The sequence below is a fragment of the Nannobrachium achirus genome (assembly GCF_963921795.1).
Source record: "Nannobrachium achirus genome assembly, chromosome: 18".
Taxonomy (NCBI): domain Eukaryota; kingdom Metazoa; phylum Chordata; class Actinopteri; order Myctophiformes; family Myctophidae; genus Nannobrachium; species Nannobrachium achirus.
The window spans coordinates 43,359,570-43,503,748 of record NC_137825.1 but is presented as its reverse complement, the minus strand read 5'-3'; the positions used below and the strand labels follow the sequence as shown (position 1 = coordinate 43,503,748).

Below are 144,179 nucleotides of genomic sequence, written 5' to 3'. Positions count from 1 at the left end.
TATTTTTTCTCAGAATGCATTTAAAGGTAGCAGCTCTGTTTCATACTGTATGTGCAGTAGGTCTAGATGTCAATCCATGGTTTATAGTCCTTAGGGTGGTTGTGTTTCTAGCCTTCTTTTGTCGCAACAGTTCACAAATCTTGCTGCTGTGTTCGAACATTGTTGCATAGGACTTCATAGGACTGTTCATGGGACTTTCATTATCTAATGGGATGTGTGTGTGTGAACACCCCCGGGGTGGGTGGATGACCAGGTAGGCAGCTTCATGGGGGCAGTGCTATGTCTAGAGTTCACCGTGCCCCCTCTCCATCTGTCCGTCCACAGGTGCCCTGGGGGTGGAAAAACCAATCATCTCAGGATCTCATGTGTTTGCGGCAGCAGCCACCTCGATCAGCGCCCTGACCCGCGGACTCTCTCCTGACCCCTGACTCTGTGGCCCTCTGTCCAATGGAAAAGACACGCTCCGGGAATCAACTCCGCAATCTGCCAGGCACGTTGTCAGAGCAGTCGGTTAGGGCTGTCACAGTTGTTACATAATCGTTTAATCAAGATTTTTTTGAAATAATCGTGATTATTATTCATAGTCGTCATAATCGTTTCCATGTTGAAAAAAGTTCATATATTTTTTTAAAAAGTCAAAAATAGTGGAAATAGCAGATCTACAAGCTCACAACGCGTCGCGATGCGACGCGTTGTGAGCTTGTCGATCGGCTATTTCCACTATCAATGTTCTTTTTTAAGTACAACGTTGTCAAATATGTCAGTCATTTCTTTGTATATTTAGGTTATGTGTCATATCTACCATGTGCGTGGAAACATAAGCTGCTAAACAGCCATAAAAGGCATGCACATCCTGAGCCATATAGGCTGGGTGCTGGACTAAAGTTAATCAACCATGGTCTGAAGAAGAGCCATCAGGCTCGAAACGTCACCTAAGTAAAAACCAGATACTGGGAACAGCAAAATCGGTGTGCAGACTTTTTCTTTCTTTTATATCTACCATGTGCAACATAAAAACCTAAGAGCCAAACAGAAATGTAATTGTCAACGACAAAAAACACAATTAAATCGTTAATCGCAATTATTTGAGTGAAAAATAATCGTCATGTAAAATGTCATAATCGTGACAGCCCTACAGTCGGTTACCACCAGACGGTGTGTAAAACTATACGCCAGAGTACTTCTGGGAGATGACCTTTTCCCTTGTTACTCATGTTCCCCGACGACAGACCGATCTGACATACTGTATACTAGGTTCAAGTTCAAGGTATTTGTTGTCATGTATACATAAAATACAGCAGTATTATAGGCACTATAGGCAGTGATATTCTTATACCTCAAGCTTCTCAGCGGTGTCCATACAAATCAAATAAGAATATGATTAAGAGGTAAAATAGTTGCAATAAAAAGGAATAATAACAAAATAGCGATTTTAACAGCGTTTTAACAACCCTGTTTGTAGAGCCTTGTGGTCCTGTTTGAGCAAGCAGTGATGTAGCCAGTCAGGATGCTGTCTATGGTGCACCTGTTAGGTTTTAAAGTATCCGAGACAAAGGTTCCCTTTTGCACCGGCCAACTCTGGGTGGGACCACCTAAGTCGGAAACGATACAAGGTTGGGAACGCATGCCCCACTCGATGATGCAATAATACCCATTGTACCCGTTGTTGTTTCCCTCAGGTCTCTCATGTCTCATGTAAGGCATTCACCAAATATTTGAATATTTGAATATCAAAGTCACTATTCGACGTTGTTCACTGAAGTCGAATATTCGCTTTTCTTTTTTTCTTAAAGAAATATATAGTTTATAAAGCTTGGCTAGATAGGAAGTCATGAGAATGAGTTGTCAATGCCCCTGGTGGATGATCTTTTTTAATACTCTATACCAGGGGTTCTCAAACCTTTTTAGGCCATGACCCCCAAAATAAACATATTTGAACTGGGGACCCCCACCCTGACAAGTACTTGGAATTGTAGGTATTACAATTCGGTTCCCATTGCGAGGCGTTGTGAGCATGTAGATCGGCCATTTTCACAATGTTCGCCTCTTGCTTACTTAATATTTGATAGTTTGGCCAGTCCTGTCGAATATTCGAATACTTTGAGGTTGAATAATTCGAATACTAAAAAGTCTCATGTCGCATTTGTCTCTCATCATGTCCCTTCTGTCCCTCATATATATACCTCATGTGACTTGGCTCAACGTGTTGATCATAACAGAAGATGCTGTCAGGTCAGACAGGCCACAACTGAAAACTGTCTGCTGAGCTGATGTTTTTCCTCCAGACACTTCATTAATGCCCTATCAACAATAGCCATAGCTCTTTCTCCCACTGTTATCTCTAGAGCCAGTTAGAGAGAACACCCCCAAAGATTTCAGATTTCACCTCCCAACCACAACCACCTGTTTCCCCCACCTCTGCTTATGGCAGAAACATTTAGACACTCTGTGAAGCTGTTATCATTGGTATTTCTTCTCAATAACAACCACCTGCCTTCATTTCTTGGAAGACTAAATCCACAGGCAAAGTGGCCAAATGGCCCCGATTGAATCAGTTCATCCCTTCCGCTACGAAAGGCACTCAGGTTTTTTGGCTAAATCAGCCCCGCGCACCATAAATGGCAGAACCAGGGCAGGCAGAGTGCAGAGGCACTCGGCGGACGAGTCGTGACTTCGTCACAGCTCCTCCATTTCTCTACCTCTAACCTTGATGGCTTAACCCATTTGGGCCTAAAATTATTGAATGCTTTAACCAGTGAAAAATAGCAGATATACAAGCTCACAGCGCAGCACCGAGTGCCGCGCTGCGAGCTTGTAGATCTGCTATTTTTGAAAAAGTTGTGAAAATGTGTGCAAATCTTTGAATATATGTATTTTCAAAGCGAACGTTTGTAACTCAAATTTTGCTTCTGGGTGGTCCCTGGAACTAAATATTTTGAGATGCGGGTCCGTGGCCAAATACATATCATTTTGGGGGTCCTTCACATGAAAAGGTTTGAGAACCACTGACATAGTAGTCTCTCAAGAACAGACTAACTGAGCTCCATTTAAGTGAAAAGGACCTTTTCTTTGACGATGGCTCGCCAGATTGCTGACATAGAAACATAGGGTTTTTCAAAAAACCTTAGAAGGATTCAAAAGACACTTATAGAATCGGGTCAAAATTCTAATTTTCACGATTTTTTTCAAAAATAGCAGATCTACAAGCTCGCAGCGCGGCACTCAGTGCCGCGCTGTGAGCTTGTATATCTGCTATTTTTCAATAGTCAAAGCATAAAATAACAATACACAATACAGTGTACCCGTTCTGAATGGGTTTTAACTGTGATGTGATTGGACAGCTCCTGTGGAGCCCCCAGCGCTGGTCCCAGGAAGGGGGCAGGTCGCGTTGGCAGGCTGCAGGAAGTCAGGCTAAAAAACCAAGGGAAACCAGGCCAGAACTCAGGACGCGCAATGTGAATCCTTTTTGTCCAACGCACTGTGGCGTCTTCACAGTGGTGTAAAGCAGCTAAGTACGTTTACTCAAGTACTGTACTCGAGTACAGGTTTGAGGTACTTTTACTCTGCTGTAGTATTTACAATTTTCAGTACTTTTACTCCACAGCGTCGCAGAGGCAAATATTGTACTTTTACGCCTCTACAATTATTTAAATCCTTTAGTTACTAGTTACTTTGATTTTGATTATTATTGCAAACCATACATTAAACACTTATAGGCCCTATATACATTCCGGCCATTTGAAAATAGCCAATCTACGAGCTCACAATGCATTGCCATGCAACACATTGTGATCTTGTAGATGTGCTATTTTCCAAAGAAAACTTCTCTGCATAATGGGTACTTTCTACTTTTGGTACTTTAAGTACATTTTTATACCAATACCTTTGTACTTTTACTCAGTTACATTTTGAATACAGGACTTTTACTTGTAGCAGAGTATTTATTTTTACTTAAGTAAGAAATGGGAGTACTTTTTCCACCCCTACCTTTTCCACCACTGCGTCTTCAAGTCAGAATCACATGTACTGTCCACAGTAGTCTGGAGGTTTTCTAACAAAAACGAGAACTTTTCTATCCAACCAAACCAAAGTGGCCCCAAGTACAGTATGTGGAATACTGTACACCAGGTTCTATCCATACCGTCGTTGTCGGGCGGAAACCTCGTATCTCCAAGTTTCAAATGTGTACGTTCTTTCGCAAAGTAAAGCCCTGCTTCATCATACAAGGCCGTCGCACAAAAGTAGTGAAAACAGCAGATCTACAAGCACACAACGCCTTGCGGTGCGAGGCGTTGTGTGCTTGTAAATCGGCTGTTTTCACTAGTTTAAATCGAACATGTTTCTTTGGATCTAATGCAGTTATCATTTAGTCACAAGCTTTGTTACGCTACTTTTCATTGGCTAAAAATGTATTAAGCCCAATGCCAGCTTCTTTTGGTACCTTATTATTATTACCTTATAAGTAGAAAAAGTATTTTCTTTTCTATAAATAGTGAAAATAGCTGATTTTCATGCAACGGATCGTGAGCTTGTAGATCAGTGATCTTCGCTATACCTTTGAGTGATACGTAAAAGTATGAAATAGCCAGGCCAAATATGAGAAAAAAGAAAAAACATAAAAAGATGAAATATGGAGATACAAGGTTTCAGACCGACAGCGATATCATACTTGTACTACGTGTGTGCGTGCGTGCGTGCGTGCGTGCGTGCGTGTGTGTGTGTGTGTGTGTGTGTGCGTGTGTGTGTGTGTGTGTGTGCATGCATGCATGCGTGTTAACGTATGTGTGTTCAGTGCTATTTGTAGCTGGTTTGACTCTCTGGGAACCTATCCTCCATCTGTCGATTTCACACAGCCGAGCCCAGCGCAGCCCTAATTTTACCCTAAATTTATCAGCACCTGACCCCATTTCTCAGTGTTATCATAGAGAGATCACATTGTTTAGTCGCATCCCCCCCCCCACCCTCTCTCTCTCTCTCTCTCTCTCTCTCTCTCTCTCTCTGTATCTCTCTCATTACCTTTTCTCGTGTGCCCTCCCTCTCTACCTCACATAGACACTCACAAAGAACAGGCACGTGCACACATAGACATCGAAGGGGGCTTGAGCCCCTGCCCTTTTTATACATAATGTAAAAAAGTGCCCTCTCCAGACCATGAATACAGCTTTCACCATGGTGAAAGAAATGCAAATGCCCCTCCTTTCCTTTCCATGCCATGCCTGAATTCAAGAGAATTGCCTTGCCCAAATTCTCCTGAACTTGAATGCAGCATCTTATGTTGAAATAATGTCCCTCTCTGTGTAGAAATCCATGCCGTTACGCCACATCTCCAGTATTGCCTATTTGCCTTTTTTATGCTCAATTTAGTTTGGTATCAAGTACTGAAAATAGCCGACCTCCAAGCTCACAAGTTGTGAGCTTGGAGGTCGGCTATTTTCAATATTTTCACTAAAAGGCCCTTTCAGAAATTTCAGCCCCTGCCTCTCTAACATTCTCTGCACTTCCCTGCACAAAGACTCTTCGCTTTCTTTCCTGCACGCTTTCTGTCACATGCATACACTCAGGGGCACTCGCTCCATCACGCGCATATACTCACACTTCAGTAATGCTGTTAGACTTGGCAGAGGGGACATGCACTGGGGATCCATCGGTGTAATTGAGTAAAGCTTTAGGAATTAATTAACATGAACCCTAGCATCCATATTCTGAAAATAGCACACCACCGACAAACACACGCTCACGACACGTCGCGTTGTGAACTTGTAGATCGGCTATTTTTGGCGGAGATATACAGAAAACAAGATTGGTCCTATACACCCTGGGTTACTCAGGGAAACAAACTATGGGTTCCCGTGGTTAACCAAGGTCACGTGTAATTCGTATAAGATACATTGTTACGGGTAAAAGTTCAGTGCATCAAGGTTTTCCACAATGGTGTTAATGTGTATGTTGGAATGCTGAAAAACATAGGCCCCGCGGCCTTGGACATAATGAATTAAACAGTGGGGCATATGGCGGTTATGTTCAGGCATATGGTGGCGTGCCACTGACCCCTCTTGCTCGGGGCATTCTTTTGGAGAGCGCCAACAGGGGCCATTCATAAGACGGGGCTAACAAGCCTCCACTGGGCTAACAAGCCTAGCATGTGCTGGTTGTTTGCGAGGGAGCCTGTTACATTTGTGTCAACCTTAGAATTGCAGATGTATCACAGATCCACACTGGCTGCTCCGGATGACAAAAATACTGCATGTCACACATATGAGCGATTACCCCTAAAGTACTGCACAGCCAGCCCTCATTCCACCAAAACCGTCCCACTATTACTTCCTCGCACATCCTCTAAATTTAGACTGACTTTTAGACTCACATTTGCATATTTTGGCTTTGACTTTCACACTACGTGCTATTTTCACGCATGATACAACCTTCTCACAGACACCGTGCACATCCAGTGGTCTATATTTAAATATGCCCTCAGCCGGGTGTGCAGCGGTCATTTCGGAGAGAGAGAGCGGGGCGGCTGGAGCTTTCCAGGTTGGTTTCGACATCATGCGTTGCGTGGCAGGGAGGAGCTGGTGGCGGGGGCCATAGCTGCGCCGTTGCGTCAGCCCTATCCCTATTCTCTCCCGAGGCTTTACTCTAATTCACTGCATCCGATCCCGCAGCGGGACGCTCAATGGGCCCCGCTCAGCGGCTCCAAAGTCCAAACATTTTCCCCATTGTTCCCCAGAAAGAGGCCGGATTTAAGGGGATGGGCTGGGGATGGGAAGGATGCTCAGCAAATTTTTTTTTTTTTGGGGTGGGGGGAGGGGCTGCCACTGTTTACATGGGTGAAAGTTCTACCCAAACTTTTTTTTTTTTTCGTGATTCAGTTTGCAGTGGGTTGCTAATAGGCTGCGTGCGTGTGTGCGTGCGTGCGTGGCTGCGTGCGTGGGTGCAGACACGTGCACACATAGACATCAAAGGGGGCATTAGCCCCTGCTGCCCTTTTATCTGTCTGTAGAAAAGTGCCCTCTCCAGATCATGAATGCAGTTTTTACTATGGTGAAAGAAATGCAAATGCCCTCTTTCCATGCCATACCTGAAGGCGGCATTCAAGAGAATTGCCGTGTCCAAACTCTCCTAAACTTGAATGCAGCAGCTTATATTGAAATAATTGTCCTCTCTGTGTAGAAATCCATGCCGTTACGCCACATCTCCAGAATTCACTTGATTATGCTTAGTTCAGTGTGGTATCAAGCGGTGAAAATAGCCGACCTCCAAGCTCACAACGCGTCGCAGCACGACGCGTTGTGAGCTTGGAGGTCTGCTATTTTCAATATTTCCAGTAAAAGGCCCTTTTAGAAATTTCAGCCCCTGCCTCTCTAACATTCTCTGCACGTCACTGCATGCATGCGTGCGTGCGCGTGCGTGCGTCCGTGCGTGCATGCGTGCGTGCGTGCGTGCGGGCCTGCCCGCGTGCCTACGTGCCTGCATGCGTACATGCGTGTGTGAGATCAAAATGCGCGTCAATGCTTTGTGTATTGACACTAACTGTGTCCCAGATCTGGGTGCACTGCCAAAGACCCAGGGTAACCCATTGGGATTTGTTCTCTTTCCCTCTCTGAGATGGGGCTTTTTGAGTGACCGTGCTTCAGCACGCTGCGGAAGCAAAGAATAGGCTGATACTGTGTGAAATGATGGTATTTATCATATGCGCATAATAAGTATTATGCTTTCTAGCAAAGGAATGAAATGAATCATTCTAAAGCAGTGTGCTAGCTCCAACGAACACATTATGTCTGTGGTAGAGGACAGCAAGTGATGAGTCCCAGCACAATACTCTAATTATAGCGTTTTATTTGTGGACTTGTGTTGATCCAGTGGTTAAAAATTCCATGAGCAACTTTTGTTACTACTCATGGGTGTTGTAAAACTCGTGTCTGAAGAACAGACTGTTATTGGATGATTGTAGGGAAATGCCTTTGATGCCTGTCCTTTCTAGACTTTGGTTCACAACCTCGTCTGATAGTGGGCATCACCTCCCTTGGATGGATGAGTGCAGAAGCCCCTTGATGATGTTGGAGACCAGAGTACTCTCTGAGCATACTGACCAAGGGGAGTCCGGGACCCCTAGGGGGTCCTCAGAGTTACTACAGGGGGTCCTCCAAATCTTTGTGTGATAGAAAACTATTTTCTCCTTTTTTATACTGTATTAACCACTTGAACCCTAGCATTCATATTCTGAGAACTTTAGCCAAAAATAGCAGATCTACAAGCTCACAACACCTCGCGCTGCGAGGCATTGTGAGCTTATACTAGATCAACTATTTTCGTGGTTGTGTAGAGGAGGAAAAGAGCAGACCAAGTACAGAGTGAAAGCAAGGTCAACTTTATTAAGTATTGACTGTTCAAGTGGTTAAATATCTGAAAACGCAAATTGACATGAATCCAAAATACGATGATGATTGTGCTGTCAAACGATGAAACTATATGGAATCCATGAAAAGGTTGTGGGGGTCCCTGCTTCATCTCTCTCTCAACTAAGGGGTCCTTGGCCTGAAAACGTTGAAGACCCCCCCTGTACTAGACCTCTCGTTGGCTCCGTTACTTCAGCAACAACTTGCTGTTTAGAGAAACGGAAATGCCACCTATCCTGGGCAACTTCATTGGAAGCTACAGTATAGTCCATCTTGTATACGTGTGGTATTACAGGCCTCAAGCAGGAATCTGCGGGTTGTTCCTGAGTCAAGTCTGTCTGCCTTTCTGTCCGTCTGTCCATTGTCCGTCAAAATATTTATTTAAAGCCCTTTTCCACTTTGTTTTGAGGAGGGGTGAGAAGATTCAACACAGTTCTCCAGTCAGAGACACACAGTTCTCCAAAAGAGAGGGATGGCAGTCCTATACCCCTTTTTCTTTACAAAGGAGAACTGGAAACTGTAGACCACTGTTTCCCCAAACAGTGGGTCGGGAACCCAATTGTGGGTCCCTTCATTTTTTGTTACCTTAATTTAGTTTCTAATTATTATTATTTCAAATCATTTAAAAAACATATATTACCAAAATAGCTAACATTCTCATGATAAATAAATAATGCAATGATTTTTCTAGAGAGAAATCGAGGAAATTCCATAAATTAAGAAGTAGTGAAAATGGCCCGTGACCCAAAAGAGAAATTCGATGTTTGCCCAGCACCCAAGTTAGTGAAAATAGCAGAGCTGCTATTTTCACTAGTTTGTGTCCCAGGCAAACGTGAGGGCGAGGCACATGCCAAAAAGAAAAGGATTCAGTCTCCGGCCAACAGACAATACATGCAGGCCCAGAAATCAGCAACGTTAATCGCTATTATACACCATTACCAGGCACTGGCTGTTGTGCATCTATAGCCGCCGTGCTCTCACGCGAAATCCAGAAGCTGTGTACCTTTAACACTATCCAACACAGGAGACACTGTGCCGGGGCACTCTTATTACCGAGATGAGCCCTCTGAGTGAGTCCTCATGTCAGCGTTAGGTACTTTAGACCTTCGCGGACATGAAAGGAGAGGTGCAAACTGACAACCAGCAGCGGTCTCCGTTTCACCAATGGGGAGGCTCTCGTTAACCCCACAATAGACATGTCAGTAAGAGAAGGAAAAAGGAGCGCCCTGTGAGGGCTTTGTCTCACCTGTAATGCTGTGTGTGACCCCCTCTAACCTCTGTAATAGGATTGCTTAGCTGACAAATTGATGCAGTATACCTGGAGCCGGTTGTACCAATGTAACATTACTGAACCTGTGGGACGTGGAACATATTTTGGGTTATAGTCGGTGGTGTAAAGTAACTAACTAAGTTACTTTACTAAGTTGTTTTACTTAAAGGGGTACTGTCACCTAAAGGGGTTGAGGGGCAGATTACACTGTGACATGAGCTTCTCTGAAAACGGTCTGAAACAGTCTGAAGCTCATGTCACAGTGTAATCTTCCCCTCGCCCCCCAATAACAGCTGACAAGTACAGTAAGTAGTCATACAGTCAGGCTATACAGACAATTAATTTGATTGGCTTATAATTGCACATCCCCACAATGACATCATAAAAATATTAACTTGTTTTTTAAGATGATTCTTAAAGTGACTAACCCTTTGGGTGACAGGCCCCCTTTAAGTACCATTTTGAGGTATTTGTACTTTACCTGAGTCTTTCCTTTTCTCCAATACTTTAATTCTACTCCACAACATCTCGGAATCAAATATTGTACTTTTACTTCTCTACATTTATTTGAACACTTAGTTAATAGTTGCTTTGTAGATTTTTATTATTATTGCAAAACATACATTGACCACTTCAGCCATATGTCAATGTTGGCCATTTGAAAATAGCTATTTTGAGCTTTTAGATCTGCTATTTTCAAAAGATGTTTGTACATTTGAAAACTTGAAATGGGACATTCTGCATGATGAGCACTTTTACTTTTGGTACTTTAAGTACATTTTGATGTCAATACGTTTACACTTTTACTCAAGTACATTTTGAATTCCGAAGCTTCATTAGTAACAGAGTATTTATAATTGCAGTATTGATATACTTTTACTTAAGTCAAACATTTGAGTACTTTTTCCACCACCACTGGTTATTGTTATGTAATGTGCCAGAGAGGGAGGTTATCAGAGTGAGTGGTTGCTATTTTCAAAATAGAACCGTGTAACAAAATGTAATGCCTCAACTCTTAGTGCTCGTAGGGTGGGGAGGTCCCCAGTTCAAAAATGATAATTTTGGGGGTCGCGGCCTGAAAAGGTTGATAACCACTGCCAGTGGTTATCAATGTGGGCTGGTCAGATGTGGGGTGTGCAGTACTGTACACCAGTGGTCCACTGGTGTACAGTATACTGCACACCCCACATCTGACCAGCATATTCACCCACGTAAATTCATTTTGACAGATAGAATTCCTGATCTCTGATTGTCAGTTACCACATATTGAGTGTGTGCAGGCAGGCACCAGCACACACTGAGCTGTCACGATTATGACATTTTACATGACGATTAATTGGCACTCAAATAATTGCGATTATCGATTTAATTGTGTTTTTTGTCGTTGACAAGTACATTTTCTTGTTTGGCTTTTTTTTTCTTTTTTTTTGAAGTTGCACATGGCAGATATGACACATAATATAACCTAAATAATATACAAAGAAATTACTGACATATTTGACAACGTTATACTTTAAAAAGAACATTGATAGTGGAAATGGCCGATCTATACAAGCTCACAAGGCGTCGCATCACAACGCGTTGAGCTTGTAGATCTGCTATTTCCAATAGAAAATGGTTGAAATTATATGAACATTTTTCAACATGGAAAGGATTATGACGATCATGACAAAATAAGTGCGATCATATCCAATAATTGCGATTAGACGATTATGTAATAATTGTGACAGGCCTAACACTGACCATCGCAGGACTAAAGCTGCAGGCTTCACTTTGTTGCATGTGCGTTCAGTACAAGGCAATAACAGTAAAGGACAGGAGGTTCCCAAGTGATGATGCTGCTCCCTGCTCTCATTTTGAAGGGGGTTGCGTTATTTTTGGCTTGTTCAAAAGCACCCACGTGGCTGTGCCAATAGCACTGTACAATAACCTCATTGCCCTAGCCATTAATGCGTGACAGAAAGTGCCTAATTTTGGGCCACGTAACAAATTCTAGCTCAGGAGATGTTTAAATATTGAAGTCGATTATGGGCCGGTGAGACATGTGCGGTATGCGGCTATGTGCGCATGTATCTTTTGCTTGCATCATGTCTGTTCTACGATTCTTTTTTGATGGTGGAGCATTTTGGGATGGGGCGATATGAAAATTTCATATCACGATTATTGTGACGAAAGAAATCGCGATTTACGATATTATCACGATAATCAAAATCCATTATCCTGGGGCGGGCATTTGCCAAAAAATAGACGATCTACAAGCTTGTGTTGTGACGCGTTGTGAGCTTGTAGATCTGCTATTTTTTGGCAAAGGCATCTGATAGAGAGTGAAAGAAAAATTTATCAAGTATGAAGTATCAAGTTAAGTACCTTTTACCAATTATAGAGGGTTTAAGTGGTACTGGATACGCAGCTCAGCAAATAAAAAGTGAATTGATTCCAGGACGATATCACGATAAATTAAATCTCCACGATACGATTATCGTGAGTGTTTTTTTTATCACGATAAACGATAATATCGCGTATCGTCCCATCCCTATGGAGCATTTGTCACAACCAGGGATGTAGTGGGGGGGGGAACGCGGGGGTACGGAGTGCCCACACTTCTCTCAAGTCAAGTCAGTTGATATTATATTTCCAGGTCGTTCTGACCCAGCAATTGGTTGAAATAGGCTCGCCAGCCGTGCTGAAATGAGCATGACTAACAGCAGATGGTATATAAGATTTGAAAATGGATTAATTATTTGGAAATATCAGTTGTGGAGCTATTTTGCATGGGAAGTTTGGCTGATGATCCGGTCATCAAATCATTGGTTGAGAACCACTGGTCTAAGGCTATTTCTGCCGCCGCGCAGACCCGTTTTAAGCCAGCGAAAACGTTATGTTACGGACGCACGTGCGTGCACGCGCATGCGTGGGGAGTGCCCACACTTCCAAATTTAGCACTACAACACTGGTCACAACAGTCATTCCGACAATTTGAACGCAGCATTCACACTGAACTATGCCCCGAAAAACATGCACGTTGGTCGGACCCGACATGCGTGGCTTTGGCGGACGTCTAAATGGATCTCTGGGCCGTCAGGGAAACTAAGCTCTTAATCTCTCTGCAGCTGTAAACGATCCTCTAATTACTATAATTGAGCAGGGGGAGGAGGAAAGGGTTGAAGTGGCACGGAGAGAGAGAGGGACGGCGGCACCACCGCTCGTCAGTGTCTCACTGTCCAGTCGGGCGTCATCACCTCCGCAGCTTTGTCAGCTTCTTGTCAGCCTCTACCACTCTATCCTCCGGGATTCTGTTTCACCCAAGCTCTCTCTTCTCTCTCTCTCTCTCTTTCTCTCTCTCTCTCTCTCTCTCTCTCTCTCTCTCTCTCCATCAACCCCTGCCCCCCGTAGACTCCCCACTGGGAGGGTTTCTCTGAGGGCCAGCTGATGGGCCCCGAAGCCCGAAACATTGTGGTTTCACCCAGGGGTGTCACACTGCGTTATTTTGTGCTTTAAACTATTGAAAAATAGCAGATCTACAAGCTCGCTGCGAGCTTGTAGATCCGCTATTTTTGAGAAATCGTGAAAATGTGTGCAAGTCTTTGAATATTTCAAATCTTTTTTGAAAAACCTATGTTTCTATGTCATTGGTGCTCAAACTTTTTCATGTGAAGGACCCCCAAAATGATATGTATTTGGCCTCGGACCCCCATCTCAAAATATTTAGTTCCAGGGACTGAATGCACAGATAATTGCTAGTCTCAGTTAAACATGCCTGTCCATCTCGCTGACATTCCGCTAAGAGCAATTATTTCTATTAGGTGACAACACGTGATTATAAACAAACTAAATATTGACCGACACATATGTAGTCAGCACTCAGTTGTGAGATGGTGTGACTCCTCGTGAATAGCAACAGGGGTCTTCAACGTCTTCAGGCCAAGGACCCCTTAGTTGAGAGAGAGAGATGAAGCAGGGACCCCCACAACCTGTTCATAGATTTATTGTTTGTCAGCACAATCATCAGTTTATTTTGGATTCACGTCAATTTGCGTTTTCAGATATTTAACCACTTGAACCGTCAATAGTTAATGAACTTGACTTTCACTCCGTAATTAGTCTGCTCTTTTTCCCCTCTACACCAAAGCTCTTTGCAAAAAATGTACCTGTACCCGACACCACTCTGTCAAGTCATCATGCTGTATATGTTGATGCTTTGGTATGGTCAGGGTACCTTTTGCGTCCGATGAGGATACCAAGGATATGGATCGTAACAGATTTGAACCCTGTTATATCTGTATTCAAATAGAACAGCTCTGAGTCGACAGAAGCAGCGTTTTCAATGATAGCTGGAGAGGAACTGGTAAAGTTCGTGCACTTGGTGAAAAGTTTTTGATTTTTGGTATGGTGTTAGGTATGGGTATAAGGTTTTCAAAAACCATCGCAAACAAGTTGGGCTCGCCCCCTAGTGGTCTGTTTGCAATGAATCAAATATTAGATACATCAGTATATGGTTCAAACCCCAAATAATTGATGAAAGAGATTTTTCAATGGATTCTGTTACTATTGGGTATGATAAACAACATACTAAAAATTCAGGAAAAGATAACTACCGGAAAGGCACCATTTTCAAGATGGCGTCCACGATGGCTGCCGGGAGCTGAAAATGCCTTTAAACTGGGTTTTAATGTGTAAAAATTCATAATAAATCTGCACTTGATGAAGAGTTTTTGATTTTTGGTATGGTGTTAGGTATGGTTTTAAGGTTTTCAAAAACCATCGCAAACAAGTTGAGCTTGCCCCCTAGTGGTCTGTTTGCAATGAATTCAATAGTAGATTTGTGAGTACATGGTTCAAACCCCAAATAATTGATGAAAGAGATTTTTCAATAGATTCCGTTACTATTGGGTATGATAAACAACATACTAAAAGTTTAGGAAAAAATAACTAACGGAAAGGCACCATTTTCAAGATGGCGTCCATGATGGCTGCCAGGAGCTTAAAATGCCTATGAACTGGGTTTTAATGTGTAAAAATTCATACAAAATATGCACTTGGTGAAGAGTTTTTGAATTTTGGCATGGTGTTATGGGTATAAGGTTTTCAAAAACCATCGCAAACAAGTTGGGTTCGCCCCCTAGTTGTCTGTTTGCAATGAATCAGATATTAGATAGGTCAGTATATTGTAGACCCCTAGGGGGTGAGCCCAACTTGTTTGCGATAGTTTTTGAAAACCTTATACCCATACCTAACACCATGTCAAAATGTAAAAGCTAGTTAGTGCATATTTTATATGAATTTTTACACATTAAATAGGCATGTTTAGCTCCCGGCAGCCATCGTGGACGCCATCTTGAAAATGATGCCTTTCAATTAGTTATTTTTTCCTAAACTTTTAAATCTAAAAAATAGAAAAATCTATTTTTATCAATTATTTGGGGTTTCAACCATATACTGACAGATCTACTATTGAATTCATTGCAAACAGACCACTAGGGGGTGAGCCCAAAGTGCAGCGGAAGTGGTTTACTGGTCCCACCAAAAAATCTCCCATTCATTTCCCCCATAGACTTTTACAAAAATATTTATAACAATTATGTTAAGCCTAGAACCAAGCCATCCAGGATGGCAGTGAATCATGACCATAAAACATTTGATCCTGTATGAAAACATATTTTAATATTTAATAAGATAAGATAAGATAAGATAAGATAAGAAAACTTGATTGTCCATCAGATTTTACATAAAATGGAAATGTGTCTTTGGCACACAGGCAGTCAGTCAGTATACAACAGTAAGACATACATAAAATACACAATGCATTAAAAACTATATAAAATGCATCCCATGACATAGCAACAGTGCAACAGTGATCAAGGGCTGTGGGGGTTGGAACTATTCAAACATTTTCTTCTTATTTGATATACTACATTTAATAAATACCATTTGTTTAGCAATAGAAACAAAGGTTTCATGATTCACTGCCATCCTGGATGGCTTGGTTCTAGGCTTAACATAATTGTTATAAATATTTTCGTGAAAGTCTATGAGGAAATGAACGGGAGATTTTTTTTGTGGGACCAGTAAACCACGCCCACTGCGATGCATAACGAGACGTATATTATGAGTTGGGAGTGCGAATGTGTTTCAGAGAGACAGAGACAGACTTGAGGAGAAGGGAAAGCTGTGTCTTGATTGAGTGTATTGTCACTGCTAGGCAGAAACCTTGTATCTCCGACTCCAAGTTTAAAATTTGTATGTTCGTTTGTATGTTCGTGAATTAAAGCCCTACTTCATACAAAAGTGTTGCACAGAAGTAGTGAAAATAGCCGATCTACAAGCATACAAAACCGAGGCGTTGTTAGGCTTGGAAGGCTAGCCCACTTGACATGGCGAGTTACGGCCCGATCTCTTGCAGGGTCGTTACAATATGCTAAGAAAAGGAAGGTTTTGGACATACAAGGTTTCCACCCAACCACAACGATACGCACTCGAGGGCTTTGGACGAGAAACCAAAATGTAACCTCTAAATCATCGATGAATCAATGCACTGCACGGCCACAGCTATTTCCTACAAAATAAAGGGGGCTCAATAAGGGGTTATGGTAGGCCAAATCATTTCTCATTGTATTCAGATTGAGACATCCCATTATTTATATAATATCTACTTAATATGAGTTTCTTGAATGGGATGACTTAAATCGACCTAAATGGAACGGGTAGATCAATTGGTAAATGTCTTTAATAAAACATGTTTCACTTCCATGTGCCTCAGATATATATATATATATATATATATATATATATATTTTAAAAAAAAATTGGTGGCTTTTTATGCCTTTATTGATAGGACAGTAGACTGACAGGAAATGAGGAGAGAGATGGGGAGTGACATGTGGCAAAGGTCGTCCGGATCGGGAATCGAACCTGCGACGCCAGCAGGCATCATAGCCTAGTATGTGGTATACGCCTTGACCACCAGGCCAGCGGGCGCCGCCTCAGATATTTTGACAGTCGTTGATTTGAAGTGTTCAAACAAAATGACAGTGTGCCAACTTTCCTCCCAACTGCCACAAGATAACATGCAGGGTCACGTCTTCCTGGACCCAGGGTTAGGGTTAGCCAATTAGTTCACAGACCATAATGCTTCTTGTGAGCTCAGGGATCAAGGTTTCGATTCGGAAACCCTGTCTCACATGTCTCTCCTTTCTGCACCCTTTGCAATCCAGTCAGCCTGAACTCTGCCATACCCTGCTCACTTCTCTCAAAACTCGGCAGATCCAAGGAGATACCGGTAGGCAGAGAAGGAAGCGGACAGGGCAGTTTTTGAAAGTAATTGAGGCAAGAGCAGTGGGGAGGAAGAGTCTGCGCTGTGTGCTGCTGTCAGAGCGGCTCAGCATCTGGGACTGTTCTGGCAGGGGTGTCGCACCAAATCCTGGGCCCTGAGAACAAGGATTCACTCACATTTTGTGCTTTAACTACTGAAAAATCGTGGAAATTTGGGCGGAGACCGAATATTTCAAAATCCTTCTTAGGTTTTTTGAAAAACCTATTTCTATGTCAGTGGTGCTCAAATATTTTCATGTGAAGGACCCCCAAAATGATATGTATTTGGCCACGGACCCCCATCTCAAAATATTTTATATATTATAAATTTGAGTTACAAATGTTCTCTTAAAAGGTACATAATTCAAAGATTTGCACACATTTTCAAGACTTTTCAAAAATAGCGGATCTACAAGCTCGCAGTGCGGCACTCGGTGCCGCGCTGTGAGCTTGTATATCTGCTATTTTTCAATAGCTATAAGTATTTCAATAGCTAAAGTATAAAATAATTAAGTCCCACTCCCCCCCCTTGTGTTCTGGTCATCCTGCGCTGGTGTCACATGGAGTCTCAGAGACAGGGCACCAGCATGGGCCTGACACTCCCAAGGACAGCTGACCTTTTGCTGAGAGTCAACCCTGCACCTCTCTAGCTCTTCTGAAGAGCTGTTTAATTTCTGCTCCATTCCTGTTCCATTGCAACATAACACTAGATATGACACTGTATTTTTGAGCGGTGCTGCTGTAAAGGAGCCAAACCGCTCCTGCATCTGGCTGTGTCCGTTTGTCCCGAGAAAATGCTCGCCCAGGGTCACATTGACCAAGATTTGTGGGTCGCTTAATGGAATTAACTCGTAAATAGCACGGCTCACTTCACACTGGGTGTGATTTTTTTCCCAGATGTTGTTGAAAGCGTTGCATCAAAACGCTGCAGCTGGATGCTCCACAACCTAAGTTTCAGCCTTACCCAGCTAGCTGATGGCTTCTCAGATGGTCTAAAAATATAGTGGAGAAGAGATCCAGTAAAACTAGACTCACTCTATCGTGATCTTGTACTGTAGATCGGCTATTTTCAGCATGCAACCAAGCGTAAAATCAGGCATTTACATCATGGCCTGCTAAAATACATTTTTGTTGACAAAATCAACTGTAGATTTAGTCGTCTAAAATCTTATGATATTTATACTAAAACTAGACTAACACTTTCACTTTTCAGATGACTAAAATGCGACTAAAACTATGACTAAAACTACATCAAAATCTCCTGTCAAAATCAACACTGGCTCAGGGACACTTGGACACGTAGACATGGTCATGGAGGTGATACTGTGACACTTTCTGATTACTAGATGGCCTCTCTACCGCCTCAAACATATAGTTTGGTGCTTGATAATTTTTCTTGCGTAAGTTATATTTAATGGCATCTGGGTCTCCTGTATTCCCCTCCTGGTCCATGGTCTTGTCCACAGGGAACATCTAATTTGTAATTGGAGCAGTACTCGCTCTGCTCAGATGATCAGTAGGCGTGGGACCTGGACACTGCAATCCGTTTGATTAGAACTGATTCTGAAAACGGTTGCTGGTTCACGCTGGCCAGCATTCACATTGGCATGCCTTCTGGCCTCCCTGGAGATCACTAGCACTATACGTCCCGATCCTATAGGTGGCGGTATGCACATAGTGCCTCGCTGTTGAATACAGACGTCATCAACTATGCGACATTGCTGATTCTGGTCGCCAAGAAATTCAGGCACGAAAGTTGATGTAACAATCCAATGACGCGCGACAGCGCAGTGTGGAACAGTGTTGCAGCCCACTAAGCAATTTGGTGGTTAGAACACGTTCATATGACGTCTTCGCCCTAACCAGACGTATAGCTAGATCCGGTCTGTGACGAGTTTAGAATTTAAAGTTTAAATGACGGTTATACATAACCGCCATTTAAACGCCTTTAGCGGCCCCTAGCGGCCGCCGAAAGTAGTGAAAATGTAGTGAAATTGATGGCAGCCAGCAAGGTTTAAAATCATTATTCCTTCGTTCTGAGCGCCGTCTGCTACTCGAACCACCGCAGCTGAACGTATTTGTAATGATTTCTTACACTGTTCTTATTTGACACTGGGAGTCGCCGGGGTTCGAACTCCAGACCTTCTACTTATGAAACCTGTACCCTACCCCTAGACCACGGCACAGCTTGTTACTTGTGTGTATTCCAGCAGCTATTAGTAGTTGACATATCCCTCCCGCTGTTCGTTTGAGGTCGGTGCATTTGTTTGACAACACAAACTACTTTATATTGATGCATAGCTATAAAACGATTGTATTTAATCAATCATTATCGTATGGTGGGGGTGGGAGACATGCAGTCTTGTGTGTTTGTGGCTGTTGGTGTCAGAATGAATTATGTAACTCAGAGAAGTAATAGTATGCTGTCATGAGCAGCGTACCACGGCATTATGCAATTATTTATTACACTTTTAGAATGTTTCAAAGGTATTGACCAGCACGTCTTTTAGACGTGCAATGGCCAGAAACTGCTCAGTAGATGCAATCATCTATTAAGGTAGAACCGGGAGATACTGTTAGCATCCGATAATGAACAACTTGATAAAAATGTATTTAAAAAAAAAGATGGTCTAACACACGTTTGTCCTGAAACGGTAATATATCGTTACATGGCTAGCGTTCAGATGACGGCTACAACTCAACTCGACTATATAGTGAAATTGGCTCTTAATATTACTTTAGTCCAATATTTGAAACCCAGGTGTGGATATTAAAGCTGTTTTTTTAATCAACAAGTATGGAATAATGGATTAAATGTAATCAGCTACAATCGGTCTATAGACAGACTGACGATAGACGGTTCAAATGAGGGCTAAACATAACCATTGGGCTAAATGACGGCTAGTGTTTACTGGGAGTGATCCCCGACGACCAAACCTTTTCTGAGTCGGGGTCTCGCACCCCCCGAAGTTCACACCTCGAGAACTGTTTAACAAAGAAACAAGCCTATTTGCATATCAATAGACCTGTATAGTAGGCGTCGAGTGACGTTCGCTGATCTACCAGCTCACAATGCCTCGCATCCGCGACGCGTTGTGAGCTTGTAGATCTGCTATTTTCCAGGCGCAGAAATGAATGAATGATGATGAGCGAGTCACTGTGTCAGACTTCCAGCGCAGCGCACGTTATTATTTTTATTATTTAATAATCAACATAGCCTACAATTGAAACGCTTTCACAAGCCACAGTGTGGCTTAATTAATGTTCACATTAAGGGTAACAAGCACGTCAAGCAGGCACACTGCATGCACTGCACATTACATTAGAACAAGTGTGCTAGTGAGTGCAAATCAGTGGCTTCCTCAAAGAAAAAGAAACGAGGCGAAAAAGCGTTGGTACACTAGTATTAACGCTACGACACCAAAACGGGACATGCCCGTGCTGTCTTCGGCTGGAGAGTGGAGTCGGAGATGCTACTGGTGCTGCTGATGATGATGATGATGATGATGAAGAGAAGTTGGCGGTGTTGACGGACTCGGATTTATTGGACGGGTGATGGGTTGTGATTCTAGGTCTAGGATGTCAGGGTTAAATAAATGTATCTTTTTCATCTGTGGAGCTGCCAGTTTTTAGCAGAGCATCCTTAACTTTATGATAGTGTAGTTTGAGCCACTTGACTTTAGCACGGCATTGTTCTATTGTTCTGTTAAATCCACGCTCACGCATATAGGCCTACTCACTGATTACCGAAAATATGTCTGCATTTTTGTGGGTATTGTCTAATTGCGTTTGGATGTCAGCGTCTGCGCAAATCTCCAGCAAGCAAGCAATCTAACGCGTCGCTGATCTTATGGCCATGTCGACAACTGTTACCTAGTGTTTATTTGTGGCGACGCCTGACTCGTCGAATTTATATGAGGTCACGTTCAACATCAAAGTAAGCAATTTACCCCGAGTGAGAGGACATTATGCTCTGATAATGTCCTGTGTTAGGGTGTTATCGGACGAGGCGAAGCCGAGTCCGATAACACCCTAACACAGGACATTATCAGAGCATAATGTCCGACCCCGAGTGGTAAATAGCTTTTCTACCACTTTTTCCCTTATACATGAAAGAAAACACATAGTTGTAACTTGCAAGGATCTTAAGTTACAATCATTATTGCCTATAAAACTTCCGCGAGACAGCAGATAGTTCCACCAACAACATCTTCTACTCACCAACAGATGGCGCCAACTCCATACTAATCCATGCGTCTAGCTTACAGCTAAGCTAACGTCAGTTAGAAGTACCGTTCCGGCCGTAAATAGAGGCTGTTCGCTTCCAGAAAGGCATAGGTTCAGAGAAAAGGGGCTTTAAAGTTGGCGGATTGCATTGGATCCAAATAAATCGGCGACTATAGCATGCACGTTAGTGAACATAGGACCGTTGCCACGGTCATTTGTTGGTTGGGGGAAAGGTGTTCCGACTACCTCCTGAAGTCCCCGGATGTACACTGAGGCTCATTGATCTCGGACAAGTCCTCACAGAACTTTGCGGCAGTAGTTCTCTCATAACCTCCGGAATTTAGCCAATCAGAATCCAGTATTTGAACACGTGACTCGAAAAAGTGGTAGAAACCGGTTTTGTGGACGGTTGCTTCACACTGCAGCTCACCATTCACAAGGTCGCATCAAGCAGCCTCGAGACTACCTCTTGAGGTGGTTTCGAGGCTATCCGGTTCTGAGGAAAACCGCAGGCTTCACACTGTCAAAACCGGTCTAAACATCTGCCAAGTAGCCTCGAGACCGGTCCCGAGACCGCAGTGTGAATCCGCCCCGAATCACTCACACACACATACGTGCATACATGGACAAATGCAATGAGGAGTAGCAGCCTGGTGAGAGCTAGTATGACTTCAACAATGGCTTAGCTTTCCCCTTTACTTGCATGCTTTCGTCGCAACCTTTTAAGTGAATGCATATTAATTAGCTAGACCTTTGTTCGATGCTTGAATACTTGGTTGGTTCCCAATCCCAAAGCAGGGGATTTTAGTGTTGACCTCCAGTACTAGCAGGATGGTTTGTTTGCGCTTGCGAACAAAGCACTGTTGCATAGAGTGGAGCAGACTTATTGCATGCTGTTTACAATTCAACATTCCATATGTAATGCCTAATTAAGTTCCGCCGTATTAAGTTCACGGAAATACATGTTTCCTGTTCAAATCTGCTGCCCAGCCAATCAATTGATGCTACAGGTATGGGGAAATGACGGGTATGTCACTTTCAGGAAACCCAGGTCTACAGATACGCACAGAGCCTATTCTCCGCCTGATCCCTGCCAGTGGCGTCACGTCAGTTTCGCGCGCGTGCAAGACACCAGTCATGTTGCCATACCTTAGCAACAGGCATGATACATTTATTTTAAGAAGTACATTCTATTTTTCCCCCCCAAAATGTCTATGGTTTCTTGGGCTGGATATGGCAGTCTGGAACAGTTGTTCAAGTGCAGCTAAACTTGACATAATATAGTAAACGTGCCACAATTAACAATAATGAATTGCACCTATGCAGCTGACCTGCGGAACCTGGGAATATACTATTCTGTCAAGATGGGAAGAATAAAAGTGTGGAGAATATAATTATAATACCTTGTTAAATTTTGCATTTGTAGCTATTTTAATGTAATTTAACAACATAACCAGCACAGATAGACAAACAGAGACATTCATGGATTTATATAAGTAACTTGTATTCTCCCAACTAGACCCAGGGTATGGCAGCTGCATACCCCTGCCATACCCAATTGACGCCCCTGATCCCTGCTGGTTACGTTTGCCTTTGCGGTTTGATCTCCAAGTTCGGACACTTGCCTTTTTGCCTGATCATTTCTGTGCTTGCGGCTTCTCACCTGTTCTGAGTCAGTGAGACTTTCACTGTCACTTTCTTCCCAGTTTATCCCCCCCCCTCCCTCCTTTTACCACAGAGGGTGTCACTTTGTGTTTGTTCCTGCACTCTCCCTGAGGACGGTTAAAGTGCTCTAAGCTTTTATAGAACTCAGCGCTTCTGAGTGCGTAGCTGTCCAGCAAAGGAGGTTTGGTCAAAACACTGTGTACTGTACGTCTGTAAAGAAATGACATGCCTCTGAGATCCAATTGTTTTAATTGGAAAAAAGAAAGAAACAGGCAGACAGATCCCTCTTGTCAAGCTATGCCTGGGAGACTGACTCATCAAGCCAGTTCAGCCACTTTAACTTTCAGACCCAGTGACTAAATAAACACTAGACTAAATTGTTAGGGATTGACTAGTGGGAGAGAGATCCAGTAGGAGTAGAACAAAACAAAAAGTCATTTTATGATTGGTGGCGCTCAGTGTTGCACTCTGAAAAATAATAAGCTCACAACATGTCGCGCTGTGACGCGCTGTGAGCTTGTAGATCGGCTATTTTCAGCATGCAACCAAGTGTAAAATCAGGCATTACGACGCCATCAAGTCCCGCCAACATTTCAGATGACTACTAAAACTACATTTAATTTTACTCAAAAGACTCTCTCTCTCTCTCTCTCTCTCTCTCTCTCTCTATCTCTCTCTCTCTCTCTCTCTCTCTCTCTCTCTCTCTCTCTGCCTCTCCATATCTCTCTGACAACTGAAAATGAGCTTGCGCTCACTTCTGGCCTTTATAGAACAATGTGTGACATTCTTTTTCTTCAGGTTCAGCCACTATTAAACTTTCAGACCCAGTGATTCATCCTTCACAATAGTCTCCAAATAAATGTATTTGAACACTCAACGCTTGTTGTGTGAATTCTACAGTATAGGTTAACTTATAACCAACTAGATAGGATTGGTAACATGTTCAAACTTGGTACTTACTTGGCCAAATACATTTGCTAGAGAAATCAATTAATTTGAGTGTGAAATGATGCTTGATGTTGCCATTCAAGGCCTTCACATAGAGATTATGGCACAACCGATTACCAATGGTTTGACCAATGTTTTGGAAAAAATCTATTAAAATCCTTGAAAGATATTTTTATTAAGGATATATTAAATATTAAACAACATATAAAATATGTTTAACTTTAAAGATACAATGAAAAATCAGAAAGGTAAATAAAAAGTAAATAAAATACACACATAAACTGAACATTATTTCATCGAACCAAATAATTAATTAATTTCTGCAATTGAAAAATACAATTAATTGCCGATCTACAAGCTTGCAGATCTGCTTTTTTTTTTTTTTTATGTATCCTGTAATGACATTACAGTTGAAAGTGGTTGAAAATCAGGATACATTGGCAATTTGGCAGCATAATTGCACATATACCGATATTGAATAATATTATAACAAATCAAACCTGAATTACCCTTTAATAACTGGAATGTTATTTCAATTATTAAGGGGTATTTCAGGATTTTCTCTGAAGTTTCGCAAAATGTCTACTTGAACTCAAAGATGAACTGAATAGAAGTAGATGCACAAGGTCACTCTGACCTCACAAAACACTTAATGAAATTAATTGTCTTCATTCACTACATAAATGGTAAATGGTGCATTTATATAGCGCTTTTATCCAAAGCGCTTTACATAGATTCTGCTTTACATTCACCCATTCACACATACATCGATGGTGGAGGAAACTATGCAAGGCACCAACCTGCGCATCAGGAGCAACTAGGGGTTCAGAGTCTTGCTCAAGGACACTTCGAATCTAACTCTGGGGGAGCCCGGGATCGAACTCAGGCCGCTCTACCGGCCACTCTACCCCTGAGCCATTGCCGCTCCTACATATACTACAGACATACACAGATATAATCCATCCCCATAATTAAGATTGGGGATGGATTCATTAAGAACAGGTCCACTGTCCAATGTCCACCTTCTGTAGTGATGATCAGTTCTTATCTCTCACAGTGTGCGTCATTTCTCTCCAATCAAGCTGTATTTGTTACCTTGATAATTATGCATAGCCATCTGTATTTTTAGAATCTATAAGAATCTAGGTCACCATGGCTTCCCTGTGACCTGTATAAACTTGCTGTAAGTGTGCGGCACAAATGCTAGAGCTTTTAATTCCTTTAAGTGTCCACAACTCCACATATAGGCCTACTGTACAATTTGTCAACTTTGCGATTGTACAAAAATGGATGGATATTGTGGCATTTGCCAATATGAATTAAAAGAGCAGGGTAGAAAGCCATAACCTGGTGTCTCTATTTTGGGAATATTTGTCATACGACAAAGTATACAGTAGAGCTTAAGACCAAGACAACCTCCACAGCTTAATCGCTAGAGACTTCACCCTGGTTGACCAGTCCTCTTAAAACTACCTCACTATATGCAAACCCCCATAAAAAAACAATGCCTTATCCTCTGCCTCTGGAACTCACTGTCACTACACATTACCATGACAACATTTCCCAAGCAAAGTTTTCACAGTTTAGACACCTCAACAGCATTCGTCTAACCCCATATACTTTATTCGCTCATGCCTTGTCACTTTTAGGCCTCAGGAAAGTGGGTTCTCCCACACGCATTTTTATTTCTTGTACCTCATTTTAGTCTGTCTTGTTTCCTGGTGCACTTGCACTACACTGCGAGTGTCAATCTAACTATGACCCTTGTGGGTCCAATTCAGGGACGTGCTGGGCCCCTGATTCAGCCCGGGAAAAAGAGTTGGAGAGGCCCTCATTGCGCGCTATGGAGAGAGATCTCTCTCTCTATAGCGCTGCTGCTACTCAAAGATTTGCCATTTCACATCATGACAAGTGACAAGCCAGTGGGCCAATTATTGTACATGAGTTATATTTCGTCGTTGTCGGGTGGAAACCTTGTACGTCCAAAACCGTTTGTTTTGTATTTATCATTTTAAAAATGATTTAAACTAGTGAAAACAGCTGATCTACAAGCATACAACGAACCCGGGTCACACCAGAGCTAGTCTCGCATGGCCAGATTGTTGACTCACACAATTTTCAAATGCTTCCCTCATAGTCTGGAGCACGGAAGCTCTGATCATGATAAGCAATAAAGCCTAGTATATGAAGCCTCCCCACCACTTCCGTTTCATCTTTACAGTCATGAATTTATCCCTATATAAATCTAAATAATCTAAGCATATAGCTTGCTGCTTAGCATAAGTGGAAATAAAAAATAATGTAAAGATATTTTAAAATATATTTCCATGAACGGAAATGCCAGCTTCCGTTTCTCGGATTTCGGGAGGTGTAGTTCCAGACTATATATACGTACTGTAGCATTCGGAAATTGTGGAATAGTTTTCTGGCTACGCGAGACTACACCAGAGCCAATATAATGATATGGCAGGCACCTTAACCACTCTTCCTTTGGTCCCCTGAGTTAGCTCACAGAGAACAAACATGGACTTATACGTTTCCACCTCTATTGTACAGCACAATGCAAGTGAATCAAATTCTGACCTAAAATGTTATCCTTCGGCTTTAGCATCTTTAGGAGTCTGCCTACTCATGCAGTGTGTTTTTCCAACCAACCAACGCTTGCTCCTGTGCGCTCTCTCAGTACTGTGCAATCACAATCACACTGAATCATCTGCCGCTTCAGTGCATCAACCCTGACCAAGTGCCTGCAGCGCTGGCAGTGGATTTAGACGCTCATGCGTCTGGCAGTGTTGATTCCGTCGACCACCTTTCTTTTCACAGACGAAAGCTAAATAAAAAATAAAAAAGTGGAACTACTAAGCTGTGATGACTAAATAAACACTAGACGTAAGCAATTTACCCCGAGTGAGAGGACATTATGCTCTGATAATGTCCTGTGTGAGGGGGTGATCGGACGAGGCGAAGCCGAGTCCGATAACACCCTCACACAGGACATTATCAGAGCATAATGTCCGACCCCGAGTGGTAAATAGCTTTTCTACCACGTTTTTCCGTATACATGAAAGAAAACACATAGTTGTAACTTGCAAGGATATTAAGTTACAATCATTATTGCCTATAAAACTTCCGCGACGACAGCAAATAGTTCCACAAACAACATCTTCTACTCACCACCAGATGACGCCAACTCCATGCAGAGAAAGATGTCTAGCATACAGCTAAGCTAACGTCAGTTAGAAGGACCGTTCCGGCCGTAAATAGAGGCTGTTCGCTTCCAGAAAGGCATAGGTTCAGAGAAAAGGGGCTTTAAAGTTGGCGGATTGCATTGGATCCAAATAAATCGGCGACGTCGTACGCACGTTAGTAAACATAGGACCGCTACGACCGTCATATGTTGGTTGGGGGAAAGGTGTTCCGACTACCTCCTGAAGTCCCCGGATGTACACTGAGGCGCATTGATCTCGTCCTCACACAACTGCGGCGGTTGTTCTGCCATAACCTCCGGAATTTAGCCAATCAGAATCCAGTATTTGAACATGTGACTAGAAAAAGTGGTAGAATAAACTGTTAGGGATGGACTAGTGGAGGAGAGATCCAGTAGAATAAAACAAAAACTAATTTTATGATTGGTTGCGCTCAGTGGTGTGCTCTGAAAATAGCAGATCTACAAGCTCACAACATATTGTGCTGTGACACGTTGTCATCTCTCTCTCTCTCTCTCTCTCTCTCTCTCTCTCTCTCTCTCTCTCTCTCTCTCTCTCTCTCTCTCTCTGACAACTGAAAATGAGCGTGCGCTCACTTCTGGCCTTTATGAATATACAAAGAACAATGTGTGACATTCTTCAGGAATGGCTACAGCTTTACCATTGTGCAACCTCTCGTCATTATCATAATTTGCATAACGACACGGAATTGGGGAAAGTTTCAGCAAAACAGTTCCTGTCAAACAGGATCAAATTTACAGGAGGCCACACGGAAGAGATGCCCGGATGGCAAGCCTCCAATGACACACCATTGTGGAAAGTTTCAGCAAAACATTTTCTGTCAAACAGGATCAAAGATGAGCAACAGTAACAGTCTATCTCGCCAGGAGGCCACACGGAAGAGATTCCAGCGTGGCAAGTCTCCAACTACTTATGCGGAAGACGACTCACTATTCGGGGAAGGTTTCAGCAAAACAGTTCCTGTCAAACAGCATCAAAGATGTCTATCTCACCAAGAAAGCCCTCCTACTCTTTCAAGGGAAAGATAAAGTTTTCATTGTCACTTCAAGGCAGGATATCCACTCAAAACTATAGGGATGTACAAAATCTTCATAGCTTGCACAAGTAGTAGTACGCCTTGCCGAACCAGGTGGCCCATAGGGCAGTAGTGTGAGTCAGCTTGGTGTACAAGTACCTTATACATCACCCATGCTGCCACAATGTACAAATACACCCCCTGGACATGACGCAAGTGTGTAACAGGGACTGCAACGATCCAATTCAACCCTTGATGCTGAGTGCCAAGCAGGGAGGCATTTGGGTCAAGTTTTTAGTCTTTGATATGACCCGGACAGGAAATTGAACCCGACCTCCCGATCTCAGGGTGGACACTCTAACCACAAGGCCACTTAGCTGGTAGCGCTCACAAAGAGGCTGGATAATCCTGACCTGCACAACTGGATGGGTCAACAAACTTTCTCATATAGTTTGAGAAAAAAAAAACAGTTAACCAAATAATGGCCCAGTGCTGGCCAGTGCCAAAATAAATAAAAGCCTGTTACCAATTAGCCGCCTGGTCTCTTTTAAGCGCCTGGGGTCCACATCGATTTTGCAAAATAAACGCCTTGGCTACTAATTTGTAATATACGGTAAATCAAAACCAAATCTTTCCAGCCCGCAATAGACAAAGAAACACCTTCCAATTAACAGTCCAAGTACCAGCAACTGTGTCCATGAACTAATCTAGCAAGACGTAAGTCTCCTGTTCTGAGTTTCCATACGCCTTCACCTCCCAGGTCCTCCTCCACGAAGACATGAAGAGGAGCCACAACAAACTCTACTGTCAAATGATGAGCAATGGACAGCTCCCCTCATCTTCCTTTGTAACCAGCCAGGAACAAGGAGACACAGACCAACCATGCAAGGACTTCATCTCAGCCAGGAGAAGTAAGGAAACATCTGATGACCCACCCAGGAAGGAAAACCTCTTATGTGATAAGAGCTTCATTGAGGTATGGACCCTGAAGAAACACTAGCTCTGGTCCAGAGCGTCAGCTGCACTGACGCTCTGACAGGCTGCGGGCTAAAAGGATTTCTCTACCCCTACGAGGGGTAAACAAAACTACTTAAACTACTTCCCTACTCACCTAACCAAAGGTATAGTTTTGCGTTGTTGAAAGTCTATTCTCCGCGGTGGGAAACCTCTCAGCACCCCACCCACTCTGTAAAATACATTATTTTTGTCATGAAATAAAACGCATCCAACTCGACCGCCACTTATTTCTGGGTTGTGTCAGCGGTGGCCGCCGAGTGGCTCGAGGACTAGACCACTCCTGGTCTAGTCTTTTAGCCAGCCGCCTGTCAGAGCATCAGTGAAATGCTAAGTACAGACAGTACTCGACAGACAGTACTGTCGACAGTACTCGACAGAGTGCGGTTCTGGTTACTTGCGCCAGCAGAGTGTGCAAGTTCTGCGATCGGCTGGGTATGTACGTCAGTGTCCTTCTTTGTTTAAGCCTGTAGCCCAATCAGGGACCAGCATTTCTGGCTGCGTCATCATTAACAGCCAATGAGGGACCAGCATTCCTGGTGATGCCAGTGGGTGATGTCACTGGTGCGCGCACCTCATGGCATGCTCTGCTGGCGCATAAGAAGCAAGTTGGCACCTCGACAGAGTGCAGTTCTAGTTTCCACTGTGGTCATAGCGTTGACTTGACTTACAAACGGTACAAGGACGTATGTATGTATGTATGTATGTATGTATGTATGTATGTATGTATGTATGTATGTATGTATGTATGTATGTATGTGGTACAGGTATCATGTACAAATCTCCTGCAGCATATGAGCATGTCATTCCGACACTATGAGTCTTTCCACAGGGATGTTTGTCCATGTACGGACATGGTGACAAAGCAAAATGTCTGAATCGGTTAGACCAGACAAATCAGTGTAATTTCCGATGAGCATAACATGATGAAAATGACATTTCCCAAACATAGTTATGTCCACCATAATGTCAACATATACATGACTAAATTAGGGACTTCTCTTTACCACCTGGCAAGTTCTTTTAAGCTGCTGGGAAGTGTGGTCCCATTCCAGGACCCAGCTTCACTACAACAGAAGCAGACACAGGGTTATGCTGTACATCAGGGGTCAGCAACCTTTTTGAAATGAAGTGCCATGTTTTTATTTTCTTGAGTGTCGGTGTGCCATGTCAACATAAATCTTAATGACAAATACTTTTACATATTTTAATTGGCAGGACATTGATATAAAGATCATTAGACTAGACTCAGAGCAATAATCCACCTCCCCGACTCCCTCCCCAGTCAAAGTTCAAAGTTTTAATGAATGTAGAATTTTGTGCACAATGTAATTTGCTCTAAATTAGCTAACTTCATTTAATTGACCACGTTTAAAAAAAGATTTGTTTTTAAAATAAAAATCCTCTCACACTTCTGCCAGTGTGCCGGTGATCACCCTCCCCTGTGCCAATGTTGGCACCCGTGCCTAAGGTTGCCTACCCCTGCTGTACATTATCACACAAACTGATCTGGTGCAGGTAGACAGCACCCCTATCTCTCTGCATGCAGGTGGTGCCTTCACCACGGCCAGCTGCCACGAACCCCCACAGCTAGGCTGGGACCTCAGTCTGACAGCAGTTGTCTCCCCCCCCCCCCCCCCCCCCCCCAGCTTCCCCAAGCTGGAGAGGACCCAGCCTATGAATCAGGGAAAGGAAAGGGAAAAGAGAGACCTGGTTAAAGGAGAATTCCATGCTAAATCACTCTCTCACCCTTTTCTTTTTCTTTTCAAAATATGCAATATTGTCCATTTTGGCTGGCCCGACCACAGCTCAAAACGGGTGGGGCTTATGCAAATCTGCTTATTCCATCGCTCCAAAATCTAAGATTTGGGGGTTTTAGGCCCAGAAATGGGGTTTTAGGCCCACATGACCTACCGGTCCAAGCGCATACCACATAAGCTCTGATGCATGACAGCGTGTCGTGAGTTCGAGTCCCGATCCCGACGACCTTTGCTGCGTGTCACTCCCCATCTCTCTCCCCATTTAAGTCTATCCTATCAATAAAGGCATGAAAGCCCAAAAACAAATCGTAAAAAAAAAAAAGTTGTCAGCATCACCTAGCTGATGGCTGCTCAGAGGGTTCTGATGAGTGCCTGCCTGCATGGCGGTCTTGTCCATGGATACTTGCTGAAATGAAACCAAGTTTTCCACTCAATCCACTTCCTTATAGTGACGCAGTTCCTCCTGAAACGGTCCAGAAAGGAGGTACATAGCACTTGGGTGAATGTGATTTGACGGTCAAAAAGTAGGCAGGCCATAACTCATTGAAGACATTAATATGTAAAGACGATCGGCGCTCAGTATCACAGCGTCGCGCTATAGATCACATGTCTGACGCGGCTTGTGATTGGCTGGACCAGAGGCAAGCCAGTGCAACAGACTGGCTCTGCTGTGCGGAGAGGAATGACGTTTATTGACACAGACACCTGTCAGTCATTCTGACCTCGTGAATTATACATTTTCTTGATATTCATCATCACGCAAGACGTTTCTGTTTAGGGGATGGGCTTAGGGCTCTAATAATCATAATACACAAGTACTCGAATATTTCACTTTTTTGGCATCCAGTGTTAGATATGGCCATATTATCACTACAGATATGCTCTAAAAGTGTGAAAAACATATTTTTGATTTCATTTCGACTTTCAACTCATAGCCGGGGCCAGGAGTCTAACCTTTTGTTTGTTTCCCAGACTTTGCTTTGAAATTAAAGGGCTGTAAAGCCACTTACTGCTGCTGAGTGATCTGCACATTGGCGTCCTTCATGCAATGGACGCCATTTTTCACTGATAGAGCTTGAGAGGGGCGGCCCGGGAGGTACTGTAATAGCAGAGGGCTCCGACTAACACACCGGCTTACTAGACACTCCTTCTACACAGGGGCGTCAATTGGGTATGGCAGGGGTATGCAGCTGCCATACCCTGTGTCCAGGGGGGAAAATAAAAGTTATTTTTAAATATAAATCCATGAATGTCTCTTTGTCTATCTGTTCTGGTTAATATGTTGTTAAATTACAGTAAAATAACTACAAATGCAAAATGTAACAAAATGGTCACTTTAACAAGGTATTATAATTATATTCTCCACACTTGTGTTCTCCCCATCTTGACAAAATGGTATATTCCCAGGTTCCGCAGGTCAGCTGCACAGGTGCAATGCATTATTGTTAATTGTGGCACTTTTACTAACATGCCAAGTCTAGCTGCACTTGATAACCTGTTGGCTAACATATCCAGCCCAAGAAACCGTAGAAACAGGGGGAAAAAAAATAGAATGTACTTCTTAAAATAAATGTATCATGCCTGTTGCTAAGGTATGGCAACATGACTGGTGTCTTGCACGCGCGCGCAAGACACCAGTCATGTTACCATACCTTAACCTTTTTCTGAACTGATGCCCGCGCGCGTGCAAGACACCAGTCATGTTGCCATACCTTAGCCTTTTTCTGAACTGATGCCCGCGCGTGCAAGACACCAGTCATGTTGCCATACCTTAGCCTTTTTCTGAACTGATGCCACTGCTTCTACACTAGGCTGTATTTCACCTCTCGCTGTTCCAGCTTCTGGCTAATGTACAGCAGTGGGGGGTTGACAAAATAGCCCACTTCCCGCTGTTTGACGCATCTGTGTGCAAGACAAAAGTGAGCTCAAAGTTTGGGGTGTACAGAAGTACGTGACTCCACAAAGAGGGCTTGCTTGACCCTCTAAAACGCCAACACAGTTCCGTCCACTGGACCGGATCTGAGACAGGCTAGGTCTGCTCTGTAAAGGCCGGAATGAATCCCTGTTCTAGCTGGCCTACCCCCAAAACCTCCTAACCTTTTGGATTGTTTGGGGCCCTCCACTTTCCAATGGCACAGACCAGTGCTTTGCCCTCACCCTGCATTATGCCCCGGCCTATACGTGTCCATGCCAATTCCTTTAAACGGAACCTCAATCAATGGACCTTGGCACAATGGCACTTTTGGGGTGACCGGGGGATTGACTGACTGGCATTCACGACAGAACGTGCACCACCGGCGCACATGCACATGTAATGGCTGTCCATGAGTCTTTTGTTATCAAAACCTCCACCGGCTGTCAGTCAGTCTGTCAGTCTGTCACGCCACGTCACACGTTTGCCCTACTCATATCTCCGCCACCGTTGCCCCTACCCATGCCAAACTTTGCACACACACTCCTTGCCTGCCAAATCACAACCTCCACCCCTCATTTCTCACATGCTCTTCTAGCGCCACCATGAGGCCGATTCTTACAAAACACATTTTTGGACACTGCTCCTACGAATTCTGCCCTAAAATCAGCAAATCGCTACACAGTATTTCTAGACTCATGTCATCAACATGGATCTGACCCATATAGCGCCACCTTCTGGCCGATCTTTTCAAACACATTTTTGGACACTGCTCAGATTCTGCCCTAAAATCACGCAAAGCGGTACACAGTATGTCTACACTCATGTCATCAACATGGATCTGTCCCATTTAGCGCCACCATCAGGCCGATTTTTACATGCGACCTGACGGTCACTTATCTCCCAATTAGGGAGTCTTACTTGTTGTAACCAGGGTGACTAGCCATGGGGTTGTGATGAGAGCCACGTCCAAAAGCATTTCCTTTTTCCTTTTTTTCTTTTGCTACCAACAAATTGAGTATAAGACCCTGACTGAGTGTCACAATTTACATTTTAAGCGTTACCTGCCCCTTGTCCCTGACAAATGAGGGGTAGTGAGCGCTGTGTTCTATAGGGAGCAGCTCAGAGCACAACTCAAGTTTGACCACATGTTGGACCACATGGTTAAGGCATGGTGGAGGGTCCAAAGCTGTTAGATTTAATTTATCGTGATATCGTCCTACGTCATGCACTGGGATCAATTCACTTTTTATTTGCCGGGCTGCATATCCGGTACCACTTAAACCCTCTATAATTGGTAAAAGGTACTTAAAATATACATACTTGATACAGTATTTTTTTCACTCTCTATCAATGGTCTTGCCAAAAAATAGCCGATGGCAAATGGCAGCCTGTCTGTTTAGTGCAGTTTCACACAGCTGAATATTGGACAGGGAGGCCACACCATTATTAGACTCTTACTGTAAAGCGCTTTGCAATGGTCCATTCATTCATACATTGAGAAGTGGCGAACAGTCAATGCCAGCGTCCTCACTTCCCACATTCACACACACCAATGGCGAGCTAACACCATTGGAGGCAACGCAGGGTTCAGCGTCTTGCCCAAGGACACTTCGACGTAGGGGTGGGCGAATTGGAAAAATACAATATCACAATATTTTCCCAAGCTGTATCACGATACACTATTTTATCACGATTATTTTTCACGTTGGTTTTTATGGTTATTTTTCAAGTTACTTGACAAAAACTAGACTCTCTGGGTTCCTTTTGGGAGGTCTAAATTGAACTTTACGGGTCCATTTGGTTTCATTAGTATACTGTCAGAGTTAAGTGGAGACCTTGACATTTTAACGTTTGAGAACTACTGATTTAGACCAAAATGCAGGTTTAAATTGAATTCGGCAGTGAATCTCTGTGTTAACGATCAAACAGGATTTCTTACAAGGCTCCCCCTCAATTGTATCACGATATATTCGATACCTCTGAAAAGGCATATCGTGGAGACGTTCTATCGTCTCAATGACAATTATCACCATATCGCGCACCCCTACTTCGACGTGTTGACAGGAGGAGCCGGGATCTGAACCGCCGACCCACGGATCATTGGCCAATTACCTGCTCTACCTCCTGAGCCACAGCTGTCCCGATATGACAAGCCTCGATAATCCTTTCATGAGCCCTGTTAGTGCAATACAAGTGCTAATGTGGCCGTTGCAATGCAGACAGCCATTTCACACACACATGCTAAAATTAGGCAAACACCTTATTGCCATGCCTCTCGTAACAAGGCATATATGTAAAACAACTTGTGGAAGATCACACTATGAAACCTGCGATTGCTAATTTTCACTTCCAGAAGCACTCTTCACACTTTGGTTGTGGAAGCAATGGAGCATCGCTGATGAGGTTCGCTAGAGCAAAGGAACCACAGCAGTCTAGGGATGTGACGCTATGTAAATATCATATTACGATTATTGTGACCAAAAAAATCACGATTTACGATATTATCGCGATAATATTGTATAATAATCAATTAATTAATAATAATTATCCTGGGGCGGAACATTTGCCAAAAAATAGCAGATCTACAAGTTCACAACGCGTCGCGAGAGCTTGTAGATCGGTTATTTTTTGGCAAAGACATTTGATAGAGAGTGAAAAAAGACTGTATCAAGTACGTATATTATAAGTACCTTTTACCAATTACAGAGGGTTTAAGTGGTGCCAGATATGCAGCTCAGCAAATAAAAGAGGAATTGATCCCAGTGGATGACAGAGAACGATATCACGATAAATTAAATCACCACGATGCGATCATCGCGAGTGTTAAAGTGATAAACGATAATAACGCTTATCGTCCCATCCCTACAGCAGTCTATCTTTAAATCCTGTGTGTGTGTGCGTGTGCATGTGCGTGTGTGTGAGACAGTGATCGATACTGTAAAGCCTAATTTGCAGTTTTTCAGACGACTGATGTGGCACGAGTGACGTTTTTCTGTTGAAAGTCTTGGTGAGCAACGGGGCCATACGACAAAGAACGAATTACATTTTCCCTTGACACGATCGATCAGATTGAACTGAAGAGTCTTTATTTACCAGAGGGAGTCTCCAGATCCGCTTACTCCACTGACCATGTGACACTGACCGGACACATGAGATCTGGCATCCGCTGCCAAGTACCAACTGCAACAAGTCGGTTTCACTTGTCACTTTCACCACCTGCAGTAGCCACCATATGTGCTGTTAACCGTACGTCTTGCACAGCACAAAACAATTGTTTAACTGATGAAGGCCGGAGTTTGCTTTTAAGATTGTAACATCAAAATGTCAAGGCATCTCAGTCATTCTTAAGAGAGCACCTTGGAGTTGTTTTTGTATATTTCATGTACACAAAAGAGAGTGCTAATGGCTACATATAAAAGCTATTTAATTATGGGACACACCAGCAGATACTATGCACTATTTTGACCAAACGTGGTATGTCGATATAAAACAGAGTTAAAGGAGTAGTTCACCCCCAAAATGACTTTTTTTCTATTGATTACTAACACCATGGAAACTTGAGTTCAATAATATTTGTTTGTATTTGTCGCATTCCTAAGACAAAAATGTGATTATAATAAATGTACCTCCATTGATTCCAGATGGGGACCCGAATGCATTTGGGTCCCCATCCGGAATCAATGGGGGTACATTTATTGCCTTAGGTTTTTTGTCTTAGGAGTGCGACAAAAAACAAAAAATATTATTATAATCAATAGTTAGTAATCAATAGAAAAAAAGTCATTGTGGGGGTGAACTACTCCTTTAATGTCCTTCCTGATAGCCAACATGCCAGGTTAATCACCACTCATTAAGCTATTTCCATCAGTCTGTTCTTCCCCTCTTCCTCAAACAACATTAAGAAAAGGTTTGGTTTCCTGTCATGGCAGCCAGTGGTCACAGTTCCATAGCATCCCTGCGGATCGCTGTCTGGCTGGCCCAGCCTTTTTCCGTTTCTGCCTGATGAGGCTGGCCCCCTTTTCAACGCACGCTTCTCCTCACTTTCACTGTGTAGCACTGAGACGTCCCTGGCCCTGTGCCCCGGCCCGCCCGTCTCCTCCTCACCGTGTCTCTGACTATATACCCCACTGGTCACCTCCCCCTCCCCCCCTCCCCCGGTAGGCAAAACACTCACTGCTCTGCCCGGCGAAGATGTAAACCAAGCTAGCACAACACCAAGCAAAGGCCTCCTCCATTATTCATCTCGTGCCTTTAATGAGTTTTCCATCCACCTTCATGCATCTGCCACAATTAAGAGGTGCATTTATTGTTTGCCGTCACTTGAATCCGGCTCCCTCTGCGTGGGTTCCTCTGTGTGAGCGTGTACCCTGAATGTGTTCTGCAGGAAGGATGCAAGGCTGCAGGAGGATGATGAAATGTGGTAAAAAAATGGTCTGGAAAAAGCAAAACGAGGGTACACAGCAGGATGCTCTAAAAAAACAACTGTAACAAAAAGTGCAACACAAGATGTGGTACCAAAACTTTTTTTTTTTTTTTTTTTTTGCTATTCACATTCTCATTTATCTTTTGTTGAATATGCACAGGTATATTTAGGTACCAGTGTTCTTATAAAAAAAAGCGTACTTCACATTCTGAGCTTGTAGATGTTTAAGATATACCCAGGGGACTGATCAAATCTTAATTTGATAAATGAATCCTCCTTGGCGACCCTCTTTTCCTTTTACACTAAGGGCCAGTCTAGGCTTTCACTGCCATGCCAAGTCAACAGATAGTGTGTCAATCACACAGATAATATGCTTGTTTACATACCATGATCATGAAAAGGAGGCCACATAAATATTTGATGGCATCTTCGAGTTACCCTGGAACAGTCACCCTATGACCCAGAGATTTGGTTGGACCTCTGCATTGCCAGTCATTGTTAAACACTTCTACAAGAGCATTGACTTGGCAATGTGCGGGTACATGACTGGTTGGCACATTAACTCTATATAATCTCTAACTTTCCTCCAAAGAACACAGAATTTCCTTGTGTACAATGAAGTTAGACCATACTACTACAGAGGCTGAATCAAAGGCAGGGACCAACAGGGGCAGCACTGCAGTAACATAAGTTTTGTTGAACAAGTACAATCTACTTCTAAGAACAAAGTAAACAAACCAATAAATAAAGGTACTGTCCCACTGAGCAATAGTCGGATATTACACGACTAGTTATTTTTTAGCTGTCATTTCAACCAGCTAGATTCCGGTTATATTCACACCGAAAATATGCTTTGCAATTTATTCCATAATTCGATAACTATTCATTAAAAAAACAACAGTAAGGTGCTTAACTGATCTCCTAATATTGGACTAACATAATTATAATATCCGTTGATCATTTTTAAGTATAGTTTAGATCTAGCCGAGATTTAGCCGACTAAAAAGTGTTTAGCCGAGCAAAAAGTGTGTTTTGGAGAAAATTCAAGATGGCGGAAAATCTATCATGGCGCAAATGGGCGTGGCCTATATGGGGAGATGCGTCATGACCCAAGGAATCCAGGGAAAAAATATTTTTAATTTTCCGACCTACGGTTCAAGAGTTACAGGCCAAAACGTAAAGTGGGGTGTTATGGCGCCACCATGCGGCCAAATGACACAATTATTTTTTATTTAATCCTTGAAATCATTATGAACCTCCTCTCCAAGTCTTGAAACTCTAGCCCCTATGGTTTGCGAGAGACAAATAATTGAATGTGAGTTTTTGCGATTCCCATTATAAGTCAATGGGGAAAATTAATTCACTAATAAATTAATATCAATTAAACTATTGAACCTTTCTCTTAGCAAGTTACTAGCCCACGATTCCCGAGTAAGCCGGTCGATTTGACATATGGCGCGAGTGTGTGGTGGCAAAACTGTGGGACTAGTAGCGTGCCGAAGTTTAGGAAGTTCAGGCTACATACAGACACACAGACAGACACACAGACAGACAGACAGACCCACACGGCCACGTATAGGGAGCCTGTGCTTCACACAGCTCCAAAAACAACTGCACGTTGCAGAACTGATAGCCAAATATTGGTGTAAAATGATTTTAATAGCCATTCGTCACTATAAGGTATACCTCTGGGTGTAGTCGTTTTATATACGGCATTTCAACGACTATGTCACACAGATAATACATAAACTCATGCTGATTTATAACTCATGTAAGTATGAGTGAGCTGACACCTTTAATGATGACAGGCTAAATCCCTAAATCCCTTATTATGTGGAAGTTCCTTGAAGTTCCTGATCTCCCACTGAGCATTTTGAGGTTTATTAGTTGCCTATTAGTAGTGTGTTTATCTTCTACACCACGCGTTGAAAATCAGTGTTGTAAAGGTCTAGATTTGTGAATTGTTTAGTCGGCTATATTTAAACTAGACGACTATTAGACCGCTAAAAGTCGGCGGTATTTAGCTTTACAACCATGTATTAAATAAAGTCATCTTACAAAAAGAAACCAAAATGTACAATTAAATAAGCAGCTTAGTGGCTCAGGGGTAAAATCCTTGTCTCGTTGCCTAGAGTTCACCAGTTCAAATCCCACTCATGTCCTTCTTTTCACTACTTTCGACGGCCGTTAACGGCTAAATACAGCCGACTTTTAGTGGTCTAATAGTAAACTCCCGGTACCCAAACTAGTGAAAACACCAGATCTACAAGCTCACAATGTGTCGCTTTGCTTTGCAACGCGTTGTGAGCTTGCATTTCTTTTAATCATGATATTTTTCCTTTTTTGGGAATGTTCTTTCTAAATTCTTTTGAAATCTAACTATTCATTTACCGAATGTCTGTCCGTCTGCCGGTCTGTCTAAACAGTGTCGCCACCATGGTAACAATGCCCAACTGACATCAACAAAACCCCACTGACTGACATCACTGACTGACATCTATATCCCCATATAGAACCTCACCCGTCGCTGCATACTGTTGTGTTTCCGAGACGAGGTCCTATAAAGTTATTCCAGGGCTGGGTTAGAACGCCTCCACGTCTAGGTAAAAAACACATTTACCGAAATTGTATCCAAAAAGTAAAGGTAGTTCCACGCTCCCAGACTATGGTTTCCTATCCCAGGGTACATAAAACATGCACCAGGGCATGAAACAACCGCTTAAATCATTCGTTTTGCAATGTTTTCCGCGGAAAAGCCCCAGGGTAGTCTCGCGTGGCCAAAATGTTGCCTAACGCGATTTGCAAATGCTCCCTGGATACGCGAGACTACAGTACTGGCATCTGCTGCCGGGGGAGTTCCGGTTGAATGGGAAAACATTACAAAACTAACGATTTAAGTGGTTATTTCATGCCCTGGTGCATGTTTTATGTACCCTGGGATAGGAAACTTGAACTACCTTGAACTAACTTTTGGATACAATTTCGGGAAAAGTGTTTTCTACCTAGACGTGGAGGCGTTCTACCCCAGCCCTGGGATAACTTTATAGGACCTCATCTCAGAGCACAACAGTATGCTGCGACGGGTGAGGTTCTATATGGGGCTAACTGACATCACTACAGTGCCCAAATATGGAGATGAGATCACAGACTGGCCTGGACACAGAACACCATATATGGAGAAAAAAAAGAGCCAGCCAGACACACAGATACAACGGGTATTGCACAACTGGACATCGATGGCGACTATTCTGCCCAACGGGCACCATTCTGGGTTCTTCAACATTACCTCTGAGACATTCAATCCCTCATCACACAGGACTATTATTATAATTAAAAAACGAAATGTAGGAAACCAAATATTAAGGGACCCATAAAAATGTTTCCGTGACCCACAAATGGGTCGCGACCCAGTGTTTGGGAACCACTGTGCAGTACACACAGTATCATGCAAAGATCTCTGTGACCTAAGAGAAACACTGTAGTAAGACCTACCACGTGCACGTTGACATGGAGAGCCACTGAATCTAAAAGCAGGGAACAACTCTGCTGTCTCCTCCGCGGTTCATTGTCACTCTCTGACGTCAGCTCAGCTAAGGTCAGAGTCACATTGTCTGGACACAAACAAGGATGATGTCTTGGGTGTCCTCTTGCTGTCCGTCCTGCTCCTAACCACCATGGCTACACCTTGAACTCACCTTGACCCCTTGACACAACTTCACTCCGGTCCCTGGCTGTAACTAAGCGCTCCGGTAGAGTGCCTACTAGCCCAGCGTGCGTCACCTGGCTAGAAGCACACTCTATCTGTGCTCTCCACTGGAGAGTCTCCAGCTTCAAGAGATTGAGGGCAGTGGACCTTGTCTTTCTACTCGCATGCATTTCAATCCACCCCACGCTAATCTTATCTGTCAAATAAACAAAGAGAGAGTGGGGGGAAAGAGAGCAAGAGTGGAGCGGGTGAGAGTTGCGGATTGTCTGCCTGCAGCAAGAAAGAGAGTCATTAAACGTTTAGTCATAAATGTGCAATTTTTGTGTCTAATTATTTTTGCTATTTTGCTTCTTAAGAAGAGAACAAATCATCCTCTGCGTTGTTGTTGTGAGGCTACAGTACCTGTTGGCTAACTAGAACAGTGTCCTCTGAAATAATTGGCACCTGTTGTGAAAATGAGCTCAGAATAGAATTGTTCTCCTGGAACGTTACCAAGGTATGTGGGGTGGAATATTGCCACGGTATGTGGGGTGGGTAGGGCGAGATAATTTTCTGTTTGCTCATTTTGTTTCATTTCCTTTACTTTATACATATATATATATAAAATATATAAATATAATTTCTACTGATTTGTGCTTAGTTTTTCCAATATCTGCGGATATATATATGTTGTTGTTTCTGTTAAGAGAAAACAGGTGTTTGTTTAATTGCTCATAATTAACCCCATGGTTAAGTATATGGTAGTGTTTTATTTGGATCCCCATGATGCCTTAATGACTAGTCTTCCTGGGATCTACAAGAAACATTAATCACAAAACAAAAGCAAAAATATACACACAACGTTGAAAAGCAAAATAGAAAACTATCACAATGAGCGAAATTACATTTGTGCTGAATCAGCATGAGCAGACACAAAACATTAATCTGAAACTAAGTAAGTCAAAGAGAGACAAGACATACATAAGACAAAAACTATGAATATCACATACATCACAGGGTTGAAATACCGAATACCAGAAAAGTCGCCCTCTTTCAAAGTCGCCCCAGACTCGTTTCCCAACGGGTCTTCGGCCTTAAGCTAGATGCAGATTAGACTAAAATCAAATCTGTGCTTCTGGGGGTCCCTGGAACAAAAACGTTTGCAATAGGGGTCCATCCGTGGAACAAAATATTTTGAGATGGGGGTCCACGGCCAAAAACACATTTTGGAGGTCCTTAACCACTGATAGGCACATTCTACAAATGTCTTCTAAATCATAACAATTTTCTGAAAAAAACTTATGTTGCCATCATTGTTTCTCAAACTTTGTCATGTGAAGGACCCCCAGAATGATATGTATTTGGCTACAGACCCCCATCACAAAATATTTTGTTCCAGGGACCCCCAGAAGCAAATATTAGATTTTTGTCTATTCTGCATCTAGCTTAAGGCCACAGACCCGTTGGGAAACGAGTTTGGAGGCGACTTTGAAAGAGGGCGACTTATCTGGCTACCGAAATACCACATTGCAGTATATGCCTCCGGGAGAGTGTTTTTTGCAGGTCTTTCAGTCCGAGTGTATCAAAAAACCAACTGGGTTAAGCACCGTTGGTCCCGTCCAACCAGTTTGACATTCACCAGGATAGCATTGATCAGCGTCGGCAGGTTAGCATTTCACCAGGTTAGCATTCACCAGCGCTAGTTTTACTGAGGTTAGGGTTAGGTCCCCCTGACTTTTGACCAGTGGCGTCAGTTCAGGAAAAGCTAAGGTACGGTACGGTATGGCAACATGACTGGTGTCAATTTGTTTTAAGAAGTACATTTTATTTGTTTCCCCTGTAGCCAAGGTAAGGCAGCTGCCATACCTTGCCATACCCAATTTACGCCTCTGCTTTCGGCTCCTCCGCACAGCCAATCACAAGCTTCCGCTGCCTTAACCCGGTTGCCTTTTTGATACACTCGGACGGAAAGACCTGCAAAAAACACTCTCCCATATGCCTCCGCCAACCAGTTGCTGTTTACATCCGTCTTTCCAGACTCATATGGTGTTAAGTGAACGAAGACTGAACCTGTTTTGTGAGGTTACATTGTCCTCGACCTTTGACCACCTATACTTCCAATCAGTTCACTGTTGAGTCCAAGTGGACGTTTGTGCCAAATGTCTTGGAATTCCCTTAAGATATCACATTAACAGACAGACAACCCGAAACATAATGCCTCTGGCCACGGGCTGTCTCCCGGCGGAGGCATAAACATTTTGAATATATAGGCCTACTACTACACAATACTCAATTTAAAATGTAAGTAGCGAGTAAACAGAGGAATACATTATGTTACTGTGTTCCAGTCAGATGGTCAATATTCTCAGCAAGACACCTCTTCACATTTCTTCTAACATTCCTTGGTACTATATGGTAAATTTAAGGAACATCATGTTAAATCTGTGTTTTGTTATAGCCAAGCATAGCTTCAGGTACAACCTAGCCTAAGTAGCCTTGTTCCTGGCCTTTTCTCATCTCTGAGGAGAAAAGACTGGTACGTATTAAACAATCAAATGTGGAACGTGTCCAAATAGTAGTACGTCCCCGGAAGCTGTCTTCTTCGACCAATCACATGTTTTCATGCACAGGGAATGTACACAGATATGTAAAGCATCAATGTAACTTCCCTGGGCGGTACCTCTGATACTTCCATCACTTAAACAGAGATCTTACCAGTGTGGTACAACCTAAAGTAGGGGTCTTCAACGTTTTCAGGCCAAGGACCCCTTAGTTGAGAGAGAGATGAAGCAGGGACCCCCACAAACTTTTTATAGATTCCATATAGTTTCATCGTTTGACAGTACAATCATCAGTGTGTTTTGGATTCATGTCAATTTGTGTTATCAGATATTTAACCACTTGAACCGTCAATACTGACCTTTCACTCGGTACTTAGTCTGCTCTTTTTCCCCTCTACACCAAACCTCATTGCTGAAAATAGCCGATCTACAAGCTCGTGAGCTTGTAGATCTGCTATTTTTGGCTAAAGTTCTCAGAATATGGATGTTAGGGTTCAAGTGGTTAATATAAAAAAGGAGAAAAAAAGGTTTCTATCACACAACGATTTGGAGGACCTCCTGTAGTAACACTGAGGACCCCCTAAGGGACGGGTCCCAGACCCCCTGTTGAAGACCCCTGACCTAATGTAATATTGAAACTCTCCGTGCTCTATTATGGTCTGCTTTTTAACTGCCTCATTTAGTCATTTTAGTGATATATACATTTTCCTCAAACCATACATCACTTTATATACAACATATCTGGTACATATATCTGCTGCTGTTCGCTAACGGCCTCATACCACAGTCCATTGCTATTTTTAAGCACGCGCCTTATGGATCATGGGCCTTATGCAGGCCTATATTTCACATTGCCCATGACAATATCTGACCCGTTTTCTCTCTCCACCTTTCTTGAAACTGCTATGATTGGTATACTCTATGTTCCTTGCACCTATCCCTCCCGTCCTCCCCCGTGCCCTTCATTGTCCATTCCCTCCCATCCCCTCTTCCACTAACCCCCCCCCCCCCCCCCCCATCCCCTCCATCCTCACAACTCTTCATTCCTTCATCCCTCAGTCCCATTCCAGACTCCCCGTAATTGCCGGACTATAAAGCCCTTTGCACACAGGCGCGTTTATCCGCACGGATAAAACGGAAAATTTCATTTTTTTTAAAAGAAAACAATGATTCTCTACGACCTCATGCACACCGGATCCGAATTAGCCGTGCGACGAGTGGCTGCGGCCGTGCGTTTTTTCTCGATCGAACCCAGTTCGATTTGTGCGTCTTGTCGCATGCGGTAAAAAACTCATCACTCCTTTTATGACTCCTTTTGGGATCTGCAGCGCCGATTCCGCACAGCATTGCACACCAAATCCAATGCGTTTTATTCATGCAGCAAATGAAAAAAACTCAACCGTCCTGTGTAGTGTGTAGAAAGGGCTTTAGCCGCGGCTTTTTCCCCATGTTTTGAACCCTGCGGCTTATACAACGGTGCGGCTTATATAGAGATGTTTACAGCTAACGGCCAGTTAGTTAGTTTTACAATGGTCTTTAACAAGGATTTATATATCGATTTTTACAGCTAACGGCCGGCCACCTTGCAGGGGCGCTATAGCGGGGAGCAGGAAGGACACCTGCGGCTTATAGTCAGGTGCAGCTTATATATGTAAACATTCGTTTTTTCTTTTGTTCTAAATTTAGCTGGTGTGGCTTATATTCAGGTGTGGCTTATAGTCCAGCAATTACGGTATTCTGAACTGTTCATCACAACATTGCCCTTTCTTTCTCCAATAATCAATTTGCTGTTTGAAAGTGTTACTTTGCCAGTGACCCGAAGTATGGTGACTGACAATTGAATAGAAATCACACCCAGTGTGAATTGAGCGCCGCCTTTGAGCAGTAATCTTAATTCTTCTCTCGTCCATTAATGTCAAAGTCTGCTCAACAGCGCCACTTGGTCACCCCACGGTATTGCAGCTGTTGCTACACACACGAGACGTATGAGTATACTGTACTGCATTCATACCTATATACACTCGGTCAAGCATCGGAGCGCTGAGGCACCGCTCAAAAATCACACCGGTATGAAGTGAGCGGTGCTCACTTTGCCATGCAGATTGATGGCTCGATATCCTGTGTGTAGTTATTAACACCGTGGGAAAACTCTTGGAAAGCTTACGTCAAACTTACGTCATTCAATGGGAAAAACGCATGGCGAAAAAACACAAAGCCACACACTGGAGCGGTTTGCACCACTCGAAGAAAAGCTCTCTAGGGAAGACAAACCACCATGATATTTATTTAATGACGGCTCAAACCCTGTCAGGGCAGCCCTATCCATCACCTGATCTGCATCCAAGCATTGAAGAAGGTTTCCCTGGTAAGACGAGGAGATTGGTTACCTTATTTACAAGCAGCTAATTACCTTTTCGTATGTCCTTAAATACTATACTTCAGACGTCTCACTCAGGCATTATTCTTTATTATCCCTCTGCTTTTCCCTCCTTTATCTCCATGATGTCCTTTTCCCTGGGTCTCTCTCAGACCCCCTAAATAATGCACACAGGCTTTATGATGGATCGTTCACGTCCTCTTCTGGGAACGCTTGTATTATTCTCCAACCAGGGGCGTCACAAGTGGGGGCCCAAGGTGGAGGGGCCTGGAATTATTTTATACTTTAGCCATTGACATTTTTTTTAAACGTCGTGAAAATGTGTGCAAATCTTTGTATATATATATTTTTTTTAAGCGAACATTTGGAACTCAGATTTTGCTTCTGGGTGATCCCTGGAACAAAATATTTTGAGATGGGGGGTCCGTGGCCAAATACATATCATTTTGGGGGTCCTTTACATGAAAAGGTTTGAGCACCACTGACATAGAAACATTGGTTTTCCAAAAGAAACCTTAGAAGGATTTGAAATATTCAAAGACTTGCACAAGTTGTCACGATTTAAGAAAAAATAGCAGATCTAAAGCTTGCAACGCAGCACTCGGTGCAGCGCTGTGAGCTTGTATATCTGCTATTTTTCAATAGTTAAAGCACCCAGGGCCCAGAATTTGGTGCGACACCCCTGTCTCCAACCACACCTGATTTATCATTTTTCCATAATGACACGGCTCTCAGGTGAGCGACTAAATGTCTATATTTACACCACCAGACAAGCCTTAAAAAGAAACCTTTTTTTTCCCTGTGATCCAGTTTGTCACATGACAGCAAAACAGAAATGGGTCACAGACTGTGTTGGAACTTTTATGTTGAGATTTCCTCAGGATTAGTCCTCACGTACAGTACACTGTAAGAAGACAGAAGTAGTCATGTTCACATGGACATGATTTACAGTATGTGGATATTTGAGAGAGTGAAATTGATTGCTCCTCACCAAAAGCCATATCAATTGTGTCAGTTCGAAGGAAGTCACATTTGAACCCACAATACTGGAAAAACACTATCATTGCAATGTCAAGTAATGGCTTTTGAAGTTGCTGCACGAGGAAACTGACATGTTGAAGGCTACGTTAAAAGTACATGAAAATGAAATGTTTGTTCACGTTCTCAATATCACCAAGTGCTTCCTTTTAATTCCTCATGCATTTGCTGTCTGATGTGTCTTATAGCCTACCCAGCATGAACTGATAAAGTTGTCGATACAAGGAAGTGTTGTGATGGGTGAGACTGATAAATAACAATTTCACAGGTTTATTTTGCAAACACTTGAAGAGGGGTTCTTAATTTCAAGAACAGAGCTTTAGAAGCTTTGGAACGAGAGCTTTTGCTGTCCTGACATGGGTCATGATGTGTCATGTGTCATGATGATCCTGTAGTCTACACATTAATGCTGAAATTAATGCCATATGATCAGCCCACTAAGAATGACTCTGAGAAATATAGATTTTACAGCAAGTCATTGGTCAACATTCAATGCTTATAAAGTATGCACAAACGTCCCCTTAATGTCGGTAAGTACAATTCAATCCCTGTGGGCTCTCATCAGTAGTCAATTACAATGAAGACAGTCATTTATCACTGAGGTAATGAAATCTCTTGAGAGAAAGAGCAGAGACAAAGCAGAGTAAATGATGCTGAATTAGGCAGCACAGCTCTTTATATACAGTACAACACATCAAACAATTAAATTAGAAAGAAGAAACAATGTCACCCAACAGGCAGACAACAGGCAACACAATAGAACTGTAAGCCATAAACAGATTTCCAATTTACATGGAGAGATTATAATGGAAAAGATGTCTTTCACTAGCCTAATAGTTGCATTTAATTGTTTTAATTCTTTGATTGGCATAATCTTCTCAGTTACATTTTGCCCATGATTGTTCACGCACGCACGCACACACGTACGCACGCATGCACGCAGATAATAAACTGTTCAATAAAAGCAGATCAGAAATAACCCAAGTCAGAAAGGTGACACAGTCACAGGCTCTAGTTGCGTTGTGTTCCCAAGCCACGTGTGTCCTTTTGGAAGTTGAAGGTGATGTCTTGAGTATTCTGAGAGATTAAGCCACAGGTATCTGTGAGTGCACAGCACGGCCCAGTGCAAATCCAAATATTCTACTCACACTGGGAGAGTCTGGTCATGCATGGCAACAGAATATAAAGTTAGCTCAATGAACTATGAAAATGCTCCAGTGCTTGGTTTGTTCTGACCCCTTGTGGTAGCTACTGTATATGGCCTATTATGCCTCTATTCTAAGATGGCACAATTATTAGGTCTGTTGGATTAAGTTACCAATATTCATAAAGTTAATTTAGAGAGCACATTGCTCAATCTTGTATTTTATTTATGTTTTCTTTATTTTTCACAAACTCAGTTCAATATGATATAGTCAGGTCTATGAGCTAGGCCCCTACCTTCACTTAATGCTGGCTGCAGGTTGGAATTCTGATATATTATATATTTCAGCTGTTCCAATTCCAAAATACAAACATAACCCGCATTAATTACTTCAGTCTATATTAGTATTTTAATGACTGGTATTAAAATTGTAATGTATTTTTTATGTACAAAATATTTTTACTAAAGTTCATGAAGTTAACATATTGTAAGTATAACTAAATGCATTAGCCAGTCTACAAGTGCTTTTTTTGTGTGCTTGGGTTTTCTTTTTGCTTGACAGTAGAATGATGGATTGGGACATTCATTTACGAAAATAAAACAGGCCAGATATGTAAAATATTCCTGATATGAGTAGAGTAAAATACAGTACACTATATACTGTATCTGTCCTGTACATCCTTGTCCTTGTTAGAAGAAATGGCAACGCAATGATGCACTTAAGGGCTGTCCATACTTCGACCGAAAACCGAAGATTTCGGTCAAAAGGTCCTTTTCGACTATAAAATGATGTCCCTCGCGACTTCTGAAAAGCATTAGACCGAATGAGAGTTTGGAAATGTGCACGTCGGAAAGTCCAACTCACCGAACATTTCGGTCAAAGTATAGACTGGCCTTAAGAATAGCAGCACACAGCAATATGTCAGCGGCTTCTCCCTTTATCATCCCATTACTTGGGCTCTTATCACTTCTTATCAACCCATTGCAATGGGAAAGGAGGGCCATGCTCTGCCTACTGAGTCAGTCAGAGTGCTAATATTTACACTTTTACTATCTCCCCAGTGGGAGTCAGAGTGCTAATATTTACACTTTTACTATCTCCCCAGTGGGAGGCTAACCCGGGTCTTGGTTTTAGTAGCCACCCTGCTCTACTCACTGAGCTACCAAGCGGCTGACCAAACACTTTTTTTTTGTGCTTTTATCTTTTATCTTTATCTCTAACTCTAACCCTAACCCTAAACCTAACCCTAACCCTAACCCTAACCCTAACCCTAACCCTAACCCTAACCCTAACCCCTAACCCTAACCCTAACCCTAACCTTAACCTCAGTAAAACTATGGCTAAATCTAAAGCAAATCCTAATTTCCATCATGGATCCTGTGGAGTGAGCTGTAGTGTTGGGTGGCTGGGGAACACAAGGTTATGGGTTCGATTCCTACTCAATTCCCTTTTCTTCTTCTTTTTTCTTTTCTTTGACCACTAGAGGATGCAATTGCATCCCTTTTCTTCTTCTTTTTTCTTTTCTTTGACCACTAGAGGGTGCAATTGTGTCAGCAGTCTGCAGAGCATGGCCCTTCTGGCCCCATTCCTATGGGCTGATAATACATGATAACTGGCCATTGTATAACATGATAACATCAGAAGCGGGTGCGAATATGTACACTAGGTCCAACAACAGATATAGATCATCAACACCTGTGCATATAATCACTCTCTTCTCTTCTCTTCTCTTCTCTTCTCTTCTCTTCTCTTCTCTTCTCTTCTCTGATTGTTTAATACAGAACAAAAGCACTGCCATTTAAGGGTATACAATCTTAAATAGAATATATTAAAATGCAAAGAATACACACTAAATAAATTAGTTTCATAAGTGTTGCTACCATTTTATTGTTATCCAAATGTCAAACATCCCTGACTGTATTGAGTCTTAAATGCAATTACAGTATGAGTCTACTGTATATTGTCATACTTGGCCCCACTGCACTAAATGTGAGCTCTTGTTGGCCCTGTACCAGATGCACATGACGTCTGAAAGTGTGACACAAATGTCACCAGAAACAAACTGTACTTAAACAAGATTGTAGTTCCAAAATTAGTCAGCTAAGAAAGTTTTCATATTTTTGTATGCCTCTCAGCCTCCACAGCAGAGCTTCTTGCATTTGTCGCCTCCCACGAGCTTTGCCAAGAGTAAATTCCCATTGTTGGTAGAGCACCACACTTGTACTGTACCATTGATACTCTCTGAAATAATTCACTTTCATCCTCCACATTTTGGCAACCACCTCTTTCACCCTTTAGTATGTGAGAGAAAGATATCTGCAATAAAGCAGACAGCCCGCAACACTCCAAGTTAGATGAAGGCTTTTAGGTGCACGGCTCAAAGAAGCATAATGAGAAAGAAGTAGTCGCCAGCACTCAAATGCAACGCTGAGGAAGGCCGAAGGGCCGAAACGCGTCCGTACACTGTCCATTGAGGTAAATAAAATCATGTAAAAAGGATATTCCTTGAGTGCTGGCGACTACTTCTTTCTCTTTACCCTTCAGTATGTCCCAATGGACCTGTCGGTGCGCCAACGTCTGTCCATCTCCTGCATACGCAGGCCCTTCCCAAGGAAGGTGATCCGTGGACCGGTGGCTACAGGGAGGCCCGCGGCTGGCAGAGCCAGCAGCACCTGTTCAACCACATGAGGTCTCACTTGCACGATGCCTGGCTCAACAGGTAAGCTAAGAAGAGACACTGGTCTACTGCAAGTCAGAAGTTTAATGTGACACACTAAGTGTTTGACACTTTTTGCTCCATGTCCACACTCTCCTCGTCCCACACAAGACCTGGAGTGCCTTGTGTGGGATGAGGGCAGTGTGGAAATATGAGGGAGATGACCTCAGGGTGTGGCTGTTTGTGTCTACAGTAGAATCAGTGCTGTATGGCAGGGGTTTTCAAAGTGGGTGACGGGGCACCCTGGGGTGCCGTGATGGCTGTCCAGGGGTGCCGCGAATTATTTGGAGATTTAAACATATTTAGTATCATTTTAAACTTGAAGTACAAAGTTATTTACAGTCAGTTCTAACCAAAATGGCTATTATCTCAACGTTTTCCTCGCAACATAATTACTAAAATATCGTCACTGTCGGGCAGAAACCTTGTATCTCCAAGTTTGAAATGTGTACATATTTTGGTAAAGCAAAGCCCTGCTTCATCAGACAAGACTGTCGCACAAAACTAGTGAAAACAGCAGATCTACAAGCACACAACGCCTCGCATCATAGTTTAGTACATGTTATAGATGATAAGTACAAAATGAACGGTATTGGACATACAAGGTTTCCACCCGACAACAACGATATGCTATAAATATAAGCTGCTGGGAGTGAAAATTATAATGTAGGGGTGCCTCGGATTAAAACAATAAATATTTATGGGGTGCCCTGAGACATTTGGGAACCCCTGCTGTATGGGGACGAGACATGGACGCTTGCAGTGCAGCAAGAAAAGGCCTTGGATGGAGTCTACACAAGAATGATACAAAGGGCACTGGATGTCACATGGGTGGACAGTCGGACCACATCAGACTTTGTGACAGCAGCACCTGCTTAGACATTTCTTTTTAATTTCTGAAAATGTTCAAAGAAAAGACTTTGTAGTAAAGATACCCGCAACCTAAACATGGGCCCACAACCCAACCATGAGTCCTGACCCAGGGAAGGCTGTGAGTTTTGAGCAGTTGCTGAGCTCTGCTTCTCTTTCACCTCCTACAGACACAGTATGACCACACACGCACGCTTGCACGCACGCACACACACACACACACACACACACACACACACGATGTGCATATACTGTACTGTAGCCTTTATACACCATGGACTTATTCCATAATATCAAATCTTGACCTTTAAATAATTAAAATGTAAGGAGACATGGGCAGCTACTATTACGCCATCAACTGTTTCACATTTCTCAAACCGTGGTGCAGGCTTAAGTCGATTTCAGCACGTGCAAAGTATTGATATGGGACTCATATTGTGTGCCGTTGACGCTTCTTCTTTTAGGGCATGAGTGTCTTGCCGTGGATGACAACCAAACTCTCCTGAATGACCATATGTCATTAAGACGCAGACCATGCAAGGTTCATCTTTCATCAAGCCCACAGAGGCTGAATGCAAGGCAGGACATGACACATCTATGGACCGCCGGTGACTCGGACTGTGTAAAGGGATATGCATGAATGCTGGATATGGATTGAAAGAAATCAAACATTGGTTCGAAGTGGAGCGGTGAATCTGAGCAGCTATACCCTGTGTGTGTGTGTGTGTGTGTGTGTGTGTGTGTGTGTGTGTGTGTGTGTGTGTGTGTGTGTGTGTGTGTGTGTGTGTGTGTGTGTGTGTGTGTGTGTGTGTGTCTAGTCTGCACAACAGTGCTCTTCTCAATCTACAGACAAATACAAACAGACAAAGCCAGATGTAGGAGCGGTAGGACTGCTCCAAAAACTAGACTGCCCTATATGTCGAGGTGTCAACTTACGTATTGTGCACTCATAGCCAAATATGGTCAACTTGTGTGCCAGCAGAGCGCACAAGTAGGTTCCTCAGTGCTGTCTGCATGTGCTAATTGTTGCCAACGCTGCTCCCTCATTGGCTAATTGGTGTCACATGCAGACTCATGACCCTACTTGCACACTGTTGGCACAATTAATAAAAGGTGTGTGCTGTGTGTACCCCTTTGAGTACTAGACATTTTTCTGCAATGGTTATCACTAATTTGCATATTTAGGAGCAGGCTTAGCACTTATTTAATTAAGTAGTGCCTTAATCACATTGTACACTATATTTACTTTGACAGCGTACGTCAGGGTCCATTTGGTTCCATTTGTGGGAGGCACTTTAGCCCAGAGGAGCAGAGTGTCAGGACCGGATTTCTACCATTAGTTTCTATGCATGGGAACATTAGCCTGGTTAATAAACCAGACTGCACAACACCACCCCCTGGCGGTAGTGGTGGTGTTGTGGTCTGGCCCTTCACATTTAATAATCTTTTTCCACCAGCCCTCAGAAAGGGCGAGCCAATCAGGGCTGTAGGCTTGGGGCACGTGGTGGGTAGGGTTGGGACCCGAAACCGGTTCTTTTTAGGAACCGGTTCCATGATAGCGGGTCCAGAACCGGGTCAATCATTTTTGCCGGTCCGATTCTCTTAACGGGTCTCATCAGCGCGCATTAGCTGTGTGCATTCCATTGCAAGCAGCTGTGGTGACGTCAGGCCACCTCTACAGAAGAAATGCTGGGAATGTCCGCGTCACTGAGCAGCGCGAGTCGGCCGCAGCCGTTTGTCCTTTGGGGGGGCCGTGTGTCTCGCTCCACTCCAGCGTGATAGCGTCACCTCCTTCTCACACATGTGTTAATATTAACAAGCCAACAACAACAACAAGATCAAGCATGAAGCCATCAGAATGGTCGCCGATGAAGAAAAGAAAAGACAGCGCGCTGTCACACCGCATGCATGGATGTTACACCGACATTCCTTTGGAACCGAAATGTGTGACACCAATGTCTGAGTAACATTACCAATGCAACTATGCGATGCAGTCACACATTTCTTTGCCAAACCAATGTCAGTGTAACATCCATAAGTTCCACACGCACGCTGACAGACACAGTCACAGAAGCGTGTTCTTCAACAGGGAACAAAATGCGAAAATTGGATTTTACAAAACGGACCCCGTCAGCGTCGATCCCGTTTTAAAGAGGAAAAAAGAGCTTAAAACCAACTTGCTAGGGTTACGTCGTCTTGGTGTTGATGAAGACAAGTTTATATCGGATCTGCAAGCTCAAAAGTAGTCGCGCATAGTTGTCTGAGTTGTATGAGTGGAACGTTAAATCAGACGCACTGCAGTGCAATTATTTACTATAAAATCTACTATTACATTTGCGTGTACACTGTACAGTACACTGGGACTTGGGAGTTAATCTGTTATATAGGGCTCGTGATCGCGCTGCTGCTGTTGTTGTGATGTGTTACATTATAGACATGATGTCTGCAAAAAAACACTTTCTTTAATATAGAAAACATTTGTATCATAGCCTATTCTTCTTCCTCGTTGTATTGTTGTTTTTAATGTAATGAAAATAGGGAGCTTTATTATGAGGAAAAACTGGTGTGTTTTCCCTTTTAAAATTGGGTAAAATCGCGCATTTTTAAACACATTTCCTTAACGGTTATCACTTATGTAACCGATAAACTTTTGCTCCCGACAACCCCCCCCCCCCCCCATGGTTTAAGTTGTGTTTATTATGTAATTGTATAATGGATGTCAGAAAATATGAAAAAATATATATATTGGAACCGTTAAGAGAACCGTTAGGAACCGGAATCGTTAAGAGGGAATCGCTAAGGACTCGGAATCGTTAAAATCCTAACGAGTCCCAACCCTCACTGGTGGGTGGTGGCCTGGTTCAAAACCATTCAGCCAATCAGGCGAGTCTGTGTGTATTCAAACACATTCCCCCCTCCACTCTTATTACAGACATCAAACAGATTGTAGTCTTTGATGCTTTCAGTGACTAACGAGCTATTGACACTTGTATGTATTTGTGATACTTGCTTTGGCAATGTAAACGTATGTTTTCTCATGCCAATAAAGCTCCTTTGAATTGAAATTGTATGGCTCAATCAATTACAGCAGCTCACAAGCCCTTTGAAGTTCAGAGGGAGCAATTAAGAGCAAGTCAACTTAACATTTTTTTAAACCACCCCTTGGAAATGAAAATTCTGCCCCCGAGTCCAGACTAATATCCAACACGCAGTGAGGAATTAGTATGAGCAACGCCAGGCTATGGGGACATCTCCCCCCCCCCAACAAAAGTATTGCGATACTACAGCCTTGGAGTAATAAATAAAATATTGCAATATCGATTAGGTCTATATTACCCAACCCAAGTAACTCTTTAATTTAATTCCTCTATGCTTTGACTGTGACACCTGTTCTCTCTCCCTCACAGCGGCGGGAAGACAAGCTGCTGACCGTGCAGGACATGCTAGACTTCATGCCGACATGCCACAGCCACACTACATGGCTTTACTCTGAGAACATCGTTGTCCAGATGCTCAAGGAAGACCGCAGGTTTGCCGATGTGGACAGCTGCTGAAAGTACTGGTGAGCTGGCTGGCCAGATGTACAGGGAACTGAGATGACGGGAGACACTGCTGGAGGGCTAGAGAGAGAATGAATTAGCTGTTGGTTAGAAAAGCAGACCTGTGATAGGAAATCTACAGGCCTGAAACAAATGAGGATCTGCTTTCTCCTTCGTCAATAGCAAGTGTGTCATTGTTGAGCAAGGCACTGAACCCCCAGTGGCTCCAGCAGAGTTGCTCAGTGGGCAACTGTAATAATCCATGCATGCAATGCATGCTTGTGCTCAGGTGTGTGTGTGTACCTGAATGAGTTTCAGGTAGCAACACTATAAAAGAAGAAAGAGACTGTTGGCTACTGTTACTTATTTACATTTTCCTGGATTCATAACGGTAAAGGGGAGAAAAAAAAAACATGGTCAGTTCACGAGAGTTCACTTTCCTAGGCTTCAAGTCTGTGCTAGGCGGGAATCACAGTGGTACACTGGTACTGGTGGCCAACGTGCTGGGAGGGCCACATGAGTCCAATGTGTTCCTGGAGGACATCCAGAAAGGCACATACCTGGAGAAGAAGAGGCTCTACTTCCCAAGGTGACACATGAATGATATCAGAAATATTTTATGAAAATCAACACATTCTATCGAGTGGTACTGTGTTACTGTTAAGCCCTGTCACTGTGATATAAGCACAAAGATACTGAATAGTGCTGAAGAGTATTTGTGCTTTGGTGGAAAAAAGGTATTAATCTAAGTATAATAAATAAGTATAAATCAAATACTTTCTGATATCTTAATGCATTCAGGAGGGGATCTCTGATAATGACATCAGAAAAGGACCATCATTGTTTGTCCTTATGAAGGTCTAACGACCAAAACGTTGAATAAAGAGCAATGTTTTTGCCTGTTTTTTGCATGTTCCTGGAAATGGATGCTCTCTCAATTTGTCTCAAATTAAATCCTTCTCGTGGAGTCACTACCAATTGGCTATTTTATCATCTTTACTGATCAACATACATACCCCCTTAACGTTCAGTGAAAATGTTTTGGCGAAGGGATTTGGTGTGTAGAGGTAAGAGAATAAATATAAACTACCTGGTCCTAAGGGATCCCATCAACTAAATATATGTATAAGTAATTTAAAACCCTAGTTTTCTTGTCTGTCTCTTCTCCCATGGTCTCTTTTAAATCAGATTTCTTTAAATTAATAAGCGTTAACTAGCTCAATATTCTGATAGTGATGGTCAGAGTGTTTGTCCCTGTCCCTCTGTTTAGTAAACAGAAACATCTTCAGGTCAGTATACCAATTTCATCTTGGGTAACTCATAAAGGAAACAGGATTAACATGAGAAATTGCAAGTGATAAAATTATATGATGTTGTGATGCTGTTTCTAAACAGCGGTTTTGATGGTGCCAGCCTTTGATCTTATTATCCCAACGTCACACACTGTGTGATACATTGTCACACAGTATGGACACTGCGTTTCCTAAGTGGAGGCCTTCTTAGCTCTTCATTTATTCACCCACCAACTCAATAGCCCTCATTCCTTGCTGCCTGTGTTGGTAACCTTTCCCATAGGACTGTGGCCACCTACTGTCTGTTTTGATCATCGGCGTATTTTGGATTCATGTCAATTTGTGTTTTCAGTTATTTAACCACTTGAACCGTCAAAACGTAATAAACTTGACCTTTCACTCTGTACTTAGTCTGCTCTTTTTCCCTTTTACGCCAAACCTTTTTGCCGAGGCGTGAGCTCGTAGATCTGCTATTTTTGGCTAAAGTTCTCAGGATTTGGACACTAGGACAAAAAAGGAGAAAAAATCACACAAAGATTTGGAGGACCCCCTGTAGTAACTCTGAGGACCCCCTAGGGGTCCCGGACCCCCTGTTGAAGACCCCGGCTCTAATTTATTATTAGATCAGAGGTGGACACTCAACAGTATAGGCTACTTCATTGTCCTTTTGTCACCATGCATGTTATGTTCCTTTCAGGGTCTAAAATAGGGTTCTTCAATGTTTTCAGGCCAGGGACCCCTTAGCTGAGAGAAAGATGAAGCAGGGACCCCCACTACATATTGTAAAAAATTGTGTTGCAGATTAAAAATGTTCATAGATTTCTTAGACAGCTTAGACTTGTTTGACGGCACTGTCAATCCTGTTGGAGTAATGTGTTATTTTCAGACATTTAACCACTTGAACCGTCAAATACTATAATCTGCTCTTCCTTTCCCTCTACAAATCTCTCAAAAATAGCCGATCTACAAGCTTGCAACGCCTGGCAGCGCCAAAATACAATGATGATTGTGCTGTCAAACAATGAAACTATAGGCCTACGGAATCTATGAAAAAGTTGTGGGGGTCCCTGCTTCATTTCTCTCTCAACTAAGGGGTCCTTGGCCTGAAAACGTTGAAGACCCCTGAGGTAGACGGTTTACGTGAAATAACATCTTCAGGGCACATAGGCTCAAGGGACCACTTACGCCTATTAAGCCAGAATTATTAATAACTCATGTACACAGATCTCTCTGTGTACTATGGAGTCATGAATACCTCATGATGAATAATCAATGGCGTTTTTGTCTCCCCTTGCTTTCAGGTTCACTCAGGTTGTACGTGTCAGCCTGATGAACATGTGCAAGGCTTTGAAGTGAATGGTAGGGTGGTGATGTCATCAGGGACGTGCTGGGCCCCTGATTCAGCCCGGGAAAAAGAGTTGGAGAGGCCCTCATTGCGCGCTATAGGCTATAGAGAGATCTCTCTCTATATATAGCACTGCTGCTACTCAAATATTTGCCATTTCAGATCATGACAAGTGACAAGCCAGTGGGCCAATTTCATGAATTAGCCCTATATTTCGGTGTTGTTGGGTGGAAACCTTGTATGTCCAAAACGGTTTTGTTTTGTATTTATCATTTAAAAAATGATTTAAACTAGTGAAAACAGCCGATCTACAAGCACACAACGCCTTGCGGTGCTTGTAGATCTGCTGTTTTCACTACTTTTGTGCAAACAGTTAAATTTTTACTTTTGTGCAAACAGTTAAATTTTTTCCTAATGGCCCGGCCTGGACCGGCCGAGAATGAACTGGCCGTTCGGGAGTTGTCCCGCTTTTCCCAATGGCCAGCACGTCCCTGGATGTCATCCAAACATGAGAATGTCTTCAACGGTATGCTGGTGGACAACGTGGCCCATATGTGCTCTGGGAGGCCAAGTCCTACCCCTGCCTCAAACCCATTGGGGAGCTGCATTCAAGTTCAGGAGAGTTTGGACAATTCTCTTGAATGCTGCCTTCAGGTATGGCATGGAGAGATGGCGTTTGCAATTCTTTCACCATAGAAAAAACTGCATTCATGGTCGGGAGAGGGCACTTTTTACAGATGGCTGAAAGGGCAGGGGCTCAAGCCCCCTTTGATGTCTATGTGTTGTGTGCACATGCCTGCTGTTACCTGGTAGGTATGCAGAGCCGGGAGGGCCATAATCTGGAGCACATGGGCCCAATGCTTGGAGGATTTATATAGTCAGAGCAGTCACCATTCCTCTCTATCATTCTTCACTAGCACATTTGGTTTGCCGCATCCAGCACCCATTCTACAGACACACAACACACAAGGGGCCCTCTCGTCTCTTTGAGAGGGCTACACAGTGGACGAGAGGGCTACACAGTGGCATCACTTGCCACTGACAGTGGTGGTGGCTGTGGCCTGGGGGCCACATGCGGCCCCCACCTTCACTTAATGCGGCCCGCAGGTGGAACCTCTGATATATTATTGATTTCAGCTGTTCAAATTCCAAACTGCCAATATAAACTGCTTTAATTCATTCAGTCTATATTAGTAGGTTAAAGGTGATACACCATGAAATTTCACTTTTCCTATTTTAAAACCTTTTTTTGGGGTCCCACTAGCACCTTCTATCCTCACAATGGGTTTGCCGCTCTGACATCACTGTGATGTCAGGGGAACCACACAGAATCTCTTTTATGCCCATATACAGTATATGGAAATCCCTGATGTCATCAATATTAAGCCCATATTTAACAGTACTTCATATGGGTATGCCCATATATGGAGGCCACATACCACACTAAGAGAATCCATATTATGGCCAAGACAGCCCATATCTGTTTGGCTGGTTCTAAAGACAGGGATCTCCATGTATGGGCATAAAAGGGATTGAATGTATGATGTCAGATGTCATAGACGTCATATGACTTTCACACATAACAAATAACTGTGTAAGTGCATGTTTGGGGTCTCACAGTATATCTCCTTACAGTACATGGATCTCCATACTGTATGGGTACCAGGGGTCTCCATATATGGTATGGCCAAGACATGGCACGACCTCGCTTGTCTCCCTTTAGGGCATCTTACTGGTACTAAGTATAACTAAATGCATTAGCCGGTCGACAAGTGTTTTTTTATGGATTGGGACATTCATTTACAAAATAAGTTACGTAAAGATATGGAGATAAGAGGTTTCTGTCGACAGTAACACTATGCAATGTGGCCCCCTGGAGTGAGTGTGGAAATATAGTGGCCCATGCACTGGCCCTCTCCAACATCAAAGTTGCCCACTCCTGCTCTTGTGTCTATTTCGACACCAGCGGTGCCCCAATGCACCTCTGTACAAATCCAAGACGCCGGTCACGGTAGAAACTGGTAAAAATACTATGCCAGTAGTAGTAGTAGTTTCATTTTCTACACAAACGTTTTGTGTTCCTGCATGCAGGAATTATGTAATCGTACTTTCCGCTCAACTACTTTTGTTCAAAGTTGTTAGGGAAGAACAAGACTGAATTTCACTAGATTTCATTACTGTGACCTAGGGCAGTTTCGGTCTTGTTATTCTGATGTACAGTACAGCACTGTACATATATAGCCTATAAATATCCATTTTAACTAAGCGTCTTCTGGATGCATTTCTTCTTTGCTGGTGGTTGCTTATCTTGTAGTAGTACAATATGAGTGGCAAAGCTACCCTGTTGGCCATATTTATACAGTACCTTGCCTGGCTTGCCAGGTGAGTAAAGGTGAAAACAAAATACCTATATTTGCATTTCTATGTATGAGAGTAGCTGCAGTGAATGGACTTAGTTTGATGGCTGAGTAGTGGCACACGTATCCTAGTCGGAGGCCTTAGGTATTTTTGCTACTCAAGTCTAAAAGTGCCAAATTTTGCACAGATGTAGCCCAGGGCTTGCTCTAATGATTTAGCTAGGGCGCCCGAGTTGGCGACCTTCGGGGTTGCCACAGCGGCCAAATCAAGTTGGGCTCCCATCGACTTTCTATACAGGTGGAAAATACCCAGAAAAACAGTTTTTTTCTGGGTATTTAAGTAGGATGTTTAACTAGGGGTTTGTCATGATGCTGAATCCATTGCAAGCATTTGTTTTGCACAAAAAACATTCCTTGGGCTACAAATGGCCCCAGAAAACGCCCACAAAACTGATGAAACTGATGAAAAGTGATGACTCATCACTTTTCATCATTAAACCATCGTTTTCTGGGGCCATTTGTAGCCCAAGCAATGTTTTTTGTGCAAAACAAATGCTTGCAATGGATTCAGCATCATGACAAACCCCTAGTTAGACCCCTCACATCCTACCAGAAAAAAAAAAAGTTTTTCTGGTTGTTTTCCTCCCGTATAGAAAGTCGATGGGAGCCCAACTTTAGAAATTTGCAAATATCTAAAGGATCATAAACGCAAATAACGGAAGAGATACATTCATTACCAGTGCCTAGGTTATGTTTAAAAGAACTAAAAAGGGAAAATGAAAGGGAAGCGTCAGTAGGCTCATTTCCTAATTCATACTTATATTGAGGGGTCGTCCCCAATCTCCAAAGCCACCTTACCCACAAATCACCATTGAACACTGACAGCAGAAAAGTTACAAACTCATAACGTTCCATGTCAACCTCATTTTTAAATAAAATCAGACACACTCTCTAGGCTTCAAGTGGACTGGTTTAGATGAAGGAATCACAATCACCAATTCTTTGGTTAAAATAAGTGTTAAATGGTCCTTGGTGGCATAAAAATGTAAAACCTTTTGGGTTTACCTTGGATGCACTTTAATCAACAATATAATAAAATAACAATTTATTACAAGGAATAAATAAATTCAACAAATATAAAACAACTTGATGGCAATGTGCGTTAAAAGACAGACAACACCGATAGCATTCCTTTACATTACTAGCTAGCATAGATCAAGTATGTGACCTAATCTGTATTTTTGCAGTTTTCATTGCAAATTGATCAATAGTTGATCAATAGTTATCCTTGCAACTTTGGCATAGTGGTGAATCTTTGAGACCAAGTTAGTGACTGACAAGTACAACACAGTAAAATCCCAGGTGATCATTTCACTCAGTTACAAGTGGATAGATTAACACCAAAGATGTTACTGTGTAGGCTACACTCCAATCCCCTGTCCTTGGTAACATGAACTATTGGCACGGATAGACTAGACCCAGCATCAGGTCTCATCATGTGATTCTAAGTAAACCGGCTTGGCCTGCTTCCGCAGCCGCTGTTGTGTTCGCATCTTCCTGCCTTTCTGCGTCGCCAGTCCCATTGGTGGTAGGTAGGTCTGCGATGACATTAAACACAACACAATTAAACTTCTCTATCACACAACTAGTAGGCTACAGAAAGAAATGTAATCCGTTATTTAGTCAACACTTACAGCCCTTGGATATGGGTTCCTGTAATGTAGACCTGTGGAAAAACATATTTGTGGCTTTGTTAATTCAAGGTGATGACATAAAAATAATATTATATTATATTATTATTACACAAACATCAAAAGATAAACATTTTAAAAGTCTCTACCTAATTGGAATAACTATTAAGATCAAGATTTTGATTACTTAAACCCAAATATGAATCTTGAATCTTAAAAAAAGAAAAGAAAAAAAAGGGAATCCAATGAAATGTATTTTCAGACCACGTCCCAAAATGTGATATTTGGGGAGTTTCCCTGAAGTTCTGAAATGCCTTCACCGAATGTGTGTGCGCCAATCCATGCTTCATTTTATAGAAGTATCTTCTGAAGTTCTGTTGTTTTGTATCGATAAGCTAGTCTAGCCAATTCCAAATACTAATATCCTGAAAGTATAACTGCTTTTTAGTTTGGAGACCACTTGACTAGCTTTTTGATGACTTTGTCATTCACGCGTGATTATGGGTCCAACTGGGAAAGATGGATAACCACGCCCCGGACTCATTTTTGAAGCTTGTGATTGGCTGAACCGGACGTAGGGAGCGCTCCGTTGTAGTCACTTGGACCGCGCGAGGTGCACCAAAACCCAATTATCATGGCGTTTATCGTGCGCTTGCCCAGGCCGTAAATATAACGATTGCATTCACCACGGCTTCGTAACTCGCGCGGCGCTCCGCTGGCCTTCGCGCCGCTTGCAATGTCGTGGACAATAACTGAAAACGAGCGCTCTTTGCCGTTTCCATCCATCTTTCCCAGTTGGATCCATAATCACGCGTCATTCACGCCACGGCCATCGCTATACATCTCCCCCTTATTAGTTCAGAAATAGCCCCTATGGAATCCTCAAGAATGAAATCAGTCCCCAGGACTGAGAACTTTACCCCTGTGAATCAACCACTTTAGTGAATTTCATGCTTGAGCTCTTGTGCTTTCATTGTAAATACTGGATGAAGCCTCTAAAGATCCACGATAACAAATCTGCTTGCAATCCTCCTGTGAATCCTTCCACTCTTACCAATTTCTATTCTGGCTTCACATTCTTCAATGGACCTCCGTATTGATTCAGGATCTGTCAGCTTTAGAGAAATGACAGGGAAGATTAGGCAGGCAAACAATATGAGGGGACAAACTGAGCCGCAAATTGCAACACTAGATTTTTTTTATAATCGGATGAATCTAGGGTTGCAATACCTCCCATAGGCAGGCAATGCATCAAAACAGTTTTTTTCTATCTGATTGTATTAAACGACGTCAAACTCACCAATATTGTGGCTCTATTGAAAGCTTGAAATTTACTCTTTCTATCTGCAAAGTGTTTGTTTCAGAAAACATCCACCGTAACATGTTATGATTTATTTTCTGTCTAGAAATCCGAGCAGACATGGATTATTTTCTAAGTGTTGAACTTCGAAAGCACTCGTCTTCTATAACGCCATGTCCCGCTGCCTCGTGCATTATATCACATTTAGAACCAGCTGGTCACAGGACCGTTGAGCGATTTTCCACGAGCGCTTCCAAACTCCAGGACTTAGAAAAAATAATCACCTGAACCAAATTTCTTGATAGAAACTGTCTCATAACATGTCTATTTTTCTGAGACAAACACTTTGCAGATAGAAAGCGTAAATTCCAAGCTTTCCATAGAGCCACAATATTGGTGAGTTTGACGTCGTTTAATACAATCAGATTGCAAAAAAACGTTTTGATACATTGGCTGCCTATGGGAGGTATTGCAACCCTAGATTCATCCAATTATAAAAAAAAAATCTAGTGTTGCAATTTGCGGCTAGGACAAACTGCATGCTTCCATTTCTGTGAGCAGACCACTTCCCCTACCTGTTGATTCTGTCTGAACAGAGTGCGACCCTCTTGCACAATGTACTTTCTCTCTGTGTCGGTTTCTTGGGGGACAGCGGCCTGCCAGGTCCGAGCCAACCGAAACACCCTCATATAAAGAGATAACACCTTCTTCCTGGTGGAAGCTGTCATTTGGACTGAAATGAACAATCTGCAAGCATCACATACAAATAAATGTTACTTTCATGTACCATAGTTTCCTTCTCGTGTATGAAATACTTAAGGTAATTCGATTATTGAACACTAGATGTCACTAGAAACCCACAACAACAACAGCAACCACCAGATTGAAATCTATCTTGAATCGCACACCAAGCATTATTATTTTTACATCCATGTGTTAGGTCTACAAATGACAAATATGTTTAGAAAACCACCAACAATTTACTTATCTTTATAGATGCACAAATGAAACGTTTGGGATTAACTGGGCAATGTTGTTGCGTCAGAGAGTGAGACCCAACCTGTTAGTTAACCTAACCTTTATTGTTGTGCTAGCTACGCACACAAGACACGATGTAGACATCTGCTGTTTAATGAATAAAAACATAAATACCTAGAACACTGACATGATTACATGTACGTTGTTATAAAAGTTGTATGTTTATAAATAATAAAACTTGACCTGCAAGAGTACCTGTGTAGGAGAAATAGCTGGTTGACTGGACTTGACCATAGACTAGACTGCACTGGTTGGTTGGTTGGCCAGCAATGAAGATGATGACATTGGTCGCCTAGTGATGACGACACGTCAAACACAGTTTGAAACGAAAACGAGAAAGGGTTGCAGAGCAGCGACCACAGCGACCTAAAATAAGTTTGAAACGAAAACGAGAAAGGGTTGCAGAGCAGCGACCACAGCGACCTAAAATCATCTACAAAGAAATACATTTATAATAAATAGTATCGTCTAATAAATAATAAATTAACACACGGCCGTCTTCTGCTCAGTCTATTCATTTCCTGAACGCAAAACTGTATATTTTCATAAAAATATATGTTATTTATTATTGTATATTTGAAACAATCTGTGGTGTGTGAGAAGATTAGGCCAACATCTATATGCCATTGATTGAAATCTTTATTAGCAGGAATACTTAATAGCAGCAGTTCGCATAGGAAAAGCACAGGACAGTACAGTTCAGAGATACAACTCAAGACAGGTATATGGCTTGTTTACTTTGGGGTCCTTTTGTAGTCTACTCAATTCATAGAATTGTCATGACATTCTGGGGATTAGTATTAGGCCATATACTAAAAAGATAAATATATACACGACTGCAAACATGCTAATATGAAAGACATAAGTTACACAAGTTTGGTACCACTTACGTGTGTGTGTGTGTGTGTGTGTGTATGTGTGTGTGTGTGTGTGTGTGTGTGTGTGTGTGTGTGTGTGTGTGTACGTACGTACGTACAGTGTACACACACATATATGTGATATTATTACAATATTATTATATATTGGTATGGTATTACAACAATTCGTAACATTTAATAATGTGTAATAAATATCGTATTGCATTCCTCTGTTTATGTTAAAATGCTGCTGATAGCCATGCACAGTGCGGATCAGCTGTGTGCGTGTGTGCGTGCGCGCGCTTGTGCGTGTGCCCAGATGAGTTGCTTGTTCTGCAGAGAGAGGAAGTGATGCAGGGAAAATTCCCATAATGTTCACCCAATGACTAAAGGGGAAACACAAAAGAAGCTGGCTGCTCTAATACGAAGAGAGGATCATTTAACTTGAGTTATTTTTTGTTATAACAAAATGCGGATTATAGAAGCGTACGCCTGCTGTTAGCAGGATACCGAGGACAGGCATTTGTTTCTTTTAAACATTAGTGGAGGAAAAGGTCCTTCTTGATGTTTGAAGTTTGTATAGCTATAGCTGTTAGCTGGTCATCAGCTAGCAAGCAATCTGAGAGTTGAACGCGACGAGTCGACGACTTCGTCCTCAGTTCGTGCTCACTGGTGTCTCTCTCTGTAATGCTATTTTGGCTGGCGTTGTTGACAACCCATCTGGATTTAACATTCTCCTTGCAAAGATGTACAACAGATTCGCAACAATCGAATAGTTCATAAGGGTAAGTGTCGTTGCTTTTTTTTTTTATTATTATTTGTGATCGTCCCCCTTGCTCATTTTCGGTCGGAAGACCTAGCCAACTTTTCAGAATGCTAGCGAGCTAGTCGAGACGATGCTTAAAGTTTAAAGGCAAATCTAATGTACAACACTTTGTCGCACGAGCGTGTCGCTTGACCAAAGTGAGGCGTTTTTAACCGAAATGCGTCGCGTCGACACTTTCGCCCCCAGTCGGTATCACGCCGTTGTTGTCTCGTGCGATTAACTATTAAACGCAAAGCCATTAGCCCGTTATGTAGCCCGATGTGTATTTGGCCATACGGCGGTGTCGCGCTGCCGACAATATGCCGATCTGCAAGCACACGGTGCGTAGCAACGAGACGCGCTGTGAGCTTGCAGATCCGCTACTGTCGGCGGAGCGACACCGCTGTACGAAGGGCACCGGAGCCCTATCAGTTTATGATGCAGATGGCCCGGTGCTGGACTGCTGGTGCTAGATGCTAACGATCGGTAGCTTATTTTGTAAAACATGATGAACCAGTCAACTGGCATCTCTTTATGTATTGTTTGCGTCTGTGTTCCCTTGACTTGACTGTGTGTGTGCTCGCCACTTGACTTGCCCTCCTCAACAACTATCCTAAACTTGGCTAATGCTATAGCTAACGTTAGCTGTGACTGTCTAACGCTTTAGTGTGCATTCGTTCTGTGTACTTTTATGTTAATCTCGTTGTTTTTTCCAACGTACTCTGTGGATTTGTCAAACTAGAATACGTGAGGCGATTGATATTGATGCCTTGGTTGATGTAGCAGGGCAGGCTATGTTGGATAAAATGGTATGCAATGCATAATTCTAAAGTCAGGCCTTGCAGCTTTGAATGGATTTTGCCAGGAGATGAGGTGCCCTGCAAGTTTATCTTTAGGTGATTTGCCCGTACATGCCCCTGTCTATTAATGAGTACTGGGAGTTTTCGCCATACGGGAAGGTAATTTCTGAATTTCTCAATCATTTTTGGCAATCCTAGGAATGCAACAATTGGAAAGTTGAAGTGAAACTATAATGGCGTTTAATAAACAAGCCGTATGAACTTAGCTAATGAGTTTCTTGAGTCATCGAGAGGTTCTCTGTCAACATAATCTGGACAACCAGACAACCAGAGATGAGTTGCCTAGAGATGGCAAGCACCCACCAGATAGCTTAGGGGGGTGCGCTGCAATCAAATACGGCTGTCAATCAAATAGTACAGTTTGCCTACATTGTAGATTGTGTAACTATTTGAATAGTTTTGTTTAAAAAAAAAGAAAGAACCATGCCTGTTTTCCTTGAACTCAAATTACAAATTAATGGCAAGTTGACAAAAAAACTGACAGGCCCGCAGGGTTGGAAAGACACTGGATATCACATTTTGCTTATGATGACAAGATAATGTGCCTCTTTCAGCATTGCGGATGTCAAGGTCACTACAATGGAGCAGAATAAGATGACACCTTCATCTAGAGTGGCCAATGCCATCTGAGGAAGTGTCTGTGAGTAACACTGCTGCTTTGCTATTTTTATTGTATTCATAATCACCCTCTTTCAGGGGCTCATAGATTTATTACAGCAATTGTAAATAGTTATACCAATAGTAGTAATACTATTAAATACCTCGGCTCATAGATCTAGACAGGAAGCTATATGACCAAACTTTACCAAAGGCTCTGTGTAACTCAGATTCTTTCTAGCTCTTAGTGTATCTGTGGTTCCTTGCATGTTGTCTCTTTTTTTAAAGTACATTTATCAAGGTTTCTATGGTCACCCTCTTTGTCTAAGAACTTGTGTGTATCAAGGCTCAAGACTAACCTTTTTACCACCTTCCCAGAACCGTTCCAAAATACAGTCGAGCCATGGAAAGTAGGCGCAGATTGCAAGCTTTCTTTCTTGGCCAGAGCTTATAGATCAGCAATTTCTTTCCTAGGGTTGACTACAGGTTGACAGTGTTCTCCATCTCTTTCTGATGTGTTTATTCTTTTCAAATAGCACAGAATGTTTGCAACTAAGTACTACCCAAGGAGGATGATCTGTGCTTAATGCTTCTGCTGTAACCTTTATTAAACATTCTGTAAACATGATATTCTTCACGGGTCATACAAAATGTTTGCCCAATAACAAAAGTCCCAATAACATTTTGCTGCTTGTACTTATAGTTGGCTACAAATAAAACCTTAATTCTTGTACCGTGAGTTTACACACCGTTTGTACAGACGGTGACAGTGATAGGTGTGGTCGTCTTCAAAAATAAATCTTTCTACAATCTTCATCCCAGGGGTGACCTCCGTTCGTCAAAATCTCTATATTTCGATGTCCCGTTGTTTCTAATTCCCAGTACTCCGGTTAGGTTAAGGTTTAGGGGTAGGGTTTAGTTTTTGGGTTAGCATTAGGGATGGACATCGGTATCGGCCAATATCAGAAATCGGCAGGTATTATATCAAACCGGCCAAATCGGTGACCGACAGGTCACTGACATAAATACCGGTTTTATGTCAATTGTGTCTATGTCACTGCACAGCATGATGCTCTGGTCCTGTGACTAAAGTAAACATCCAGTAATAGTCCGATCAGCGGCTGTCTCTCTAAACATTAGCAAGTAGCAGCCAGTCTACTTAGTGGCAGCCTACAGAATACAGATGGTGCTGATTACCTTTGCAATGTAAGGATATATTCCATAATCCTGTGTCAATGTCGTCTCCAAAAAGAAGGGGAAAAAAAGCATGCGTCACCTGCTTTCCTCCTGCCTAGTGACCCAGACGGTCATATTAGACTGGATATTGTCTGTGATTTTGGATATTGTACTATTGTGATTGATTTGGCTTTAGTGTTCTTCTAGCTTATTGGTACTCAAATTGAAGTATGTCTTGTAGGCCTACTTGGCCTGAAAAAAAGGGTATTGGAGCAACCCTATTTCCAGTTCTTAGCTAAAGAAATCGGTATCGGAAAAATCGGTTTTGGCAGGTCAGACCTTCATAAAACCGGTGGATCGGTATCAGCCAAGAATTTTGCAATCGGTCCATCTCTAGTTAGCATTCACCATGTTAGCGTTCACCAGCGGCGGCAGGTTAGCGGCGGCAGGTTAGCGTTCACCAGCGGCGGCAGGTTAGCGGTCACCCGCGTCGGCAGGTTAGCGGTCACCCGCGCTGGCATGTTAGCGTTCACCCGCGACGGCAGGTTACCCTCGGACTACTGGCCGCTTGAAACAACAGTACATCGAAATGTCGACACGCACCCCTTCATTCACTGCTCTTAAAAATCACAATTTGTGTTCTTTGTACTACCAATCTTTGAATTACAGTTATTAATGTTGGCTAAAGCGAACAATTGAATCAAAATTCCATAGAAGCTACCCCTGAATGATTTCTTTAAATGTTTCCCCCCCCTCAGCACCAGAGGGCATGTTGAGACGTCTCACCAGGCCAGCGCAGAGGCGTCTAGGTGGTGTAGACGGGGCCTGAAGGAGGGGAGGACAGAGAGCTGAGGGGACCAGTGACAGAGACATGGGCCAGTGTGTCACCAAGTGTAAGAATCCAACGTCCTCACTCGGCAGCAAGAGTGGAGACAAGGAGAGTGGCTCCAAGTCCCACCACAAGAAAGGGGGCGGGGCAGGCAAGGACGAAAGCAGTGCCCAATGCGGTAAAACCCAGAGCGAGCTGTCGAACGGCACCAAGGCCATGGAGGTCACTGTGGAGACCCCTGTCATCCCTGCAGCGATGGGAGATCTACGCAAGGAGGAGCGCTTGACCGACAGCGATGGGTTGTCACTGTTGCGCATCGAAGATCTGTTCTGCTGCTACAAGGACGAACAGGAAGATGCCATCTTGGAAGAGGGCATGGAGAGGTTCTGCAATGACCTGTGTGTGGATCCTGCAGAGTTTCGGGTGCTGGTCCTCGCCTGGAAGTTTCAGGCGGCCACCATGTGCAAGTTTACAAGGTAAGACTGGGCCTAGAGGAAAGTTTCTGGTATGCGTCTTTGATGGTTTGTCAGTCAAGTTCAAGATACCTCTGCTGGTTGACTTTAGTGAGCGGGCAGGGCTCTTGTACCTATTTTAATAGGACGACTGGCTTAGTGACTGATGTTGACCCCTGGTCAAATGAGTCGATGGCAAGCTTACGTATTTCGGTTAGTGTAGACTCTGTCCTCCTCAATACCTTCCCCTTTTATTATCCCCACCCCCACCCATCTCAACTTTCAGCAGCTCAGCTACACGCACAGAATTATACATTGACAGGTAGGGGGCACACAGGGAATGGATCGGGCTCTGTCACTGCCCTCCCACTGCAGTGAGTGTCTCAGATGAATAGCATGGCCTGCTGGTTTGGCCACTTGTCAGCCCCCTCCTCTCCTCTCTCTCTGATTTTTAACTCAGCACTTTTCTATCCAGGGCCTTTGGACAACAGCCATTCTCTGTTTGGGAACATGTTTCATTGTCAACTGTTGCTTACTGAAGCTATTTACATTAGATCGGAATTTGAATAGCCCACTTTGTTGTAGGGATGGGATACCAACACAATCTGACCAGCAATATCGCCCAGGGTCAATGCCCAGTTTGCTCTAATGAAAATACAATTCACCCCTCGTTTTGATGGGATTTGGGCAAATTATTCCCACTGCATCTGGTTATTACATAAATGTCATTAAGCTATAACATGAAAGGCTAAACTTGTTTCTCTGACCAACCAACTGATGTGATTATACCTGCTGTTTTGTGTCTGAAATTGCTTCATAACTTGGATCCACTGTTGCTCTTATGGCTTTGTGAGGAATCTTTAGGCAACATTATGTGAACTTGTCTTGTTTTCTATGTGCCTTCAGGAAGGAGTTTGTGGAGGGCTGCAGGGCCATCCAGGCAGACAGCCTCGAGGGAATCTGCTCCCGCTTCTCATACATGCTGCTGGATGCCCGGGGAGAGGAGAACTTCAAGGACCTGTATCGCTTCACCTTCCAGTTTGGCCTGGATGCCGAGGAGGGCCAGCGCTCGCTGCAGCGAGACATTGCCATCGCCCTTTGGCGCCTGGTCTTCACGCAGGACACGCCGTCCATTCTGGAGCGGTGGCTGGATTTCCTGGGGGAGAACCCGTCGGGCGTGCGGGGCATCTCGCGGGACACGTGGAACATGTTCCTCAACTTTACCCAGGCCATCGGACCTGACCTGAGCAACTACAGTGAGGACGAGGCGTGGCCCAGCCTCTTTGACACCTTTGTGGAGTGGGAGATGGAGCGCAGGAAAAAGGAGGAGGAGGAAGCGTTGGCGCTGAGGGCAAAGGAGGAAGAGGAAGGGCAGACATGTACAGAGACTGAGAGCTCTCCTGGAACGGACAGACTTGAAATAGAGGGCAGTAGCCGTGGCTCACAGACCTGGGGGGGGCACTGACCAGGAGATGACAAGTGGTTGGGAGTTGGGGGGGGGGGGGGGGGGGGTATAAGTGAAGTGTACATCTGTGAATCATTGGATGACTATTAGTATTATTACCATTACCGCTATTCATTTCTCTCTCCTTTTCTGTTGGGGTGGGGATTCCCGCTTTGCAACCCATATATTTTCTGGTTATTGAAAGGGCTCAAAGAACTGTTTGTTTTAAGCACTTCTATTTAAGTTATTTTATCTTCTTTCCCCCTCCCTCAATGTGTGTTTTAGTAATTGGACAAGTGGTCCATTTTGATCTTCACCCTGACACCATAACCTCTGCACAGTTAACTCAGTAAAGGCTTTCTTTAGGAAAAAAAGGAAACGGGCGATGGAAAGCCATACTTTCTCCCATTATGATGGCTCATTTTGACCTGGTAACATTGCTGATATGACCTTTTTTTTTGGCCAAGGAAATAGGCTTGCTGTTGTCATTGCATAAATAAGGGAATAGGACAACCTGTCCTCTTAATAACCTCTCTCAAAAAAATATTATCTGAGGGTCATGGTCAGTGAAATCAACTTGACATGAGTTAATAATTGGCTTTGGATGCTTGACAATTTTAATATATTATCCCACGGTGCTGTGAGGATGAATCCAGTTCTGTGATAAACAGATGTCACAAGTGGCAGACAATATATTCAAGCTTCTAACAAGTGCATAGCTTCCTCAAATGTGATACAGATACAATTGCTATCTTTTGTCCATCAAAACTAAAATGCCTATGCTATGACATTTGAGTTGATTTCTTTGAAAATGCCCCCCATCCTCTCTTCTCTGTATTGAGTGTTCTATTGAGTGCTAAATATTCAGTGCTGAAGAGTGCAGTTAGTGTCTTAGCTTGCGTCAACAGCCATGGCTATGTAACATTTTGACCTCCAGCGCCTACCCGTTCAGTGTTTAGCAATCTTCAAGAAGTGGGTGTGTAAACATATCTATCTGTCTGGAAATCTGCAAACACCAAATGGGCTGATCATTTCTGGAATTAAGATGTCTGCACCTGAACTACATTCAGGATGGTTGAATTGGGCGATGCGCAGAGCTTTATATTGTTTACCTTCAAGAGTTTGAAACAGCCTTTGAAGCGATATACAGTAGTTTTGTTTGGGCTGGGCATTTCAAAAATATATTGACTGCTGGTGATGGTTGTAATGAAATGCACAAACGCCAATGGGCTGCTAGGTCACCATGCTTGTAACACTATTCAGAGAGATTGATGTTGGCTGCATTATACACGATTTAAACCTTTTGAAACAGTTGGATGATCTGAAACATAGCCTAGTGTGTTTTTGGGACATGTGAATGATTGTTAACCAGGTGTGCTGGCTCATCTTTAGTCTGTAACTGGGTCCAGTGTGCTAAGGGGGTGCCCATATTCAGGTCTTGTGAGGTTTACATTCAACATTGCTTTCATTTCAGACACCCTTTGTCCTTTTTATATAAAATGCATTGATTTATAATGAATAAAACAGTGTTGAACTTTTGACTGTGACATTAAATGCTTTGTTAAGTATTTGATTAAGACCCTGGCTGGCACCTAAACTTATTGATATTGAATTAATCTGTGGTGGAAGTGAATTTATTCAAGGTACTTGAGCTACCTTTAGGTTGTACCCACACCAAAGTACCTATGAGAGTGGAATCCCCATTCCACCAATGCATTTCAATGAGAATGGAGCGTTTTTTGCAGAAACCCTCTACTGGCATGAAACCGCACCAGTCTCATTGAAATGCATTGGCGGAATGGGGAATCCACTCTCATAGGTACTTTGGTGTGTGTGTGCACCCTAGTCGGGAATTTATTTCAAGGGTGCCCTCACACCAAAATACCTATGAGAATGGAGCGTTTTTTTGCCAGTAGAGGATTTCTGCAAAAAAACGCTCCATTCTCATTGAAATGCATTGGCGGATTCAACTCTAGGTATTTTGGTGTGAGGGCACCCTAACTTAGTACTAGTACTAAATATTGTACTAGTTCTATACTTTTGACTCTATATGTGACGTACGTGTGTGTACACACAAAATCTCAACTCTATTTTCTTTTGTCCAAAATGATGCAGGCATCTGAGATGTATTTATTACTGTATTATAAAGTTAATAGTGCAGTGTTGTTTCTGTAAAGGTTGTCGTTGACATTCCTAAATAACCTCAGTGCTAGGACCCTGCAGCTAGTCAGGGAATATTATCAGAATATTGTCAAATCTGTGAATAAATTCCTTGGGGCACAGTCACACCGGAATAATCTACCTATGAGAGCGGATAATGCCAATGCGTTTCAATGAGAATGGAGCGGACTTTTAGGGAAATCTGCCATTTGCCGATTTCTCCAAAGATCACCTCCATCTCCTCTGCATTGGCAGAATCCGCTTATCCACTGACTGACAACCATACTTTGGTGTGACCGTACCCTTACAAGCAAAAGTCAAAAAATGTACTTGAGTGCAAGAACAAAAGTGTTGGCATCAACATATACTTAGGGAGTTACAAACAAACTCAGAGTTATGGAGGCCTATTGCAAAATCATGCATACAAAACTGGAGGTCCTTAAAATGAAAACGTTTGAGAGGGAGTAGAGACTATTGAGGGAGAGACATGACTGAAGCTCACTGTAAAGTAACTACTTGTAAGTACATGTACAATTTTGAGGTATTTGTACTTTACTTGAGTATTTCCAATTTCCAATATTTAATTCTTCTCCACTACATTTTGGATCCAAATATTGTACTTTTACTCCAATACAACTATTTGAACACAATAGTTACTATGTAGATTAACATTATTATTACAAAACATAAATGAACTACTTCAGCCTTATTATCTATATATATTTTGGCCATTTGAAAATAGCCAATCTACAAGCTCACAATGCAACGCGATCAAGATGCATTGTGAGCTTGTAGATCTGCTATTTTTATATATTTGTATACATTTTGAAGACATGAAATTGGACATTCTGCATAATGAGTACATTTACTTTAAGTACATTATGATGCCAATACTTTTGTACTTTTTTTTGTTCAAGCACATTTTGAATTCTGGACTTGTACTTAGTAAACAGAGTATTATGAGTACTTTTACCACCACTGGCTGTACCCCGAGGGGGCGTGTCTGCTGGCTGCTGCAGCCTCCTCCATTGGTGGACGGCTATCCTGGTAACCAACCAGACTAGTAACAACACACAGGGCACACGAGATGAAACCATCTGAAGGAAGACATTGTTGCTAAGGCAACAGCACTATAATGTAACCGCCCGCGGTACTGTAAGTATTATTATCATTTTTACTATACACAGCTGTGTTGTTGGAAAGGGAACGAAACTGTCTGACAGTGACAGAGAACGAGCAGCCAGGCAGCTTTCTTTAGCTGGTGATAGCATAGCTATAAGGCTAGTTGCGGGGTTACTAAACGCTTTAGCGCGGAACTATCATACGTTGGCAAAGCTAGCCCGTGTTGGCTATACGCGTAACTATGTCCATTTCACACACAGTCTGCTATGGCAACGATAACGATACGGGAATTTGCTTGGAAAAAAATAGCCGAATCCGCATATAACAGCGAAATATAAACACATTACAACTTGGTCAGGTCCGTGGCAGCCTGGCAGGCAAGCTCTGTCTGAGAGACACTGCATTTTAACAGTGTCTGTTAATAAACGGCACTGAATCAAAGATGAAGCCTACACGAATAGTCCCACGTTAGGTAAGTTGAATTCAGTGATTGTTGTTGAAATCGTTCAGTACACGGTTCATGTTAGGCCGCCGCAAAACAGTGGAGTTCCCCCCCCCCTGCAAGCATGCAGGACAATAGAAATGGCCCTTCGGGTGGGGCAAAATTAGACATTTGTGGAATTAAACATCGCTTGTTATTGCAGGTTAACCTTGAGGTATCGATGCATGCGTTTCTGCCAAGATGAAGGAACCCACCGTTCAGAGAATGGTGAACCCATTCCTTTGTGTCATACTGTGTCATAGTTATATATGAGCATCGTCTTCTGCAGCCCCTGCCCTGCACGATGGACGAGGTAGTACAGTTATGTTTTTACTGTATCTGCAAATAAGCCTGTAACAACTTTAAGCTGCCTGTTTCATTTACTTTGTGCTGAACTTGTGCTGTCAATCACATTCTTTTCTGGGTCAGATATGTAATGGTAATGCATGCCAGTGATTTAGAGCATTCATGCTTTATAGTATAGTAACTAGTAAGTACTGTAATAAGTGTTAATAAGCATTCTCTAATCTTTCTCTTCACTTTTCTCCTGTCCCTGATGGCCACACACATAGCCTATAGTGGGCCCATAGAGACAGAAGTAAGAGTCTTTGTGATTTCTTTCTCTTTCTGCATGTTAACTATTTTCACATGAAGTGTGGTAAGGCGTCATGTTCTGTAAAAGTTGCTTCAGCAAATGGAGCTTTAACTTAATACATTTTCAATAGGTTTCATCTGGGCTTTCACCACGATGCTTAGAACATAAACTGTCACTTTGTGTTCATTATGGTATTGAATATTCAATATAGATAATGCCATTATACGCAATATGTGACAAACATTCATCACTTGCATGGAAGGAGTGAGGTGCGAAACTTAGTCAAACATCTTAATCAGTGCTCTCTATGTGTAAACATTATTGAACATTTAACTTAATTAATCTAACCCTATCCTGTTCTGCTGCTGCACTTGGGGTTGCACAGCTCCCAATTGTTGTAGCTTGTGTGAGGATTTCTCTTATATTAACGCATCACTGATGTCTTTCATTTATTGTGTTATATTGTTTTGTCAATGCAAAGTTAATTTATGTTTACCATACCTTCAGTAACTATACAAGAACACGTTCAAGTCATTTGTGACCATATAGCCCCATGGCCCATCGTTATGCGTTCGTATATTGATAACAGTGAATTTGAATACCTGTAATGTACCATGTCAGAGTGAGCATGAACCTGTCCATTGCTGTAGGTTTGAAGACACAATGAAACATCTGACATAGTCTTTGCTGACTGTGTGTGTGTGCGTGTGTGTGTGTGTGTGTGTGTGTGTGTGTGTGTGTGTGTGTGTGTGTGTGTGTGTGTGTGTGTGTGTGTGTGTGTGTTGTGCGCGTGTGCGTGTGTGTGTGTGTGTGTGTGAAGGAGAGTCAGAGGTGCCAAGGAGGGAGACTTGCCTCTGCTGTTGAAGAGGGTCTGGATGAATATTTAATTAATCTCCAGCACAAAAACAGGTGATGTGTGAGTAGCAGGTTATTGGGCAGGGGCATATTGGCTTTCACTGAGGAGACACCTGACACTGGCTGAATTGTCAGTGCTCACTAATAGGAGGCTTTGATTGCCTCCGTGCGCGTTGAGAGACGATGACTGAGTATGACAAGTGCTCTGTAGCTGCAGACCTTTGATGATTAAATAGGGATTCTCACGCTCACTAACGGATGCATTCTTGTGCATATCCTGAAACACTACCCTGGATGCAATTTGGCAGCGCTATGCGGACACCGTTGACCAATCTAACTGTGCCATGGCATTGCTCAGAAATCTCATTGTTCCTACATCCCATTAGTCAGAATCTGGTGATGTTAACCTGGTGAAAAATATTATGCCTAAACCTAAACCTAAACCTAACCTCAGTAAAACTACTGTATTCCTAAACATAACCCAAACCCTAACCCTAACCCCAGTAAACCCTAACCCTAAAACCTAACCCTAACTAAATTTGGACCAATGAGATTTCTGACTTATGGGCAGTCCCCCCTTAAACCTGTCCGTTTATTGTGTTGTATTGCATTTATCTAATGGGCTTTCTGCATATTCTGAATGTCATACATGCTGCACCTTTATGCTTTACACAGCAAAGTCTTGAGCCTCATTCAGACTGTACCCTTTTCGCCCCACTTATAGGATCCTAAAGCGCCTTCAAAACAAAGACCCCGGGGATATTGAGTTGGAGCGCCTTGAGCAAGGCTTCTCCATCTACCTGAACGGAGCTAACGCTGAAGCCTGCAGCAAGCAGCCCAAGAGAAGCTGCCACAAGTCTCTCGCCTCTCAGCCACCTGCTCGGAAAACAACACACACAGCTGGTAGGGCCGCTGCAAGGACTAAAATACATCTGCAGCAGACACTCAATAATGAAAGCTCTTACATAAGCTGCCACGCAAAGCAAATAGCCGTAGCTACTTTGTATGTATTTTAACCACTTAACCCCCATGCGTTGTTGAGCGGAGTCGTTCAGGGCTCTATAACTGGGGACCCCCCCCCTCCCTACAAGCACTAAGAGTTGAGGCGTTACATTTTGTATAACACGGTTCTATTGTGAAAATAGCAGCTCTACATGCTCACGCGCGAGGCGTTGTGAGCATGTAGAGCTGCTATTTTCAAAATTTCTGCCTCTAATATTTGACAATTTGGCCAATGTTGATTTGTTCATTTTACAGGTATTAAAATGGTATTAAAAGTTCTTACATTGTCACTTTAGAAATGTGCAAATACCCTCTATAAACCTAAACTTTATGTTGGTTTGTATACTTTTGAGTGAGGGGAAAAAAATGTTTGCACACTAAGTTAATCATCTGGGGACCCCTCAAAATAATTTGGGGACCCCCCTGGGGGTCCCGACCCACAGGTTGAGAACCACTGCTCTATACTAGTGTCTTTTCTGTTCTCGCTGTACATTAACTACCTTTGATGAACATCTTCCCCCAGAATACAGATACTGTGGTTTAAGTGGTCAAAAGGCTAAAGATCATGGTTGTTTCTAATTGTACCTTATCAACAAAAGATACTATTGAATATGAATGAAATGTGCAGTAAGTGATATTATTTTGATAAATTAAGTGTTAAATAGCTATACTATATTCGTATAGAAATCCTTGCTCTAATGTTTGTTCAGTAAGAGGGGTCTCCTTATCTCTCTGGCTCTTTAGTAAACAAGGGAAAAAACATTTTCGGGTTGGGATAACAATGTTATCCAATTCGGAAAAGAGAACTCATAAAGGATTCAGGATAAATGAGTGGATAAACTGGAACACTATAAAAATGATTAAAAAAAGTAAAATACAATAAAATACATGATGTTCTGTTTGACATGATTAAAGAGATGGGGTGGGGGGTCTGTTACTGAACAAACGCTATAGCAATGATTGCTATCAAAATGTTATGCTTTAATCTTTGAACAAAAAAGCGTTGTTTTAACAAAAAAATACCACTTACCGGTACACTACCTTTTTAACAATACTGCTAATTATAGAAAACCAACAATACATTTGATGATAAACACAGACATGCTTATTCCTCAGTTTTCATAGTCTCACAGCCATCCACTTTTCTGTCCACTGTACATTGGCAGCATTGCCCTTGTTTTATTGGGTCTGTGCCCATTAAGTGCCACCTAATACACTACACTCTGGTTGGTGTAGACCAGGGGTGCCCACACTTTTTTGACGTGAGATCTACTTTTAAAATGACTAGCTCAACATGATCTACCCATCCAAAATGTTTTAGCTGAGGGCCTGAGGGAGGCTTTGGAATAGCAGCACTGGCGTTACATTTTAGACAAACACACTTACTGTAAAGGGGAAATAAATGGGAAATACTGCAGGAAATGTCTTCATCCCATTCTGTATGGAAGTGGTAGGTTGTGGGGTTCTTTAAATTGTAATGCTACTGACTCTTGAACAGTATTGCATTGGAGGTTTGCCTACTTTAGAAGACATGAAGGGAGCTGACACAGGCCCTTCTTGACGTCATATTGACATATTCTTTTTATATTTTAATTATATATTTTTAGAGGCTTTTCATGTGGTCTACCTGAACACCCTTGGTGATCTACTGGTAGATCACAATCTACCTTTTGGGCACCCCTGGTGTAGACCATGTGGCAACTACCACCACCCCTCAGCTAATGTATTGCAGGGTATAATCCTGTGCCCAGTGTCTGAATAATAGTGACATTTGTAACTGGCAGCCATTTACTTTTCCATCTGTGTGCGCTCTGGAGGACCATCTGTGTTTGCGACTATGTATTTGCTCTCCTCCTCTGGGGTGAACACTCTGCGTTGCCCCGCTTATGTGCCATTCTCTTACTGTGACTCATCGGCAGATGCCCCTCGACAATGCGCCCGGCAGCTCGCTGAGGATAGCTGTGATCCGGAGCACGCTGGAAGACGGAGGAGCCACACAGCCCCGGTGAAAGTCCAGAGGAGAGAATGGGTGCAGGTAAAGAACCCGTCACTTTTTCTCCCCTTGTCTTTTATGTCGTCACTGTCGGGCAGGAACCTCGTACCCTCAAGTTTCAAATGTGTACGTTTTTTCCTTGCTTCATCATACAAGACTGTCGCAACAAAACGAGTGAAAATAGCGGATCGACAAGCACACACCGCCTCGCAATGTGAGGTGTTTGTGTGCTTGTCGATCTGCAATTTTCACTATTTTAAATGGGTTTTTTTAAATGATGAATACAAAACGAACAGCTTTGGACATAGAAGGTTTCCGCCCAACAGCAACGCTGTATTAAAAATAACATATAAATGCAAAGTAAACCTGTCTAATATATAACATTGCCTCTGTTTTGCCTCCAGCGTTCTGTCAGGATTCGAACCGAGAACGGAGCCACTTTGCAAATATCCCCGGAAAAGTCAGTGCAGTACTCTGATGATTTCGAGCCTTACAACAACATAGACATGGAGGTAAGGCCTCATTATACTTAATAGTCAGCGTAGCCGCGAGTATTCGCGGACAGCAGACACACGCATTGTTCGGCATATACCACAAATTAGTCTCTGACAGATGTGAACGTGTTCCTCACATGCATCTCGCAGATACTTCGACTTACGCCGGCACACACTTTCATGTGTGCTTCTTTTCATCTGACAGTAAACAGCAATTTCCTTCCAAGAAATTCAGCACTTTGGGTTGTCTTTATAGGCTTTTAACAAGAAGTTATAAAGATGTGGGTAGCGCCCCATCTCCTCACACAACCCCAGAGTGTCCACACAAGCAAGCACAGTCACCATAATTGTACGTGCAGGAAGTACGCGTGGTCATAACATCTGAGAGCAGGGTTCCCACGGTCATGAAATTCCTGGAAATATTTTGAAATTTGAAAAATATTTTTCCAGTACTGGAAAAGTTTTGGAATTGATCAAGGGTCCTGGAAAAAATAGCTATGCATTGTCTTTGGTCTTTGGTTAATACCTCTGAAATGACAAATTTTACATTGGCCAAATTGTCAAATATTAGAGGCAGAAATTGTGAAAATAGCAGATCTACATGCTCACGCTCACAACGCCTCGCGTTGCGAGGCGTTGTAGATCGGCTATTTTCACAATAGAACCGTGTTATACAAAATTCCTCAATTCGTGATCGTCAGGGTCCCCAGTTCAAATATGATTATTTCGGGGGTCACGGCCTGAAAAGGTTGAGAACCCCTGGCATACACTACTTGTCTTTGTGCATTGCGCACAGGAGTAAGCGACTTGTTAATGAGCTGAGTTATTGTTATATAGTCCTGGAAATTGGGTTAAATATTCTGGAAATGTTTGGGAAATTAATCGGTAAAAATGGGTGGGAACCCTGTGAGAGGCAGCGGATGTCCGCTAGGACATGAGCCGGTGACAGAATTGACATCTTATGACGTTAGCGTAGCCTCGCCGCTACGAGGACACGGTAGGGTGGAGTGGAGAGCGGAGACAAAGCAGTACCCAGCAGGCAGGCACGTGTGGAGCATTGCACTTCGGCCCACTTGTGTGTGTGTGTGTGTGTGTGTGTGTGTGTGTGTGTGTGTGTGTGTGTGTGTGTGTGTGTGTGTGTGTGTGTGTGTGTGTGTGTGTGTGTGTGTGTGTGTGTGTGTGTGTGTGTGTGTGTGTGTGTGTGTGTGTGTGTGTGTGTGTGTGTGTGTGTGTGTGCGTGCGTGCGTGCGTGCGTGCGTGCGTGCGTGTCTGGTCTTTTGGGGGAGGGGCTATGTGTCAGCCACTGCTGTCTGTATGACTTAACATCTTTCTCTCTCTCCTTCCACTTCCCTGCCTCCTGTCATCCCTCCGTCCATCGCCACCTCCAGAGGTCCGGCCCGCGCTCCCCCCACAGTTGCCCCCGCTCCCCCAGGGACCCCTGCAAGGCGTCGCACTCCTTCAGCCCCAGGGCGGAGAGACGCGGGGCCCAGGGCGACTCCCAGCTCACAGAGAAGGTGCTGCTCAACCTCGAGGAGGTGAAGGTGAGGTGGAAACACTTGACGTTTTTTACATTTGTTTATTCACTCCCAGAAATGGCAATGTTTTAATCTAGATGAAGAGTCACGTGCCATAATACATTTCATTGCATTGGGTTTGCATTCGATTCAGGAAAAGTGTTAAAAGTCTTGTCGTGTGCTGCTAGCTGTTAATTTATGACGCCTTTTTTATTTCCTCCTTCAAAGCTAAAGCCGTAAATTAGAACGTACACGTAATCAAACTGTCAACTTGTGTGTGTGTGTGCGTGCGTGCGTGCATGCGTACGCACGCGCGTGTTGCGTGTGCGCGTGTGTCCTCACGTCCACCAATGTGTGTGTGTGTGCCGACGTGCGTCTCTGACCTTTACAATCTAGGTGTTGCGTCGGAGCCTGGAGGTTAGCATGCGGCGCAGCAGCCGCGACTCGGCGGGGGAGGAGTCGGACGAGGAGTGGGTGGAGGAGCACATGGAGAGGGACGAGAGCACGGAGAGCCTGGAGGAGCTCGGGCTGCCTCCGTCCTCCTCCAAGACGTCCTCGTCCCGTAGCCGCCGCCATCGAGCAGGCGGCGGCGGCCACTGCGACCCCGCGGACCTCATCGTGCTGGACTTTGGACCCTCGCCGAAAGGTAGGTTCTCCTCCTCCGCCCCCTGTGTAGAAATTCCTCGTTGATTTTGTTTTGCTTCGTTTTTATCTGAGGCAAGGCCGTCACGATTATGACGTTATGGCAATTAATTGTCACTCAAATGATTTGCGATTAACAAAGTTAATGTGTGTTTTTGTCTTTGAAGGCTTTCGTAGGCTTTGAAGTTGCACATGGCAGATATGACACATAACCTACATATACAAAGAAATGACTGACATATTTGACAACTTAAAAAATAACATTGATAGTGGAAATAGCCGATCTACAAGCTCACAACACGTCACATCACGACGCGTCGTGAGCTTGTAGATCTGCTATTTCCACTATTTTAGAAAATGTTTGAAAATATATGAACATTTTCCAACATGGAAAGCGATTATGACAAAATAATTGCGACTATGTCAAATAATTGTGATTAGACGATTATGTAATAATTGTGACAGGCCTACCTCCACCCCCATGTAGAAATTCTTAGTTGATTTAGTTTTTGCTTCGTTTCGTCCGAGGTAAGATGTTAATTGTCCAGAGTGGTTTTGTCTCATCCATTTACTGTATCTGCTTCATCACTGTTGACCTAAAGACACTGAGAGGAAGCGAGCACATTTAGCTGTCTCGGCAAGATATGTGTAATGGGGTTAGTAGTCAGCACATGCTGGAGGCACACTGTAAAGAGTGTCTATTTTACTCTGAGAGATTGAAAATAGAGCCTACTGAGATGGATTTTACTGTACAGAAAAGGTGCATCTGAGTAATTGTTTATTTTATATATCGTCGTTGTCGGGCGGAAACCTTGTATCTCCAAGTTTCAAATTTGTACATTCTTTCGCAACGTAAAGCCCTGCTTCATCATGCAAGGCCGTCGCACAAAAGTAGTGAACGCCTCGCAGTGCGAGGCGTTGTGTGCTTTGTAGATCGGCTGTTTAAATCGTTTTTAAAATGTTAAACGAACGGTTTTGGACATACAAGGTTTTCACCCGACAATGACGATATATATTTGTAAGAACTTTTTACATTTCCCATCAAAAGTGTTCTATTTCTTCAGGTGGAAAAATAGAGCGCTCTCTATCTGCCAAGAGGAAAGACAACATTGAGGCCTACATACCCACCAAGCCTATGTTAGTGAGAAGCAAGACATTAGACAGGCCACCTTCAAAGGAGGGCAGAGATGCTCAGAGTAAGTCTTCCCTTGTTAACATGACACATTGCTATGAGAAGAGACTGTGGGCCCTATTTTGAATGTCTTAACTCATGGGATGCCCACGAGGTGTCTACACGCCAATCTCTTTGATGTCGCTGGAGGCCCACGACGTTTTGACGTGTTTACTGTATTTACAGTACTAGAAGCTGGGCCGCCCTTCGGGCGGCCCAGCGTCTAGTCGGCGACCTGGCCAACTCGGAACAATGTAAATAGGGAATGAATGCCCCGCCCTTTAATGCAAACCCCATTATACCTGTTTTCATAGGACCCGTTTTGACCATCTGTCTGCCTGTGTCCATTTATGCCCATATATGGAGATATCTGTATCTGTCTGTCTGTCTGTCGGCGTCCATTTTATGTCCATATATGGAGATCACTGCAGTTATAGTTCTGGGTCCATTTTATGCCCATATATGGAGATATCTGTCTATCTGCGTCCATTTTATGCCCATATATGGAGTATCTGTCTGTGCCTCCAACTGTGTTGCAGACACAGTGCCGGTGTGTCCATTTATGCCCATATATGGAGATATCTGTATCTGTCTGTCTGCGTCCATTTTATGCCCATATATGGAGATCTTTGACCATCTGTTTGCCTCTGTCCATTTATGTCCATATATGGAGATATCTGTATCTGTCTGTCTGCAATCCATTTTATGCCCATTGGGGGCATTCATTTTATGCCCATATATGGAGAACGCGCGTGCCGGTGGGACGAACGGTTCTCGAGATACGCGGATTACACACTCACAGAGATTTTTTGTTGACTCATGTGGCGTACGTGATGTCAGAGCCTTTTATGCAAACCCCATTATACCTGTTTTCATAGGACCCGTTTTGACCATCTGTCTGCCTGTGTCCATTTATGCCCATATATGGAGATATCTGTATCTGTCTGTCGGCGTCCATTTTATGTCCATATATGGAGATCACTGCAGTTATAGTTCTGGGTCCATTTTATGCCCATATATGGAGATATCTGTCTATCTGCGTCCATTTTATGCCCATATATGGAGTATCTGTCTGTGCCTCCAACTGTGTTGCAGACACAGTGCCGGTTCCCCCTTTAATGCAAACCTCATTATACCTGTTGTCATAGGACCCGTTTTGAACATCTGTTTGCCTGTGTCCATTTATGCCCATATATGGAGATATCTGTATCTGTCTGTCTGCGTCCATTTTATGCCCATATATGGAGATCTTTGACCATCTGTTTGCCTCTGTCCATTTATGTCCATATATGGAGATATCTGTATCTGTCTGTCTGCAATCCATTTTATGCCCATATATGGGGGCATTCATTTTATGCCCATATATGGAGAACGCGCGTGCCCGTGGGACGAACGGTTCTCGAGATACGCGGATTACATACATACATACACACTCACAGAGATTTTTTGTTGACTCATGTGGCGTACGTGATGTCAGAGCCTTTTATGAAGTGATGTCACAATGAGTCAGAGCTTTCGCCGATTTCCTCCGGAACAGCCTGATGTCAACAATCAACCCCGCATAAGGAGATTCCGAACGTTTCGCGCCGGTTCGGGAAAACCGCGCGTTGGGTCGGGTCGAGACCCGGCACTGCACTCCGTGCCGCGGCGGGGAACGCGCGTGCCGAATCTGAAGCCGGTGGGACGAACGGTTCTCGAGATACGCGGATTACATACACGCAGACACGCAGAGACTTCTCGCATTTATAGATAGATTAACTTTAAATCTCACCGTTAGGTTGGGGCTACGCATGGATGTAGCCCATTAGCCGCTAGTCGCTTCGAGTCGACGCTGAGAGCATCGCGCGGCCGTTTTTCTCCATATACTCCAATGCATTTCCCCATCTTTAACGCCCTTTATCTCTGATGTTTGTTTTATGGCTAAAACTGTGGCGGGGTACGGCAAAATGTCAAAATTTTGATCGGCAATGAACAGTTATGATCAACACTGGTCCATACAGAAAGTTGCACAACAACATCCTGTCTGCGCTCATATGACCAAGTGACGTCATGACGCATGCATTGACGCAGCAGGGCCGGATTCAGTACAATGGTGGTGGGCCTGGGCAGCGAGAGGGGATAAATGGGGCTCAATCTAGGGGCACCCGATGTGTTAATAACGCCAGGTCTTATGACTTAAATTAAGACGCGGAGGCGTGACCAATGGCCATTTTGCTATTATGAGTGCGGTAATTTGCTCACTACGCCAAGGCGCTGGGCGCAAAAGGCCCTGAATTAGTCATGGGCGCGTTTGGGTGTTACATTAATCAAACCAACGAGAGTATCGTTAAGTAGACCAAAAGAAATAGAAATGTCATATTGAAAGCAGAAGTGTCAAAATGCATGCATGTCCATAATCGTATGGTCACAATCCTAATGCTTGCATAAACAAAACAATGTTTGATACACATACTGAATGTATCACTCACATGTTACTGATCATAGACAATGTAATGACAATCCCAATCTAAATGATTAATTAATAAAGTGTTATTCTTTTTTATGTATTTATTACATTATTTACAAAAATCGTTGAGTTTGTCTTTAATACATGACGATATTTCAATTTTCTTTCTCTCAAAATAAATGAATACAATAAAATAAAATGTAAAAACAAAATAATGCAGGGATATTTACTCGCGACCCATAAAAATGTGTCCGCGACCCACAAATGGGTCCCGACCCGGTGTCCGGGAACCGCTGGTTTAACACATTGGTTCACCGGCTGCCAGTGTGAAGACGACCCCTGGTTTAAAACCCCATCAACTCTTCCTCAAAGGGCCATGGAGTCGTGGAGACTGGCCCCTCTCGGCAGCCAGGAAGGCCTCCAGTGAGGAGCGCGACCCAGAGGAGACGGCGTGCCAGGTCCTCCAGGCCATCCAGAGAGAGAACAGCCCCCTGAGGAGCCACGAGCCGCGCGCACACAGCCGCAACACGGTAGGCCTTCCCCCGCACTTTAACGTTTCAAGGTTTCCCCTTAACCCTGACAGTATACACTCAGCAGAGTTACAGACTTGTATGGAACCCACAGAGTTCCCTGGAATCCACTTTGAAAACCACTGCTCCTTTGCACTTCACAACCGCCAGCCCTCACCAAACTTTTTTTTTTTTAAAGATTTGTTTTTGGGCTTTTTGCCTTTATTGGATAGGACAGTAGACTGACAGGAAATGGGGGAGAGACAGGGAGTGACATGCAGCAAAGGTCGACCGGATCGGGAATCGAACCGGCGACGCCAATAGGCATCGATGCCGAAATGGCAATGCCTATATGGTATGCGCCTGGTCCACCCTGCCCTCACCAAACGTAACCGTTTTTCTAATGCCCTGTCCTCTTTCTACATGCGTTTTTTTCATCATGGTGTATGGTGATCACGAAATGAACGTAAGACCTTCTGTAGTCTGTGTCTAGAGTCGATTTTAGGCAGTGCTATTGGTAATATTCTGCAGGCTCTAATGTGAAAACTGAAAACGCATAGTTTTTTAAACCACTCCAACCCTTTTTTTTGTGTGGCTAAAATAGCCAATCTTCAAGTTTGTAGATCTAGAAAAATCTATTAATGACATGAAAGTAGTTAAACGGTCACTTCCTCCCCTTCTCCTCCAGGGGAGAGGACACCAGGTGATTAATGGCTCACTGCGGGACGACAGTTGTGACAAAGACGAGAATGGAGTCACCAAGGCCATGCAGAGAATCACACTCATGGGCCCCAGGTACGCTAACAGAACAGGACAAACGCATCCAGTTCTTTATTGTCCCGTCCCATAAGGCAGGGGTCTTCATCAGGGGGTCCTCCAAATCTTTGAGTGATAGAAAAAATATTTTCTCCTTTTTTAATTAACCACTTGAACCCTAGCGTCCATATTCTGAGAACTTTAGCCAAAAATAGCCGATCTACAAGCTCACAACGCCTCGCGCTTGGCAAAGAGCTTTGGTGTAGAGGGGAAAAAGAGCAGACTAAGTACAGAGTGAAAGGTCAACTTTATTAAGTAGTGACAGTTCAAGTGGTTAAATATCTGAAAACACACATTGACATGAATCCAAAATACACTGATGATTGTGCAGTCAAATAATAAAAGTATATGGAATCTAGTAAGGTAGTGAGGGTCCCTGCTTCATCTCTCTCTCAACTAAGGGGTCCTTGGCCTGAAAACGTTGAAGACCCCTGCCATAAGGAAATATGTAACGAGTTACCACAGTTGATGAGATGTGAGCGGAAGTCAATGATTGATAGCTTGATAAAAGTGCCTTAAAAGGTTTAAGAGGTGGTGCCATAGTTTTGTACTTTTTTCTGTTTTGTATGTGTCTATGGAGTTAACATTACTCCAATGGTGGGGTTATAATGTGCATATTTGCCTTACCTGTGTATTTTCTTCCTGAAAGCCTCTTGAGTCAGAAGGCTCGATGGAAAAACACAGATTTAATGACATCATAAAATCATCCCCTCTGCTTTTACCATACACCCAACACAACAAGAGTGTGGCTAACTTCAGCTTGGTCACCCACCTGACAACCAGGCATACTTAATGAACTGGTGGGTGTGGCCACATAAAACATAATTGAACGCTTTCTGTACACGCAAAATACAATGTCATGTGCAAAATAAGCAACAAACACACATCATGCATAGCTCGTTACTACTGTAAAAGCCGCAGCAAGTGTAATTATCGGTTTCAGAAAGGTAGGCTCTGAAATTGATGCTCTCTGCCTCCCACTGACCTTGAAGGGACAACCAGTATAATAATTCTAGGTAGCAACACCGCTCTCGAGGTTCAAGGTTCATTATGTGTGTCAGGGGCACAGCATTAAATTGGCTGCGCTCCTACCTTGCTGACAGGAGCTTCTCAGTAGTGATTGGGGAGGCGTCATCTTCTTAGCCTAGCTGAGCAAGACATCCCAGCCATGTTAAAACAAGGTAGGGATGATATGATAGATACTGCAGTTAGTTAGCTAGATGCATTAGTATCTAGGCTGGCCCCAGGCTATCATCTTCTCAGGTCCCTCTGTCCTGTGGTGTCCCCCAGGGTTCAATTCTGGGCCCACTCCTCTTCTCAATCTACATGCTCCCACTCAGCCATATTATCAGAAATCACAACATCAATTTCCACTGATATGCAGACAACTCCCAGTAATACATACCACTTAAACACAACGACGCAGGCAATATATCCAGGATCCTTGCCTGTCTTTCAGATATAAAGTGCTGGATGTATATATATATATATATGCATGCATGTGTAGCCCCCACAGTTAGTATCAGCCATGAACCAGCGACAACAACCCTGCCAATCGGGCTCAGCCCTATTAGCACGACTGGTTGTGTGTTGGACTGGCGAGTGGGAGTCCCGGGTTCAATACCCGCTTCCGTGCATCACTACGCATGCATGCATATATGTGTGTGTGTGTGTGTGTGTGTGTGTGTGTGTGTGTGTGTGTGTGTGTGTGTGTGTGTGTGTGTGTGTGTGTGTGTGTGTGTGTGTGTGTGTGTGTGTGTGTGTGTGTGTGTGTGTGTGTGTGTGTGTGTGTGTGTGTGTGTGTGTGTGTGTGTGTGTACCGGTATATATGTATGTATATGTATACATATACATATAGAGAGAGATATATAGAGATATATATATATATATGTATGTGTGTATATACCTCTAAAACTGTATCAAAATCCATCTAATCTATTTGCGTATACGTCAAAGAATTGATCGATTGAAAAGCATTTGTTGTCTTTATTCAGGCAACAGCAAAAACTACTGAAAGCCCTGGAGAAGTTAGAGAATGGACCATGCTACGACATCCCTCAGGCTGTCAAGATGGACAGCAAACCCCCGGTGAGTCATGAGCCCGCTAGTGTCTTCACTCCAGTGGTGGTGACTAAATCCTGATGTCTCGGGAGCAAAAGCAAAAGCATATCGGTACATAACCGATAACCGTTGTTAACCGAAATATATAAAAGATTGCGCTATTATTTTAATTTGTGAAATTGCGATTGTGGTTGCCCTTTGGTTCAAATAATATTTGAGTTTCGGGAAGTGAAATTCATATATACGTTTGGACAAACGTATGTTAATTAGTAAAAGTTAGGGCCTGGTTTTGATGCCTGGGGATCTCCATATATGGGCATAAGGGGGTACCCTAACAGTGCATCATCTGGGAATGTCCATACTGTATATGGACATTTTATTTATTTTATCCTTTATTAATACTAGCGTCTAGTCGGCGACCTGGCCAACTCGGAACAATGTAAATAGGGAATGAATGCCCCGCCCTTTAGGACCCGTTTTGACCATCTGTCTGCCTGTGTCCATTTATGCCCATATATGGAGATATCTGTATCTGTCTGTCTGTCTGTCGGCGTCCATTTTATGTCCATATATGGAGATCACTGCAGTTATAGTTCTGGGTCCATTTTATGCCCAGATATGGAGATATCTGTCTATCTGCGTCCATTTTATGCCCATATATGGAGTATCTGTCTGTGCCTCCAACTGTGTTGCAGACACAGTGCCGGTTCCCCCTTTAATGCAAACCTCATTATACCTGTTGTCATAGGACCCGTTTTGAACATCTGTTTGCCTGTGTCCATTTATGCTCATATATGGAGATATCTGTATCTGTCTGTCTGCGTCCATTTTATGCCCATATATGGAGATCTTTGACCATCTGTTTGCCTCTGTCCATTTATGTCCATATATGGAGATATCTGTATCTGTCTGTCTGCAATCCATTTTATGCCCATATATGGGGGCATTCATTTTATGCCCATATATGGAGAACGCGCGTGCCCGTGGGACGAACGGTTCTCGAGATACGCGGATTACATACATACATACACACTCACAGAGATTTTTTGTTGACTCATGTGGTGTACGTGATGTCAGAGCCTTTTATGAAGTGATGTCACAATGAGTCAGAGCTTGCGCCGATTTCCTCCGGAACAGCCTGATGTCAACAATCAGCTCTGCATAAGGAGATTCCGAACGTTTTGCACCGGTTCAGGAAAACCGCGCATCGGGTCGGGTCGAGGCCCGGCACTGCACTCCGCGCCGCGGCGGGGAACGCGCGTGCCGAATCTGAAGCCGGTGGGACTAACGGTTCTCGAGATACGCGGGTTACATACACGCAGACAGACACGCAGAGATTTGTCGCATTTATAGATAGATTATAGATAGATATATCCATATATATGAAGGTAGGGTGTAAATCAGTAATCAGGGATCTTCATATATGGGCATAAAATATTATGGACTTAATATTAACGTTTTCGGGGGAATGCCCATATATGGACATAATTATGGTCTCATGTGGTCTGTGATGTCAAACGACATATGATATGTCATCTCCATATTTGGGAAAAGTTTAATTTTTAATTAAAGTCAGTGGGGAAAATTCATTCACTAATAAATTAATATCAATTAACCCATTTAGAACGGGTACACATTTTGTGTATCATTATTTTATGCTTTAACTATTGAAAAATAACAGATATACAAGCTCACAGCGCGGCACCGAGTGCCGCGCTGCGAGCTCGTAGATCTGCTATTTTTGAAAAGTCGTGAACAGTAGAATTTTGACCCGATTCTATAAGTGTCTTTTGAATCCTTCTAATTCTAGGCCTAAATGGGTTAAACGATATAACTGTTCTCTTAGCAAAATGCATCCGCACGATTCCTGATGAAGCCGGTCCATTTGACATACGGTCGATTTGACATACGGTCGATTTGACATACGGTCGATTTGACATACGGCGCGAAAACTGTGGAAGGAGTAGGCGGACACACTTTTGGTTACTCTAGAAACAGAGAATAATAATACATAAATAAATAAATAAAGTTTCCCCAGGACTAAAGGTGGTTTTGCACACTGCTGCGTTTTTCGTTGCGAAATGCGTTTTTCAGGGCAAGGAGAGAGAGAGAGAGATAGAGAGAGCAAGGGACAGAGTGGTGCGCGAAACGGGGCGGCAGTGTGCAAACGAGACTGACATAATGTGAGGTTGATTTTTTTATTTGCGTGCTCCGAAATTCACTCCGATATTCGGCCCGAAAAACGCAGCATTGTGCAGCCAGCTTAATAGTCTGGTTGCCCTGCTGGGCAACCAGACTAATTAAAAAAGGAAAACACACCTGTTTTTTCCCCATAATAAAGCTCCCTATTTGCACAGTAAAAACAACAATACAACGAGGAAGAAGAAGAAGAATATTATACAAATGTTTTCTATAAGAAATTTGTTTTTTGCAGTATAGTAGGATTGACATAATCATGTCATGTCTGTAATGAAAGAAACGCGTCGCGGCTGCAACAGCTGCAGCGCGACTCACAAGCCCTATAACAGATTAACTCCCAATGTGTAAACACTCAAATGTAATAGTAGATTGTATAGTAAATAATTGCACTGTCTGCAGTGTGTCTGTGTAAAGACGGCTGATTTAAGCGTTCCACTCATCAAGCGAAAGCTCTATCTGTGACAGCGCGCTGCCTTTTCTTTTTTTTTTTTTATTATCGGCGACCATTCTGATGGCTTCATGCTTGCTCTTGTTGTTGTCAGCTTGTTGTTTATGTTAACACGTGTGTGAGGTGGAGGTGACGCCATCACGCTGGAGTGGAGTGAGGCACAAGCTAAGGCACGCAGTTCCCCTCAAGGACAAACGGCCGCAGCCGATTATTCAAATTTCTTTTTCAAGTTTAAATCCTGTGCCATCAAACGAAGCTTAGAATATTCAATTTTTCTTTTTCTTTTTTTTTTGTAGTTCGGCTATTTTCGGCAAAAGTTCTTTGGTTCTTTGGTTTGGTGTAGAGGGGAAGAGCAGACTAAGTAGAGAATGAAAGGTCAGGTTTATGAAGTATTGATGGTTCAAGTGGTTAAATATCTGAAAACACAAATTGACATGAGTCCAAAATACATTGATGATTGTGCTGTCAAACAATGAAACTATATGGAATCTACGAAAAGGCTGTGGGGTTCCCTGTTTCATCTCTCTCTCAACTAAGGGGTCCTTGGCTGAAAACGTTGAAGACCCCTGCCATAGACTTTTACAAAAATATTTATCTAAATCATTTTAAGACTAGAATCAGGCCATCCAGGATCCTGGTGAATCATGACCATGAAAAGAAATAACAATGGGTAAATCATATAATTAAATATTCAAATGTTTGTTTTCACAGAATCAAAGGTTTTATGGCCATATTTGATGCTTAAAATAATTAATATGAACTAGCCCTTACCCGTTCAAAGATATGAGCTCCGAAATGATGTGCAGTGTGTGGATTATGGGATGTGCACTGTGCACACAGTATATGAGGGATGGAAAGTAACTTTAACTGGTGCTTGCATGCTAATATGTAGGAGCATCAATGTAAGAAATACCCGTTCCATTTAACGGCTACAGAGATACTGTGTACCGATCTGCATGATTTTGGACAACATCTGTAACAGGGCCAGAACCACCCCCCCCCCCCCCCGCCCGCCTGCCCGCCTGCACACACACACACTCCCCCCCCCCCCCCCCCCCCCCGTGTGTGTGTGTGTGTGTGTGTGTGTGTGGGTTTGTGTGTGATTGTGCATGGCCTGAACAACAGCGCCCCTCCCTTAACATGTGTGGTCACAAAAGGTACTGTAGGCTAAATAGATATAGATACACCATAAAAATGCAATTATACAGCATACGATTTGTGAAAGTGACAAACGGGCTTCACAGTTATGTCAGGTGTGTTCATATGCTGATGGTGATGCGATTTCAGATCAATTGCTCCAGCCACTGAGGAGAAACGCGGTTTCAGACAGACAGACAGACACTCAGACAGACAGACAGACATTCGGAAAATTATATGTTAGATATCTTTGCAAAAGTCTATGGGAAAAATGAATGAGAGATTTCTTTTTTTAGTGGTGAGCAGTTACTTGCTGCAGGGGTCTTCAACGTTTTCAGGCCAAGGACCCCTTAGTTGGGAGAGAGATGAAGCAGGGACCCCCACAGCCTTTTCAGAGATTCCATATAGTGTATTTTGGATTCATGTCAATTTGTGTTTCAGATATATAACCACTTGAACTTGTCAATACAAATAAACTTGACCTTTCAGTCTGTACTTAGTCTGCTCTTTTTCCCCTCTACACCAAACCTATTTGCCAAAAATAGCAGATCTACAAGCTCACAACGCCTCGTGCTGCGAGGCGTTGTGAATATAAAAAAGGAGAAAAAGGTTTCTATCACACAAAGATTTGGTGGACCCCCTGTAGTAACTCTGAGGACTCCCTAGGGGTCCCGGACCCCCTGTGAAGACGCCTGACTGACTTACTGTAATGGATCGGCTACCTCTGGCACGCGGCGGCCGGCGTCGTGCGATGTAGCATAATTTAGCCGGCGTTTAACGCTTGCGTTTTTTGTTATCGGCATGGCAGCAGAGGCGGCCGTCGGCGGAGGTGGCGCCCACTCTGTACGTCACCATGGAGATCCTGTCCAACTGGGGCAACGCCCTGCAGGTGGGGCTGACGGAGATGCAGTTCTTCTGCGCGCGGAGCAGGGGGCTGTACGTGTCCCCCCATGACCTGGACATCAGGAACGTCGACTACCCCGGAAACCTGGGGGCACTGGTCAACGGCAAGGCTAAGGCAAGCCTCCTCCTCAGCCTGTTTAGATCAGTGGTTCCCAAACCTTTTAGCCTCGTGACCCAAAAGATGAAATTAAGACGTTTTCCCGGGACCCAAAACTGGTGAAAACAGCAAATCTACAAGCTCACATTTTTCTATTTTCACTACTTCTTAACACTTATGGTGCCAACCCCGAGTTTCCCTCAGTGCCGCGCTGTGAGCTTGTATATCTGCTATTTTTCACTGGTTAAAGCATTCAATAATTTTAGGCCTAAATATAATTAACCTTATTCATTTTCTTACTGACGTGCTGCTCCTGTTTTTATTCTAAATAATCTTTCTCTCTACTCTTGGATCGGCAGACCACCAAGGAGCGCCACATGTGGACTTGCCCGTTCCACCCCCCCATCCAGCTGTACTTCATCATCAGGAACACGGAGCGAGCCCCGGACTTTGGAATATCCCGCATCAAAATCTGGAACTACAACAGAAGCCTTAACGTTAGTAGGCTTCGTCTATCTATCTTATCTTTTTTTTTTTTTTTTTTTTTTTTACCCTTTTAGTGCCTATCCCGAACATGTTCGGGATATTCTGGATCAAAAACAATTTTTTATTTGCTATTTTACTTACCCCGAGCTGCTTGGAGCAACGTGGGTGGTCCCGGCTCGCCCAGCGCTCACCAACGAGAGACGCTAGATGCTCCGACGATTTATTCCATTGAAAATGGTTTAAAATAAAGTTTAGACCCCCCCCAATGTTCACCAAATGTTCATTGTAGGCGGCGCGACGTATTCCAGGGTGCCTATCCCGAACATGTCCGGGATATTTAATAAAATGAATTATTTTATCGGAGGCCTCAACGAAGCCCCGGTCTAGACGTCCATCCTTGGCCGGGACTTAGACTCGGCCATCCACGGGCCGTATTCGCGCTAACGGCCGAATCGCGCCGCCCACTCCAATAATAAATCACATCTTTAGACAGGATTTTCTCCGGATTGTGTCCCCAGACCCAAAGAGAAAGTTTTTTGCGGCTGAAATAGCTTTAGATCGGGATTCTAAATGGGTTAGCATTTTGGCTACGTGTCAGCTAGCTTCCTCCTCTAGACACCCATAGGATTGACCGGAGTGAAAACACAAGCCAGTTGGGAGAGGGTCGACGAAAGCTATAAAGAAGGTCTATGGATAAATTTCTGGCACTCTAGCACCCCTTGTGGCCGGATGGCACTGTATGAGTTAAGATTTGTTTTTGGGGCTTTTTATGCCTTTATTTGATAGGATCGTAGACTGACAGGAGATGGGGAGAGAGATGGGGAATGACACATGGCAAAGGTCATCCGGATCGGGAATCGAACCGGCGACGCCAGCAGGCATCATAGCCTAATATGTGGTATGCGCCTTGACCACTAGGCCAGCGGGCGCCCCCTATCTTATCTTATTATCTGTAAATGTACAGAATCTGTACATCTGTCGGTCTGTCCCCCCATATTCCAAGAACCGCTGACCGATCGACTTCAATTTGCCGTGTGCATCGCTGAGGGAGTGATGTGCAGAGTGGGAGGTCGGTCGGATCAGCGGTTGTCCAGAATGTCTATAAATCTAAATATCTCTCTTTTTCTGTCTGTCTGTCTTATCTGTGTCCCTATGCCCATGTATAGAGACCCCCCATAACAATACCATCAAATGACATCATAGTACTGACATCATAGACAATGGGTACAATGGGTATTGCGTAACTGAAGGGGTGTGCATAAGGGGCATTGTTAAATATTGGGCATCACCCGAGTTTTGTCAAATTAGCAACTTTTGCTAGGAGGGTACAGCTTGGGCTGTGAGGCGGCACATGGCAGTTTATGTCAACACATCAAACTGTAAAGGTGGTAGATAAGTTCCACTCCATTTCAATCACAGAACATATAGGCCACTATCTCATCCATGGACTTGTTTTACTACTTCACACTCAACCTTTGACGGTCCGTACATCCCGCTGGTGATGAGGAAGGGTTTGGGTGGAGGTGACGGTGTTGGCATGGCCTGTACGTCAGAGGTGTGTTCTCTATAAGCAGTGGCTGGCTGAGCCGTCGGTCAGATGCTCCAAATGTGGAACACCAAGAGATTAGCCCCAGAGGATTAGTGTTGGGGACATACCCAGACTGCTGCTACAGTCCTCACTGCTGCTTACAGGAGGGACACACTCACCGCGCAGAGAAGAATACTCTATTTCCTGCTATCTTTGCCGCCACATAGGTCCTGCGCTTTGTATTGTGTTCACTGGATTATCGGTAGGTGGGGAGCTTGGTGTGAAAAGGTTGCACAGTTATGGTTTGATTCACAAGGCTCTAGGGGATCGAGGAGATTTGTGTTTGCTTTAGCCATCTCTCCATGGCAGCCGTCACTTTGTGTCTGGGAGAAGGCTACTTAACTGCTATCATGAGAGTTTATGAATTGGGTTGAAGAATCCGTGTTATTCCTTGCATAATGTCTCTGGTAAATGTTTCTGGTAATGAATTGCGTAGAAGAATCAGGGCTGTATTTTGATTGTCTTAAGTACCTGCTCTTATGCCTTAACTTAAAGGCCTGTCCATACTGTCTCCGACCACCAAACTTTTCGTTGGAGGGTTCTGACGTTTCCAACGTGCAGCTTTCCAAACTCACATTCGGGGTAAAGCTTTTGAAGAAGATGCGAGTGACGTCATTTTGTAGTTGAACCGGAGCTTTCTGACAAAAGTTTGGTGGTCGGAGACCGTATGGACAGGCCTTTAAGTTAGGGCAAAAGAGCTGGTACTTAAGACAATCAAAATAGAGCCCTCAGTGTTATTCCTTGTGTAATGCCTGGTAAACATCTCTGGTAAAATGTCATAACTCTTTTCCAGGAGCTTGACGTTGGCGCACGACACGTGAAGCTTTACCTCAACAGTACGTTGGTGTTTGAAGGCGAGCTCGAGAAGGGCTGCGGCAACCAAGTCTTTGATTACAGCACCACTATCGACCTTCAAGCTCTCCAAGCTCTGGAATCCTCCTCTCCCAGCCCCGTGGCCTCGGCCCACAGTCTGCGGGGCGCCAGCCCCCAGTGCCACGGCGATGGCAGAGACGTGGAGGACGTGGGCGGCACCCAGAGAGACCCCTGCGCAAATGCCTGGCCCTCTGAGGCGCTAGGCCAGGCCAGGATCGACATGCAGGACAGAGCGCACGCGCCGCTCCCGCCCATCGCCCCGTCTCTGGCGCCCTGCGCCGCGTCCCTGCGCTCTTCGGTCGCGGCGCAGAGGAGCTCCTTCGACCAGCCTGTCCCCGAACAGCCCCTCCCCGCCAGACAGCCCCTGGAGCCGCCGGCGCCCCAGGAGCAGACGGTCACCACCCAGCCCTCCTCGTCCCGGGGGGGAGCGCCGCAGTGGCTGCAGCCCCTGAGCAGGGGCGCCCCCGAGGGCTGCGAGGCTGCCAGGGAGAGGGAGCGCCCGCTGTGGCTGGTGCCTCAGGCGTCGGCGGAGCCCCAGACCCCCGCCTCCTCCTCTTCCTCCTCCATGCTCCCGGAGCTCTCCTGCAACCCGGGCCGCGTGTGCCGGGGGACGGAGAGGACGGCGAACGGGGGTCCGTGGCAAGCGGACTCCCTGGACCTGGCCTGTGACCTGCTGGAGGAGCTCGGGGAGCAGAGGCCGGACAGGCCCGTTAGCGGCCGCAGGGGCTCGGTCCGCAGCGCGGCCGGCACCAGCAGACAGGCAGAGGAGCAGCAGTGTGGAGCTGACACCCCCTCCAGCACCGGTGGGTTTGACTGTTATGTTATTATGAGCCTTGTCGTATTGAACATTTTATTCAATAAATGCTACTCTTTTGTGCCAAGAACCCCCAAACTGACATGCATTTGCCTATTTGGCCACGGACCCCCATCTGAAAACGTTTTGTGCCAGGGACCCCCAGAAGTGTTACAAGAAATGCTAAATTATTCAACATTTTTAAACACCAAGTACAAGTTACAAGCTTGTATAACTGCTATTTTTAAATGGCCGCTAAAATCTAAAATGACACAGATGGTTTCCTGGTTGTAATGGCATTTTCAAATATTTCATGTCTCATCAGGCATACAGACAGGTAGATATTTGCTTTTTTTTAAATAAATGAATGCCCTATGTTATACATTAGTTGTGTGACAGTGTCACACAAAAACAGCAAAAGCAGACGAGCTGGTAGGCACACTTGCGACTCATTGTGAGGCCATTTTGGCTATTTTGGAACATTTTGGAAAATCCTTTCCTATAATAACCAATGGCCAAAAATAGGGACGCCAGCTGAAAGTGGTTAAGTCCGTCTGTGGGTTCTATACATATTTAACAGATGAAAGGTTTTAACAAGAGATCGTGACTAAATAATAACTATATTGGTACACAGGTTGATTTTTCCATTTCCCGAAAAGCAACAGTCTTGGATGCACAAGGTCTGTCAGCAATGATAGATTGCTAATAGTCAGGGAAAATTAGCAGAATACCTGTCAAATCTGGGAATAAATTCCTTACCAAACAATTTCTTCACCAATGTGTTCGTAAAGGTGTCTAATAACATATTTAACAAAGATTGAAATTCAACATCCCTAGCAAAATGTTTGACAGCTAGGGTAATTATGGGTCTCATTCACTTACTATACACTGTACTATAAGGGAAAGAAATCACTCCCAAAAATATGCTTTAAGTGGGATGTGAGGGGTCTAACTAGGTGTTTTTAATTATTCTGAATCCATTGCAAGCATTTGTTTTGCACGAAAAACATTCCTTGGGCCAAAAATGGACCCCCATGCACCTTGTGAAAAGTGATGACTCATCACTAAACCATCGTTTTTTTGCGGCTGATTTTGGCCCAATGAATGTTTTTCGGGCAAAACAAATGCTTGCAAAATGGATTCAGAATAATTAAAAACACCTAGTTAGACCCCTCACATGCTACTTAAAGCATATTTTTGGGAGTGATTTTTTCCCTTATATAGTACAGAATTACCCTAGCTGTCAAACATTTTGCTAGGGATGTTGAATTTCAATCTTTGTTAGATATGTTACTAGACACCTTTACGAACACATTGGTGAAGAAATTGTTTGGTAAGGAATTTATTCCCAGGGTTTTATTAAAATTCCCTGACTATAAAGAGAAGAGAGAACTGGCCCAAATCACCATCAACATTTTTTCACGCACACCACTACTTGCAAGAGCCTCTGTTTTCTTTGCGTGTTTGTATTATTTTCTTCAGTTCCAGGTATTGCAGTTTTGTGTGCCTCTCGTGGTGTCTCAGCTGTCACTCCGTTAGCTCTTAACCCATTTAGGCCTAGAATTATTGAATGCTTTAACCAGTGAAAAATAGCAGATATACAAGCTCACAGCGCGGCACCGAGTGCCACGCTGCGAGCTTGTAGATCTGCTTTTTTTGAAAAATCGTGAAAATTCGAATTTTGACCCGATTCTATAAGTATCTTTTGAATCCTTCTAAGGTTTTTTTTTAAAACATATGTTTCTATGTCAGCAATCTGGCCAGCCATCGTCAAAGAAAAGGTCCTTTTCACTTAACTGGAGCTCAGTTAGTTCTTGAGAGACTACTATGTCAGTGGTTCTGAAACATTTTTATGTGAAGATCCCCCAAAATGATATTTATTTTGCCACGGACCCGTATCTCAAAATATCTAGTTCCAGGGACCACCCGCGTGTGTGCGCGTGCGTGCGTGTATCCAGCAGACAAAGACATAACATACAATCCTATAATATGGGACTTTTGGTGTTGTAAATGCCTAGTAAAATTCGATGACTAAAGTCGAATTTCGTCGTTGTCGAGTGGAAACTTTGTATCTCCAAGTTTCAAATTTGTACGTTCTTTCGTAAAGTACAGCCCTGCTTCATCATACAAGGCGGTCGCACAAAAGCCGATCTAAACAGCCGATCTACAAGCACACAACGACTCGCGCCGCGAGGCGTTGTGTACTTGTAGATTGGCTGTTTTCACTAGTTTAAATCATTTTTAAAATGATGAAGGGCAAAACGAACGGTTTTGGACATACAGGGTTTTCACCCGACAGAGACGATTTGATACATTTTCTTGACAATTCATTGTCATTTCCGTTCCGTTCCCAGAGGAAGCGGTGTCATTGGTAACGTCGTCCAGCAGGAGGCAGCAGAGAGGCCCGCGGGCCCAGCTACACAGCCAGCAGGACAACACCCTCATGGAGTCCTGGGACTCGCTGGTCAAGTTCAACCAGTGCCAGCGCGGACGCATCTCCAACATGGGCTTCGAGGGGGACATCTTCGACGAGTTCCTCCAGCGCCAGTGTCGCAGTCCGCCCGCCGCTCCGCTCAGCGCGGCGGCGTCTGTGACGCCCCAGAGCCCTCTCTCCTCCCTGGCCCCACAGGTAGGCCTGTCACAATTATTACATTATCGCCTGATCACAATCATTTATTTTTTCATAACATTTTTAGAAATGTTCTTCTTTTTCTTCTTTTTAATTACAAATCTGCAAGCTCAAAAACATTTTTTTTAGCTTGTAGATTCAAGGTTCAAGGTTGTACTTTATTGTTACATCTTTTTTTCAGGTACATAAGAGTAAAATTAGTTTTTTGTTTGGCATCCTTCAGACAATGCAGTCGTATATCAAAATAACAATATAATAACAGCAAACCACATCTAAAAATAATAATAATAATAATCTAAAAAGGTGTTATTTAAGACGTAAAAAAAGATGAAAAAAATAAAGGAGCAACAGGAAAAGAAAAGCTATTTCCTCTATTAATGTTTAAAAGTAATTAAATATGTGTTATTCGTCATATCTGCAACTTTTGTTTACGAAGGCTAAAAAGGCCAAACAGAAATGTCATTTTTATTCATAACGTTCCAATAACGCTCAGTGACAGAAACGCAATTTACTCAGCAATCGCCCAAGTATTTCAGTGACAAGTAATCGCCGACGACGCCAAGTAACATTTCCTAACCGCGGCAGCCCTACTACTACCCGCAGGGCGGCCTGTGCGAGGACCCCGAGGACGACCCGTCGGGCGAGCGCGAGGAGGACTTTGAGATCCCGGTGCTGCCGCAGGGCCAGCGGCTCCTCATCAACATCCTGTCCACCTGGGGAGACCGCCACTACGTGGGCCTCAACGGCCTGGAGGTGTTCAGCTCCAGCGGGGAGCCCCTGCGGCCCGCGCACATCACCGCCGACCCGCCCGACATCAACGTCCTGCCGGCCTACGGCAAGGTAAGTGTCCATTTCCTTTGACCAAAAGAAAGCAGTGGTTCTCAACCTTTTCAGGCCGCGACCCCCACCACCCTGACGAGCACTAAGAGTTCAAAAATGACATTTTGTATAACACGGTGAAAATAGCAGATCTACATGCTCACAACGCCTCGCAACGTGAGCATGTAGATCGGCTATTTTCACAATTTCTGCCTCTAATATTTGACAATTTGGTAAATGTGTGATTTGTCATTTTAGAGGTATTAAAAGGTCCAAAATAATTTGGGGACCCCCAGGGGGACCCGAGACTCCCGACCCAAAGGTTGAGAACTAAAGCGCCATTCCCATGGGGCACGATAACTATAGTCTATAACTATATTCACCACTACGTATTTCTTTTATAGTCCGTGTGAACACTGCCATTCACTTGACTATAGATAACTAGACTAAAACTAAAACGTTTCAGATGACTAAAATATGGAGAAAACGAATTTACATTTTATTCAAAATAGGGCATTCACGAATAGTGATTTTTTTAGTATTCGAATTATTCAACCTCAAAGTATTCGAATAGTCGAATATTCGACAGGACTGGCCAAACAATCTGCTATTTTCACAATTTTTATATGCGGAACTGAGTCACATTAAATGTAATGCCTACAATTCCAAGTGCTTGTCAGGGTTCTTATGACTTCCTATCTAGCCAAGCTTTATAAACCATGAAGAAGTATAATATACAGTATTTTTAAAGACAAAACAATAAAAAAATTAAAATAAGCGAATATTCGACTTCGGTGAACAACGTCGAATAGTGACTTTGATATTCGAATATTCTAATATTTGGTGAATGCCCTAATTCAAAACACCATGACCAAAAACTAAGAAAATCTGAAGATTTACTATTCTGTCCATAACGGCACATATACAGTAAGTCGGTAACGGCTCATGCGACCGTTGCAACGCTCGACTATGCGATGTTTCATAACATATATAATCATAAACATTCTATATTTATAAGGTATTATACTTAATAATTGGGACAAATTAAGAACCATTATCATAGTTATAATAGGCCTACATTTGCAGTAGTTTAGGCATTTTGGTTTGATAAGGTTGTGGGCAGAACAATTTGTCCTTGTTTGTTATTTGACTATTTTTACTTTAATTATAATTAAAGACACTTCATAGTGAATTAGTGATTATAATAAATAGCCTATGTCATGATTGCTAGATCAGATTGTGTTTATAATATAACGCCGGCGTGCCTCCGTCATCTCCACCGAAAACAAACGCTCCCCCCCTTGTTCCATTGTCGAAACCGGGATGCTGTTTTGATTCACGCAGGACCCGCGGGTGGTGGGCAACCTGATCGACGGGGTCAACCGCACCCAGGACGACATGCACCTGTGGCTGGCGCCCTTCACGCAGGGCCGCAGCCACGTGGTGTTCCTGGACTTCGGGGCGCCGCGCCAGGTGGCCATGATCCGCGTGTGGAACTACAACAAGTCGCGCATCCACTCCTTCCGCGGCGTGAAGGAGGTGGAGATGCTGCTAGACGGGAGGTGCATCTTCAGGGGCGAGATCGCCAAGGCCTCAGGGAACTTGTCTGGAGGTACTGTACATGGAACTTAATCGTACAAGGCCGTCGCACAAAAGTAGTGAAAACAGCAGATCTACAACGCCTCGCGGTGCGAGGCGTTGTGTGCTTGTAGATCGGCTGTTTTCACTAGTTTAAATCATTTTTAAAAGGATGAATGCAAAACGAACGGCTTTGGACATACCAGGTTTTCACCCGACAACGACGATATGTTTACCATTTCTGAAAAGGCTGTTTAGAGGCTGTTCAGTGTTCATTCTTGGAACGGAAAAGCGTTTCCAGTTTATTTCTTTTCATGTTGTTGTATTTTATCTTTTTTTTTCTTTTTTTTACAAACAAGCTTTTTATGTTTAGTTGTAATTTATTTGCGCAAGTGTTCTCTTCTTTGGAGAAAACTCTAAAACAGGGTTCTCAAACTTTTATAGCCCGTGACCCAAAAGTCGAAGCCTGTAGATCGTCTATTTTCACTACTTTTAAACATTTTGTTAGAGTTTGTTAGATTTTGTCTTTTATTCACTCATGAAATCACTTAGGAGACATAACTTTTCCGACCAGTGTTTGAGAAACGGAGTCTAAAATAACCCTAAACACCCCCCCAGGCCTGGACCAGTTTGGCGACACTATTCTCTTCACCACCGACGATGAGATCCTGGAGGCCATGTCTCGCTACGACGAGACCTTCCAGAGCGAGGCGGAGGGCTCGGAGGGCCTGGTGTACGAGGAGGAGCTGCAGAGACCCCGCACCGCCGACGGCGAAGGCGAGGAGCGGCCCTTCACGCAGGCCGGCTTCCGAGAGGGGGACCTCGCCGTGAGTTGGAAAAGCCGGGTTCATGTTTTTTGTACACTTGACTTGCGTTGATTCTTTTCAGCTGCTACAGCAGGGATTGAAACATTTCAAGAAGTTCTATGATTATTAGTAATTTTCACAACGCTGATCCTAATTCATTAAGGTGATGAGGTGGATATGGATATGAAGTTTTCACTTGGAGTATAACAGTATAACAGTACAAGTACTGTATAATCAATACAATAAAGAATGTAGTACAGTATAAGTACAGTTAAACACCCTGCCTAAAAGGAACATCCCAAATAAGTCCTTTTACGGTATTTTTTCACGTTGGAAGTCCTTGGTATTCAATGCATGGACATAACAAATACTGTAGCAAGCAAAGAAAACATTCAATATCATCACAGTTATAAATACACTATATGTACAGGATAGGGGAAACATGGGGGTGGGGCTACGGTAGAGGGCTCACTTCTGGCCTGTCTTTGGGAGAAGTGATAACTACCTCCGCCTCTGGCCTCCTGAAAGGTGAGTTTTCAGGGCAGTTTTGAAGGAGGCCAGCGAGCTACATGTTTTAAGGGAGGTAGTCAAGGAATTCCACACCATTATGACATGGAGCTGAAATTGTATGCTAGGCAGATCAAGTAGTCATGTGTTTAAGCTCTTATGCTCAGGGTCATGTAAATCATGGATTGTTTCATGTGGGAAGAGGAAAATCGGGGGGAAAGACTCTAATTTGGGAAATTATACTTCTCCAACACATTCTGGTTTGGAGCGCTTACAGATTAGCCCTATTCACGGCCCGCCCACTCAGCAAATTTCTCAGCAACTTCCTGGTGCTGACGTCAGTTTTGCAGGGGAAATTAATACAGAAATAGCTGGACTTCAAGCCAACAAATCATTATTTCGAATGGTAAAGTAAATTATAATGCTTTGTGCCTTTTACTATTGTGTGTTCTTGATCATGCTAGCCGTATTTTATACTTTACTATTCGGAAATTGCATTACATTTGCGATTTCTGTGTTAACTCTATGGGCTTTTAGCAGGGTTTTACCCGTCAAAACGTGACTTCAGCACCAGGGGATGCTGAGTGGGCGGGCCGTGAATAGGGCTAATTAGCCTGGATGCCAGCCTGTGTGCTCCGTTCCGCGATTTGTATGTCTCTCCGCATCACAGTCTGGAAAATACTCAGTTGACTCGCTTTTCTCAACGTCCGTTGTGACGTAGCGAGGACGTTGCTGATTGGGTGTTGTTCCAACGAATCAGAGCAGGGTTAGGGTAGCTACGTCATCAGCCAGCCAATACAGACTGGTGTATTTGTCCCGCCCCGCACCACAGACCAATCGGAAGCCGCAAGTGGCTGGAAAGCCACGTGGTGTTGTTTCAACGAATCAGGGTAGCTGCGTCCTCAGCCAGCCAATACACACAGGCTTTCCGTGCGGCTTTTGAAGGATACACGCTGGTGTGTTTGACAGACATCACCAAAGACCAATAAGAAGCCGCGGTTGGACTCCACCGAGTTCTATGTCCCACCTCCTTTCCAAACTGTGATGCGTAGAGACAAACCAAAATGTGGAACGGAGCGAACAGACTGGCACCCAGGCTACTTACAAATAATGGTTGTGGGGGGAGCCTAGGGTTCACTTATAAGTCATTAAACGGTCATATGCAGCATGTAAGCCTATACTACCGACTGTAGTGCTGTCACGATTATGACATTTTACATGACGATTAATTCTCTCTCAAATAATTGCGATTAACGATTTAATTGTGTTTTTTGTTGACAATTACATTTCTGTTTGGCTTGTAGGCTTTGAAGTTGCACATGGCAGATATGACATAACCTTAAATATACAATGAAAGTACTGACATGTTTGACAACTTTATACTTAAAAAATCACACCCGTGTGAACTGAGCGGTGGTTGTGTGTGTGTGTGTGTGTGTGTGTGTGTGTGTGTGTGTGCGTGCGTGTGTGTGTGCGTGTGTGTGTGTGTGAGAGAGAGAGAGAGAATATTGCAGTTGATGCTCAGACTAGACTCAAGAGCACCCTCTCTGGTCACTGAGTGGTAGTTCAGGCTACATACACACATACATACATACATACATACACGGATACACGGATACATACACGGATACACACACGGCCATGCTATGGAGCGGTCTACCACCGCTCAAAAAGAGCATTGATAGTGGAAATAGCCGATCTACAAGCTCACAACGTGTCGGATTGCGACGCGTTGTGAGCTTGTAGATCTGCTATTTCAATGAAAGTACTGACATATTTGACAACTTTATACTTAAAAAAGAGCATTGATAGTGGAAATAGCCGATCTACAAGCTCACAACGCGTCGCGATGCGACGCGTTGTGAGCTTGTAGATCTGCTATTTCCACTATTTTTGACTTTCTTAAAAATATATGACAATTTTTCAACATGGAAACGATTATGACGATTATGAAAAATAATCACGATTATGTCAAACAAATCACGATTAGAAGATTATGTAATAATTGTGACAGCCCTAACCGAGTGTACGTTTCTCCCGTCATCCAGCTAACCTTTGACAGTCAGATGAATGAGCCATGAATGAGTCATGGCAGGATGTAGTGAAACGGAGTCACATGTCTACCTGTCATTTCAGCTGAAACTCGATCTCAACTCCACTGTGAGCGACGGTGCAGAGAGCGTTGAGCAGATACCTGGGATGTACACTGGAAAGTGTGAGTCCGCTCCCCACTACATGCATGATGAATGCAGTGTGTTTCTCAAACCTTCATGTCAGGGACCCCCAAACTTATATTTATTTGTCCGCGGAAACCCCATTGTTTTGTGCCAGGGACCACCGGAAGCAAAGATTTGAGTTAAAATGTTTGCTTTAAAAATAATTATAAATACCGGTATTCATCATTATAAGTATATGGTTGACAATGATTGTGACGCTATATTAACATTTTCTGGGGACCCCCTGGTACCCCCCCTACCTCACGTTGAGGACCGATGCAGTATGGCGACCTAGATCACAAAGAGTGATCTCACAAAATGTGCAAATGCCGATATCTAATACATTGACATTAAACCGGTTTTCCTTAAGACGTAAGAAATAAAGCGTAAGTGAATGGTGGCACTGAATATCCAAACAATTGGGGTTAGATGGCATCCAATGTGTTAACGGCAACCGAATGTCGTGTCGGCTCTCAGCGTGACAGTTGTGTGTCTGCTGCTGTCTCCACCCCACCGCAGGCCTTAGGATAGAGCTGGTGACGACGTGGGGAGACTCTCATTACCTGGGCCTGACAGGCCTGGAGGTGGTGGGGAAGGAGGGGGAGAGTCTTCCCCTGGACCTCAGCATGGTGGCCGCCTCGCCCACGGACCTCAACCAGCTGCCCGGGTACGGCCAGGACCTCCGCACGCTGGACAAGTAAGGCCCTGTTCTTTATCTTAGTGGTTCTCGACCCTTTCAGGCCTGCGACCCCCAAAATAGTCTTATTTTAACTGGGAACTCTCCCAGGCTCCCACCAGGGTTTCCGCTAGCTATTTTTGGGGCCGGCCACCTTGGCCGGCAGGATTATATTTTACCGGCCAATCAATTAATGTATCGGCCATATTATAATGAACGTCACATACGTGTTTGCAGATGAGATACTGTATGTGCAATTGGTGCACCCAACTGATAATTACACCATTTTATGTTAGCGCCGGGCTTCTTTCCTTTTTATCACAGATGCAATTGCAATCTGTTCCTGAGTTAACGAAATAATAGCCTAACTATCTATTATGTAGGCCTAGAGGTATCGCTTGCCGAAGAAGAAGTGAAGGTTAAAGTGGGCGCAACTCAAGCGAACCGTTTGCGCGCCCTGCCACATCAGCCTACAAATTAATAAGTTAATAGTATATGATTTTGGCTTCACGTCTCATTAAACCTTAATATGCAAACATACAACCTTTGTTTTGTTTTGTTAATGTTATGTTATGATGGCGCAAGGAAGGTTGATTGTTGCTTTGACCACCACAATGGCATCACATCGATGCGATCAGAAAGTCTTGTGCGTGCTTGTATAACATCCATGTCATTCCACAGAGTTCGGGTCCCTTTTTTATTATCGTCTACTCTACTGGGTCCAGCTTGGTCTAGATTACCTCGGAAGAACCCCATAGGGTTCTTTTCGGATCGTAACACTAAACCCACGCTGTATAGCGCTGATTTGGACAAGCTGCTGGAATTGTCAGCTGTGGAACTTGATGTGTGCTTCTCCGTATGGCCGTGTCTAAAATAGCAGACATACAAGCTCACAGCGCGGCGCTTTGCGACGTGCTGTGAGCTTGAAGCTCTGATATTACAATGCGCGTAACCATCGTACGACGAATATAGACTGATCTAATGCGCACAGCGCAGCATGAAGCAGCAACAGCGGCGGTGAGCTCTGCTGTCATGTCACATAACATGATACAAATTTAAAATTATGATAGGTTTTAATGGTTGTAGCTTTACTACTTTAGACAAATAATTATGTGAATAATAAGATTACATTATAAAATAGCCTAAGAGGCATTTTCCCAGCCGGCCACGGTGGCCGGTGGACTTTATAATTACCGGCCAATTAAACATTTAACCGGTCAATGACCGGTAAATACCGGCTAACGGAATCTCTGGCTCCCACGTGGACGAGCAATAAGAGTTGAGGCATTACATTTTGTCTAACACGGTTCCATTGTGTCACAATTTCTGCCTCTAATATTTGACAATTTGGCTGCTAACCCTAAAATATGATTCTTTTGGGGGTCGTAGCCTGAAAAGGTTGAGAACCACTGATCTAGATGACTCAACATCACAAGCATCTCAGACTGTGTTTTGCATCCTCCAAGGCTGATAGACGGTCACAACATCACTACAGAAGACCAGCACATGTGGCTGATCCCCTTCTCCTATGGAGAGCCCCATACCCTGACGGTCACCTTCGACAAGGCACAGACCATCGCCGGGCTGCGCATCTGGAATTACAACAAGTCCCCGGAGGACTCCTACAGAGGGGTGAGACGCTCACTTTGGTCAAAGCTCAGCCAGTAATCTGTGGTACCGGAAGACCATTTGTTCATTTTGGACTTCTGTCAGTTGCATCTTCTGACTGTACCTGTATAGTATTTGTAATAAACAGCTTGTGTGATATATATATATAATGTTTGCAGTTCCTTCTGAATCACAACATGAAAAGTAATATAGTACCAGTAAGACACCTAAGGAGCAAAAAACGACCCCGCCCCATCTGTCTTGGCCATCTGTCTTGGCCATATACTGTATGAATTCTATTAGTGTGGTTCTCCTAACAGAGCATCATCTGGGATACAAATCGCTTTTATGCCCATATATGGAGATCCCTAACATGATCCCTTTTTGTTTGGATTCTATTAGTGTGGTTCTCCAACAGGGCATCATCTGGGATACAAATCCCTTTTATGCCCATATATGGAGATCCCTAACATGATCCCTTTTATGCCCATATATGCAGATCCCTGCTCTGAGTATCTAATATCACTGTGATGTCACCTGTTTATGCCTATATATGGAGACCCCTGCTCTGAGTACCTGACATCACTGTGATGTCACAGTGATGTGTCAGGGGAACCACAGTGTCAGGCGTATCAACAAAAAAGACTGTAGACTGTAAAAACAGTGTACACGTCCAGACGGACACGGACAAGCTGTGCCGTTTCTCACAGTAAATTATTATTAATTTGACTAAAAAGCTGTGAATATACACTGGACAACATTTCAAGGTTTCATTTATTAGTTTTAATATTCCAGTCACCTAAATTGAACATTTCATGACAATTTACACTATACAGTTTACACAGTTTAAGTTTAGGCACTTAGCAGACGCTTTTAATCCAAAGCGACTTAGAATAAGCAGATAAAACATCACAATAATAAACAAGATAATATGTCAGTACATCAACAGCAACTATCAACTACCAGTAAGACTCCCTAATCGGGAGATAAGCGACCGCAGGTCACTTATCTCCACAAATAGAGCAAAAATTTGTTTTTCCAAAATCTTCCTGAGCATGTTGATGACATGAGTGTAGACATACTGTGTAGTGATTTTCGTGATTTTAGGGCAAAATCTGAATCGGCCTCATGGTGGCGCTAGAGGGCCATGTGAGAAATGAGGGGTGGGGTCTCCGCGCCGCCAAGGCGGACGAATAGGTACCGGCCCCGGCTCTCCCGGTCGCTCCTAGCCCGAGTTACGGCATTTTATGTGAGCTGCAGTGGCAGGGGGTCCTCCACTGGGGGCGCCACCACTTTTGCATCCGTTCTGGAGCACCAGGAGTGGGTGGTCCCCGGGAATGCCCCGTGAGCAGCCCCGTTGGGGTGGTCATTTGGTAATTTTTGCACATGTGCTCATTTTTTACACTTGGGGGTCCCCGAGGGAGCTGGGGGTCCCTGGAGCTCCGGGGGTCCTTGGAGGTTGTAGTTTGGCAGGTAAGGAGTGTGTGTGCAAAATCTGGCATGGATCGGGGCAACGGTTGCGGAGATATGAGCAGGGCAAAAGTGTGACGTGTGACGTGTGTGACGGACGGACGGACGGACGGACGGACGGACGGACGGACAGACGGACACCTCGAGCAGCTTTCTGTAGTAAGTGCGACCTACGGTCGCAATAAACATTGCATTCTGGTAAATGACATAGATTTTGGCCTCTGCGTTTCAAAGTGCAAAGGTTGCAGGCTTAACCCTGCAAGACCCGAATTAATTTCTACTGGCCAATTTTTTTTTTTTTTTAAATCAGATGCTGTTGTAGGAGTCCTAATCACAGGAAAATGTAATGTTAAAAAAGTAATAATGTTTTTGTAAGGTTTTATAGCCATAAATCATAAATCATGCTCTAATTTGCATTTTGGGGATATTTTTCACAATAATAACATATGTACATGTTCTAGACATTCTAATGATCACGAAAAAATATATTACAGGCATTTTACTTATGTTTTAGTGAGGAATAGCTTCAGTTAAAAAGTGAGATGTTGTTCGTCCAGACGCTGGAATTTCAACTTCTCTGGGAGGTGTGAATGTCAGCCCCTGTGGGGTGTATTTATAAGCAAATATCGTGGCCAATGGCATTGTAATACTAAACAATAGGATTTAATGATGATGTTAACTCATATGCTGCCATTTAACAATACCTTCGTACTCCCACCTGCCATAAGTCTCCATAGACTTCCATGTAATTCATAGTGCACGGATCATGCACACCCATGCCTAGATCATGCACCACGTGTGTCCACATTGCTCACAGCTTTCAAACAAAAAAATCCGAATGGAAATCCGTTCAGGCATTCATGAGATAACAGCCATTATGTTTTCCTAAAATGTAAACAAAGATGGCTGCCATGCTTGAAAGATGGGGTTGCTATGGGGGTTAAACATGCGATTTCGCGATTGCTATCATGCCTACAACATTTTTTGGGGTCAAAATAAAAAAAAAATTTTTTTTTTTTTTTTTTTTTTTTTTTTAATTTTCGGGATTTACGGGCTTGGCAGGGAGGTACAATGGGATTTTTTCGGGATTTTCGGGCTTGGCAGTAATGTGAAAAAAGAACAGGAAAACTAACTATAACATTTTTTTTTTAAATGATTTAAAAAATGTTGCCAAAAAGCAACGCTGGGCCTTGCAGGGTTTTAACCATAACCTGTCCTTTCACCCTCATGTGTCAGACGAAGGTGATCCACGTGTTCATGGACGATGCTCCCGTCTCCCCAGCAGAAGGCTTCCTCATCAGGAAGGGACCAGGAAACTGTCACTTTGACTTTGCCCAGGAGATTCTCTTCATAGATTTCCTCCAGACCCCCACCGCTGACAACAAGAGCACGGAAGACTTCTCCCACAAGTAGGATTCGTCTTGGTTTCACCTCTGCTGCTCGGCTGTTTCTGAGAGATTGTCAGCCACACCATCACAAAAGAAATATTCATATCAAATCACACTTTATTCTTGATTGATTGATTTTTCTTTAGTAGGCCTAAATCCTTAACCCATTTAGAACGGGTACACATTGCTTTAACTATTGAAAAATAGCAGATATACAAGCTCACAGCGCGGCACCGAGTGCCGCGCTGCAAGCTTGTAGATCTGCTATTTTTGAAAAATCGTGAAAATTAGAATTTTTACCCGATTCTATAAGTGTCTTTTGAATCCTTCTAAGGTTTTTTGAAAAACCTATGTTTCTATATGTCAGCAATCTGGCCAGCCATCGTCAATGAAAAGCTCCTTTTCACTTAACTGGAGCTCAGTTAGTCTGTTCTTGAGAGACTACTATGTCAGTGGTGCTAAAACCTTTTCATGTGAAGGACCCCCAAACTGATATTTATTTGGCCACGAACCCGCATCTCAAAATATATAGTTCCAGGGACCACCCAGAAGCAAAATTTGAGTTACAAACGTTCGCTTTGAAAATACATATATTCAAAGATTTGCACACATTTTCACGACTTTTTCAAAAATAGCAGATTTACAAGCTTGCAGCGCGGCACTCGGTGCCGCGCTGTGAGCTTGTATATCTGCTATTTTTCACTGGTTAAAGCATTCAATAATTCTAGGCCTAAATGGGTTAAAGTGTCATGCTTCCAAGGAAGCCCAGCTCACATGGACTTACAGGACACTTTTACATTTCATTTGACATAGATAATGAACTGACATGACAATTCACAAACAATGATCTAACAAATAACCAACCTAAACACTCAAGCTTCATACTGTACACTGCAGATATCATAATGACAACATACAACATTGGGCCTCACTGGTCTTAGGAGACCAGACTTGAACCTATTTGAAAAGCTCAGATTGTCTTCTACTCCAGGCTCTAGAAACAAAATGTGCGGTCTTAAATACGTCATCATTAAACAACCTGGGTAGCTCAGGTTCTTGTTTTTGCCTTAAAGGAACCCTCGAATCGTCATAGAGAGTACAGTAGAACAAAATGGAATTCATTTTCAACATCTTTCAGGTCACACGCATATCATCATATTATACAATTCAATGCGCTTGGAACATAAGTGAAAGTGCACATATTTGACCCATAAATGGTAAATGGTGCATTTATATAGCGCTTTTATCCAAGGTACTTTACCTAGATTGTGCATTACATTCACCCATTCACACACACATTCATACACCGGTGGCGGAGGAAACCGTGCAAGGCACCAACCTACTCACCGGGAGCAATTAGGGGTTCAGAGACTTGCTCAAGGACTCTTCGACATTAACTCGGGGAGCGCGGATTCGAACTGGGAACCCTTCGGGAATCCTTCGTGCTCTAATAACGGTTTCTCTACCCCTGAGCTATGCCGACCCATATAGACCTGAGGCCGATTCTAAAAATGTCTCCTAAATCATAAACGAAGTTTTTGAAAACCTTTACTGAATCAAAAAAACGTTTTATGTTGCTATAGCAACAACTAAAATTACACAGGCGTTCTCGACTTGAAAGGTATAACAACATATACAGTAGGTGTAACAGGTCTACAATGGATCAAGTACTAGGTAATGATAAAAGAATAAGACAAAAAGAATGAACAACACCGACAGAACCGATACAGTTATAGTAAATACAACAGGGAGAATAAAAAGAGAAATGCAGAACACACTGTATAACCAATCAAGTACTGTACACATTAGACAGACTAAGTACAGGGAGATTTGAGAGAAGCGGACAATGATCATAGTTATGAGAACTCTACATTAGTGTTGATTTTGTTGACTAAAACTACGAATGAACATTTTTTTGTTTAAATACTAAAACAAAACTAAGCTATGATGACTAATCTTTTTAGAACTTTAGATTTAGTTGACTAAAATCCTATGCTATTTAGTCAACTAAAACTAGACTAAAAACGCAAACATTTCAGACTCAAACTAAATGAAATTGTATACAAAAGACAATCGCTAAAAATCTAAATTTGCTGTCAAAATCAACAATGCTGTACATTCAATGCTCATACAGTAGTTATGAGAACTGTACATTCTCAACGGTGCTTCTCTCTTGTCTGAAACCAACAGAGGAGGCTGTAAAAAGCAGGAGCTGGCCAGTATGGACTATGAAGCCCCCATCATGCCATGTGGATGTATCCTTTCCTTAACGAAGGTGGCTGAAATGCTTAACACTGACCTAACGCATGATTCATAGAGAAGGTTTGAACCAATCTGCTGTCTGTTTGGACAGCTTTGGTTGAGTCCTTGTGTAGTAGTAGTTTGGCCTGTCACAAGTATTGCATAATCGTCTTGTCGCAATTATTTGACATAATCGCAATTATTTTGTCATAAAAATGTTCATGCATTTTCACAAAAATAATAATAATAATAAAAATAAAAATAAATAGTGGAAATGGCAGATCGGCTATTTCCACTATCAATGTCATTTTTTTAAGTAGAAAGTTGTAAAATATGTCAGTAATTTTCTTCTGTATTTAGGTTATGTGTCATATCTGCCACTTTTTCTGTGATGCTCCTATAGCAGCTTTGTGCTGTATGCAGACTATGGACTGTGGACGAGTGGAGGGGGCCAAGGGGGTCTTATTTATTTGTCCAAAAAAAGAGGAAAAAAATAATAAAAAGACTGTCCAGATGACACTGTGCCTAAAAAAAGTTAATGTCAAGCCCTGCTACTATAGCTAGTATATATCCCCCGACCCTCCCAAAATGGCTGCCGGGGGAGGGGCATCCCAGTATGACACCAGCTTTGCAAGCCCAATTTGGGCTTGCATTAACTTTTTGAGGCGGAGTATCCTCTGGACAAGTACATTTCCCTTTCACTTGTCCAGGCACAAAAGTCACTTTGTTAATTTGCCATTTCACAGTTTTTATTTTATTTTATTACTATACAACACAAAGCTGCTATGAGCGCCACAGAAAAAGTGAAACCAAAAGCCACACGTACATTTAAAAATGTTCCTTAGAGCTAGTATGCTGCATGCATGCATTGAGGCTCAACTTTATTTTTTATTCGATTTTTTTGTGCTGCAGAAAGGCTCATAGACATTAGGCTTGTCCTGTTGTCCGGGACAACTATAAATCCTTATGAACAAGTTAATCAAAAATGTACTTGACCCTGGGTTAAAAATGTGTTACAAAATCATGGGATAAAGATTTAAGGAAAATTATTAAAAATACTTGTGGCTTTTGGTTTCACTTTTTCTGTGATGCTCCTAGAAGCTTTGTGCTGTATGCAGACTGTGGAGTGGAGGGGGCCAAGGAGGTCTTATTTATTTGTCAAAAAAAAGGAGAAAAAAAAAACAATAAAAAAGACTGAAATGGCAAATTGACCAGTTACTTTTGTGCCTGGACAAGTGAATGGGAAATGTACTTGTCCAGATGAAACTGTGCCTCAAAAAGTTAATGTCAAGCCCTGCTACTATAGCTAGTATATATCCCCCTACCCTCTCAAAATGGCTGCCGGGGGAGGGGCATCCCAGTCTGACACCAGCTTTGCAAGCCCAATTGTCAACGACAAAAACACATTTCAATCGTTAATCGCAATTATTTGAGTGACTATTAATCGTCATGTAAAATGTCATATTGTGACAGCCCTAGTAGTAGTAGCCTGGCACTGCCAGACTGATCACGCGGAAACACAAACACGCGTTGGTGATCCCACGGCATCAGTTTGGCAATGGCCAGCCACTTATCGTTGCCGTCGGGCAGAAACCTCCATAGGGCTGTCACAATTATTACATAATCGTCTAATCGTGATTATTTGACATTATCGCAATTATTTTGTCATAATCGTCATAATCGTGAATGTTGAAAAATTTCAGAAATAGTGGAAATAGACGATCTACAAGCTCACAACGCGTCGCGATGCTATCAATGTTATTTTTTAAGTAGTAAGTTGTCAAATATGTCATTAATTTCTTTGTGTATTTAGGTTTTGTGTCATATCTGCCATGTGCAACTTCAAAACCTAAAAGCCAAACAGAAATGTAATTGTCAATGACAAAAACACAATTAAATCGTTAATCGCCAATTATTTGAGTGACAATTAATCGTCATGTAAAATGTCATATAAACAGATGTTATGCGTTATGTGTTTTGCCAAGTCCCGGAAAATATGCCCCGTGATTGGCCAGTGCAGTCACTTACTTGTGCCGAAATGCACATGTAAGCTGTCATATGCTATGACAGCTGCTGGGTTCTGCTGGGGAAACTGGACAACAGGGGCATTTCTACCTAATAGACCCCATGGACAGTCTTTTGGGATCAATATAAGTAGGAAAATGAGCCTAGAAGTGATTTAGGGAGGAGTTGTCCTTTAAGTATGTGTGTGTCTAACATAGTTGTCCTATTTTAAATCAGCAGGAGTATATATTCTTATGCCACCAGTCCATGAAGCGTAATGAGCTCACGAAGTGCTGTTGTCAAATAGTTGTGTACCATTATATATAGGGTTAAAATGCTATATCAATACCCTTTAAGACCTGGAACGCGTCCGTGTCGCTTTAGATTTTAACCACTTTAACCATTTTTTTTTGCTTTAACTATTGGGAAAATAGCAAATGTGCCGCGCTGCGAGCTTGTAGATCTGCTATTTTCGAGAAATCTTGAAAATGTGTGCATGTCTTTGAATATTTATGACCCGATAACAGAAATGTCCTCTAAATCCTTCTTCCAAATCAGTGGTTCTCCAACTTTTCTACGTCAAGGACCCCCAGAATTACCCATCTCAAAAAATGTTGTTCCAGGGACCTCCCAGAAGCAGAGATTTGAGTTACTAAAGTTTCCTTTGAAAAGATATACTCAAAGATTTGCACAGATTTTCATGATTGTTCAAAATAGCAGATCTACAAGCTTGCAGTGCGGCACTCGGTGCCACGCTGCCAGCTTGTATATCTGCTATTTTTCAATAGCTAAAGCATAAAATAATTCCAGGTCTTAACCAATTTTGCCGGATACCCCCTGGAACCTCCTCCTCCCCACTTTGAGAACCACTGGGTTTTCACACAATGTCTTCCACTAGAGGTTCGCGGCGCTACGCGCCGCTCACATCTACGCCCCCTCGCCTCGTTGTTAACGTGAAAAGCTCATATGGCTTAAAAAAAAGTTTTTTGAAAAAAAAAAAAGTGTTTTGAAAAAAAAAAAAAGGTTTTTTGAAAAAAAAAAGTTTTTTGAACAAAAAAGATTTTTTTTTGAAAAAAAAAAAAGTTTTTTGGGGGGGGGAACTATTGTGGCGGAACTATTGTGCCGCAGCACGTTTCCGGTCGGACATATTTGACGGCCGGACGCACTTCCGGTTAAGAACTCCGCGAATTAAAAAGACTAACGCGCAGAGGGGTCGAGGTGCTCTCTCTCTCTCTCTCTCTCTCTCTCTCTCTCTCTCTCTGTGTACACGCGCGCAGAGGGGTCTGAGGGACATGCGCAGAGGGGTCTGAGGTGGACATGTCGTGCCGTTACTGCACTGTGCCTATGCCTATGTGGGCGGCTATGTGGGCGCGGCTCTTAAAGGAATGTAATAATAGATGTCGGCTTTGACCTCCTTGACCTCTGCCCCTGCCAGTTATCTTCCAACTGCAGCTGCTGACGACCTGGGGAGATCCGTACTACATCGGCCTCAACGGCCTCGAGTTCTACGACCAGAGCCACCAGAAGGTCCCCCTCAGTGACAACAGTATCCTCTCTGTGGCAATTACAAACCACTCCAACCTAGCGCTACATGTTGTAGAACATTGTGTTGCAGACAAATCCTTTTCATAGATTTTCATATTTAGCATCATTGACCATAGACTTGTTGGACAGCACTGTCATCAGTGTTGTGTAAACTGTTGCCTGCTCTATCTAGACTTTACACTCCCTTCCCATTGAAATGTATTGGCGTGGGACCGTACGACGGTGCCCTTAGAAGGCATTTGCAGAATCGGTCGCCTTCGGGTCTTACTTAGTGCCGAGGACGGAGATCCCTGTTTTTTCACCACCCTGACGTGCGTTCACGGAGCCTCGAAAATAAGGTAAAAATCAAACCTCGTTCGAAGTGGAGCTGTGAATTTGAGCAGTTCCAGATCTATGCTTTTGATTCTATGTGTTTTAGATCTATGAATTCTAAGTGTTCTATATATAAATTCTATGTGTTCTAGATCTATAAATTATGTGTGTGTGTGTGTGTGTGTGTGTGTGTGTGTGTGTGTGTGTGTGTGTGTGTGTGTGTGTGTGTGTGTGTGTGTGTGTGTGTGTGTGTGTGTGAACTGTAAACTGTTCCTATGAGTGAGTGTGCCTGGCCTGCACAAAACAGCGCCCCTCCTTTAAGTAGTGTGTTGTGTGTGGCCACTCAAGGTATTGCCAGGCTACGGACAGGGCCAGCCACCCACATACCCACGGACATACCTGTCTATTGGGAGCTTGTGTTCCACACAGCTCCAAAAACACAGAAAACCCCCGGTAGAAGCTACTGAATTAATGAATGAATACCTGGCTGTCGGTGTGTTAATAGGTGAATACTTCCATTCCTCAACACAAACCTCCCCAGATATCGCTGCGTTCCCAGACAGTGTGAACGTGCTGGACAGTGTGAACGGTGACGTGAGGACTCCAGACAAACTAGTGGACGGGGTCAACAGCACCCTCGACGGACGGCACATGTGGCTCGCCCCAGTGCTGCCAGGACTGGTGAGGAACACCTGTGTGTGTGTGTGTGCGTGTGTGTGTGTGTGTGTGTATGCTCCGATCGATCGTTGGCCGATTTAAATTAGCCGATTCATTCAATTAATGACGGCGATCGGTGATCGGCCGTCACCGATCCGGAAAGCCGATCTTTTATAATAACGCTTTTTTGATGCACTTTTACTTTTCTGGACTTTAACTTGTAACAGAGTATATCTACAGACTATTTTTTTCACCACTGGGCAGGCCTAATATTATTATTAATCCATTTTGGTGATGTGCAATAACGCAACTGCGGACATCCTTTTGTTAGGTCTATTAGTTTAAATATTTTTGAATTCCTGTTTCTATAATTTGCTAATAATTTGCTATAATTCAACTGTATAGCATGGCATGCTAGTTGTACTTGTATTACTATACTTACAAGGACCAAATGTCCTCACACAAGTATAGTAGAATGTTCCTGGTTGTCACAAGACAAATGATTGTTTTTAGGTTAAATAATGATCTGGGATGAGTTGGGATTACAATTGGGAAAGTTTCAGGTTGGGTTTTTACGGTTAGCATTAGACATGTAGAGTTTTCGGCAATGTCACACGCTGAAAAATAGACCACACGCGAACTTTTTCGGCTATTCTCAATGCCGTCGTAAAATTGTTATGTCCTGGCAACTAATAGTAACCCTGTTTCAGTTATAAGAAGTCTCAGATGTGCCTTCTTTTAACCACTTAAACCCTATATCGTCGCGTGGAAACCTTGTATGCAGGGCCGTAGCTCGTCTAATCAGCGCTCTATGCGAGCTCTCTCGAATGCGCCTCTCTCCACTCGTGTGTGCGCGTGATTTTTGGGGGTTTTGCCGTGATTCTAGTCGGTTTGGGGCTGGTTTGGGTCCACTCCCTCCATTTTGGCGCCCCCTCTAGGATGGCGCTCTAGGCATCCGCTTAGCTCGCCTAACCCTAACCGTTTGTTTTGTATTTATCACTTTAAAAATGATTTAAACTAGTGAAAATTGCCGATTTACAAGCACTGTGTGCTTGTAGATCGTCTATTTTCACTAGTTTTGTGCAACAGTCTCTAGTAATGAAGCAGGGCTTTACTTTGCGAGAAAAAAAAAACATACAAATTTGAAACTTGGAGATGCGAGGTTTCTGCCCGACAGTGACGATATGCTGTATTGACCGGAGTCCCCCAGGGGTCTATTAGTAGGTGTTCTCCCTCTGCAGCAAATCCCTTCACCGGACATAGTTGTCCACAACATTGTGATCATGTAGATCAGCTATTCTTTGCCAAATGTTTGCCTCCTCAGAATAGGGATGTTGGGTTCATGTGGTTAATAAAGTGTACTGGTTGTGTGTAGGGCTGTCACAATTATTACATAATCGTCTAATTATTTTTCATAATCGTCATAATCGTTTCCATGTTGAAAAATGATCATATATGTAAAAAAAAAAGTCAAATATAGTGGAAATAGCAGATCTACAAGCTCACAACGCGTCGCGATGCGACGCGTTGTGAGCTTGTAGATCGGCTATTTCCACTATCAAGGTTCTTTTTTAAGTATAAAGTTGTCAAATATGTCAGTCATTTCTTTGTATATTTAGGTTATGTGTCATATCTGCCATGTGCAACTTCAAAGCCTACAAGCCAAACAGAAATGTACTTGTCAACGACAAAAACACAATTAAATCGTTAATCGCGATTATTTGAGTGACAATTTATCGTCATGTAAAATGTCATAATCGTGACAGCCCTGGTTGTGTGCCACACAGGTGAACCGTGTGTACGTCATATTTGACCAGCCAGTGACCGTGTCCATGATCAAGCTGTGGAACTACTCCAAGACGCCACAGAGAGGAGTCAAGGAGTTTGGGGTAAGCGTCTCTCCCACCAGCTTTCTGCTTTTCTGTTTCAGTCGTGGACATCTTACAGCAAGCGCAATTATAACTGCATGGATACATTTCGTCTGGGCGAAACCTTTGCCGAAAAATAGCCGATCGACAAGCTCACGCTGTGAGGCGCTGTGAGCTAGTCCATCGGCTATATTCAGGGAAAATATTTAATGTCGAGCGAAAACGGAGAATTCACTAGTATAGAGCCCTGAGGGACTCCGGTTAACCATATGGGGTTTAAGTGGTTTAAAGGAGTAGTTCACCCCCAAAATGACTGACTCGATTACTCATGCCATAGAGACTTGAGTTCAATAATAATTTTTGTTTTTTGTCACATTCCTAAGACAACAATTTGATTATAGTAACCCTATAATCAAAGTACCCTGATGGTTTCCCCATCCAGTGCCATGCATTCGGATCCCCATCCGGAATCAATGGGGGTATATTTACAATAATCACATTTTTGTCTTAGGAATGCGACAAATACAAAAAGATATTATTGAACTCAGGTCTCCATGGCATGAGTAATCAGGAAAAAATGTCATTTGGGGGGTGAACTACTCCTTTAAGTGTGCATCTGTGTTGACAGCTGCTGGTAGACGACCTCCTGGTGTACAACGGCATCCTGGACAGCGTGGGCCACGTGGCGCGAGGCATCCTGCCCGGCGGGGACCCCGTGGTGCCCTACCACACCATCCTCTTCACGGACAACGCCTACATCGCCCACCGGGAGAGGAACACCGTCATCAGGTACCCTCGGGCATTTTGTTAGTAGTGAACGTGATGGTTTTACCCGCGGTGGTTTTCAACGGGGATCGTGGGACCCCTAGGGCAGTGGTTCTCAACCTTTTCAGGCCGCGACCCCCAAAATAATCCCCCCACCCTACGAGCAGCACTAAGAGTTACATTTTGTATAACACGGTTCTTGTGAAAATAGCAGATCTGCATGCTCTTGTGAGCATGTAGATCAGCTATTTTCACAATTTCTGCCTCTAATATTTGACAATTTGGTTTAATTTGTCCTTTTAGAGGTATTAAAAGGTCCTTAAATTGTCACTTCAGAAATACACTTACACTTTATGTTGGTTTGTTTACTGTTGAGTGCGAAAACAATGTTGCACATTAAGTCAATCATCTGGGGACCCCCCTGAGGGTCCCGACCCACAGGTTGAGAACCACTGCCCTAGGGTGTCCCACAATCCTACAACAGGGGGGGGGATTAATTAATTCATAAATAGCACCGCTCACTTCACATAGGTGTGGTTTTGGTTTTGTTTCATAAACAAATAATCAGAATCACCCCTGAAGGGGAGAGGTTTGTCCCAAAGATGAAAAGCAAATATTTCATTTTTGCCATGGCCGTCAGACTCAATAGCTCACGGCACGTCATCACAACACGTTATGTCTAGAGATGGACCGATTGCAAAATTCTTGGCCGATACCGATCCTCCGGTTTTATGAAGGCCTGACCTGCCAAAACCGATTTTTCCGATACCGATTTCTTTAGCTTAGAACTAGAAAATAGGGTTGCTCCAATACCCTTTTTTCAGGCCAAGTAGGCCTAGAAGACATACTTCAATTTGAGTACCAATAAGCTAGAAGAACACTAATGCCAAATCAATCACAATAGTACAATATCCAAAATCACAGACAATATCCAGTCTAATATGACCGTCTGGACTAGGCAGGAGGAAAGCATGGTGATGCATGCTTTTTTTCCCTTCTTTTTGGAGACGACATTGACACAGGATTATGGAATATATCCTTACATTGCAAAGGTAATCAGCACCATCTGTATTCTGTTGACCAGAGCATCATGCTGTGCAGTGCCATAGACACAATCGGCATAAAACCGGTATTTATGTCAGTGACCTGCCAGTCACCGATGCGGCCGGTTTGATATCATACCTGCCGATTTTTGATATTGGCTGATTCCGATGTCTTGTGATGACGTGCCATGAGCTATTTTCGAAAGACGGTTGCTCTGAGTTCTGGGTTGAGCGTTCCTGCCACCTCCTGAGCAGGGCCTGCCACAGCACCTTATCTGACTGAGATGGAGCGTAGATGGAAACAAATCCAGAACCTGGGAAATAGGTTTCAGGGCAAGGCATGGTTCGCATAGTTCCCACACTGTAGCTGAAAAGAGACACAGGGTTCCCACGGTCATGAAATTCCTGGAAATATTTTGAAATTAGAAAAATGTTTTTCCCAGTACTGGAAATGTTTTGGAATTGATCAAGGGTCCTGGAAGGTCCAGGACATAATATCTATGCATTGTCTTTGGTTATTGATTTTGTTAATACCTCTGAAATGACAAATTAAACATGGGCCAAATTGTCAAATATATAGAGGCAGAAATTGTGAAAATAGCCGATCTACATGCTCACAACGCCTCGCGTTGCGAGGCGTTGTGAGCATGTAGATCTATTTTCACAATAGAACTGTGTTATACAAAGTTCCTCAACTCTTACTGTCAGGGTGAGGGGTCCCCAGTTAAAACATGATTATTTTGGGGGGTCACAGCCTGAAAAGGTTGAGAACCACTGGCATACACTACCTGTCTTTGGGCATTGTGCATAGGAGTAAGCGACCTGTTATTGAGCTGAATTATTGTTATATAGTCCTGGAAATTGGGTTAAATATTCTGGAAAAGTTTTGGAAATTAATTGGTAAAAAAAAAATGTGTGGGAACCCTGGAGACATCTGTTCGTTGTCCTATTGGCTTTAACCCGGTTGTTGAACTGCAGCTGTGCTCTTCTCCACTCCAGCCCCCGTGGCAGCAGACGCCAGCAACAGTGAGTAACACAGTGCCCTGAAAAGCCCTGTGTCAGCACCCCCTCGTGGTCGATCCCTGTAATTGGAAGATTTCTCCAGTGTCCTGGAACGAACCCCAACTCATCCCACTCCCTTGCCCTTCCCACAGCTTGGCTTGCGATGCCTCAGTACCCTCCGAAAACCTCCTGACACCCCTCATCGCTCCCTTCATTCTCCCCTCCCGTTTTATTTTTTATTTTTTTTATTCTCCTCTCTAGCCCCGTCTTTGGTCTCAAGGCCTGGACCTGCTGGCTTCAAGCTTTGCTGTTAATCGGCCCTCCATTTTGTCTGCTCCCCTAGTCCGGCATCCTACCTTAGACGTGGCCAGAGCACAGATGTACTCAAGTGAAACCCGGCGCTGTGTCTTCCCCCCCTTGTTTGTGTTGCAGTAACTATGTGGAGGACCAGGACGTGAAGATGACCAACGAGAACCAGATAGTCCATCAGTGTAAGAAGAAGCAGACTGCCGATCCAGGTGGGCAGGGGTGTCACAAGGAGGGAGGGGGAAGTGGGACTGAGTTACTATAGGGCCCAAGGTGGAGGGGGCCTTCGTTATTTTATACTTTAGCTATTGAGAAAAATAGCAGATATACAAGCTCGCCGTGCTGCGAGCTTGTAGATCTGCTATTTTTGAAAAGTCGTGAGAATGGGTGCAAATCTTTGAATACATGTGTTTTTTTTAAGCGACCATTTGTAACTCAAATTTTGCTTCTGGGGGGGGTCCCTTGAACTAAATGTTTTGAGATGGAGGTCCGTGGCCAAATACATATCATTTTGGGGGTCCTTCACATGAAAAGGTTTGAGCATCACTGACATAGAAACATAGGTTTTTCAAAAAACCTTCAAAGAATGTTCAAGAATTTTCAAAAATAGCAGATCTACAAGTTCGCAGCGCGGCACTCGCTTGTATATCTGCTATTTTTCAATAGTTAAAGCACAAAATAACGCAGTGAATCCTTGTACCCAGGGCCCAGAATTTGGTGCGACACATGCTATTTTCACAATAGAACCAGGTTAAACAAAAAGTAATGCCTCAACTCTAAGTGCTCGTAGGGTGGGGGGGTCCCCAGTTCAAATATGATTATTTTGGGGGTCGTGGTATGAAAAGGTTGAGGACCATTGCTGTATAGCAGCAGTTTTTAAATCTGTGTAACAGATTTCTTTCTTTCCTGTGTGTGAGTGCACTACCTTTACGCGACTTTTTGCCCATTGGCTGTCTCGGTGTCACATGGTCAGTGACGTCATTACGTGCGCATCCCGCGTCTTAGACGCGTTCACGTTGCCTAGAGACGCATTCACGTCATTGTCCTGGAGTCCACGTTAAAATAATTTACCACGTCGCGAAAAAATATATATTTTAAAAAGTCCACAGACGCCACCATTGTTCATGGGTGAAGGCATGCTACTTTACCCTGCGTTAACACAAATGAAATCCGCGTAGAAAGTCTTAAAACAGACGATAGAACTAACAGTGTGTGTTTTGAATCCATTTTGTGCGACCGTAAATGGTCACAGAATTCAATGGGTGCCTGAGTTTTAGCGTAGCACCGGGCCGCTCTCTGACCATAGTGGCACAGCGTGTCAGGTGATACACCAAAAAGGGTTCCCCCACAGAACGTGTTCCCCCACAGGCGCACAAACGTGACGTCTTTACACTGCAGCTGCTACGTTTAGCTACATGCTAAAGCTACTGCCGTTTCTGGCTGCTCTTCTGAGGCAGAGTGAGGCTGGCAGAGGGTCATAAACTCATTAAGTCATAAAAAGACGTCTGTTTTTCAAAGCGGAGAAACTAATTATCTGTGATTTACAACAGCCGTTTTCCCGAGCGCTCCACGTTCTCATAGTATTACGTCTCTCCCACAGAGTGGTCTCTCCATACACAGTGGTGAGAAAAGTATACTCAAATGTTTGACTTAAGTAAAAGTATCTATACTGCAAGTAAAAGTCCGGAATTCAAAATGTACTTGAGTAAAAGTATAGGCTACACTTAGGACTAAAAGTAAAAGTACTCATTATGCACAATTATTCTGTATCACATGTTACCAAATAATATCCTTTGAAAATAGCCATGGCTGAAGTGGTTATGTAGGCTATACTTTTCAAAGTAACTAGTAAAGTTTTCAAATAATTGTAGTGGAATAAGTACAATATGTGCCTCTGAGATGTAGTGGAGTAGAAGTAAAAGTAATGAAAATTGGAAATACTCCAGTAAAGTAAAAGTACCTTAAATTGTACTTATAAGTACAGTACTTGAGAAAATTACCTTTTTATTACCCCAAGAAAAGAAAAAAAAAATACCATTATTGCACCAAAGTAATCAACAAGCTAAAACTATACTATCAAAAATGTCCAAGCATTAGCCTATTTGTAAAATAATATAAGATAGAGGCAAACATTTTATAAATAGCCGATCTAAAAGCTCACAATGCAAAAAATAAATAAAATGGGGACCCAAATTATACCAAGGCTATTTGAAAATAGCCGATCTACAAGCTCACAACGCATTGCGGTGCGACGTGTTGTGAGCTTGTAGATCTGCTATTTTCAAACATTTTGTACTTTTACTTTTGGTACTTTAAGTACATTTGGATACCAATACTTTTGTACTTTTACTCAAGTACATTTGTAATTCTGGACTTTTACTTGTAACAGAGTGATTCTACATTGCAGAATTGATACTTTTACTTAATTATGAAAATGTAGGTACTTTTTCCACCACTGTGTAAACGTTTGTGTTCTCATGCCAATAAAGCTTCTTTGAATTGAAGATTGAATTGAAGATTGCTCCCCATGTGGCGGAGTACACAATAATGGTAAATAAAGTAGCTTACTCTAAAATAATCCATCCATCCATCCATCCATCTTCAACCGCTTATCCAGCATCGGGTCACTGGGGTAACAGTTCCAACTGAGATTTCTAGAGTTCCTTAATAATAATAATTAAAATAAACAATACTAATGATTATAATTGCGACCGTCAGGTCGCAGTTACTATGAAAACCTCCACCGCCTGTCTGTCCGTCAGTCTGTCTGTCACGTCACATCACACTTTTTTGCCCCTATCCATGTGAAATTTTCCACACACAATCCTTGTCTGCCAATCCACAACCTCCACCCTTCCAGGGACCCCCGCAGCTCCAGGGACCCCCGCCAAATTTTTTAAAACACATTTTTGAATACTGCTCCTGCAGTTTTTGCCCTAAAATCACACAAATCGCTACACAGTATGTCTACACTTATCTCATCGACATGGATCTGTCCCATATAGCGCCACCATCAGGTCGATTTTTAACACATTTTTGGACCTAAACTTTTTTTTTTCTAAATTTTTTTTTTTTCAAACTTTTTTTTTTTTCAAAAAAATTTTTTTTCAAACTTTTTTTAACACTAAAACGAGCACACAGATTTTATATTGACTGTGTCAATTCTTGTTTCATAAAACTCTTAGGATTTAGAACAATGGTTCTCAAAAATAGCAGATATACAAGCTAGTACATCTGTTTTTATATATATTTTTTTATACAAATCTCCTCTTCTGGGGGTCCCTGGCACAACACATTTTCAGATGGGGGTCCGCGATCAAGTACATATCATTTTGAGGATCCTTGGCACGAAATGCCAGTTTGCGGGCTACTGATTTAGAAGGCATTTGTAGAATCGGCCTCAGGTCTTAATGGGTGGATCAAGGACCCCCATATAGATTTGCATTAGGCTACGGAACCCCCCATCTGATATTACTTGTTCATCTCTGGGACCCCATTCTATCCTGTAAAATCCTCGGTATTCATTTATTTGTACAGTCTCACCGACCATAAGGGTCCATCTGGACGCCTGCAGGGCCCTGGACCCCATGTTGAGAACCAGTGGTCTAATACTCTAATTGGCAATTCTTCTCTTATGTTGTAGTCCCCAGAGAATGATGTAAGATGGGTAAATGGCAGCCACATGAATAATGGCTTCAATATGTCTATATCGTCGTTGTCGGGTGGAAACCTTGTATGTCCAAGACCTTTCGTTTTGTATTTATCGTTTCAAAAATGAACTAAGCTAGTGAAAATAGCAGATCTACAAGCTTGTAGATCGGCTGTTTTCACTACTTTTGTGCGATGGCCTTGTATGATGAAGCAGGGCTTCACTTGGTGAAAAAACGTACAAACTTGAAACTTGGAGATACGAGGTTTCTGCCCGACAGACAGTGACAATAATATATGTTTGTTCTCCCTCAACGCAGCCCTTCGGCCTAAAACCTGCATGACTGACGCCAGGAAGCAGGGAAAGCGGAGGTACTGACACCGACATGGAGGCGAGCCGCACTCTTTGAATAAAGGAATACTACTGTAAGGAGAGGAACTGTGACTGACTACGTCGCGGTCCTGTGTGAGCCTCCCTTACAAAACCAACCCCAAAGCGCTCTGTCTGCCACCCTTATGGTGACCTGCGTTTGGCTGCCTATGACGTCCCCTCCGAAGAGGACATGTCTGTACAAAACACAGTGGGTTTTTGACGCGTCCACGGGACTCCATTTCCATGGTTGGATTGCTAGGTTTGGGATCCCATACCATGTTGTAGACACTCCAGCAGATATACAGACGGGTGAGAAATGAGAGGAAAACCCCGACATAATGTGTCTTAGTAACGTGTTGGGCCAACACAAGCCACCAGATTAGCTTCAATACGCCTGGGCATTGGTTGTACCAGTCTCTGAAACTACTGGAGGGATAGAATGCCGTTCCAACAACAAAATATGTTCCCTTATTAGGTGTTTTGATTATGGCAGCAGAGATCAGTCCACTCAACAGATCCTAAGTCTCCCATGGATGTTCAATTGATCAAGATGTGGTGACTGTGAAGGCCATAGGATACTTATAAAACCATTCAGTGACCCCTCGTGGCTCTGTGGATGGGGGTCACCGACGTCCCGGAAGAGATCATGAGAGAAATGTTTCATTGTAGGATAAAGGTCAGAATAACCTTGTATTGATTTAAAGTGACCCTTCCCTCTAACCCAGGAGACGAGTGGACCCAAACCCAAGTCAGGAAAATTACCGCCACAGGATACCATAATCCTCACTGTAGGGGTCAAGCATTCAGGCCTTTTTACTATTCTCTTGGTGTACGCCTCATATGCACTTTCCCACTTGTTGGAGAATATGGTGACTAGTACTACACATCACCTTTTTCCACACCTGTGTAAACCACTGCCCATTGTTTTGGCACCACTGAACTCTCAAATGTGCATTTTGTCTTTGTAAAGAGGGAGTTATCACTGCAACTTTATAGTATAACATCGCTCTCTATGTATTTGTCGGTGGACCGTCGCAATCATTCTGATCACGTCCCGCATTGACATTCTCAGTCACTTGAGGAAGAGTTGCTCTTCTGTTAGTCCTTACATACAAGCATCATGGTCGCTGAATGTGTGCTTTTAAGTCACAATTTATGATCCGATTTGCTGATGTTTTTTTTTTTCTTGTTTTTTTTCCTCATACATCCAAATGCAGATGTCTCATCTCTTCAGTCACTGTTCTATTGAAAGACTAGCCCAGTTGTGCCGTCTTTGTGACTGAAATGCCTGCCATCCGTGCCCCATTTTTATACCTGCCACAGAGCATGATGGGAATGGATATGCATTGCTTAATTTACCATGCAGTACACCTGTATGGAAGCAGATCCATTCATTATACTGTATATCGTCGTTGTCGGGTGGAAACCTTGTATGTCCAAAACCGTTTGCTTTGTATTTATCATTTTGAAAATGAGTTAGACTAGTGTAAACAGCCGATCTACAAGCACACAACGCCTCGCGGTGCGAGGCGTTGTGTGCTTGTAGATCGGCTGTTTTCACTACTTTTGTGCGAGGGCCTTGTACGATGAAGCAGGGCTTTACTTAGCAAAAGAACGTACACATTTGAAACTTGGAGATAAGAGGTTTCTGCCCGACAGTGACGATATGTTTCTTCGCTCAGTGATTCAGGTTTTTCCTTTAATTTGCCACCCATCTGTATATTATCCCGTTCCTGTGTAGTTATCCCCTGTTGCAACTCCCACTGTGTCAGGGTAAACCTACGAGGCTGCAGTCGGGCCAGCCCTATTATTGTGCCTATAGTCCTAACCACTATTATCTGTGGCTGCAACCTGTGACTTTTGTGCTGTGTTACTTTAATGCTGCTTGTGGTGCACAGATTGGTAAAGAAATATGCCCCAGGGCACAGGTACACCTGCATTACACTCAGAAGTGAGTTTTAAACACACAAAAGCCTGCTGGAGGCTTGATTTATTATAGCCCTCAGACCTAATGGCAGGGTCAACTGACTAACACACCTGCAATGTGCACCAACCAATCTTATCGCTATGCAGTTTGATGTTACTTTATATATATATATATATATATATTGTCTAATACATTACAAAGACTAATGGTTTTACATGGAGCATGTGGTGGTAAAAAAGGGGGTTTGACCTTTGGGGGATTTATATTTGATGGCCAAAGTGTTCCAATGATTGCTCTATAAAATGCAGATTTTAGCTAGCTACATTTCTTTGCTAGACTAAAATGAAGACTACAGCCATATCTAGCTACAGTGGCTCTTTAGAGACTCATTCCTTTCAGACAAAATATTTGGCACTCCTCAGTAATGCCATTTACGTCAATCAATTCATGTTTTGTCCTCTGCTCTAAAGTATAACCTTTTTTCTGCTCAGCGCCAGGTAGAAAGACTTGTTTATTATCTAAGTGACCTTTATGGAAGTTGCTATAGGACATTTATTTGGAGAGAATTGTTTCTTCAATCTGTAGAAATATTTTCCCCAACAGCGTTTTTTGAAACGCAGTGGGAAAAACGACATTTGCCAGTTATGTTTGGGTGTTGAGTAGCTGACAGAAAACGTTGAATATGCAAATACTGCTAACATACCTCAAAGAGGGGAAAGGTTATATTTAATGTGGGACGAAATCTGCTTCTACCTTCACGATAATAATTGGAATTGGTGTTGTACACAACTATGCTATATAATATAATCTACTATATTACTTTGTTGCATGGAACAGTCACCTTGTTGGCTGATATTACCAATTGTTAGACATTTTTGTCTTTCCGAGGGAAAAAAAGAAACCCTGCTGCTTCATTGAGCCACACTATAGCCTATTTCATACTCTAAGCCCTTGTATACAATGGGAGGAATCACATTATATGAAATGCAGTTGTATGTTTTTAATTTCAATATGTGTCCGAGGAGGGTGACAATGGCCATCACTCTGATCTAATCTAATCTCAGTCCTGCGCCGAGCAGTGGTGGCTATTATTGTATGAGTGACGTTCCGTGTTGAAAATATTTGATTATTTTTCTAATCTTGTTCATATTATATATGTATATTAGCTGTAGGTATATTTGAATAAATAAACAAGGCAAAGGGTGATGTCTTCAGTCACGTTTCTGGAGGGGAGTCAAACACCTGCAGCACTGATTCTCAATCTGTAGGCCACCATTTCCCAAGCAGTGGCAAGAAATAATAATAATTTCCCTTTAAAAAAGAAAAAGAGAGAAAAGTTTAAGAGCGGGGCTAGTCGAAATGGCAGATCCACAAGCTTGCAATGCGGCACTATTTTCACTAGTTTGGGTCCCAAACAAATTTCTCTTCTGGGTCTTGAGCTAAAAAGTTTGGTAACCATTGCTGTAGGCCATGCCTATGAGAATGCTGCAAGTAATGCTGCAAGCAAAACACTAAGACTTTAATGATAATGTAATAGTAATAGTAATATATATCTATATATATATACACACACACACACACACACATTTTATATATATATATATATATATATATATATACAGTATATACACACACACACACACACACACACACACACAATATATATATATATACACACACACACACACACACACACAAAACGTTAAAATGAATGTCATGGTATTTTTCTTTAAAACCTTGAAAAATGAGTTATCATTGTTATACCGATAAACCGATCATTAAAATTACCTGTGAAAGACGTTTCAGGCAAGGCATTGTTCACATAGTTCTTGTAGTCTATAAAAGAGACATGATTTGTTCATTATCCTGTTTAGCTTTAACAAGTTGTTGAACTGCAGCTGACAGCTGTATTCTCCTAGTAACTGTCCTGAAAAGTCCTGTGTCAGCACCCCCTTGTGGTCAATCTCTGTAATTGAAGATTTCTCCAGTGTCCTCCAATGAACCCCAATGACCTGCCATAACGCTTTTTAATGATAATATTTTAATGATAATATAATATTAAAATAATGTGTACATATATTATGGTTAATAACCACTGACCAGGCTACAGTATACCTATTGTGTTGATGTACATTCTAGTTTAAATGGCCTGACATTTATATTTGACAGGTTTTAGAAAGACCAGCATAATTAGGAAGTAATTTATAGTCACAAAAATATACTTGAAGTACTGGCAATACAGCATATGGTAACCTTTTCGAAATTTATATCCATAAATGAGATATTTTAAACATTTGATGACAATGGGGATGCAAGAGGGTTAATGTGGTTAACTTTTTCTATTTATTAAATTGTGATGCTATTCTCAAACATACAAGACTATCTAAACAGTAAAATGCAAGTATTTCAGTCTGACCAGAAGCAGGCATAAAACGTGTCGCTGCCAACATTGATTGACCCCATCCTCCCCAGCAAATCCATCCCTGGTCAATAGTGGGCAGCTACTTAACCAATTTCATCCTATAGCCTTAGCCACCGAAGACAGGTTGGTGCCTCTACAGTCCTGTTCAAAATGCACATCCCCTCACTGCTCCCTCTACCCAGGGGTGTGGCACCAAATTCTGGGCCCTGGGTACAAGGATTCACTGCGGGCCCCCCCATGGCATGAATGTTCTTCATAGGGGGATGGGGATTTAACCCATTTAGACTGGGAACGCATTATTACGCATTATTTTGTGCTTTAACTATTGAAAAATAGCAGATATACAAGCTCACAACTGTGAGCTTGTAGAAAGAAGAAGACAGACACTTGCTGTCAATAAATATCAGCTGAGCCATTTTAATGTGCAGTGCAAAGCATTATCATCTTTTATAAGGAATGAACGTTCTGCTCCCAATTCCAGTATAGAGCAGCAATGGAAAGGTAATGAAGGAGTCCAGTGGAATCCTACCACTCACACACACAACTAGGGATGGGACGATAAGCGATATCATCGTTTATCGTGATGAAAAAAACACTCACGATAATCGTGATATCGTCATGCACTGGGATCAATTCACCTTTTATTTGCCGAGCTGCATATCCGATACCACTTAATAAACCCTCTATAATTAGTAAAAGTATAGCTGATCTACAAGCTCACTTGGAGATCGGCTAGTTTTTGGCAAATGTTCCGCCCCAGGATAATGGATTTTGATTATGTTAGTAATATCGTAAATCGAGATTTCTTTTGTCACGATAATCATGATGTGAAATTTTCATATGGTCCCATCCCTACACACAACTAATGGAGTTGGCAGTGAAGTCTCTGCTCCTCTAGATCTTCCCTGGGAAGGTGCCCTCCTCTCTCTGGTCGTCCCATTTCTGAATCTGAAGAGCAAACGCGTACAAAATTACTTTAAGTCTTAATACTGTTCATGTTACAAGTTCATACGCTTGAATGTTTGGAATTATATAATTCATTTGAATGGGTCATTTTGATGGGTTTCCAAATAGTGCCATGATGTTTTGTTAGAATTCTTTTTTTGTACAGTATACCAACTATCAGCACTCAATGGGCATTTGGGTCACACGTATAAGGGGAATAAGTGGGATTTTATTTTAGCCCTGTAGAGAGCTTTTTTAGTAAAATACAACTGAATTGGCTGTAGTTTATATTTCATTCATAGCAATAAGAAATGGACAGCACCCAGTGAAGCCCATGTGTCTCAATTAAATAGCCCATGTGTTGGACTGAACTCATCTTGCACGATGCACACTAATAACACACATACTGTATTGTCTGGGAGTGTGTTTTTTGATTCCCAGGGAGGGAAAGTTCAGAAAGATTCACTTGCCAAACGACAAAGTTAGGCCACATATGGCCTTGAAATTCTGGTGGTGAAAAAGAGATTAAGCTGTGGGATAAGCATTTACCCAGGACAATGGGCAGAGTGACTTGTAGACCCGCCTATACCATTCACAGGGGGCGGTGTCAACTCCTTTGTCTTCCAGAGCTTTTTGGCAACGGTGAAAGTCTAAAAATGGCAATGAATATGAAAACATTAACATAAATAAAACATACCACAACAAACAACTACAAATCAGCCGTTCTGCTTCAAAATAAAACCCAATAATTTGTCAACTATGACCTCCTCACTGCATTTAACCCATTTAGAACGGGTACACAGTATTGTGTATTATTATTTTATGCTTTAACTATTGAAAAATAGCAGATATACAAGCTCACAGCGCGGCACTGAGTGCCGCGCTGCGAGCTTGTAGATCTGCTATTTTTTTTTTAAATTGGGAAAATTTGAATTGAAGGTTTTTTGAAAAAACTATGTTTCTATATGTCAGCAATCTGTGTAGCCATATTCAAAGAAAAGGTCCTTTTCACTCAACTGGAGCTCAGTTAGTCTGTTCTTGAGAGACTACTATGTCAGTGGTTCTCAAACCTTTTCATGTGAAGGACCCCCAAACTGATATGTATTTGGCCACGGACCCCCATCTCAAAATATCTAGTTCCAGGGACCACCCAGAAGCAAAATTTGAGTTACAAACGTTCGCTTTAAAACTACATATATTCAAAGATTTGCACACATTTTCACAACTTTTTCAAAAATAGCAGATCTACAAGCTCACAGCGCGGCACTCGGTGCCACGCTGTGAGCTTGTATATCTGCTACTTTTCAATTGTTAAAACATTAAATAATTCTAGGCCTACAGAGCTGAGAAAATGAAGGCGTGCTTGTAGGTAACTGTAGCACAGAGAGGGTGATGATGACAATCGGACCACCTGTCATGAGTACGTGAGTTTCTGCATTGCTGAACACAAGCGACCTACCTGGCTACTCACTTTGACAATATTAGCTTGCATGGGCTGAGGGAGGGGGAAGGGTCCTAAGAAATCTGCTCAAATTGGATTAGCCTACCAGCTACGTGATGAGAAGTCTGCATATTTTAAGACCATTTGACCTTGCATGGGGAAGAATTCATTGGCATAAAGACTGAATTGGGGAGGAAAAGGGGTTACAAATAATTGGCTAATCTGAATTAAAAAAGATATATAGGTCTATATTATTACATCTTTATTGTTATGGCTATATGCACACTTTCTTTTTCCTTTTTCTTTTTTAATACCTTCCTTCAATTCTTACCCATCTTCATCCAACAAATAACAAGACCATAATCTGTTTGAACGTGGCTGGCAGCCTGGCACTGTCTGGCGGTCAGTCTCTTACCCATATAGTTGACAAAGCAGTTCCTTGTCTGGTTCTGGTTTGGGAATCTGGCGTCGAACGGTGCAGTGCGGTAGTTCTGGAGCTTGGTCTGAATGTCCTCTGCCATCTTCTGCTCTGTCAACAAAGCATTCTTATCTTATACAACGCAAGATAAAAGGTAGTGGTGGAAAAAGTAATCGCATTAAAGTTTCTGTGTGGAGTTTGCATGTTCTCCCCGTGTCTCCAAAGGTAGATACCCTCACAAAAACATGCAGTAATCCTCTAAAATGCCTCCCCCTGGCTAGTCGGGGCGCCTGATGGAGGGGAAAAAGGAACTGGTTGGAATAACGTGTTCCTTCCACGCCGTGACGCGCTACGTCCAACCAGGGAAGCTACCCCTGTCAGGTGATAAGAAGCAGCGTGCTCACTCCTCATGCACTGAGGGAAGCATGAGCTCAGTTTGGGGCCCTCCCCAGGTTGGCAGAGGGAGAGGAGAACTCAGGATTACAGCTTAGGCAATTGGCACTGGGTGATAAATGGGTTACAAAATTGTGGGATAAAAAAATACTTAAATTACCAAAAGTAAAATGACTCTGACTCTGCAGAATATCCCATTTCAAGTTTTCAAATGTAGGCTATAATATTTTGAAAATAGATCTACAGATCTACAAGCTCACAATGCATTGCATCGCTATTGTGAGCCGAAAGGTAATATAATAATAAAAATCTTCAAAGTAGGCCTAACTAGTAGCCAAAGTTATACAATAATTTATAGTAGGCTACAATATTTGGACCCGAGATCAGAGATGTAGTGGAATAGAAGTAGCCTATTATACCCTAACGTATTGGAAATTGGCAATAGGCCTAGGTCTAAATAATGGCATACCTCAAAATTGTAGGCCTACATATAAGTCCCTATATAGCCCTGAACTGAACATATACGACAATCATGTTTCAGGGCTAATTAGTAATAAGTAACCTACTACTACAGTATTTAGGTAAATGTACTTCACACCACTGGCAGTGGCAAACTGAAGCTGAGAATGTAAGGTTCATTTTAGGTCAGCAGTAGTCTCGCGTGGCCAGACTGTTGCCTCCGCGATTTGGTCAAATGCTCCCGGCATACTATAATAGCATTCGGAGATTGTGGAATAGTTGTCTGGCTACGCGAGACATAGGTCAGCAGCAACACCCACAGCAACAGCACTATGGTGACGAAAGCATCATTATCAGCTAGAGCGCGGAGAGCTGGGGGGACTACACCAAAAAATGTGCACATACGCGCGTACTGTCCGTGAGGAGGCTCGCGTATGCGTAAACGCTCCAGGCTACACCAAGGAGGGAGTATATGTGAGGAAGACCAGATAGTCTATGTACAAAACGCATAGGCGTGCTTAAAAAATAGAACCGATCCTATTTTTAGGGAATGCGTATCCGTGGTTCGCGCTATCCGTACGCCTGGTGTAGCCAGCTGAATTGATATACATTGGCTCTATCCAAAACGCGCATACGCGCGCGCGCCCCGCATACGCACGCATACGCACTGACGCGCGCGAAACGGCTTGGTGTAGTCCCACCGTCACGGTGTCGGCGCGTATTCTTCGTTATTTATTTATTTTTTTACTATTTTGCCTAAAGTAGCCTACACATAGCCTACATTCACCCTATTAAAAACGCATCATTTTTTGATCAGATTTATAATATAGGCCTAGGTCTATAGGTCAATATTTTAAACACTTATTCTATTCATTCTATATCCTTGACCTAACAATAGCCTATATAACTATTTCAAATGATGGCAACACCAATTGAAATAACTAGTCAGTCAAAGGTCCAAGTAAATAAATGTGTTCATTTTCACGAGATAGATAGGCTAATTGACAATAAACAAAACAATTTAGATATAAAAATGGTATAAAGCACATGCCTAAAGTAAAATCAATTTAGCCCTTTGTTCTTCTAAATGATGAGACAAAATGTCAATAAATGGTATACCTTTGGTGGCAGTTGTTCACGACTTGTATCCTACAAGAGGGAGAAAGAGAAAGTTCGCTTGCAGGGTGCCAAACGTGCGTCTGTGTGCAGTGCGTCCTGTGCGCCTTTTAACCCAATGAGATGCTTGCAGTCGTGCAGCTCTACAGTAACGGCATGGCGGAGCCAGCAGCCAGACAGGTCACATTGGAATGGAAGATAACTAGTTTCCTCCTCAGCACTAGTTAAGCCAGCCAGCCCACCCAGGACCATACCTAGGGCAGGGCAACTCTACAGAAGAGCATGTGCGCCGAATGGGGAATTATAGACTTAATAGCCTACCACAAAAGCCAATGATCTTTTTGATTTAGACAATTTATTATTTTCATTGTTATTTTTCATGCACAATGCATGTGATACGAAGGCGGAAATAGACTAACCTGGTTAATCATTAACATAGTCTATAAAGTTAGATAAACAATGTGACAGGTAGGTAAAGATAGTTTTTTCGCTAGGAGATGTCTAATTACAGAGCACCAGTTCCAGGTTTTCTTGTTGCTTGAAATAACTAATAGGTCTATATTGATATCTAACTAACAGGGTAAACTGTTGCGACCTTCTTTAGTCCTTTAATTGTTCAGGGTTGGCTGCAGACCGTGCAACGTGGTCTATTAAACAAACAACACAAATCAGAAAAAGAAAAAGATTCGCACTCCGCAAACACGTTAAGGATGATCCTTTAACAATCTAAGAAAATGGATTTTATTTTATCACGCTCATAATAAAGTGCTCTGTGCAAAAAAAAGGAGAAACGTTTCGGTCATAGGCCTAGGGTAGGAGTTTCGTGCATTACTGAAATGATATCTGCAATTAATTGAGATATGAGACGGTAATTTACTAATTTAACCAGCACATCTGGCTCTTATCTAAATTCCAAACCAGGAATGTAGGCTAGGCCTACTTTCGAAGAATGTACAAAATGGTCACTTCAACAAGGTTTTATAATTGTATTCTCCACATTTCAGCTCCACAGGTGCAATGCATTATTGTTAATTGTGGCACGTTTACTAACATGCCAAGTTTAGCTGCACTTGAACAACTGTTCCAGGCTGCCATACTCTATGCTGCCATATCCAGCCCAAGAAACCGTAGAAACGGGGGGGGAAAAGAAAATGTAGACCTACTTCTCAAACTGAATGAATCATGCCTGTTGATAAGGTATGACACCAGTCATGTTGCCATACCTTAGCTTTTTCTGAACTGACGCCACTGACTGCTCTCCCTGGCCTGAAATGAAGTCACTCAGTCAGTAGGCTAAGAACCGGGACGTGAATGGATGCATTGCAAAGCCCACACACGTTCAGTTCGGTCTGTAAAAGCGTCCAAAAAAACATCTAGGTAATATTATATTGGGGATCCAATGGGGTCAAGGAGGGAATCGATTAGGCTAGGGGCGGTGGCGGCAGCTAATATCGCTGTGTGCGTCATGGCCAGCAGCACGCTCCACGTGGTTAAAGTGTAACATATTGTGTAGCTACGTGACTGTCAGCCCGTCCTCCGCTATCACAACTGTAGCGACGCCCTTCTGCGCTTGCCAAAAATAGGTCACATGATGTATGTAGGACCTATATTCCATTAACATTTCTTTCAGTTCAGTAGGCCTATGTTATTTCAAAGGATGACGTGGCTGACCCACCCCCAGTGTTGGAGTAGACTATAGCGGTCTACTACGACTACTTTTACTTGAGTAACCGATCTATCTTCTTCTGAATCTGTAGGCTACTGTAGGCTACTTGAGTAGGCTATTTGTATAATGGACCTATGGCTTTCAAGTTTTTCACCCACATTTCAAAGACAAATATTGTAGGCCTACTTCTGACTAATTTTAAAGTCAAAAGTTTGACTACGTTTTTATGAAGGGAAAACGTATATATTTTTTTTATTATTGTTACCCTCCTGTAAAGTATTTCTATTCGAATCACGTAAACCCTAATATAGCAAATATGTTATGAGCTTAGTTGTAGGTGTGCTATTTTTAGTTCACTAGGCTATTATTTTGGGGGAAATGGCTACATTTTTAATACAGCAATGCATTGACCTCAGAAGCAAATGTTGTACTTTTACTACAATTATTTGAAGATTTACTTTAATAAAACATAAAATGCTTTTTCTGTAAAGCCATTAGAAACTCTTATCTCTATTTCTTCAGCTAAAGTAGGACTAATCTCTCAAGAACATATTGAACAAAAGAGAGGTTGCTGTTTTTCCCCACTTTTTTTTTAATGATGGATTCCCAGATTGAGGCATGACTTGATCTGTGCTTGACACACATATTCATACTCTGGGATGCCAGAGGAGGAAGACACTGTCTTGGAGGACCCAGTTGTTCCATGTATTATCATTACATCACTCTTTCATACTAAAAAATAAAACACCTTGGCAACCTGGCCTTCAGAGTGAAGATGAAGGACATTGTCTCCTACAATCCCAACACTGCCCACCTAGAATCCATCCTGTCTGATGATCTGACCAGTGTGAGATGTGGCAAAAGACAGCAGCTTCCTGACAACCCAGAGAGACATGGACAGGGTCAATGGTCCAGCCTGGGACTTGCCCGCGGACTGGTCGTTGGAGGAAACTTGGGACGCCCAGAAATGAGACAGGAGGGCTGACAGTACGCTGTGCTGTCTCTGTTATGATTGGCAGCCACCATGTATGTATGGTGGACGCGCTGCTCCTTGTGCCCATGGAGTGCTGGGTGACACGCAATACTTGTATCATGACTGAGGACATATGCCTTGGTTTTGTGGATGTTACTTTGCCGTACCTAAAATATTTATGTCCTTGTATGCAAATAAAGTGTTAGTGTATGTGGTCTTCGAGGAATAGGAACTCTTCAGAAAAAGAGTCTACTTCATCAGTGAACAAATTAAAACCAAGCCTACATGTTTCTGCCTAACATACCCTCTTCAGAGTAATCTTTTTTCTGATTACTCACGCCATTGAGACTTGTCATTGTTTCATTCAATCATATATTTTTCTTTTGTATTTCTTGCATTCCAAAGACGAAAAAAAAACTATTATTGTCTTATATTATTGTCTCAAAACACGAAAAATATTATTGAACTCAAGTCTCCATGGCTTGAGTATTCAATAGTAAAAAAGTCATTTTGGGGGTGAACTACTCCTTTAACATGATGGCCATTATGGTTCTGCCTGAACTTGTGCTACAGTGACACCTTGTGGCTGACTGGCGGTGCATACATGCTGCAAGTGTTCTAAACTATTAGAAGTATCTATTCTTTGACTCAAGTACTAGGGTTGAGTACTTTGTCCACCACTATCAACTTCGTCCAACTTCAACTAGTTCAGGTTTTTTTGTCACATCACAAGTTTACAGGTGTAAAAGAGGGTTATTATCATACAAGCTCGGATGATTTGCCGCTACACAACAATCATAATAGCTCAATCTAAAGTCCTTGTGACTGCCTCCGTCAGCCCATACAGTATTACTCACAAACATTCGCTCCCATGATAAAAGGTTCAATGAATGAATCGGTCTTAATTTAACATTATCATTTATTGCCAAAATGAAAACAGAAATCTAGTCAAAACCGAGGGAAGACCGCTACAGCGTGAGCCTGTTCCACAGGTTCAATATATTAAAATATATGGCAAAATATATATTAAAATATACCCCACAAAAACTTTAAAGCATGTTCAAGGGTAAGAAAACAGACCAACCTTTAGCAGGAGCTGTTTAGGTATAACCTAAACAGTGCTGACAGTGTGCATCAAAATACTTAATTATAGTTACAGCATCTTGGATTAAGGAAGTACCTTATGTCCTCTATCTAGTCCAGTGGTTCTCAAACTGTGGGTCAGGACCCCCAGAGGGGTCCCCAAATTATTTCCAGGGGTCCCCAGATGATTAACTTAAATATGCAACATTGTGTATAGAAGGTATCTGCACATTTCTAAAGTGACAATTTACTGTAAGGAGTGGACTTTTTAATACCTCTAAAATGACAAATTAAACATTGGCCAAATTGTCAAATATTAGAGGCGTTGTGAGTATGTAGATCGGCTATTATCACAATAGAACCATGTCAGAATTGAATGCCTCAACTCTTAGTGCTCGTCAGATGGGGGGTCCCCAGTTAAAATGTCATTATTTGGGGGTCGCGGCCTGAAAAGGTTGAGGACCACTGCTCTAGTCTACAGTACCCTCAACAGTATAAGGCTACCATTTCTCTGAATGTAAAATCCATAAAAAAATAATTAAAAAAAATACATGCTTCAACTCAGTTGTAGAAACACCGATGAACCTCTGGTACCATATACCAACAACCAGTTATTATTTACTACCATCTAATTTCCTTAGGTCTATAAAGTCCCAGGTCATCCACTCAAAATAAAACTATAGCCCTCATTTATGCATCAAGGGTGTTGTAACTTAAAACGCACATAGACAGTGACATTGTGTGCTGGCATGATTTGACTGCCTAGAATTATTGAATGCTTTAACCAGTGAAAAATAGCAGATATACAAGCTCGCAGCGAGCTTGTAGATCTGCTATTTTTGAAAAAGTCTTGAAAATGTGTGAAAATCTTTTAATATATGTATTTTTAAAGCGAACGTTTCTAACTCTAATTTTGCTTCTGGGGGGAGTCCCTGGAACTAAATATTTTGAGATGGGGGTCTGTGGCCAAATACATATCATTTTGGGGGTCCTTCACATGAAAAGGTTTGAGAACCATTGACATAGTAGTCTCTCAAGAACAGACTAACTGAGCTCCAGTTAAGTGAAAGGGACCTTTTCTTTGACGATGGCTGGCCAGATTGCTGACAAAGAAACATAGGTTTTTCAAAAGAATCTTAGAAGGATTCAAAAGAATCTTAGAAGGATTCAAAAGACACTTATAGAATCGGGTCAAAATTCAAATTTTCACGATTTTTCAAGAGTGCCACGCTGCGAGCTTGTAGATCTGCTATTTTTCAATAGTTAAAGCATAAAATAATGATACACAATAATGTGTACCCGTTCTAAATTAAAGCATAGTGCAACTATCAGTTGCATAGATCCATATATTCATATTATTCAAGTTCTCAGAGACGCTTGTTGCCAACAGAGCATTCACGCTCAAAAGTGCAAGGAAACGATAAAGCAAGTCAAGTCATCTCAATGATTGATGTACAAGATCAGCAGTCGGTGTAGCTGGATTGTCTGAAGGCAGTCTGAGCGCTGACACCAGAGCAGGGTGGTCTAGCGGAGCAGACATAATGTTGACCTTAAAACAGCATGTCTACATTCAGCATGCTATGAAAGCACTAATGCCTGGTAAACCCTATTCTAATTTCTTTAATATTATTTTGCATGTCTTCTCTATTTTGGACAGTGAGATGGGCAGGAAAGGTGGGAGAGGGAGCGGGGATGACATGCAGAAAAGTTCCCACAGTTCGGGTCGGATTTGAACCAGGGCCAGCTGCGGGAAGGAGTATGGCCTTATTTAGGTGGTGTGCACTCTTACTCTGTGATCCACCGGGCGCCCCCAAAATCGTATTCTATTTTGTAGTCAACTTGAGCAAGCTAAACAACAAAGGGATTTGTTTGGTTGAAACAACAAAGGAATTGGTTTGTTTGACAGCAGTTGTAAGGCAGTCATGTACTCAGTGTTTTCTTTTTTTTTTGTTCATTGTAAAATGTAGCCACACTACAGATAGCTACTGTGACATGAACGGATGTGTGGTATATGTAAACGGTGGCGCTGTCAGTCATCACTGAAGCGGAGTCTGTTGAAGACCTCTTTAATTTCGTCGTTGCTCTCCGAGCTGCTCCCGGTGCCGATGCGCAGGACCCTGCTGTTGGGGATGTCCTGCTTCAGCTTCCTCTTGCTGAGGACCACGGTGCCCTCGGCTCCCCCAGCCTGTGGACCCGTCAGCAGGATGTAGCAGGCATGGCGCCCACGCTCCAACAATGTGGCTGAGATGAGGACATTAAAGGGGAAGACCACCCATTTTCAATATTGAACTATGTAATTAATATACCTTAGAGGAGTTGTGTGGAAATTAAAACAAAGTTCCCCCTCTTCTGTGTTGCCTAGAACTGGAGGATTGATTTTGAGGTTTGTATTGTAAAGTACAATGTGTGATGTCATCAAGTTGTAATTTGCAATACAAACCCCCAAATCAATCCTCCAGTTCTAGGCAACACAGAAGAGGGGGAACTTTTTTTTAATTTCCACACAACTCCTCTAAGGTATATTAATGACATAGTTCAATATTGAAAATGGGTGGTCTTCCCCTTTAAATATTGTACTTTATACATACCGTACTCACACAGCAGTGACAGCACACAGTCATGCAAGGTATTCGCCACAGTAGTGTAGACTATGCATGACTATGATGATATGTGTACAGTACAGTATAATGCATCTATACATCTTGCTCTTTACTGTACTCTGTTCTTGTTTTTTTATTTATCTTTATCTTTATTTTATTTATTTTTTCTTACTTCTCTGTAACTTTGTAAATAACCTTATACTACTGTGCTGCCTCTGGGCAACTGATTTTCCCCCTTGGGATAATAAAGATATCTATCTACATCTACGGACCGTTTTATACTTTGTTGTGTGTGTGTGTGTGTGTGTGTGTGTGTGTGTGAGTGTGAGTGTGAGTGTGAGTGTGAGTGTGAGTGTGTGTGTGTGTGTGTGTGTGTGTGTGTGTGTGTGTGTGTGTGTGTGTGTGTGTGTGTGTGTGTGTGCATAACTCGGGTGCCATCCGACTGATTGACCACAAACATTGCATGTGTGTGCCATCTATCAATATTAATAATAACTATAGATACTGTTCCTCCGAAACAGTGTGGGCTCGCTCGTGACTATTCTACAGCGTGCTAAACTGTCATGTGAAGCTCTACCAAAGCTCCAGCTAACACCACTCCCAGATTTTCCACACCTCAATTGCACCTCATTGGCTAAGGGACGGAACTCACGTGACGGAACTCACTCTAGAAATAACGAAGATAACATGGTGTTCTCGCCTTTCAGGCGAGCCCACAATGATAATGATAATGAAGATCAAAACAAACAAACAGTAATCAAACTCACCTTTAAATGCAACGATGTGGTCCATGATATTGGTTGACTCTAGAAGGACCTTTGAATAATGTGGATGCAGCATGTAGGATCGACGGTCCTCGGTCAATGGTAGCTGGAGAACATGCATTTAAAAATAGGTCAGTTCCAACGAATCAGGGTAGCTACGTCATCAGCCAGCCAATACACACTGGTGTATTTGTCCTGACCCACACCACCTGAGTACCTCTGAGTGTACAAATTGAACGAAATGGACCCTTAAAGGTCTATTTGGTTCCGTTTGTACACTGTCTTACTTATAGTGGTCCATGGTCTAATACTGATGTGCTCAAAAGGGCCCAATATATACCTATATACTCTTATGATAGTTTCAAAACATCAGGACATTCTTTGAAAATGTTAACACCATAAATCTTGTATAGGGGACCTTGGCAATATTTTCAGATGGGGGTCCACGACCAAATACACCACATTAATTTAGGGGTCCTTTACATTAAAAAGTTTGAGAACCAGTGCCATAACAGACTCTGGCCCGACACTCACAGAGGTGTTGGTCTCGGATGGCATCATGCCCCAGAACATGAAGACGGAGAAGGAGTTGATGGTGTTGACAGAGGCTGGTCGAGGGGAGTTGGCACTGGCCATCAGCTTGACTTCCCACAGCACACCACCTGACGCCCCGTCCAGAATCGCCAACTAATTAAAGACACGCAATGGGCAGATAAGGTGCTTGTTGAAGTTCATATTCACACACACGTACTGCCTACCGTAAAATACATTTAACTAACTGTGTTATCACACAGCAGCAGGCAGGTCTGGCCTCTTTAATCCCAACGTACCCTCTTTGTGCCATTTCCGATGTCCTCCTCAATCACTATATCAAGAATCCCATCTTTGTTGAAGTGACCAAAGGAGGGCTCCCTGAATAAATGAGAAAATAGCTTATTTATTAACCTTAATCTCTAATTAGGGCTGTCACAATTATTACATAAT

The 144,179-nt window shown here is 42.9% G+C and overlaps 5 protein-coding genes across 7 annotated transcripts in view; 2 read left to right on the top strand and 3 right to left on the bottom strand.

Annotated features, from left to right (window-relative positions):
- Nucleotides 1-61,241: 61,241 nt before the first annotated feature.
- lyrm1 (LYR motif containing 1) lies at nt 61,242-64,377 on the bottom strand. The gene is made up of 5 exons (XM_080747121.1): nt 64,318-64,377; nt 63,660-63,831; nt 62,839-62,899; nt 61,788-61,819; nt 61,242-61,691 (listed from the first exon to the last, which is right to left on the bottom strand). The coding sequence occupies exons 2-5, from the start codon at nt 63,810-63,812 to the stop codon at nt 61,578-61,580; spliced, it is 360 nt and encodes a 119-aa protein (XP_080603247.1). The 5' UTR covers nt 63,813-63,831; nt 64,318-64,377; the 3' UTR covers nt 61,242-61,577.
- A 1,045-nt stretch (nt 64,378-65,422) lies between these two features.
- On the top strand, nt 65,423-71,163 carry dcun1d3 (defective in cullin neddylation 1 domain containing 3; the record flags this gene model as incomplete). Of its 2 annotated transcripts, none has more annotated exons than XM_080748072.1 (4): nt 65,423-65,764; nt 67,199-67,284; nt 69,176-69,722; nt 70,605-71,163. In XM_080748072.1, exons 3-4 carry the CDS (start codon nt 69,289-69,291, stop codon nt 71,161-71,163), a joined length of 993 nt encoding a protein of 330 aa, XP_080604198.1. In that variant the 5' UTR covers nt 65,423-65,764; nt 67,199-67,284; nt 69,176-69,288. The 2 variants fall into 2 exon arrangements, with proteins under 2 accessions (XP_080604198.1, XP_080604199.1); XM_080748073.1 differs by lacking the exon at nt 65,423-65,764 and adding an exon at nt 66,217-66,270.
- A 3,227-nt stretch (nt 71,164-74,390) lies between these two features.
- Nucleotides 74,391-127,431, top strand: katnip (katanin interacting protein). The gene is made up of 31 exons (XM_080747540.1): nt 74,391-74,457; nt 75,069-75,218; nt 76,321-76,409; nt 77,080-77,258; nt 79,277-79,392; nt 79,755-79,862; nt 81,233-81,385; nt 81,755-82,004; nt 83,065-83,196; nt 85,990-86,147; nt 86,815-86,921; nt 88,937-89,030; nt 93,596-93,805; nt 94,147-94,284; nt 96,655-97,537; nt 99,882-100,156; nt 100,760-100,996; nt 102,320-102,587; nt 103,172-103,380; nt 106,003-106,081; nt 106,602-106,779; nt 108,225-108,390; nt 111,073-111,245; nt 113,415-113,479; nt 116,905-117,015; nt 117,868-118,007; nt 119,771-119,872; nt 120,480-120,640; nt 122,659-122,685; nt 123,094-123,179; nt 126,936-127,431. Exons 2-31 carry the CDS (start codon nt 75,210-75,212, stop codon nt 126,992-126,994), a joined length of 4,962 nt encoding a protein of 1,653 aa, XP_080603666.1. The 5' UTR covers nt 74,391-74,457; nt 75,069-75,209; the 3' UTR covers nt 126,995-127,431.
- Nucleotides 127,432-132,011: 4,580 nt separating this feature from the next.
- Nucleotides 132,012-136,211, bottom strand: cox6b1 (cytochrome c oxidase subunit 6B1). Its single transcript, XM_080747710.1, has 4 exons — nt 136,113-136,211; nt 134,139-134,247; nt 132,832-132,932; nt 132,012-132,285 (listed from the first exon to the last, which is right to left on the bottom strand). Exons 2-4 carry the CDS (start codon nt 134,242-134,244, stop codon nt 132,232-132,234), a joined length of 261 nt encoding a protein of 86 aa, XP_080603836.1. The 5' UTR covers nt 134,245-134,247; nt 136,113-136,211; the 3' UTR covers nt 132,012-132,231.
- A 3,286-nt stretch (nt 136,212-139,497) lies between these two features.
- The window catches only part of fam234a (family with sequence similarity 234 member A), a 10,598-nt gene continuing 5,916 nt past the window's right edge, over nt 139,498-144,179 (bottom strand). Inside the window, exons 9-12 of one of the 2 annotated variants that reach the window (XM_080747740.1) lie at nt 144,026-144,107; nt 143,730-143,882; nt 143,199-143,301; nt 139,498-142,072 (exon numbers count right to left, since the gene is read on the bottom strand). In XM_080747740.1, the coding sequence (XP_080603866.1) occupies nt 141,861-142,072; nt 143,199-143,301; nt 143,730-143,882; nt 144,026-144,107 (550 nt within the window). In that variant the 3' untranslated portion in view covers nt 139,498-141,860. The remainder of the gene's footprint in view (nt 142,073-143,198; nt 143,302-143,729; nt 143,883-144,025; nt 144,108-144,179) is intronic. The other variant, XM_080747739.1, reaches the window with a different exon arrangement.

What these genes read in the sequence shown, in the direction of transcription:
- lyrm1 (XM_080747121.1), bottom strand. Translation starts at nt 63,812, where the DNA reads ATGACAGCTTCCACCAGGAAGAAGGTGTTATCTCTTTATATGAGGGTG. An exon ending in TGAAGCCAGAATAGAAATTG is followed by an intron (nt 61,820 to 62,838) that starts GTAAGAGTGGAA and finishes GTTTTTCCACAG; the next exon opens with GTCTACATTACAGGAACCCA. An exon ending in GGAACCCATATCCAAGGGCT is followed by an intron (nt 61,692 to 61,787) that starts GTAAGTGTTGAC and finishes ATGTCATCGCAG; the next exon opens with ACCTACCTACCACCAATGGG.
- cox6b1 (XM_080747710.1), bottom strand. Translation starts at nt 134,244, where the DNA reads ATGGCAGAGGACATTCAGACCAAGCTCCAGAACTACCGCACTGCACCG. An exon ending in CTGCTTTGTCAACTATATGG is followed by an intron (nt 132,933 to 134,138) that starts GTAAGAGACTGA and finishes TGCCATTTTTAG; the next exon opens with ACTTTCACCGTTGCCAAAAA. An exon ending in CACTCTGCCCATTGTCCTGG is followed by an intron (nt 132,286 to 132,831) that starts GTAAATGCTTAT and finishes TTTGCTCTTCAG; the next exon opens with ATTCAGAAATGGGACGACCA.
- katnip (XM_080747540.1), top strand. An exon ending in AATCTCCAGCACAAAAACAG is followed by an intron (nt 76,410 to 77,079) that starts GTGATGTGTGAG and finishes CCCCACTTATAG; the next exon opens with GATCCTAAAGCGCCTTCAAA. An exon ending in ACAACAACATAGACATGGAG is followed by an intron (nt 79,863 to 81,232) that starts GTAAGGCCTCAT and finishes CGCCACCTCCAG; the next exon opens with AGGTCCGGCCCGCGCTCCCC.